A 141,097-nucleotide genomic window follows, 5' to 3' on the forward strand; every position below is an offset into this window, starting at 1 on the left:
CTCAGTAGTCACCATCTCTCTTCTGTGGCATCTGAGACTTTTCTTGGCATGTAGGAATCCATCTGGGGCCACTGTTTCCAAAGGCAGTTGGCCTCTTTCTGCCACAACCAGTTCAATCACGGGGGAGTACCCAGGAGTTAGTTTAGACTCAGTCTGTTCAATTGAGAGTGCAAATTTGTATCACCCCTTCATTCCATCAGGGCCTCACCTAATAAGCACTTATTTGGACCCACTCTGTGCTTACTGCTGAGAATTCAAGAAACAAAACCAACAAGGGCTAGCCCTTAAAACTTCTTATCTGGCCTGGTGGTGGTGGCGCTAGCAGAGGCAGGTGGATCTCTGTGAGTTCAAGGCCAGCCTGGTCTACAGAGTAAGTTCCAGGACAGCCAGGGCTACACAGAGAAATCTTGTCATGAAAAAATAAAACAAAACAGAACTTATCTGTCCTGATTAGCATTAACTGTGAACTTGACCTAGTTTAGAATCATCTGGTTGGGGGGAGGGGGATAATGAATTGAATAATTTTCTTTACCATGTTGGTCTGTGGTCACAACTATGATAAGATTGTCCTCATGGTCTTTTTTTTTTTTTTTAGTGTACTGGCTTGCATGTATGTCTGTGCACCATATTGAGTGCCTGGTACACGCAGAGGTCAGAAGAAGGCATTGGATCCCCAGGAACTGGAGTTATGGGCAGTTGTAAGCCACCCTGTGGGAATGGAACCTGGGTCCTCTGGAAGAGCAGCCAGTGCTCTTAACCACTGAGCCATCTCTCCAGCCCTGTCTTGATGGTCTTAATGGATGTAGGAAGGTACCACCCATAGGCAGGTGGTCCTGGACTATCTAAGAAATCTAGCTAAGCATTAGTCTGTGAGTCATGGACTCTAACCTGGAAGTATGAGATGAAACAAACCCTTTTATCCTTGTCTAAGTCCCTGTTCTAGTGCTGTGAAGAGACACCATGATCAAGAAAGCATCTCACTGCGGCTCGCTCACCGTTTTAGAGGGCTATAGGCCATGATCATCGAGGCAGGAAGCAGGCAGGCATGGCTCTGGAGTAGTAGCTGAGAGCTTTACATCCTAAACTGCAGGGGAGAGAGAGAGAGAGAGAGAGAGAGAGAGAGAGAGAGAGAGAGAGAGAGAGAGAGAGACTGGCTTGGGCTTTTGAAACCTCAAAGGCTACTTACTCCCAGTGGCACACCTCTCTTCCAATACAGCCACACTTCCTCAGCCTCCTCAGTTTATCAGCTGTGGACTAAGCATGCAAAAGCTGTGAGCCTTTGGGGGCCATTCTCATTCAAACCACGACCTTTCCCTAAGTAGCTTTTGCTCAGAGTGTTTGATCACAGCAACAGAATGAAACCAGGATCTATCTAAGGCAGGTGTGGTGGTGAACATCTGGAGTCCCAGCACTCAGGAGGCAGGAGGATCAGGAGTTCAAGGCCAGCGTCGTCGGCTACACAAAACCCTGTCTAAAATGAAGAAAGAGAGCACTTCCCGTCTACTGGCTAGCATTGAGATGAACTCTCCTCTGAGAAAGCATAGGGTACTGCACTGTAGGCCGCCCAGGGGAGCCCTCTGACACAGAGTGGCAGGGCTGCATTTTAGAGAGAGTAACTCAGGAATTGAAATCTGAAGGCTGCTTAGAAGTGAGTCCCATGACATGGAGAAGCAGGGTTTGTAAAAGCAGGAGAAAGTCTCCAAGCATGAGAGAGCCTGTGGCCTGTGGAAGTAGCCCAGGTGAGCTCTGATTTACTAAAGAGATGGATGACAACACCAGGCACTGAACAGGACAGAGTCACAAGGGGATCATCCACCTTGTTGAGAAGGTGGCAAGAGGCCGGGCGGTGGTGGCGCACGCCTTTAATCCCAGCACTCGGGAGGCAGAGGCAGGCGGATCTCTGTGAGTTCGAGGCCAGCCTGGTCTACAGAGCGAGTTCCAGGATAGGTGCCAAAGCTACACAGAGAAACCCAATCTGGAAAAAACAAACAAACAAACAAATGAAAGCAGAATGATGGAGGCAGAGGCTGGCTCACAGTCGCTGGAAGGGTGAGGAGACAGGAAGAGCCTGTGCAGTAAACGGAGGAAGTCAGTCAGGAAGTCTGAGGTGGAGGTCTGTGGAAACCAGCAGGCAGGGGAAGCAGGCATGCAGTGGAGATTAATAATTATTTTTAACAATGAAAGACATGTAAACATTTTAGAGCTGAAGGGAAAAAGTCGTTTATGTGAGAGGCAGAGGTCAGGCTCCACGAAATAAACAGAGGAAGGGAGGAAAGGAGGGAGGGAAGGAGGGAGAAAGGGTTTAGCCCGGAGAGGGGTGCACCCCCTACTTGAAAGGGAAAGGGAATGTTTGTCAGTGCAGGTAAGTTCCTACCACATCTGACCTGACTCTCTTTCTCCTTGAAAGTGGAGGGGGGTTGCCGGGCAGTGGTGGCGCACGCCTTTAATCCCAGCACTCGGGAGGCAAAGGCCGGCGGATCTCTGTGAGTTCGAGGCCAGCCTGGGCTACCAAGTCAGTCCCAGGAAAGGCGCAAAGCTACACAGAGAAACCCTGTCTCGAAAAAAAGAAAAACAAAAACAAAAAAAAAAAAAAAGAAAGAAAGAAAGTGGAGGGGGTGCTCTGCTGAGGGAGGGAAGCAGCGGAGTTGGAGGAGAACCAGACACCAGAAACAAAGTCACCAGTTAAAGCTAGGGAGCTGGAACTGTACCTGTCCCCAACCTGTTTTTCTTCTTTTTTCCCCTAAAGCTCGGCCACTAGCATCCATCCCGGTTCCCCACACCCAACTGAAATGAAAGACTCTCAGCCCCTTTCTTATTGCTCCTCTGCTGTGGATCACCTGCCTGACATTCTTGCTATACCCCCACTAGCTCCTCTTCTAGGGAGGGACCTAAGGCTCAGAAGGCTCTGCACAGCACTTTCTATTGTCCTATGGTGTCACTTCTGTCCTCACAGCATAGAGAGGAAACACAGCTGCACTCCTGCAGACCCTAAGGTCAATGGCCAACGGAGGATTTGCTCCCAGCCTATCTGACTCCCAAGGCCATTACTCTAGCCTAGAAACTCCCAAGAAGCAAGCAGTGTTTGGACTCATCATTCTGTCCCTTGAGGAAATCCAGCTAGCACTTTGCACAAGGAAGATGCTTTATGGACAGTGTTGATTTAAACTATGACCTGTCACCCTGAACATCTTTAGTATTCTGGCGTTTTAGGTAGTGTTCAACCGTCTCTGAAGAAGCCATCGCATTTGCTTGGTTAAAAGGGAGGGGTCTAGAAAGATGGCTCCGCACCTAACAGCTTATACCACTCTTCCAGAGGACCTGAGTTCGATTCCCAGCACCCATATCAAGTGACTCACAACCACTCCACAACTCCACTCACAACTCCAGCTCTAGGGACATCTGACTTCTCTGCCCTCCAAGGGCACCTGTATACATAAACACACACACACACACACACACACACACACACACACACACAATTAAAAATAATAAAAATCAATTATTTTTTTTAAAAAAAAAAGTAAGATGTGGTGGTTCAAAGATGTGGTGCCCTTAAATCCACACTTGGGAGGCAGAGGCAGGAAGATCACTGAGATTTTGACACCAGCCTGGTCTATGTAGTGAGTTCCAGGTCAGCCAGGGCTACATGGTAAGACCCTGTCTCAAAAAGCAAGAACAGCCGAGCAGTGACAGGCTCCAAAGCTATGCAGAGAAACCCTGTCTCGAAAAACAAACAAACAAAAAAAAAAACAAGAACAAACAAAAAAGTTTTTCTTTTTTTTTTAATTAAAAAAAGCTTTTGGTGTGGTAGTATGTACCTACGATTCTAGCCCTCAGGAGTCTAAGGCAGGAGGATCAAAAGTTAAAGGCCAACCTGAACTGCAGATTGAATCCCTACCTTTGGAAAAATAAAAAGCTGTTAAAGGCTGGAGAGATGGTTCTGTGGTTAAGAGCACCTACTGCTCTTGCAGAGGACCTGGGTCTGGTTCCCAGCACCCATGTCAGGCAGCACACAACTGTCTGTAAGTCCAGCTCCAGAGGATCCAATGCCCTCTGGTGGCCACCACAGGCACACAAACACACAGGCACACACACATGCACACACACATGCACACAAACACACATGCACACAAACACACAGGCACACAAACACACATGCACACAAACACACAGGCACACAAACACACATGCACACAAACACACAGGCACACAAACACACAGGCACACAAGCACACAGGCACACAAACACACAGGCACACAAACACACAGGCACACAAACACAAATGCACACAAACACACGTGCACACACACACACATGCACATACACACAGGCACACAAACACACAGGCACACACATACATGTAATTAAAAACAAATTTTTTAAAGCTGTTAAGTTCAGTGACGGCATCAGATATGCAAATCTGCTCCATCCCTCTGTAGACTGGGTGACAGCAAAATTAGCTCACTCACTTTTCTCCCCTAGATGACTTTGTTAAATATAATAATCCTACGAAGGGTGTTCGCGGCCAGCAAAGAAACCAGCCACGGACTCCTCCCCACCATCACTGTGTGAAGTCTATAGCCATGTTCTCCAACCACCACCATCTTCTTTTCCCTTTGCAGGAGTACAACATGTACGGCTGGTGGGTAGGAGAGCTGAACAGCCTCATTGGCATCGTTCCGAAGGACTACCTCACCACCGCCTTTGAAGCGGAAGAACCATGAAGCCCAGGTATCAGCACCATCATCAGTGAGCTGCCCTTAGCTGAGGGGCATTTGTCAGCCATGACGTCACTTCTCTGTGATGTCATCAATGAAGTAGCTTTTTTCTCCCTTTCCAAAAAACGATGTTAGTGATTCAAATGAAAAGGGGTGGATGTGAACATATTTCATAGTATATATGTATGATATTCTCAAAGATTAAAACATAATAAGTAGGGGGCTGGAGAGATGGCTCAGAGGTTAAGAGCACTGACTGCTCTTCCAGAGGTCCTGAGTTCAATTCCCAGCAACCACATGGTGGCTCACAACCACCTGTAATGAGATCTGGTGCCCTCTTCTGGCCTGCAGTCATACATGCTGTATACATAATAAATAAATAAATCTTTTAAAAAAAAAAAAAAAAACATAATAAGTAAATAACGTTAAGAAGGAAATGAAGAAAAAAAAAAGAAAACCAGTAGGTTAGAGATGGAGCGCAGTTGGTAGGCTGCATATCTAGCATACGTGAAGCCCTACCCTCATCCCCAGCACCACATTAAACTGGACATGCTGGTACTCACCCATAACCCAGGCACTTGGGAGGAAGAGGTAAAAGGATCAGAAGTTCAAGGTCATCCTCAGCTACATAGCAAATTCTAAGTCAGCCTGGGCTACATGAGACCCAGGGTGCGAGGAAGCATGTGAAAGTGTGTTTCCCTAAGTCTGGGGACTATGTCACTTGGCACTGGACTCAACTAAAAGTGGCAGAAAATTTAAAATAACAATGACTTGATTAACAGAAAATAATTTTGCTCCACTGTCTAAATCTAGGAGTCAGAGGCACGCAGGTTCTCAGTAGCTCCCCTTCGTGCCCCACTGTGTATGACCAGGATTTCCCAGGTTGGCCGAGATGGATGCTTCAGCTCCAGCTCCTGTGTCTCCATCCTAGTCAGCGGGAAAGATAAAAGACAGCAGCAGGGTGCACCCTCTGACTCCCAGGACACTTCTGGAGCTTTGTACCCAGCACTTCTGCCCACAGACTGCCAGCATAGTCTGTCCATAAAAATGGAGCAGAGGAGGCTGGAGAGCCTGCTCAGTGGTTCAGAGCATGTACTGCTCTTTCAGAGGACCTGAATTTGAATCCCAGCACTCATCTTTAGTGTCTTAGCACATTGGTTGGTACACAACTGTTTCTAAAAAGGCCATACCATTCTATTTGGTTTAAAAGGGAGGGGGTAAGACCATAGAGATAGCCCAGCATTTAAGAGTACTGATTATTCTTCCAGAGGACCAGGGTTCCATTCCCAGTACCCACGAGGCAGCTCACAACTCCAGTTCCAGGGGATTTAATGCCCTGTTCTGGCTTCTGTGGGTATTGCACGCACATGGTGCACAGCTACACATACAGGCGAAACACCCATAAACATAAAATTAATTCTTAAAGTTGGAAAGGCCTGGCCGGGCGGTAGTGGCGCATGCCTTTAATCCCAGCACTCGGGAGGCAGAGGCAGGTGGATCTCTGTGAGTTCGAGGCCAGCCTGGTCTACAGTACAGAGTGAATTCCAGAACAGCCAGGGCTGTACAGAGAAACCCCATCTCAAAAAAATTTAAAGAAGTTGGAAAGCAATTGAGGGAAAACAGCAAACATTGACCTCTGGCCTCCACGTGCATACACACATGTACATGAGTACCAGCACATACATGTGCACACACCTACACTCACATGTACATACACACTATGCACCACACCCACAAATTTTTCCATCTTTTATGAGAATTCCTAGGAATATAATCAAATTAACTTTTAACAGTTACTTGGGAGGCTGAGGCAGGAGGGTCTTGAGTTCAAGACCAGCCTGGGATACATATCAAGACCCATTATATATATATTTTAAGCAATAAAGAATATGGTTGAAGCTTTAGGAGCAAGAACATCATGCTGGGGTGGGTTTTGATTTTTTTGTTTGTTTGTTTGGTTTTTGGTTTTTGGTTTTTGGTTTTTGGAGACAGGGTTTCTCTGTGTAGCTTTGCGCCTTTCCTGGGACTCACTTGGTAGCCCAGGCTGGCCTCGAACTCACAGAGATCCGCCTGGCTCTGCCTCCCGAGTGCTGGGATTAAAGGCGTGTGCCACCACCGTCCGGCCGGTTTTGATTTTTTGATGGTGTGTGTGTTTGTGTTACTGGGAATTGAATCCAGGACTTCCTGTACAGTAGTCAAGTGCTCTGTCATTGAATGAGCCCCCATGTGATGTTCTAAAGTGTCAGGAATGCTTGGCTTGGGTAGGGTAGCAATGGGAGCCACTTTGACGGTCAGTGGGTCTAGAATTTAGAAGGGTAAAGGAGGGCCCTCAAGACTAGCCTGATGTCGCTAGCTCCATCTTCTGGCCAAAAATGGGATCAGCCTTTATTGCAGGGTGTGAAAGACACAATCGGTGTGATCCTGAGACAACTGTCTGCAGTCTTCCCAACGGTGGGAGGCCGGCTCCCACTTTTCCCTAGGGTACTCTTGAGGAGAGAGAGAGATAAGAAATATTCAGATAGAAAAATACTGTGGAGAAGACAGATAGAAACACAGGATATAGCTACTGGGAAGTCCACCTACACGAGTCAAATATATATAAAAAAAAAAAAAGAAAAAAGAAACACAGGATAGCTTCTGTCTCTTCAAAAGGGCTTTTTATAGGAGTGCCAAGGGGCAGGGCAAAAGACCTCCCTGCACATCCAAGTGCAGACCCTTCCAATCACCTGGTAACCACACACATGGTCAAGCCATCCTCTAATGCAGCCCTGCTGGGTAAAGCAAATTCAGATCTCACTAGGAAACCTCTGTGGGCCCCCACACCCAACCAGGCCCCTCTCCAGCATGCAGCAGCTGAGTGAATTCTCTCAGGAACACACATAAGCTAGACCTTGCTCTCCAGGGCTCTTGTGTAATCCCAAAGCCCCTGCCTGGGCCTACTGCTCCAGGTTTGACTTTACAGCTTCCCTAAGGAGGACTCTGGTTACCGGCCATGGGTGCAGAAGGGTTGGGATTTTTCTGCCAAATCTGAACTAATTCACTCTATTTTACTTTGTCATTTATTTAAAGTGTGGCTCTTCATTCCCTTTAGCCCACTAGGACTCATAGGAATTTATCCCACCGCTGTCCTGGCACACATGACACCTGGTACGAACACAAGCATAGGTCTGTGTATAGGAAAGGGCTGGAGACGAACTAAATGTCCAAGTGTACAAGGCCAGAAGCTGTAGGGCATTCGTGGGTTTGAATACTCCACATCAGTAAACACAAAGGGATGCTGTTACAAAATAAGTTTCTAGATATATTGGTAAGCACAAAAAGCAGCACTGAAGGGCAGGCCGACCATGCATGCCTCCTTGTAGAAAAGGGAGTGGAGGGCTAGAGAGATGACTCAGAGGTTAAGAGCACCGACTACTCTTCCAGAGGTCCTGAGTTCAATTCCCAGCACCCACATGGTGGCTCACAACCATCTGTAATGAGATCTGGCTCCCTCTTCTGTATACATAATAAATAAATAAATCTTTTAAAAAAAAAAAGAAGAAGAAGAAGAAAAAAAAAAGAAAAAGGAGTGGAAAGCTGCTGTTTGTGGTGCATGCCTGGAATCCCAGAACTCAGGGGGATTTCCAAGGGTTCTAAACCAGCCTGGGATATGGATTGAGTACAGGGCAGCTGGGTTACAGAGTGGGACCCTATCTCAAAAGACCATGCAGAATAGACTTATATCACTATTTGTTTATGTGTGTGTGCAATAATTCTGGAAGGAGAAGGAACAGTGATATCAGTTATCTCCAACAACAGAAAAACTACATGATTAAGAGACAAGGTAATAGGAAAAATTTTACTCCCATTCGTAATTCTATCTTTTAAATTTTTGTTTTTGTTATTTTTTAATTATGGGGGTTGTAGACATGAGTGTAGGTACCCAGGGAGGCCAGGAGGGGGCACCAGATCCCATGAAACTGGAGTGGTGGGTGACTGTAAGCCACCATGTGAGTGCTAGGAACCGAACCCGGGTCTTCTGCAAGACCAGAACATGCTCTTGACCACTAAGCCATCTCTCCAGACTTCTCTCCACCACCATTTTTTGAGACATCATCTTATAGATCCTAAGCTGGCCTCAGATTTGCTCTATAACTGAGGATGACATTGACTTCTGCTCCTCCTGCCTCTACCTCTTGAGTACTGGGCTGACAGCCATGCACTTCCATACCCTGTTCATATTGTGCTGGTGGCTGAATCCAGGACTTCCTGTGTACTAGGCAAGCATGCTACCAGCAGAGCTGCACCCTACCCATACTTCTATACCCTGATCATAAAAGAAAATGTATGTTTTCCATCCTTTAGGGAACATAGTCTTCTCTCTATCCTGCCTTCATGAAGAAACATACCATCCAACAAGAATTCCCATCTTCTCTGGCCATGGATTCTTCTCTTTGCTGAACAGACTCCAAACTCTGCTACTTCATGTGACTTTAAACCACTAATAAAACACGTAGGAAGAAGACAGCTCCTCAGATCCGTGCCTGAAGCAGCTGGTTCCTAGCTTATTGCCCTTTGGAAGCCATGTCCACACACCCACATCTACCTTTTCTACACGCTTGCTACAAAGAAGGCAACGAGTACAGAAATCCTGGGAGGAGGGAGTTACTGGTGGCTTGCAAAGCACAAATAAAGTTTAGATGTGTTTCTTTCCATGGGTGAGGGGGCTGAATTCCTTTCTGGCACAGTATCAAGGGGTGGCAAGATGGCCCTGTGGGTAAGGGCACCTGCTGCCTGAGTTCAGTCCCCAGGACTCACATGACAGAAGGAGAGAACCCACTCCCACAGGTTGTCTTCTGACCGCCACATGTGTACCATGGCACATGTATACCCACACATGTGAATAGATAAGAAGTAAATGTTAAGAAATTGTTTTAACTTTAATCCCAACACTCGGGAGGCAGAGGCAGGTGGATCTTAGTGAGTTCAATGCCAACCTGGTCCAGGACAGCCAGAACTATTACATGGAGAAACCCTGTCGTGAAACACACACACACACACACACACACACACACACACAGACACGAGCTGCAAAGAGCCGGGTGGTGGTGGCACACACCTTTAATCCCAGCACTTGGGAAGCAGAGGCAGGCGGATCTCTATGAGTTCGAGCCTGGGCTACAGAGTGAGTTCCAGGAAAGACACAAAGCTACACAGAGAAGCCTTGTTTCGAAAAACCAAAAAAAAAAAAAAAAAAGGCTGAGGAGGACCTGAGTTCAATTCCCAGCACCCACATGGCAGCTCACAACTATCTATAACTCCAGTTCTAGGGGATCTGACACCCTCACACAGACATATATGCAGGCAAAACACCAATGCACATAAAATCAATAAATCTTTTTAGAAAAAGAAAAAGAAAAAAGAAAAAAGAAAAAAATAATGAAATTGTTTTGTTTTTCATTTTTATTTATTTATTTTTCTATTATCAGCTTGATATAGTACAAATTATTATCCTAATAGTGAAATGTTTCACTGAGGCTTGCCCAGTGGATCGTTTTGTTTTTATTCATTTATTTTTATTTTATGTGTATTGGTGTTTTGCCATGGATGTCAGGTCCCCTGGAACTGGAATTACAGATGGTTGTGAGCTGCCGTGTGGGTGCTAGGAATCAAACCTAGGTCCTCTGGAAGAGCAGTCAGTGCTCTTAACCACTGAGCCATCTCTCCAGCCCAAAAAAATTTTTTTTGTTTTTGTTTTTGTTTTTTCGAGACAGGGTTTCTCTGTGTAGCTTTGCGCCTTTCCTGGAACTCGCTTTGGAGACCAGGCTGGCCTCGAACTCACAGAGATCCACCTGCCTCTGCCTCCCAAGTGCTGGGATTAAAGGCATGCGCCACCACCGCCCGGCCCAAAAATTGTTTTAATTCTATCAAAATGTCACCGCTGGGCATTCTTACCATCTGCAAAGTGGGTAGGGACAGTCACAGAGAAAAGCCTAGCCAGGGAAGGAGGTTTGTGGTTGTCTTTCAGGACAATCATCTCTGGAATCCAGACTGCTAGTGTCTGGCCAGTTCCTCAGACTTCCTTTGATTGGTTACTTGGTTGCTTTTTCTGATGTGATGAATCTCTGAGACAGAGACGGAAGCAAGGCCTGGGAATCAGCACGTTGGAGAGCGCCTCTGTGGGCACTGTGGCCTGCTGTGCATGGAGTTCCAGACGGGCCTGAGGAAGCCATTTCTTAGGGGCTCTCTAATCCGGGGCTCTGCTCCCTTGCCAGTTGCCCACACACAGTTCTGCACATTGGAGAGGTTGGGAGCAGAAACCCCGAGACCAGACAACCTGGGAGTACATCTTTCCCTTTTGTGATCTGTTGGCATCTGGTGTCTCTGTTTCTTCTGTGAAGAACGGGGTGTGCTCTTCCTCAGCAGGTCACTGGGTAATTAGAAAGATAAAAGGGTTTGTCGAGTTCTGTGTACTTGGAGAAGTACCTGGCCCATGGTAACTGCTCAGTAAGGACTAGCCCTTATTGCCAAACTATGTGAGAAATTTTGCAAGACAGGCACCTGAGCAGCTATAGAAATTTCATACTCCAAACTGCCTCTTCAGAGCAGCCCTGGATTGGCAGAAGACAGCCTTACCTCTGTCAGGGCCATACTATAAGCAAATTCTCATCTCACATCGCCACGGGTGAGAAAGAAACCAGACAGCACACAAGGATGTCGGGAGATTCCAAGTTTTTCAAAGTGGAAAAAAAAAATCTCATGGTAATTACTCATTTCCAGACCCAGAAATAAAGAATGGAAACAATTCTTTGTATGACGGATAGAGAGGTGAGAAAACTAGGTCTGGGGTGGGGGGTGTCGATAGAGAAGTAGCCTTAACATCCCCCTATTACCCAGGGTGCTGGGGGGGGAGGGAACCACTAGGTGGCAGCATATGAGCAGGCGAACCGGAGAGAACCAATTGCCTCCTGCTTTAGGAACTCCTTTGCACCAATCCCAACCCATAGGTAAGAACAATGGGCATTGTTCAGTGTTTAACACAAAACCCTTCTGTGCCTACCCATCCTTCCTGGGAAGGCCCTGCCCTCAAGTCCTCAAGAACATGACTGTGTGACTACCCTGAGTCAGACACCAGGAAGGGGGGTCCCAGAGGAGAAAGAGCAAGCATCTGGGGCAGGGTGGGAAGGGGGTTGAAAAATGCTCTTAACAGCACAGCCATTGCTTCCAGCATTTAAAACAATCCCTTGGTAAGGTGATCCCTTCTGCACCTGTAGACCTAAAGAAACCGTCCTTTGCCAAACTGCAAATGTCTCCCGAACTTCTGTGCACCACAGGGTAAGCACCATACTCAGACCTCTGACCTTTTTAGCAGTAAAATTTAGCAGAGAGAGAGAGAGAGACAGAGAGAGAGAGACAGAGAGACAGAGAGAGACAGAGAGAGAGACAGAGAGAGAGACAGAGAGAGAGACAGAGAGAGAGAGAGAGAGAGAGAGAGAGAGACAGAGAGAGAGAGAGAGAGAGAGAGAGAGAGAGAGAGAGAGAGAGAGAGAGAGAGAGATTATCCCTAAAAGATATACACAAAGAGGCAACCTGGAAATCTGTCCTCAGCAAGGAATAGTGCACACACCGAGAATCCCAGCACTCTGGAGGCAGAGGCAGGAGGATCATCCTGGTCTTCAAGGCGAGTTTTGGGCCAATCAGGGCTACACAGCCAGACCCTATCTAGAGGGGAGAAAATTTTACTTAGGAATTGTTCTGACCCTGTTATATTGAGAAAAGGCCAAGTGGGCATGGGGATTTGGTGATTCTATCCACACTCAGGCTGAAGGGCATTCCCTGTTGGGACCAAGTTCTAAATGAGACTCTGATTGTTTTGGGGGGATTGTTTTGTTTTCTGGGGAGTCATTGCTTTGTTTCTGTGGGTTTTTTCCAGAGAAAACTTAGATTTCTTAAGGAAAAGTGGGGACACTCTCAAAAGTAAGAAGGAGACCCTTGGGAGGAACATGTTCCTCCAGCTGGTTAAAAACTAAACCTCACACAACAGACTACTCCCCGGTCTCAGCCAACAACCTCAGATGGCAGCTGCCTAGTCAGATTTCTGTTTCTGTTTGGTTTGCACTAACCCACCCCCACCTCGCTGCCTGCCACTAACTGGATGACTGGGACCTTAGGCCACTGAACTAGTGGCCTTACACAGAGGACGGCTTCTTTTTTTTTGTTTTTTTTTCATTTTTCACTTTTTCAAATTAATCAATTTATCCACCTTTCTATTATTAGCTTGATACAGTATGTATTCCCATCTTAATTGTGAAATGTTTCATTGAGGCTTGCTCAGTAATTGAGTAAAACCAAAACTTATTATAAGCCACAGTGAGGACGGCTTCTTAATGGCACCAGTTGTTCTGGTGAGTGAAACGTAGAGGAACAGAAGTGAAAGATGTTTTCCTTCCTTGACTTTAACAAAAATCAGCGGGGCAGTGGTGGCTCACGCCTTTAATCCCAGCACTCGGGAGGCAGAGGCAGGCAGATCGCTGTGAGTTCATGGCCAGCCAGGCCTACAAGGAGAGTTCCAGGACAGCCAGGGCTGTTACAGAGAAGCCCTGTCTTAAAAAGCAAAAAAAAAAAACCCTCCTCAGATGCCAGGGGCATTAACCAACGCTTTCATCTTTAGCCACAAAACAACAACAACAAAATAACCAAAAACAGCCCCATCCCAGTGGTGTGTAGTCCTCCTCCCCTGCCCCGAGCTGCTCCCCTGACTCAAGCTGCTCCCCTGCCCCAAGCTGCTCCCCTGCCCCAAGCTGCCAGGAGCAGTTCTGGAAGGATGAATTTTTTTTTTTAAAGATTTATTTATTTATTACGTACACAGAAGAGGGCACCAGATCTCATTACAGATGGTTGTGAACCACCATGTGGTTGCTGGGAATTGAACTCAGGACCTCTGGAAGAGCAGTTGGTGCTCTTAACCTCTGAGCCATCTCTCCAGCCCCGGAAGGCTGAATCTTGAGTGGCACAGATTTGTTAACTCCAAGAGCAGCAGCAAAATCTAGGGGCTGACTTCAGGAAAAGCGGCCTCTACTCAGAGGCTCGCCATGCTGAGCCCAGCGCACAGCCCAGTGACTTACTCATTTGCTAGTGTATAGATTATCACGCCTCACTCCCTCCACCCAGCCATTGAGGTTCCCAGTGGAATTTGCAAAGATTGGGTAGGGAGTCTGAAACTCACAACTAAAAGAGAGACTTCTCTTTTTCAAGGGATTTGAATTATTGCCCCACTTCTCTATCCAAAACTGGTGGGGAAACATGCTGTTAGGAATTGATAGCCATTCTCTGAGATTAAAACAATGACTCTTTTTAATCTTAAAAATGCATTTATTGGGGGAAAGGGCATGGGGTCACAGAGCACATGTAGAGGTCAGAGAACACTTTACTGGCCCACCATGTGGACCGTGAGACTTGAACTCAGCTGGATAGGTGAAGGTACTCCAAGTATCTCACTGACCCTGAGTATATCCCTCTTGGTACAACTTTTTAAAAAATAAATATAATGGAGGGGAAACAGGTACAATAGAGTGGCCTTATATTTTCATAATCGAGACACTGTTTCCTGGTATTTTTGAGATGTTCTCACTGAGAAGCCCCGGCTGACCTCTAACTTGAGATCCTCCTGCCTCTGCCTCTGCCTCTGCCTCCCAAGTGCTGTGATTACAGGCGTGTACCACTTTGCCTCATCCCTCTTTTTTGAGACAGGATCTAAGTTGCTCAAGCTGGCCTTGGATTTATGGTCCTTCTGTCTCTGCTTCCAGAACAGCTGGGGTTACACAGGTATACCACCATGCCCAGGTCCAAACTGAGGCACATTTGAAAGTGAAGGAGGGTGTTGATGTTCGCTGGGATGTGTGTGCACACTAAAAATAAGAGAACTGAGCTGGGAGCCAGGCGGCAGAGAGATGACCCAGCTCTCCTGGCATGAGGCCTGGCAATGTCCCTTCTAATGAAGTCCTTTCTCCTGCAGGCCTGGCTTCTCAGTAAACTTGCCAACCAGGCTTCCTTTCCCCGATGCCCAGGCTGTTCAGAGAGCCTGGTGTCTCTGGCATGAAACTGTTGTGAAGCTGGCTCATTGTCAGCAGCTGTGTGTTCCAGTCCCTCCTGGGGTCCCATCACAATCCTCCACATTTCCACCTGGCCGAGTGCCACTGAAAGAAAACATTCTATGGCCCTGGGCAACAGTCTGACACTTCCTTGCCTCCTGTGACCGGAGCTCGTTCCAAGAGGTTTCTAGTGCTGGTCCTCCAAGAGGGCATCTGCTTCCACTGCAGATACTCTCCACCTGATGGTGAGCAGCTGGCCATCGTGGGACGGAAAACAGGCCACAGACATTTCCCTCTCACCCACTGGCCACTTGGCCTCACTGTACTGTGAATTCCAAGGTAGTATACACACACCACTGCTCCCAGGACTGGCTCCCTTCAGGAAGGCATCTGGCATTTGGACACTTGATGTCCTTTCTCCATCATCTCTAAGTTTACAGTGGCAGAGTAGTGTATCTCAACCTCAGCAAGCTGGGCCAGAAAGTTTTGTTTTGTTGAGCCTGGTCTCAAGAAATCTAGGCTGATGTCCAACTCCCTAGCTGCTGAAGATGCCCTTAGCTTTTTAACCCTTGACTTACCTCCCAGGCATATATGCAGAGCTGGGGACTGAACCCCAGAGCTTCCTACATGCTGGGCAAACACTGTACCACCACCAGGCTACATCCCCTTGTTTTTGTTAGAAACGGGATTTCAGTCTGTAGTCCACACTGCTCTGGGATTCACTATGTAGCCAGAGACGGCCTCATTCACACAGCAATCATCCTGCTTCAGTCTCCTAAGTGTTGGGATTCTGAGTGAGCCTCCACATCTGGTCAGAGGTCAGAAAATCTATTTTGTTGACGGCTCCATAGGACATTAAACAGCATCCTTGGTCATCACTATCATTTCACTCTCCATGTACCCACACACACTCATGACAACAACAATGCTCCCAGACATTGCCAAATGTCTCCTGAGGCAAAATCCTACCCCTACCCTCACTTGAGAACAGTCTCAAGCATTTGGCGCATGCTTGGAGCCAAGCCCTGCCTTCCAAGTTTGTGCATTAGCAAGCACTAGATGAGGATCACAGAGGTGGTTTCTGGCAGGGCTGGGGAGTCAGCGCACAGGCCCACGGGTCCTTCAGGACTGAAGCGCCAGGCAGGCAGCTCCTGACCCATGGTGAACTAACTCACCAGCCCTGCACTGCTGCAGGTCTGTACTGGAAAATGACCAGGGTCTGACTGACCAGGGCCAGCCTCGAGGCTCCAGAGCTGCAGGCCTGCCAGTCTGGAACTCTGGGCTCCTTCCCCTTGTCTCCCTCTGCCAGGGCAGGAATTGGGAAGGGCAGCATAGGAACGCTTTACTGGGACCGTGAACAGCAATACCACTTCAGAGCAAGAGGTAGAAATGCAGCGCATTTTTATGCAGCACAAAGGAGCATGCAGGCCAGGATCCCTTCGAATTCCCTGAAGTGGGTCAGACTGGTGCTGCACATTGCACTTGGGGGTACTGACTGCGGGCCCCCTGACACCAGAGGGAGATTTCAGGACAGACTGTTGTCTGGGGTTGTGATTTTCCTGGTCGTCACTGTTAGCTTAGAGGAAAGTTTTCTTGTACAAAATGACTCCCCGGAGCTCTGTCAAGAACCAAAACACAAAACAAAAACTAACCAAAATCCACCACCCCCTCAGGAGGCACAGAGACAGGATGGGGCTCTGGTGCCTTTGTGTTTGTCTGTGCGGGCCACACAGGAGGGCCAGGCTGCCGTGATGCCAGCCAGAGCCCTGCCGCTGCTGCCTCCCCTGGGCACTGAAGCTGAGGCACCTGGAAGGGTTATTAGCAGGATTGGAACTCATCCCTCTGCTGGGACTAGATCATAATTACAGTAATTTTCTAACAGAGCTCGGCAGTAGGACTGTTTAATCAGCATCTGACTCCCCTGTGCTCTCAGCCCTCATCACTCAAGGAGAGGAGTGGGATGGCTCTTAAAGAGACAGTGCCCGCCTTTCAGCATTCCGAACAGATGTGCCCTAATTGGCAGAATCTATCTAAGTCTTGTAGCTTACAGCAGGCAGGTTGCACTGTCTCCAGCAGGCTGCCTGGGGCCCTCACTCTTCTAGGCTGCAGGGCCCCAGGTCAGGCTGCTGGTGGGCCAGGATCCCTGACCAACACAGCCGCTAAGGGGAGAGACATACAAGCTTAGTTCTCTGTGGAAGGGACTGACAAGCTGGCCCCTCTGCATTAGTGGAATGGGAGAGAAAGGGACTGAAGACTTAAAATTATGGCTGGTGGGTTCCCGTGACCCGAAGGTCAGAGCTGCTCTCAGGACACCCTCACCAGCTTCCCAGTGATCTCACTCCACATCCCTAGCGCCTCTGTACTCAGACTGTGAAGTGCTGGCCACCTAGTGTCTCTATACTGTGCACTGTGAAGTGCTGGGGTTTCTCTGCTTTGCTTGAGGAGTAGACCCATCTGCCCTGAACCGGAGGGAAGCACTCAGCTTCTAAGGAGTGTGGTGGCTCTTGCTAGCCTTTCCAGCAGAAGTTGTCTGTGTTGATGGCACCTGAGACTTGAGGTCGCCAGCTTTCCCTTCCACATCTAGTCACAGCCAAGGCGGAACTGTTTCTCTCTCCAGACTGGATTTCTCTTCCCAAGTGAGGACGGGCTCTGCTGGAAGGGACAGCATTTCCAAAACAGTTCCTTAGAGAGGAGCTGGGGTGGGGGTGGGGGAGTTCTTTCAAGGTGGGCTGAGAACTTTCAGGAAGAAAGTACAGTGGTAGAGACTAGGAAGCAGGACACGCAAGCCAGGCTCCATGGCTTCCACAGAAGTGACCCCTGCTGGTAGGACTGCCCTCGGGCTAGGCTTGCTGCCCACTGCCCACACTTGAAGAAGTGCTCGAGCCTGAAGAAGTGCTCCACAAAGGCCAGGCACCCCAATCCAGCATTCCTGCAGCCTTGGTGAAGTCAGGCCAGGGGCTGCTCCAATCCTATCTCTACACTTGGAAGTCCCCTTGAATCCTGTGACCTGTTTGTAGCTCCCTCAACTTGTTAAGAATACCATGTGGGCTGGAGAGATGGCTCAGAGGTTAAGAGCACTGACTGCTCTTCCAGAGGTCCTGAGTTCAATTCCCAGCAACCACATGGTGGCTCACAACCATCTGTAATGAGATCTGGTGCCCTCTTCTGGCCTGCAGTCATACATGCTGTATACATAATAAATAAATAAATCTTTAAAAAAAAAAAAAAAAAAAAAAGAATACCATGTAAGAGTTGTGGTATGCAAATTCACCAATATGGAACTAATTTAATCTCCAATCTGGTATTGGATGGCTCTCTGAGCAAAGCTACCAGATGGTAGGAGCCATCTAGGACTCGGAGGTGGGAACCTAAGACCCAGAAGCCAGAAAACTAAGAACGGTGTGAGGTTTATTTGCTGTTGTTGAGAGTTTCATACTATAGCCCAGGATGGCCTGAACACCCTCTGTAGCCCAGGCTAGCCTTAAACTCACAGCAATCCCTCTTGCCTTGGCCTCTCAAGTGCTGGAATTGTGCGTCACCATGCCCTAGTACTACAGAGCTTGGAAAGTACCTCCTACAGAGATCAGGCCCACTGGGTATAGAAACCACACACACACACACACACACACACACACACACACACACACACACACATCCCTCCAAGTCCTGTCCAGGCATTTCTAAACTATCTTTTACAAGTCACACCCAGCTAGAAATGGAATATGAGGCTTGCCTACCCTGCTGATTCTGATCAAATCAAACAATCATAGCAAACTATTTTTGCCCTGGAATTTCCCCACCTTCATTTTTGCTACCAAATAACCTCAGTCACTCCCCACAGGTCCCTACCAAATAACCTCCAGGCACTCCCCACAGGTCCCTACCAAATAACCCCAGTCACTCCCCACAGGTCCCTACCAAATAACCTCCAGGCACTCCCCACAGGTCCCCAACCTCCCACAACTCAGATTAAGGGGATGACTAGACTTGGGTCACAAAAGCTGTGACTAGGGCAGGCACCAAACTTGCCTCAAACCTCAGATCAAAACAAAGAACACTTTGGACTCTACATCACTCAGTGGGCCACTCCCCACAGCTACTGACTCATCTCTCACAGAGATGGCCATCCAGCTGTGGTGACTAGACTTCAGCACACACTGGACAGAGAAAAATGCGAGAGAAGCCTCTGGCATTGCCTAGATTAAAAAGAAATTTTCTTTGGGGTTTGCTGTTTTTCTGGTACGTGGGCCCATGCTATTAGGAAAGCTCGCTCCTTCTTCGGACATCTTCTCCAGCCGATACTCCACTCAGCACAAGCCTGAGATGAGAAGTCGCCTGGCCTCACATTAACTGAGGTGCTGTTGTACGCACGGCTGCTAATGGGTCATTAAAAAAGCTGGGAGTCTGAGGAATCGCAGCCATGTCTGAAGAGCGCCCTGCTGTCCCGGCAGCCCAGCCTGCTGGCAGAGCTGACTGCCTAGCACCAACTCCAGGAGGAGAGAGGAGAACAGAAGAAGGCCAATCCAGCTTGCTGGTTTTTGGCTGAGTAGGGAATTGACACAGACCACCTCCGGCTCCTGTCTGGAAGTTTTGAGATCAGAGAGCTTCAGGCACAGCTGGGTTCACAGCTGCACCATTTGGAGCATTGGACTCATTAATATTCATGAGCCATCCCCACCAATCGGCAGAGTGGATGCCATTAGCCTAGCATCTGTCGGGTTTTGTGAGGGTTGTGTATGGAGTTTTTTCCCCTTTTAAATGAACTTCTTTTGACATTTTGGATCTGCCTCTGTAGGTTTTCCATCCTCGCTTCGCTCTGATGCATCATATAAAGGAGAGACCCAGGGGAGGCGGCCAGGAAGGAGGGATGAACGCCAGCCAGGGCTTTGCATCTGCCTGTTGACAAACTTTATTTCTCTTTTAGCACCTGGCACCTCAGACAGGCTTCGAAGATGGAAGCGCATCAGGTAAATTATACCTAACAAGGTTCATGCCCAGAACAGTGAGAAGAGCTGGATCCTGGCTCTTTAAAAAACAGTCCCTCCTGCAGCGGTGAACTTGAGTCTCGCACACAATGCAGGAGCGCTCCAGCACACAGTTCTGCGGCGGCGAGTGTTATTTCCACGCTGATAAATTCATGATTTATGAAAGTAACTCCTGCCAGCTCTCTCCCTCCTTCCCTGCTACAGCTTGTTAGACACAAATTGCAACAACAGTCTTAAATACTTGCATTTTATTTCAGGCCAAAGCCCCTCAACTCTGAACTAAATGCCATGGCAATCCCACAACACAGGCCAGTAGTGAAAGAGCCCACAGACGGGCAGATGGCCAGAGGGGAGAAAGCCCACACAAACCTATGAGCAGAGTGGCAAGGGGAACCCAGCAGAGAGCCCACCCTAGCACTCCAGTGCCCAGCCCCTGCTCTCTGCAAACAGGATCTCGGCAGCAGGAGGGCAGAAGCCTCAATGTCTGAAGGAAAGCACGCGGTTCCCCATCTCCATCCTAGAGCCCTCCCTTCCAGGCGGAAACAAAGCCTGTGTGCCCCTCTGGACCAAGCATGAGGCTTCCCTGCAATGCAGCAGTGGGCACTGGGGTAGCTAAAGCCCTGCGCCACGGAGCTGCGATTCAGAGAGAAGAAAGGAGCCCGCTTTACCCCTGCAGAAATACCAGCTCTGCTTTATGAGCACAAGATGGGCAGCCCAGAGCCACCTCTGCCAAAACAAAGCCTCTGCGCTGTTCCCTTCCCCCTGGCTGCGGTTAGCCACTTTGCCTCAATGGTCTTGAACTGCCTGCCTGCAGCTCTCAGGCCCCACTCAACCTGCCAAGGTCTTGGAAGATACTGGAAATCCCATCGATAAGAGTCACATTACTGCCATTTACTGACAAGCAAGGAGGTGGTGAATAAATATTCACCACCCTGTCCACACAAGGAGGCAGGCAAGAGGCAGGCCTCCCACAACCAAAATGTTCCAGGCAAAAACTGCAGCCTGCCAAGATGGGAATATAACAATAGAAGCATTCTGTTGGTACAGTATTCAATATGGCAGCTAAAAATCTGCCATGAAAAGGTTCCCGAAACTATTCACCCGTGGCAGTGCACCTGAAGAAACTAGGCTCCTGCAGAAGTAAATATAGTCCTACTTAAAACCAACAGCTTCTGGACCCTGTGCTTAACTTACAAACACCGGTGTGGTGTTTATTCCCATGGAGGAGACATGATAAGCAGCCACAACCAACCTCTGCATAGCGAACCTGAGTAGATGTGGATGGAGGGTGCTAAACAGCCCAACTCCCCTGCACCTGCCCTGTGCCCAACCCCACCTGAATGCGACTGTGGCCTGCATCTTCTCCACCACCCAAGAGAACCTAGAGCTCAACCACAGCTCACCTCCCCCACAGTGTCTAGCTGACCAGGGTCCAATGGCACAGCATGGTCCCCTTCCACAGCCCTTCTCACAGGCTGGGACACAGAGAGTCCTTCATCGGGTCCTGCAATATCACAGCATGATGGTGAGGAGCTGGGCGGCAGCATAAGACACTCTAAGGATGGGCCCTCAGAGTCCATCACCGGAGCCCATGTTTCTAAGTGGTCCTTCTCTTCACTGAGGGGTGGAGAAGGAAAGTTCCTCCTGCCTGATCTTGGAAGAAAGCAGCAACTGGGAAGGAGAAGAGGAAAGAAAAAGATGGGCATGAATAGATGATAAAAATGAAGAGATGGGCATAGACATATACATTTCATTCAGTTAAATATTCAGCCATAAAAAGGAATGATGTGGGCTGGAGATATGGCTCAGAGGTTACAAGCACTGGCTTTTCTTCCAGAGGTCCAGAGTTCAAATCCTAGCAACCACATGGTGGCTCACAACCACTTGTACTGAGATCTGGCGCCCTCTTCTTATCTGCAGACATACATGCAGGCAGAATGCTGTGTATATAATAACTAAATCTTTTTAAAAAAGAGAATGAAGTACTGAAAACATGCTGGAGCTGGTACAATGGCTTAGTGGGTAAAAGGTCCCCACTGCCAAGCCTGATGACCTACTTCAATCCCCAGGACATGGCAGAAGTAGAGAACTGACCCCAAGTGGCCTTCTGACCTTCACATGCATGCCATGACCACACATATGCACAAACACACACTCAAACAAATGTGATTTTAAAAAAATTTTTAAGCATTATGTTGAATAGAAAAAGCCAGGGGCTGGAGAGATGGCTCAGTGGTTAAGAGCACCAACTGCTCTTCCAGAGGTCCTGAGTTCAATTCCCAGCAACCATATGGTAGCTCCCAACCATCTGTAATGAGATCTGGTGCCCTCCTCTGGCCTGCAGGGACACATGCAGGCAGAATACTGTATTCATAATAAATAAATAAATCTTTAAAAAAAAGAAAAAAGAAAAAGCCAGATACACCTGCCATATGACTCAGCGTGTTTGAAATGACCAGAACAGGCAGATCCAGACAGAAAGTAGACTGTGGTTACCAGGGGGAATGGCCATTGCTCACTGGGGTGGCGTTCCTTCATTTAGAATAGGAACATGTTAAGAGCCGAGGAGGTCGCTTGATAGTAGAACATACACCTAACACAAGTGAAGCCCAGGACTTCATTCCCACCAGAATCACAAAAATTAACTCCTTAGTCAATTTTCAAAAAGAGCCCAGTGTAGTGCTGCACACTTTTTTTTTTTTTAAGATTTATTTATTTATTATGTATACAGAAGAGGGCGCCAGATCTCATTATAGATGGCTGTGAGCCACCATGTGGTTGCTGGGAATTGAACTCAGGACCTCTGGAAGAACAGTCAGTGCTCTTAACCTCTGAGCCATCTCTCCAGCCCTTTTTTTGTTTTTGTTTTTGTTTTTTTGTAGTGCTGCACACTTTTAATTCCAGCACTCAGGGGGGCAGGCAGATCTTAGGCAGATCTCTGTGAGTTTGAGACCAGCTCAGTCTACAGAGCAAGTAGCCTACATAATTGAGTAGGTCTACATGGCTGGGGCTATACAAAGAAACAAAAGAAGAAGAAACAGAGTGCTGTATACACACACACCTGGAATCTCCGAGCTCATGTCTGAAGCAGAAAGATCACGAAAAGCTGAAGACTGGCCTGGTATACAGTGAGCTCCAGGCCAGTACGGACCACACAATAGACTGCCTTAAACAAAAGAAAAAGCCAGCCAGGGAAGGTTGCCCTTCTTTCTCCCTGAGTTTCAGTGGGACCTCTAGTTTCCCATTCAAGATAGAGAACTAGGCCTTTCCAAGGCTACCAATGCTATGACATTCCTTTCCTAACACATGGGCATGCCACATCCCATGTGTCACTGTCACAGTGATCCCAGCCCCAGGTTCCTTAACAGGTCCTCCAATTACCTGTTGAGCTGGTCTCCTTTAGCCAGGTGAGAGGTGCTTTGCCTCTTCTCCTCCTGGGCCCAGCCACAGTTGGACATAGCATAGCAGAGAATGGCATCAGACACAGTCAAGGAGCCTCGGCCCTGCACACAGGCTTCAATCTCGGGGACTGAGAGCTGGCTTTGGAGGAAGAGGTGTAACTGACTGTCTGACAGAAGGACCACGCTCTGCAAGACCCTGCAGCAACAGAGAGCACAACAGCGACCATGTGAGGAAGCAGCTGCCCCATCCCCATCCCCATCCCAGCCAGCCTTTGGCTTCACGGAGCACTGGAGATGGGGGTGCACAGGAAAGCAAGCCACCACAAATGCGACCGCAAGAGCAGGGCAGGGGTTTGCATCTGCCTGGCACCGTCCTGCGGCCCTGCCTCCACCGTGGTGGCCAGTGCTAACCCAGCATGTCCACTCACTTTTCTAGGAAATGCTGTAGGCCTTGCCGTCGCTTCTCAATGAACTCATCAGAGCTGCCAAAGAAGGTGGACTTCCCAGGAAGCTCAGGTACCGGCCTGTGGAAATATAATGTAACACTCAAAGTGAAGCATCACTCCAATCCCACCCCAAAATAATCCCCTGAAAAGGGGCCCAATCAATACAATTAGATTTTAGTAAGGGACATGACAGAGCTAACACTGGTTGATGGTATGCCCTATGGCAGGCATTTCACATCACATTTCCACAAACATGGCATTTAATCTTCCTAAAAATCCCGTGAGAAAAATATTAGTGTCCTCCTTTTTTAGAAAACCAGAGAGGTGACATAAAATTCCCACTGTCTGCGGGTGCGGTGGCACACACCTTTAATCCCAGCACTTGGGAGGCAGGCTGATCTCCAAGGTCAAAACCAGCCTGGTCTACAGAGTGAGTTCTAGGCCTTGTCTTTAAAAAAAAAAAAAAAAAAAAAAAAAATTCCCATTGTCACACAGCACAGGTAGTATCTAGGTCTACAATTCCAAAGCCATGCTATTATACCACTCCATCTAGTATACACATTCCAACATCAATTGCTTTTTTCTTCAGGTGTATGAGCTTGCTTGATATGTACACTATGTGTGCACAGTATCCACAGAGACCAGAAGAGGGAATCAGATCCCCTGGAACTGTAATTACAGGCAGTTGTAGGCAACCTAGTGTGGATTGCCAAACCCAGGTCCTCTGTAAGAGCAACAAGGGCTTTTATTTATTTATTTATTTATTATGCATACACTATTCTGCCTGCATGTATCCCTGCAAGCCAGAAAAAGGCACCAGATCTCGATGTAGATGGTTGTGAGCCACCATATGGTTGATGGGAATTGAACTCAGGACCTTTGGAAGAGCAGCCAGTGTCTTAACCTCTGAGCCATCTCTCCAGCCCCACAACAAGGGCTCTTAACTCTAGTCCCTTTGGGGACTTTATGACATATGGCCTCACTATGCTATGTAGTCATGGCTGGCCTGGAACTTGCAGTAATCCTCTTGTCTCTGCTTCCTAGGTGGTAGGACTACAGGCCTGCTCCACTACACCCAGCTCTACTACCTCTGTGCTCTGCACTGGGATGGGGGAGCATGTGCATACACACATGTATGGAAGCCAGATGTTGACAGAGGATGTCTTCCTCAATTACCCTCCACTTCATTTGTTGAACTGAGTCTCTCACTGAACCCAGAACTAATCCATTTGGCTAGACTAGCTGGCCATCAAGCCCCTAGGATTCCCCTGCCTCTGTCTCCCAGCACTGGGATTACAGGCTTCTCACATGGGTACTAAGGATCCAGCTCAGCTCCTCCTGCTTCACAACGATCATGTTACCAACAGCCATCTCCCCAGCACCCAGCTTACGTTCCTTCTTTAAGGAAGAGACTTCAAGCAGGAATGTGGGTCCTTTCCCATAAACTAAAACTATCTACTCCAAGTTGGACATGTTACCACATGTTTATAATCACAACTACTCAGCAAGCTAAAGCGAGAAGACGGAGCATTCGAGGCCAGCCTGGAGCTACATATACAGACTCTATTTCAGGGAAAAACAACAAACAAACAAAAAAAACAAATAAAACAGACCACTCTAGCCCCAGAATTTGCTATAAATGAAGTGAGTTATCGCATATTACTGTTAAACGTCCTTAGCTTCTGTTATAAGCCACAGGGAACACATTATAAAATAACAAGAAGCCAGGGCTGAAGACATAACTCAGTGGTAGAGTGATTGCCAACCACACACAATGTCCTGAGTTCAATCCCCAGCACACAACAAAAGGAAAGAAATAGACACAGACACTCTCAGAGAGAGAACAACAGACAGAGGCAGACAGGCAGACAGGCAGACAGACACCCCGAAGCAGCCTAGAGGAGAGGGACGAAGGGAGTCAACTGGCATGGCCCATGGCAGTAGCCCCATCAGTCCCACATGGTAACTAACTGGGCAGACCATCCACCAGTGATCACCCTGAAGTAAATGAAGGGAGACAGAGGCAAGAGAATCAACAGTTGCAGGCCAACCTGTACTACAGAAGACCATGTCTCAAAAAAAACAAAACAGAAAATGTATCTAGGTGTGGTGATCTATGCCTGTTATCCCAGCGCTCCAGATGTTGCCACATGAAGAGTGCAAGTTCAAGGCCAACTTGGACTACATACACAGTGAGACCCTGCCTGAGAAAAGGAAGGAACCTGGAGTTTACGGAGAAGATAACTTACAACATGCCAGGCACTAAAGAAGCTGGGAGCTGTTTTAAACCATGTTTAAGCCAGTGAAATATATATGTGCACATAGACACTTTTTCCCTGTTCATACAATTTTGCTAGGTCAAAAACTAAAAAGGAGGGTGTTGGTTTTCTTCACTGACTTAAACATGATTTAAAGCACTTCTTTAGAACACGCCTGGCATGTTGGAAGTTCTTTTCTCTGTAAACTCTAGCTCCCGTGTGATCCCAGAGTCTACTCAGACCTGAGAAGGCAGCAAGAGCAAACTCACACCAGGCCCGCATTCCTCTGCAGCTGCTTCCTCAGCCACACAAATTCACGGTAGCGGCGCCGCACACACGAGGTCTTGGCAGTAAAGGCCTTGCTGTTCGTCTACAAGAGGAGGTTCGTAAAAAGGGTTAAATGGAAAGGACTAAGCCCATGTGACTCTGCCATCATCGCTCTCATTAAGGGGCCAAATGATCAGGCCCCGGTCCCCAGACCGGGATGCCACTGGACAGGCTGAAAGCAATTCACAATTACACCTCGTGCTTTCTTCACCATGCTCCTTTTCTCTCAATCTTCTGTCTCGGGATGTTGGGAACACCCGCAAATCATTTCCACTTCAGCACAGCCCATAGCCCTGTAGTTGACCCCATTACAGAAACATGACTCACATGAAGGAATATCTTATAGTCCACGTAAGAATTCCAGGAACCCTCATTCTGCACCCGGGGGTCCTGAACACGCACCGTGATCACCTCCTGCAAGTGTTAAAAAAAAAAAAAAAAATGCTCCTTCAGCTTCAGCTCGCCACACAGAAAGAAAGTGGTTTGGTTCAGGCTTTGGAGCCCTGGCTGGCCTGGAACTCACTATTGCTTGAACATGTGGCATTTTTCACAGATCTGCCTCCTAAGTGTTGAGATCATAAGACACCACACCTAGCTAGCAAGGCAGCTCTGACCGCACAGTAGTTACCGAAGTTTCTAACTCAATACCAACTTCCAATCATTGTTCTAGTCAATTCAACAAGTGTTTACTGACATGGTGTGTGCCAGGCACTGTACTAAGATAGAGCATAAATGAGAAACAAAGCTCCCTGCTCTCCAGGAGACCACAGGCCATCCCGACTAGTACAGGCCTATGAGCCTATCGACTTGGGAGGCTGAGGCAGGAGAGTCAAGAGTTCCAGGCCTTATCTGAGGAACTTAGTGAGACTCCAAATAAAAAAATAAAAACATCAAAAGAAAAGAAAAAGGCTGGGCAGTGGTGGTGCACGCCTTTAATCCCAGCACTTGGGGGCAGAGGCAGGCAGATCTCTGTGAGCTCAAGGCCAGTCTGGCCTACAGAGGGAGTTCCAGGACAGGTAGGGTTACACAGAGAAACCCTGTCTCCAAAAACAAAAATAAGTAAATAAAGAACTTCAGACAGTGGCTCCCTCCTGTAATCCCAACACTCAGGAAGAAGCAGGAAGACTGTCATCAAGTTGAAGATGAGCTAGTTGAAGTTCTAGGCCAAAGAGGACTATCCAGTGAGACCCTGTCTCACTACATAAAGATAAAAAGAGAGCTAGGGATATACGGCTCAACAGTAGAGCTGAGCACTCACAAGCCCTGAGTTTAATCTGCACAGGGAAAGAGTAGACAAATAAGAACAAAGAATAATGATAAATATATATGAAAATGTCCTAATGAGCTCTATTTCTTAGATAAATAAAAATGTAATTTTTTTTTTGTTATTGTTGTTTTTGTTTTTTCAAGACAGGGTTTCTCTGTGTAGCTTTGCACCTTTCCTGGAACTCACTTTGTAGACCAGGCTGGCCTGGAACTCACAGAGATCCGCCTGGTTCTGCCTCCCAAGTGCTGGGATTAAAGGCGTGCGCCACCACCGCTTGGCCTAAAAATGTAATTTTTAAAAAGCTTACATTCTAGTACCAATGGGAAAGTTAGTCGAAATGGAAGCTCGCTTCTCAGCATGTACAATTGCTACTGATTTCCTTCTCTTGGCTTTATTTTGAGCCCATCAGACACACCAAGAGTATATTAGGGGAAAACACAGCACAGATGGTGATCTGCATCTGTGTCCCCTCCTCCTAAAGGCCCCCCAACTCTGACCACCTGGAGCCCACTCTTACCTCCAGCTCTTGGTTCTCCAACATCCTACACCAAAAGCCCATGGGAAGAAAACATCTGGGGAGGAACAGAGGACACAGGAACAAGCACAGTTAGCAGGTATGTCTTTACCAGGCTTTGTCAGGGCAAAACCCCAAAAGTTCTTAATAGACAGCCCTTGGGGAAACCCAGGTCAACTCCCCTCTCCCTAATTATGTTGTGTAAAACTTTAAAGAGGAAGGGAAAAACACCCACACTAGTTAGTAGCAAGTTAAAAGCCCCGGGGAATTTGTCTCCATTCTCAGACTACCCCTGGGACCCTCTACAAGGCCACCTCAACCTAGAGCTTCTTGTGTGTGGAGAGTGTGTCGTGGGTGGCCAGAAAGGCAGGTGGGCTCCCCTGTAAAACTTCTGCCTGAGGACCTTGGCTTAGCAGCCTTGTGGAGCACGGCTTTGAAAAGGAGCCTAACAGCACCCCCTCCTGGTTATTTAGCGACAACCCAGTCCCTACACATAGCAATGCTCCAGCAATCTAACCAAAGTTACCTCTAGACAGGTGAGTCATTGAGCTGGAGTGCTCCTGGGAGCACCAGACTGAATGGTCCAGTTACAGTTACCACCTTCCCTTATCAGCTCTCTAGAACTGGAGCCAACCATTGTAATCATTTCCAATCTTGACATACCATCCGGTTTGTATCTCTGCCCAAGCACCCCACAGCTTCGCAGGTCAACTCAGGATGCATTCTGCTCCTTTGTAAAGATTCATTAAAGCCTAAGCCACTGATTTCCCCCAGTGTGGTAGTTTATGTGTACAGCGACATCGCCCACTCCAACAAGGGGACCATGAAGGCTGTAGCACAGGGTTACTGGATTCCAAAGGGGCCCATGATGTCACCTTCTGTTAAAATACAGCACTAATCTTCTTACTCCTAGAATCACTCCAACAGCATCCACCCTGGCTGCCGCCTCCACCCCCTTCCTCTCTCTTAAGAGCAGAACAATAAGGTTTAATTTCCCTTTCCAATTTACCTTGAAATGAAAACTGACTTCAGCCAATATGTACTGCCAACAAATGATCCGGGCCGGCTCCTGGGAAAACAAGCCTATCTAAGCTCTCCCTCTCCTCCCCCCATGCCCATTCACACACCCACTCATTTTTACAGTCCCACAATTAATTTTAAACACATTCTCTTATTAGTTCTGCCTTACCATTAGAAGAGCGCATAATGAGCTTCCGTCTATTTTATGTTTTGCTAACACAGGGCTAATGTTTCAAAAGAAGGGGAACTCATTTACAGCATGAAATTAGCAGAGCAAACAGCTTTTGCAATTCTTTCCAATATCCCAGAAGGTCTCCCTTCTACAGACAGACGTTGCACGCAGGGACAGAGCTACATGGCAGATGACAAAATTGAGCTACACTGTGGCGCAAACCCAAGGTTCTGTGATTTCAACACCATCATAAACAGCATTCTTGCTGACAATCTGATTTTTCATCCGCGGCAGTCACCACCTCCAACAGGCCCTGAACTGAAATGCAGGAAGTTCAAATTCCCCAGTAACCCAGCTTAACAACAGTCCAGACCGAAACAAAGGTCTGTGACCAAAAACCAGCAGACAGACTTGCTGTGAATAATTAACCTCCTGGGGTTTCCCACCCCTTTCTCTTTTTAGGCTTTTGCCGATCTGCCAGCATACAAACAGAGAGTTAACTATTCTGAAGTGTCTTTCTGTAGTACAATAGGAAAGATGACAAGAAAAAGAGTTATCTCCACTAAAGGGAGTTCACACCACTCTTCCTGAAAAGGTCTGTGAAATTCAAGACTAGTTCAATAACTAGTCATCATACCTTTGGTCTCAAAGAAGAATTTGAAAGGGGCCCGCAGCACCCCCATGTGGAAGTTTTTCTCCTTTAGTGTGGAGCTACTATCACATAGAAACAACCAAAAACTGGCTTTTAAAAATTCCAAGTCTCCATATGCTTGTATGCTTAAACCTAAGTTTAAAGGGCACTGAGGAGGTTCTGGTTGTAAATTTCCTTAAAATACTGAAACTACAAAAACCTAGGCTCCATTTCTTTTTCTTTCTTTTTTTTTTTTTTTTTTTTTTTTTTTGGTTTTTCGAGACAGAGCTTCTCGGTTTAACAGCTCTGGCTGTCCTGGAACTCACTTTGTAATAGACCAGGCTGGCTCCTAACTCACAGAGATCTGCCTCTGCCTCTGGAGTGCTGGCATTAAAGGCGTGTGCCACCATCACCCGGTAAAACCTAGACTCCATTTCTAACCCCCACTACTCTCCATCAATTTCCTTCCCAAAGACACTCTTTGAAAGAAAACGAAGTTCATCCATTCCTGGAGAAGCAGCAAGTTCTTAACTTCAACTTCAGCTCTACAACCTAGAGATGGATCTGTGTGCATCCACCAAGGAAGGATAAAGTCAAGTACTCTCCAAGGGTTAGGTGGCTTACGCAATGCTAACTCCATTTCCAGGCCCTTTCCATCACATCTGAGGTGCTGTTTGCTTCCCTCAGCAGTACCAGCACCAACAGTCCCGGGGAAGAACCAGATCTTTTGAAGGATATAAAGTCGATGCATTGTAAAGCTCACAACTGCTAACTCAAGGTCTTCCCCTCATTTTTTCTGCCACTTAAACTACTTCAAGAGGCACGTTCAAAACAAACCAGGCTGCAAAAAGATTGCGCCAAGGAGCCTCTCGCCTTTTCTTACTCATTCTTGAGCCTTTGGTGTCAACAGACAGCAACTCAAAAACCTCGCCTTCCTGAATACCCACGGGTGTTAGAGGCAGTTCTCCGGCCTGACACTCCATCCCGTCCATCAAGCAGCTGTTCGACAGCCCACTCATTCCACCTGGAAATAACTTACAGGGCGACCATAATTCCCAGTGTCTGCGAAAAATACCTGCCATTTTCTCCCACTCCCGGCCACTCGGATAGCTATCCCCAAACTCTGACTCTGGACACTCCCTTCCAGTCTTATCAAACCAGATGGAAAACAGCCACACGCTCCTTCTCTCCTTTCCCGGTTAAACCTGGGACGAAAGACACCTTCTATTCTCGAGGTACACTGGACAGCCAGGCTTCCTGTCTGGTTGGGTCCCCAGCAAGCCCTCACTTTTCACACCGGGCGGGAAGACAACCCCTTCCCTGACATGTCAAGCGAGGCCATCACCCAAACGCCACCACTGCTCCTCAAGCCGGCGTCCCATCCCCCGCCCCAAGCAGCACCTACGAGCCACGGCCCCGCCCACGCCCCCTCACCTGTGAGCAGCAGCGGCGGCTCTCTACAGCGACACCACCAGCACCGCACCATAGAGCCCGAGTCCCGGCTTCTCCTTCCGGGTGAGACGCCGGCGCCCCGGTGCACGACGGGAGGCGGCTCCCGGCGGACCAATCCTGAGTGTCCAGGACGCCCCCACCCCTGCAGACCAGGGCTCTCAGTGGCGACCGCGGGTCCGCGGAGGCTCTCCGCCCCGCCCAGACTTGAGCCGCAATCCGGATCTTTCCGGAAATCGCTAGGGGCGCGAGAGGTGGAGCCCGAGAACTGAAAGCCCTCGGCGTCCACTGCAGCGTTTCGTCCCGCCCACCGCCGTCAGGCGCGCCAATCAGCGCTCAGGGAGCCTCATTGAAGGGCTGCGAGAGCATCTCGGGAACCCAGGTGTCTGTAGGGTGTTACGGGGTTGTCAGTAGTGTGGCGAGGTTCCACACTTTCCTGGAGTCTTACTGAGATCTCCAGAGGGTCCCGCTTTGAACCTCAGAGGTTGCAGTTCCCCAGCTGAAATGTCAAGGGCACTGCCAGTTAGATTTGTAAAAGCCGCGCGGGTTATCCCGGCAAAAACCAAAGGAGACGGCTCACAACTCCCCGAGACAAGCCCAAAACAGGATCACCTAGTTAGTAAGCAAGAAAAAGCTGGTGAAAATGCCAACCCTGGTGACATTAAATTTCCTCTTAAGGCAATGAAAGGGCTCCCGCCTGGAATCCTAACACTTGGAAGATAAAAGCTACATAGTGAGTTCCAGGCGACCCGGGCTACAGAGCTCAATCTCAAAACACAATTTAAAAAACCCTCTTATAGCCGGGCGACAGTGGCACACGCCTTTAATCCCAGCACTCGGGAGGCAGAGCCAGAAGGATCTCTGTGAGTTCGAGGCCAGCCTGGTCTACACAGGGAGTTCCAGGACAGGCACCAAACAACACAGAGAAACCCTGCCTCGAATTAAAAAAATAAAATAAAATAAAATAAAATAAAATAAAATAAAATAAAACTCTTGATCCATTAAAAAGATAATTTTACACCTGTAATCCCAGCACTTGGAAGTAGAGGCGGGAATTGAAGGCCATTGCCAACTACATAGTAAGTTTCAGCCTATCCCTGGTCACCTAAAACCCCTTCTCAAAAACAACCGAATGGGAGCAGGAGAAATGGCTCAGAGCTTAAGAGTGTTTGTTTCTCTTCCAGGAGATAAATTCAGCACCCACATCAGGCAGCTCATAAAGTCCTGTAACTCCAATTCCTGTGGATCTGAGGCATACGTACATACACACCAAAAATAAATGTTTGGTCTTTTTTATTTTATGTATGAGTGTTTTGCCTGTAATTATGGATTCCCACTTGGAACATGCCTACCTGGAACCCTCAGAGGTCAGCTGAGGGCCTCAGATCTCCTGGCACTGGAGTTACAAATGGTTGGAGCCACTCTGGAAGTCTGGGAACTGACCCCTGGTCCTATGCAAGAGCAGAAAGTTCTCTTAACCTCTGAGCCATTTCTCGAGTCCCAAATCCTTCCCCCTACCTGGGTTCTCTTTCATGCTCTGTCTTTTGGTATATGAAGAAAATCTAGCCCAGCACAAACATATCCTTTTAGCCCTCTCCAAAAATCGTGAATCCTCCTTTGCTATAACAAAACATCAAATAGTACTCTCCCTCTCCCTTTCCATCTCTGTTCCTCCTTTCATTTTAATATAAAGTCTTGTTACCTAGTCTGGGCTGGCCCAGAACTATGTAGACCAAGATTACCTCAAATGCAAAATGTACAATCCTCCTCCTCTGTCACCCAAGTGCTGGGATTACAGGTGTGCACCATCATGCCTAGTTAACAGGTGGTGGTTTCTTCTTCAAGGTTTATTTTTACTTATGTGTATGTATATGAAGCTACATGCGTTTATATGTACTACCTGTGTGTGCAGGTGCCCACAGAGGCCAGAAGAGGGCATCAGATCCCCTGGAGTTACAGATGGTTGTGACCCACCCAAATGTGTGTTCTGGGAACTGAACCCAGATCCTCTGCAGCAAATGCTCTTAACACTGAGCCATCTGTCCAATCCCATAAAAAAATAAATTTAATCATGTTAATATCACCACTGATGTCATCAGGAAACTTTCAGGAAGTTGTCAGATTCACTTTGGTAGACACCAAATTTCCAAAGGTAAAATTTTTGCCTGAAAGACAATTTCTCATTGGCAGTAATACTATTTTCCTTTACATGGCCAACTCTGCATTCAAATATCTGATTAACCAGCTCTTTTCCCTTGTCTTTTTTTTCTGGGGGGGGGGGGGGCGCTAAGGTTTTACTACATAGCTCAGGTAGCCCTGTAATTCATAATTCTTCTGCCTCCCAAATGCTGGCACCTTCCTTGAAAATTTCAATTGTTGATGTTGGGGCCAATCCTTATACAATAAATGCTGGGAAATAACAACCACAGCCCCAAACAACTGGAACAATCCAAACCCCAAAACACTTAAAAACATACTGAGCTGCTGGGGAGATGACTCAGCGGTTAAGAGCACTGACTGCTCTTCCAGAGGACCCAGGTTCAATTCCCAGTGCTCACATGGCAGCTAACAACTATCTATAACTCCAAGATCTGACACCCTCACACAGACATACATACAGGCAAAACACCAATGCACATAAAATAAAAAGCAATAAATTATTGAGCACCAGCACAATGCTACAGTGGAAGATTTCACACTCAAAACACAGACATGTTAAAAAAAAAATACCTCCAGACTTTGTATATAAAACAGTTTTAAAAGCTGGGCCTGATGACACATGTATAATCCCAGCACTGGGGAGGCTGAGCTGGACTTCTAAGGTCAAGCTGAGCTACAAAAGACCCCACAATTTTTTTTTCAAGATTTATTTATTCTATGTATATGGTGCTCTATCTCAATATGCACCTGCACGCCAGAAGAGGGCATCAGATCCCATCACACCCTGTGGGTGCTGGGAATCGAACTCAGTACCTCTGGAAGAATTGCCAATGCTCTTAAACCGCTGAGCCATCTCTCCAGCTCCAAGACCCCAAAAATTAAAAAAAAAAAAAAAAAAAAGAAAAGAAAAAGAAAAAGACCAGACTAGTCAAAGTCAGAGGTATGTGGCTTAAATGTATATATTTTAATCAAACTCAACTATCCGGCAATCAATGTGGAAGGAAAATCAAACAAACCAGAGGATATGAGAAGAAATGTCTCTTAAACGTATTATAAGAGTGTATATATTAACTCCAGAAAGAATAAATATTTTTGTTTGTTTGTTTGTTTGTTTTCAAGACAGGGTTTCTCTGTGTAGTTTTGGTGCCTATCCTGGATCTCGCTCTGTAGACCAGGCTGACCTCGAACTCACAGAGATCCTTCTGGCTCTGCCTCCCGAGTGCTGGGACTAAAGGCATGCGCTGCCACCACCATCGCCCGGCCAGAATGAATAAATTTTTAACAATTGGATTTCAGGTAGCTGCCCCCAGGGCCTGGGGACTCAAAGTCTAGCAATCCCAGTTCTTTAGAGGATGAGTTTGGAAGATCCGGAATTCAAGATTATTGAATGGAAAAAAGAAAGAAATAAGAGGGCTGGAGAGATGGCTCAGAGATTAAGAGCACCGACTGCTCTTCCAGAGGACCTGAGTTCAATTCCCAGCAACCACATGGTGGCTCACAACCATCTATAATGAGATCTGGTGCCCTCTTCCGGCCTGCAGGAATACATGCAGGCAGAACACTGTATACATAATAAATAAATAAATAAATAAATAGATAGATAGATAGATAGATAGATAGATAAATAAATAAATCTTAAGAAAGAAAGAAAGAAAGAAAGAAAGAAAGAAAGAAAGAAAGAAAGAAAGAAAGAAAGAAAGAAAGAGGAAAGGACAGGATTGCTAGGTATGGTGGAGGAGGAAGTTTATTGTAGATAAAGTGGAGGTAGCATAGCCAGAGTCAAAGACATCCGGGAGAGTCCAGAGTGGACCAGACTCTGAGCCAGGTAGGAGAGGGGCAGGGGAGAGCCGTACCAAAAGGCCAGGAGGGGAAAGGGCAGACAAAAAGATCAAGGACCCCAAATGGCTGGATTATATAGGGAAGGGCAGCTGGGGCACGGGCAGCCCAGGCCCTGGGCTAGAGAAGTTTAGGGTACCGGGCAGGGGCAGGATGTACAAGCCAGGAGGGCTCTGTAGCAGGCAGGAACTGAGGGATTCGGGAAGAAGCTGGCATCCAGCGCCTGCTTTGATATGTTAAATAGGCACTTTAGCCACAGTCTGTCCTGTCTTGTCTCAAAACTAAAAGACCCAGCACTAGGGAGGCAGAGGCAAGCACATTTCTGAGTTCTGGGTCAGCCTGGTCTACACAGGTCAAAGCACGGGCTGCGCCCGCCGTCCCCTAAACTGCCGCCCTCACTCGGCCTGACCGCCTGACGAGTTGGTCCGGCTGCCCCCAGTGCTGTGCTGGGTTCTTCTAGTGTTGCCACCACGAAGAAGGTGGTTCAGCAGCTCCAGCTAGAGACCGGCTCAACCAAGGTAAGGTTTCCCAGCCAGCTGCAGACTAAACAGTTCTGTCTTCAGAGTGCTCAACATGACCCTCCGCTGATGGGGTATCTTCACGTTCCAAATCCCGGAAAATCTGCTCCTTTTTGTATTCGGATGTCCTGAGGTTTCCACTTTTCATGGACCAGTGACTATTCAATCAAGAGGACTAAATCTGAAGTCTGTACAAAGTTTCCCTATAACACGTACCATAATATACCATCTTCTACTTGTGAGTCCTTAACATCTACCTCTCTGAATTTTCATGGGCTTCTGCTTCACAAGGTTTAACTATTTCATATACACTGGCTGTAGCATACAATAAAACAACATACAAAAACAAACAAACAACAACAACAAAAACCCACTGACTGCTCTCCCAGAGGATCCAGGCTTCATTCCCAGGACCCACAAAGCAGCTGGCAGCCATCAGTGACTCCAGTTCCTGGGGATCTGGCACCCTCTTCTGGTCTTCGACATATATACCTACAGGCAAAACACCCATACACAGAAATAAAAATGAAAATAAATCTTAAAAAAAAAAAAAAAAAAAGAAAAGAAGCCGGGCGGTGGTGGCGCATGCCTTTAATCCCAGCACTCGGGAGGCAGAGGCAGGTGGATCTCTGTGAGTTCGTAGGCCAGCCTGGTCTACAGAGTGAGTTCCAGGACAGCCAGGACTACACAGAAAAACTCCGTATAGAAAAAAAAAAAACAAAGAAAGAAAGTCGTATTCAAGTGAAACAAAGAATTCCCAACAGTGTTGGGGGAAATGTTTTAAATATTCTATACTTCCCTCTTTAAATTCTTAGAAAAAGCTATCTAAAAATAACTAGTAGAAATGTAGAAATGCTATAAAATGAGACCATGATAAGTTTCGTGGCTTTGGATTTTCACAGGTTCAGCAGCTTGCCCGGGGTTACACTGTGTGGACAAAGAGCAGAGACAGGGTTTGACAGGATTCCCTTATTTTTGCAGCAACACATTTTTTTCTCTTCCCCTCATTACTTGTGATGTGTTTCTTTTTGTTGTTGTTTCGTCAAGTATCTCACTGTGTAGCCCAGGCTAGCTTTGAACTCATTCTCCTGCCTCAGGCCTTTGTGTGCTGAGAATACCAGCTTGTGCCAGCATGCCCAACCACACACTGCTACTCTTAAAGGAATGAGGGATCGGGAGCAGTAAAACAGTTTAATCCCAAACACACACACCCATCCCTCCCCATCTCTTCTGGGATCCCTCTATTATATAGTCCTGGCTAGCCTGGAACTCACCATGTAGATCGGACTGGCCTCAAATTTATAGCAATCTTCCTGCTTCGGCCTCCGGAGTACTAGGATTACAGTCCACCACATTGAACCTCTTAACAATTTTCAAAATGGATATTGTTAGACAGAGATTTTAGGTTGATAAATTTGACATCTACACCAGGCAGATTTTCAGATTAGCATAAACCAGCAGTGTTTCGCTGTGTGAAAACCAAAGGTAGGTTTTGACTCCCTTAATTCTTTTTTTTTTTAATTAATTTATTTTTTATTTTATGTGCATGAGTGTTCTGTCTACAGGTTTGTCTGTGTGAGGGTGTCAGGTCCCCTGGAACAAGAGTCACAGACAATTGTTAGCTGCCCTGTGGGTGCTGCCAGATCCTCTGGAAGAGGAGCCAGCGCTTTGACACAGAGAGTGGAATTCAGCTTGATGTGGGGACTTGCGGTGTGGCAGCATTTTATGCTGACAGGGACATGATTTGGGAATTGGAAATGCAAAAAATTTGGGATTATAATTCTCACCTCCAATCAAGAATTTAACAAAAAAGCCAGGCGGTGGTGGCGCATGCCTTTGATCCCAGCACTTGGGAGGCAGAGCCAGGTGGATCTCTATGAGTTCGAGGCCAGCCTGGTCTAGAGAGCGAGATCTAGGACAGGCTCCAAAACTACACTGTCTGGGGGGGGGGGGGGGGGGTGCAAGAACCAAAAAGAATTTAACATAGATTGGTGAGAGTGTGATACACATTAAGTGTCAAACCCCAGACAAATGGCTGAGGTGCCAATTTAACATATCAAAGCAGACCTGGTTGCCAGGTTCTCCCAGCATCCCTCAGTCCCTATCTGTTACAGGGTGTGGCTGACAGACCCCTGCTCTCTATCCCCCTCCCCAGCTCTCCAGCCCAGAAGCTGGGCTGCCCTTCCCCCAGAGGCTCTTCCCTATATAATTCAGCCATTTTTTCATTACCCGTCCCTTTTTTAACCTTTTGCCCTCTTGGCTGATGAACCTGGTTCCCTCTCTCTCCTCCTCCTTCCCCTCCCCTTCTCCTCACATGGCTCAGGGTCAAGTCCACTCTGGACTCTCTCAGATGTCTCTGCCTCTGGCTATGCTATCTCTTCTAACTACCATAAACTTCCTCCTCCGCCAATGCTGAAACCAGGGGCTCAAGTCCTGGGACAAATGGCTCAGGTGCCTGCCTATTGGACAGTCCAGATCTCTACTCTCAGCAATCAGGGAGACTGAGGCGAGATGCAGAGTTCAAGGCCAAGGGATTTGTACAGAAGAGCCTGACTCCACAAGCAAACAATAACTTCCCCCTGGGCTGCAGAGGCTGGGGGTAGTGCCCGGCTGGAGGGTGCTGGCTTGTTATGCACAAGGTTCCAGATTCAGGACCAAGAAGAGAAAGCAGGAAACCAGGATTCCTACCACTGGAGTACATAATGATAATATCTTAGGCTTGGAGTGGAGTGGAGCTCTGCAGTAAGTGCTATGTGCCTGAGTGTATGTGTGTGCAGCAGAGATAGGAAGGAGTTGGATTCCCTGGAAATGGAGTTACCCGCCGATGTATGATGTATGAGTGGTGGGAACAGAACTCAGGTCCTCTTCAAGAGCAGCAAATGCTCTCAACCTTCGAACCATCTCTCCAGGCCTGTAAAGTGCTTTCTTCTCACATACAAGGCCCTGAATTTGCTCCCCGCACCAATACAAGATGAAACAACGCTAAAAGTATTACTAATAATATCATTATCAAAGTTCTCCTAAACAACCCACCTCAGGAAAGAATAGGTAGATCACTGCCTATGTTTGGAGGTTCAACCCAAATATTTTCAGGAAGAATTGTTCTCTTTTAACTAAATGTTTGTATGGTATTGCCGAACTAGACCTTTTTTTCTCTTTCTTTTGTCTTAGTGTTTTGGACAGGAAAGTTCTCAGTGTTTTGGTTTTTTTTGAGGCATGCCCTCACTCTGTAACCTAGGCTGGCCTGGTACTCCCTACATTGCCCAAGCTGCTCTTAAAGTCACAGCAATCATTCTGCCTCACTCTTCTGAGTATTAGGAAAGAGGACATCTCATTGATTCATTTAATCACTTACTCAATGAATGTTCTCCAACAGTGAGAGTCAAAATGGCGTGAACGCCTGCAACAAATACCAAGGACTTTATTGGGAGTTGTGGATGCAATGAGCCATACAAGGGGGTGTTTCTCTTCGCACTGGAGTGTACAGTTCAGAAGTTAGCAGTAACCTCGCTGGAATCGGAACCAGCACACTTGTTTAAGAATGACAACCACGGTTTTTGCTTAGTTAGCCAGATAAGGGGTGTTCATGGAGATGGTGAAGTCCCCATAGAAGTCACCCATGGACACAGGCAATAAAGGTAAACTTTTACATGTGGTGGCACATGCCCGTAGCTCCAGCACTCAGGAAGTGGAGGCAGGAGGCTCAAGAGTTCAAGGTTAGCCAGGGCGTCCTTGAGACCCTATCTACCCACCACCACGAATAAATAAATTACAACAAACAAAACAAAAATAAAAAGAGAGGGAAAGAGAGAGAGGAAGAAGAGAAGAGAAAAGGGACATGGGAAGAGGAAGGAAGAGAGGGAAAGGAAAAGAAAATTCAGGAAATGGTGATGATAACTACCAAGAGGATTAATTTAGTACTTCCTGGATGGAGAAAGTGATTTCAAAGCTGAGGAGTAGGAACCTCATCCAGATGGAGGTAAAAAATTACGAGTTGCACTGGGGGTGGAGCATGCCTTTAATCCCAGCACTTGGGAGGCAGAGCCAGGCGGATCTCTGAGATTTGAGGCCAGCCTGGGTTACAGAGTGAGATCCAGGACAGGCACCAAAACTACACAGAGAAATCCTGCCTCGAAAAAACCAAAAAAAAAAAAAAAGATTACAGATTGCTGGACATTACTGAAAAGTGGAGATCTGATAAATCTCAGGCGACGAATATGTTAAATTTTTGTTGTTGTTTGGTTTTTCAAGACAGGGTTTCTCAGTAACAACCCTAACTGTCCTGGAACTCGCTCTAGACTAGGATGGCTTCAAACTCACAGAAATCCGCCTAACTCGCCCTCCCAAGTGCTAACTAGGATTAAAGGTGTGCATTACCATGCCTGGCAATTAAGATTACTTTTTTATATGCAGAGGATGCTAATTACAGAACTGCCCAGAGGCAAATGGTTTTTCGGATCAAATAGCAAGGGGCCAGTTTCCAAACACACGTGTTCTGGGCTCATGCCTATAATCGTAAAGTTTGAGGCAAAAGAAAAGCCAGGAGTTCGAAGCCATCTGGGCTACCATACCCTTTTATTAGACAAACAAACTCCACCACCACTCACCAACTTTCTAGACTGCAGAGTTATAAATAACAGTCGACCCGCCTTTCCAGTTTAAAAGAAAAACAGAACTACGAAAACTCCCTACAACCCTTGAAAGTGGGGCGGGCGGTCCGAGACTCGCGCGGCACTCTGGAACTTGTAGTCTTGGACAGGCTCCCTCGTCCCATAATGCCGTGCGGCGGGTCATCGCGTCTGCGCCGTGCAGGCGGCGGGCCCCGCAGAGTGAGAAGCTCTTTTGTTCGGCTGAGGGGAGGGCCGTTGGCGGGGCCTGCGGTACGCCGCTTCAGCTAGGCGTTCGACTGCGACCGCACGCCTTTTTGCTTCTCCGGGCGCGACTCCCTCGGGCCGCCCCACGCGACGCGCGAGGAGCGCAACCCCGATTCCTCTCGAACTCTCGGGCGCTGCTGCGAGGTGAGGAGGCGGGCTGTGGAGGCGGGGGGAGGGGGCGCGGCGACGGCGGGAGGCCGCGGGCGGTCGAGGGCCGCGAACGGAAGCCTGGAGCGTGAGGAGTTGGGGGCGCGGCCGGGCCCCCCGCGCCCTACGATTCCTCTTCCCGCGCAGAAATCGCGGGTTGCGGGAGTACGGAGAGGGCGGGGCAGCGAATCCAGAATCCCGGGAGCCAAGAGGTTCCCGATGAGCGTAGCCATCGGAGGGTTAGCTCTTCACGATCTGGACGGAGACTGTCTGACCCAAGGGAGCCGCTCCGGAGTTGGGCGGGAGAAGAAAAACTTTAGGACATCGATAAGGGGACAGACAGGCTTGGTGCTTTGGGTGTGCATGGCACGGGACCACGGCTTCCTACCCTAGAGGTTTAGAAATGTAACCTGAGAAAGCGGACACGGTGGCAGTCGCGGGCAACCCCAGTAGTACTTGGAGGAAAGAAAGAAAAAAGAAAAGGGACCTGAGGATGTTGGGTCCAACGGACACTGTCAGAGAAATTTCTCTTGCCAGGGTCACGAAGAAGTAACTTCCAGTAAACTTGGACAAGAGGGCTTGGGCTGCTCAAGGTGTGCTAATGGAGAAGAGATTTGTGGACCGTGTGTAAAGGAGTTCTTGGGATGAGTAGGGTGGAGGTCCAGAGAATGATCCTGTAAAATCAGGGGGTAGCCTAGTTTGTGGGGTGTTTGCCTGGTGGGCTGCAAACCCTTGGATTCAATCTTCAGGACCACATAAGCTGGCTGGGTGGGATGGCATGTACCTGTAAGCTTAGCACTCGGGAGGATCAGAAGTTTAAGACCTTCCTTGGCTGCACTTGAGAGTCGAGAAAGGGTTAAAGGGCCACTTTCTGTCTAATAATGGGTCTTTAGTGTGAGTTGGGAGGCTGTAAGAATAGCATGGATAAGGCAAGACTCATCAGATAAAAGTGTTTGCCCTTGCTAAGCAAGCCTTGAGACCTCAGTTTAACTCCTGGGACCCAGGTAAAGGTGGAAAGAACAACCGACTCCAGAAAATTGTCCTCTGATCTCCACATGGGGGTATGGCAGGGACCCACAGAAGCAGGCGTTCACACACACACACAGTAATAATATTTTTATTAAAAAATAGTATATGAAATATGGAACTCATTTTCCCCAAGTTATGTACCACTGAGTTATGTTCCAGTACCACAAAAATAATTTTAAAAAGTGGGTTTTACAGCCAGGTGGTGGTGGTGGCCCCAAGCCTTTAATCCCAGCACGCAGGTGGATCTCTGTCAGAGAAACCCTGTCTTGAAAAACCAAGAGAAAAAAAAAATGAGTTTTACTAGTGTATAAGGTATCCTCTCCAGTTTTGGGTTAAGAATCATGTCAGCAGTGTGGAATAGTTTCGAAAGATCTACAGTTTGGGGATAGATTTATGACTGCAATCAAGAAATTCGTGCCTGTGCCCCTCCTTGGATATAAATATATATGAAAAGTGGTACATTGAAAAGATGCCTGTTGTGTATGTTGGGGCACTCCTGTAATCCCAGCCAACCTTGGGAGATGGAGGAGGCATGAGCATCAGGAGTTCAAGGCCGAGGGAAAGCTCCCGCATTGAAACCACTTGCTCCTCAGTAGATCTTCAGTCACTTCTGGTTTTCTGTTGGGTCACTTTTTTTTATAGAGAGCAATAAAATGGTAGATTTTTACCCTCTCTTCTAGGTATTTTTTCTGAGCAGTTAAAATGCTATGTGTGCAGCCAGGTGGTAGTGGCTCACACCTTTAACCCTGGCCAGCCTGGTCTACAGAGTGAGTTCCAGGAAAGGCTCCAAAGATACACAGAGAAACCCTGTCTCAAAAAAAAACAAAACAAAACTGTGTGCGAATGGGTGGAGGTCAGAGGACAGTTTCAGAGAGTCCCTTCTTTTCTTCTACCATGTGTTCAGGGGACCAGACTCAACCCATCGGGCTTGCATGGCAAGCACTTTGACCTGTGGAACTGACTCTGCCGCCCTCTGAACAATTTTTTGGAGTATAAGGCTTTTTTTGTTGGTTTTTCTCTGTGTAGCCCTAGCTGTCCTGGAACTCATGTTGTGGACCAGGCTGGCCTTGAACTCAGAGAATCTGCCTGCCTCTGCCTCCTGGGTGCTGGGAGTAAAGCCACCACACCCAGATGGTTTTGTGGTTTTTAAAAGTGGAGGTAGGAAGTGTGCCATGACATACTTGTAGAGATCATAGAACAACATTGGTGTCATTCTCTTTTTTTTTTTTTTTTAGCTGAGGATTGAGCCCAGGGCCTTGTGCTTGCTAGGCAAGCGCTCTACCACTGAGCTAAATCCCCAATGGTGTCATTCTCTTCTACTGTTATGCTAAGCTGGTAGTTGAGCTCAGGTTATTAGGCTTGTGAGACAAACACCTTTACCTGCTGAACCAGCTTGATAGCTGCATTTTCTAAATTTTGGGGACTAGACCTAGCAGAAGTTGGTATGTGTGGATTTTATTATCTATGTTCCAAATTGGCTTGGAACTCACTATGTAGCCCAAATTGGCCTTGAACCAGGATTATAGGTGTGTACCACCATACCTAGCTTACGTTTATTTTTAATGTGTGTATGTATGTCATTGCTTACTTTTCGCAATCTGAAGAATTGAATCCAGGGCTTCTTACGTGTTAGGCAAGCACACACACTGAGCTGTATCCCAGTTTGGCAAGCTTTCTACTGGTGAGCTACACTTCTAGCCCAAATGTGGGAAATGTTGGGCTGGTTTTTGTTTTCTTTTTCTGGTGGTGGTAGTGCACTGGATTGAACCTCAAACCCATGTGCTCTGTCCCTGAGCTGTACTACCAGCCTTCTTAACATCTTTACTGTCCTGTGTAAAGTTGAATAATTTCACAGCTGGGTATGGTGGCTCATGCCTATAATACATCACCCACCGAAGGAGGCGGAAGGAGGCGGAACAGGGAGTATTGCCTCAGGTTTGAAGAAAGCCTGGTCTAAATAATGAGATTCATGCCAGCCTGGACTATAGAGTAAGACCCTGTCTGAAGAACTAGGCTAGACTTTCAAGATAACTTAGTGGATAAAGCACTTCCCACCGAGCCTGATAGCTTATTGATCCCAGGAACGACATGTTAGGAGGGAACTGCCTTCTGAAGGTTATCCTCTGCCCTTGTGCTCCATGCTGCAAACACTGACTAAATACAGTGGCTGAGGCAAAAGATGACTCACATACTTGATGCCAGCCTAGGCTACAGAGTTGAGACCCTGGACAGCAAAAGGGAGGGGAGAAAACGTGGATTTGCTCTGGATTCAAGCTGTACCAACCAACTCTGCTCCCACCACCATACTCAAAAAAAAAAAAAAAAAAACAACTGCAGAAACCAAACCACTCCCTCTGCTTGGTGTGTATGTGGTTCCTGTTTTCATTCAGATTTGCATCTGGAAAGCATTTGCTTCACAAACAGCCAAATAAAAAGCCAACTAAAAGCAGTTCAGAAGTGGTCCCAGAGTGTACTGTACTGCTATGCATGCCTTCATTTGTGTGTTGATGACTGGTGTGTAGTTGCCGGTTATTATAGCAAAGGTACCTTGTCCTTGTCTTCAGTTCAGGGTTTATTGATTGGTCACTCCCAAAAAAGCTGGTGGCTTTGTACTTTTATTTCCCAATTGTTTGATTTTGAAACATCTTTCTTTGTTGGGCATACAATATTCATAATTTGCACAGGGCTCAGAATTCCAATTGACTGTCTGAGGGAAAACAGAAACAAAATGCTTTGGGGGGTCCCAAGGAAAGGAGAGAAATTTGGTTAGGTTGGGTGAGCTTTATGGGAGAAGTATCATTTCGGCAAGGTCTTGGAGAAACAGGAGGGTTCTGACTGAATACAACAAGAGGTGGTTTTAAGCCGCCTTGTGAGTGCTGGAAATTGAACCCAGATCATCTGGAAGAGCCGCCAGTGCTCTTAACTACTGAGCCACCTCTCCAGCCCTGAGATTTGTTTTGTTTTTTGAAATTATCTACCTCAGTGTAGGTATGTGCACATGAGGGATCCCCTAGAGCTGGAGTTACATATGGACCTGAGCCATTTCACAGTTGTGCTAGGAACCAAACTCAGATCCTCTGTAAGAGCAGCAATAGCTCTTAATTGCTCAGCCATCTCTCCCACCCCAGTAGTGGTTGTTATGCAAAAAGTCTGTATTGCACTTGTTAAGAGTTCAAGTATCTGCCAGGGTGTAGTATGATGGCGACCCACCTTTAATCCCAGCACTTGGGAAATAGAGGCAGGCAAACTCTGAGTTTGAGGCCAGCCTGATCTACAAAGGGAGTTCCAGGATAGCAAAGTCTACATAGAGAAACCCTGTTTAAAAAAGAAAAAAACTGTTTCCAAAAACAAAAAGTTCAAGTTCAAGCATCTTTGTACATACAATTGAATGCTATAATAGAAGCAGGTGAGAATGGAGATCTTAAGGGCTGGGGAAATGGCATGGCTCAGTTAAATGTTTGCCACCAAAGTATAAGGACTGAGTTCAGATCCAAGTTCCTTTTACAGCAAGATGAGAGGTGGAGTGAAGAGTTTTCCAGATGCTAGGGGGCCAGATAGCCTGGGTAATAAGAGTATAGCATGAAGAAACAAGAAACCTAGCCTCAGAAAAACAAGATTGAAAGAACTAACTCGAGACAAGTTGTCCTCAAACTTGTACATGTACACTGTAGGATGTGCACGCCTGCACTGACACAGTTGAGAGTGTGTATTGTATAGATAGAGTGGGCTGGCTGTGCCGCCTTTCATCTCAGCACTGGAGAGCAGAGCAGGCAGATCGTTCTGGGACAGCCAAGGCTCCATAGAGAAACCCTGTCACGAAAAACAAGAGTCTGTGTTGCTCTTACAGAGGACCCTCAGTTATGAGCACCCACTACATAGTTATCAGTAACTTTTTTCTTTTTTTTTTTTCCCCCCCTCTTGGCAGGGTTTCTCTGTATAGTGTTAGCTGTCCTGGAACTCACTCTGTAGACCAGGCTGGCCTCAAACTCTTAGAGATTCACCTGCCTCTGCCTCCCAGTGCTGGGATTAAAGATGTGTCACCAAGCCCCCGCAGTTTGGTGGGTTTATATATATAGAGAGATATAGATATAGACATAAACACACACATTTATTTATGTGTGTGTATGGGTGCCATGTGGTGGTTGGACTGTTGGAAATTGGTTCTCTCTATCCATCTTATTTGAGGCAAGATCTTTTTCTGTTGTACTTTGTACTCTGGGCTACCTAGCCAGTGAGTTTCCTAGCAATTCTGTCTCTTCATTCCATCTTGCTGTAAAATAGCTAGGATTACAGATGCACCCTACCACTTAGGGCTTTGTGTAGGTGTGTGTCTGCATGTGGCTATATGCAGATGCCTGGGGAGGCCCGAGGTGTCCAATCCCTTGGAGCTGGAGTTGACCCATTGTGAGCCCAGCTCAAGTCTTCTGGAAGAACAGCACCAAGTGCTCCTAACTACTGAGCCATCTCTCTAGCCCCTAGAATTAGATTTCTCAAGCTGCACAAAAATAGGTATCCTAGAAGTTCTTAGGTAGCTCACACTGTGTGTTTGGCCAGAGGTCAACCTTGGCTATAATTTCCCAGATGCTCTCCACCTTGTTTTAGGTTTTTGTCGTTGTTTTGAGAGAGTATCTCTCCTTTCCCTGGTGCTTACTTAGTAGGCTAGGCTGCCTGGCTGCCCAGCAAGCCCCAGGGATCTAGCTATTTCTGCTTCCCTTGCACTGAACTTAGAAGCACACACCCTATTCCTGTGTTAGAAGGGTTCTGGAGATCCAACTCAGATCCTTATGCTTGCATGATAAGCACTTTACCAACTGAGATATCAACCCAGCCTTAGCCCATGCTTTTCTGTGGTAACAACTGGAACCTATGTCTACACTGGCTTAACAGGCTTCTTAAGCCTTTCCCATTTCTTTGAATAGTTTATGCAAACTTCAAAAGAAAAAAAAAGTGCTTAATGTTGTGTCTGATATACACACACACAAAATAAATCAGTAAATATAATACAGACACATATATTAAGAAGTAGGTGTGGTACACAGTTATTCCCAACTATTCTGGAGGCAGAGGCAAGAGGATCTCAAGTTGAAAGCCAGCTGGGCAATTTAATTTAACAAGACTGTCTGAAAATAAGGGGCTGAGATGTTCAGTGGTAGAGTGCTTACCTAGCACATTCAAGGGTCTTGGATTTAATCTCTATCTGAACAAGAAAAAAAGTAAGCATTATTCTTCATAAAGGTTTTGAATTTTTATTTATAGTGTTTGTACATGTATAAGTGCACACACATGCTGGTGCGTAGATGGAGGTCTGTCTGGAGTTGGTTCTCTTCTGCCACCTTGTGGGATCTGAAGGTGGAATGCAGGTCTTCAAGTCTGCCATCCCTCTTCTGTATAATTGGCCCTGGGAGGGTTGGTGAGAAAAATCACAATGTTCTTTCTTTGGCACATGCCTTTAATCCCATAACTCAAGGCAATCAGATCTCTTTTTAAGTTTGAGGCCAGCCTGGTCTACAGAGTGAGAGCCAGAGCTACACAGAGGGGAAGGGGATGTTAAACAAATAAATAAGAAGAAAAGAAAAACAGGGCCAGCAAGGTGGCTCAGTGAGTAAAGGTGCTCCCTGTGCAAAACTGATCATCAGAGTTTCATCCTCAGAACTTTTGTCAGGCTGGGCAGAGGTGGTGCTTGCCTTTAATCCCAGCACTCAGGAGGCAGAGGCAGGTGGATCTACAGAGAGTTCTAGGACAGCCAGGGCTACACGAGAAACTCTGTCTCAAAAACAAAGAGCCCTTGTTGGAAGGAGAAAGCCAACTTCCTGAAAGTTGTCCCCTGAATATCACACCCAAGCTGTGTCGTACATGCACCCACATGTATCATGCATAATAGATACACACACACACACACACACACACACACACACACACACATATATTAGTTTGTGTTTGCTCTATAACTCAGGTTGCCCATAATTTGCAACCTTCCTGCCTTAGCCTCTCTTATTAAGCCTCTTGCGATTATAGGTACTCTTGGTAATTTGTTTTTTGTTTTATTGGGGGGGGTTGTTTTTTTCAATGCTGGGAATTACACCTAAGGGCTCATGTATACAAGGTAAGTGTTATGCTACTGAGCTATATCCACAGTTTTCCAAAACGTTCTTGGATGGCATACTATAAAGTTCAGAATACCTCTAATGGAAAAGGTTCCCTTTTTCTTCTTACATTAAGCTTCAGAAAGGTGGGGACCATTTCTTATTCTCTTGAGTCTCTAGAATTCAGCACAATATATATCTAAAACTTTTGTCCAAGGACACTGGTAATACCGGTTTAATCTGAGATTGGGGTATTAAACTAATGCATAACAATGCTCCTTCTGTGTCTTGGTTTGTTTGCCATGTTCCTTTGGGGAGGTGAGGGGATTGAGACAAGATCTCTCAATCTAGTCAGTGTTGACCTTAAACTCCTAATCCCCCTGCCTCCATCTCCCAAATTATGGGATTATAGGCCTGTGCCACCACACCTGGCCCATTTGCTTCATTCTTTGTATCTCATTCTGGATAATTGATCCATCCATTTCTAAGATTTTAGCCAATTTTGTTTGACCGGTATGTTACAGCGCCATCTACTGACACAAATTGGTAATTTTAAGGCTTTGGGCACTCTTTCCATCAAAGATGTTCTGAACATTTTATAGTATGCCACCCAAGAATGTTTTGAAAGCACTCAGGAGGCAGAGGCAGGCGGATCTCTGAATTCAAGGCCAGAACGAGTTCCAGGACAGCCAGGGCTACACAGAGAAACCCTGTCGGGGCAAGCGGGGAGAGAGGATAATTAAAAAACTAATACATCAGAATTGAATGGATTAAAGGCAAGAGATTTACAAGGAACTAAAATTTTTATACTAGAAAAAATATATATTTCATGGGTTTCCTGAGTTAGGGTATTGTGTAGACAAGGATAACCTTGAACTCCTTGTTCTCCTACTAGGATCAGCCATTTATGCACCATCATGCCCAGTTGTTAGGGTCAAATGCAGGGCTCCATTCAGGGGAGACAAGCTCTCCACCAGCTGACCTGCATCCCCAGCCATACTGGGGATTTTCATCAAACAAAACCAACTTCAACTTCCCAACATGAAAGAACAAGTTGTTTCACCCATACATAAGTCTGTGAGTGAGGGAGTGCGTGTGTGTGTGTGTGTGTGTGTGTGTTAGCATGTTTTAGACTTTTAGGGTTTGTTGTTTTTAATTATTTCTTTCATGTGCATTGGTGTTTTGCTGGCATTTGTGTGTGAGGGTGTCCGATCCTCTTGAACTGGAGTTACAGACAATTGTGAACTGCCATGTGGGTGCTGGGAATTGATCCCGGCTCCTCTAGAAGAGTAGCCAGTACCCCCAACTGCTGAGCCATCTCTCCATCCCGAAGCATGTTTTAGAAAAGAATAAACTCAGGACCTATAAGGTAAAGCATTTGCCATGCAAGCCAGATGGCCTTGTTTTTATGTGGAACCAGGTGAAGGCAGAAGGAGAGGCCCAACTGTACAGAGTTGTCCTGCCTCACAGAAGATAAAGTAGACTGTATTTGTGGTAGCTACCTTCCTCTTGGCCCCCTGCTTATTTTCTAAATTATTGCAGTTATTATACTCCAAATTAATAGTTATTCTGGTGCTTTTTCTAAGCAATCCTGAGTCTTAGAAATAAATTATAAAGTAAACTAGGTCAAATAACAGTGATTTATGGGCTAGGGCTGCAGCTTATAATCTTAGCACTCAGGTAGGAAGAGACAAGATCAGAAGTTCAAGGTCATCCTCAGCTATATCATAAGTTCCAGGCCAACCTGGGTGAGTTGGCTTAGCCAAGCCCAAAATCCACATGGAGCTGATTCCCACAAATCGTCCCTTGACTTTTTTTGGGGGGGGGGGAGCGGGGGTTTTGAGACAGGGTTTCTCTGTGTAGCTTTGTGCCTTTCCTGGAACTCACTCTGTAGCCCAGGCTGGCCTCGAACTCACAGAAATCCACCTGCCTCTGCCTCCCGAGTGCTGGGATTAAAGGCATGCGCCACCACTGCCAGGCTCGTCCCTTGACTTTTATGACACCCATATACACACTAAATGAGTAAATGCAGTAAAATAATTTTTTTTTTTTTTTTTTTTTTTTTTTTTGGTTTTTCGAGACAGGGTTTCTCTGTGTAGCTTTGCGCCTTTCCTGGGACTCACTTGGTAGTCCAGGCTGGCCTCGAACTCACAGAGATCCGCCTGGCTCTGCCTCCCGAGTGCTGGGATTAAAGGCGTGCGCCACCACCGCCCGGCGTAAAATAATTTTTTAAGTTTGAACTGTGAATTTATGATGGCATTCAAGAAAAGCAAAGTGAACAATAAAGGCACTTTTTAGCTGGACATGGTAGCGTACATCTATAATCCCAGTACTTGAAAGGTAGAGACCATAGAGACCAGATCGGGGATTCAAAGTCAGCCTGAGCTATATGAGACCCTGTTTTAAACAAAAAAAAAAAAAAAAAAAAAAAATCAAATGATTAAATATATATGTAACTGTGAGCCAACATAGTATTTTAGGTATACTTTGTGGCAAAGGGGTGTTAGGAGTTAGTATAAATTAGACTTAGTATAAAGTTGTAAATGGATGTAAGAATTCAGAAATTCTTCCCACACATTGTGGTATACACCAGTAATTCCATCACTTAGAAAGCTGAGGACAGCTTGGGCTTCACAGTAAGTCCTTGTCCAAAGGGAGAGGACAGAAAAGATACTAAGTTTGCTGTGAGATTAATGATGTGGCTAACTTCTTAGCAGACAGCAGACATGGCTGTGAACTGGAAATAAGTAGAGGATTATATATAAGCAGTGCCCCACACCTGATTTTTGTCTCGCAGTAAAGGTGCCCGTGCCCTTTGGTTTCCCTCTCGTTTTAGCAGCGTCACCCTCTACACCGGAAAGCTGGCGGGGACTATGGGAAAAAAACAGAACAAGAAGAAAGTGGAAGAGGTGCTAGAAGAAGAGGAAGAGGAATATGTGGTGGAAAAGGTTCTTGATCGGCGAGTTGTCAAGGGCAAAGTGGAATATCTTCTGAAGTGGAAGGGCTTCTCAGAGTAAGTTCCAATGACACAGGCAAATTCAGTCACTATGAGAGGAGGCAGGATGTGCTTGCTGCTTCTTCTGTGATGGCTATTCCTTGGTTCAGTCCTGACCTCCACAGACTATAGTCTACTGAGGAAGGAAGGACCTGCATGCAGAGTGCTATAATATAATACAGCTTTTTGTTTTGTTTATTTGTGCATGTGGCCATGTGTGTCATGTAAATCCTGGGGTGAAAGTCAGGTCTTAGCCAGGCAGCCGTGGCGCACACCTTTAATCCCAGCACTCGGGAGGCAGAGGCAGGTGGAGCTCTGAATTTGAGGCCAGCCTCATCTACAGAGCGAGATCCACAACATGCTCCAAAAGCTACAGAGAAACCCTGTCTCGAAGGAAAAAAAAGTCAGGTCTTCAGGCTTGGTGGTGGCTCCTTTTTCCCATTGAGCCATCTTGCCAGTCCACGACAGTGATTTCTGAGGAGCAATTTGTATTCAATAGTCCACTTTTGCAAAGTAGGCAAGTTTCTAAGCCTTTGATCTGTACCCTCCCCTCCTAGGAAAGTTCTTAATCTTGAACAAAAATCTAGCTGTTCATTATCACTGAACTCTCTTCCAAGACTAGCTCTTCTCTTAGTTCAAAAGGTCGGCTGGGCGGAAGTCTAACTTGTGCTTGCTGGTTTCAGTGAGGACAACACTTGGGAACCAGAAGAGAACCTGGATTGCCCTGACCTCATCGCTGAGTTTCTGCAGTCACAGAAAACAGCTCATGAGACAGATAAGTCAGAAGGAGGCAAACGCAAAGCTGATTCTGATTCTGATGATAAGGGAGAAGAAAGCAAACCAAAGAAGAAGAAAGAAGAGGTGAGACTTAGGACAGGGTCTTCACCAGCCAGAGGCCAGAGCATTGCAGCAGTTTGGTCCCACTTCCTCTTTCTCCTGTCCTCCCCTGCGCTTGTTTTTCCTTTACATTTTTATTTATTTATTTGGAGAAGGTCTTGCATAGAAGCCTAGGCTGCCCTCAAGCTTTGGCAATACTTGGTCTTCTAAGTGTTGGGATTACAGTTTTGAGCTGCTGTTCTTGAACTACTTCTCCCTTTTCATCTCAGCAGTCATGTCCTCTCTGTCCTTCAGAAATAGCTAAGGTTTTACAAGGATTTGGGGGCCAGCCGTGTACACAGCTGTAATCCTACCACGCAGGAGGATCAGGGATAAGAGGCCTGGACTACAGGAGACCTTATCTCGGCAAAACATAACAAAACAAAAGGATTTGGGGCTTACTCTTGTAAAGTGATCTAATCTTACTTTTTATCCGTGGTGCAAGAATGATAGCATGGGGGCTGGAGAGATGATTCACTGGTTAAGAGCACTGACTCGCTGCTCTTCCAGAGGTCCTGAGTTCCATTCCCAGCAACCACATGGTAGCTCTCAACCATCTATAGTGGGATCTGATGCCCTCTTCTGGCGTAAAGGCATAGATGCTAACATGTAACAGTTACCAGAGACAAGACAGCAACTGAATTCATTTCCTGTCAGTAGATGGAATTCAGTGTTTTGATCACTAAAGATTTGAGGTGGCTGTTTGGTCTTATTTAATATCTTAAGTAATTTTCCTTTGAAGAGACAATGTGAACATTTCTTTTGCTTGGAGTGTGTATTCCATTCATGCTGGGAAGAAGATCTCATGTGCTTCAGATTTAATGCATGGTGTGGGAAGTAGCGGAAGCCTTGAGTGAATGTTTGTGATTACATTTCTTAGAAGCACAGAATAACTTCATTCTGGATATAGTCCTTTGCTAATAAAATTGTTCTGCCCATCTGGTTTTTACAGTCAGAAAAGCCACGAGGCTTTGCCCGGGGTTTGGAACCTGAGCGGATTATTGGAGCTACTGACTCCAGTGGAGAACTCATGTTCCTGATGAAATGGTGAGTCTGGCAGTGGCTCTGTGTGGTTGTTCTTCCCTTCTCCCCATCTGTTCTATGCCAGAGGAAAGAGCTGACCTTGGAAATTCCAGTCGCCCAGGTGTGAAATCTTTAAGATGACATAGTCCTCCGATAGTGATCCTCGGCCTGACTACAAACCTGGACTCATGAGTTACAGGTAGGGGCCTTAGGATTTCAGATCTTTGCTTTTTTTTTTTTTTCCTTTTCCCCCTCTTTTTTTTTTTTTTGTAGGTGGGAGAGACTATGGAGAGAAATCACATTTCAATTCTATTAAATAAAGAAAAAAAGTTTATGAAATGTGATTGAATTACCCTCCTTCTCTGCCACCTCCTTAGTAAAAATCAGGCTGGCCCCATAAACAGGATTCTGTTCATGCTTGAGGGTTAGGAAAGAATTTATAGAATTTATTTTGAAGATCCTAATTTTCAAAATCAGCCAGCAGGGGTCAGCAAGACCTCTACTGTTTACTGTTACTGAACATAATGTAAACCTGCTTCTTTCTATTATAAATAGTAGTGGTAACGATACAGACTTGTTCTAAGTAAAAACAGTGGGTAGCGTCTGTTAGCACTAGTCAGTATCACCTGCTGAACATGCTTGTATTACTGTGTTTTTATGGACGGCCAGCAGAGTAGTAGGTTTCTATGACTACCTTTCAAACAGTGTAATGAAGAGGGGTTCAAGGTAGTCAGAGTAATGATCTTGATTTTTTATTGTTTTGAGACAGTTGTACTCTATCTAGTCTAGCCTTCCTTGAGCTTGAAATCCTCCTGCCCCAGACTGTGTGCTGAGATTACAGGGACATGCCACCATGATGGACTAGGAAGAGTAAGTGTTAAGCCATTGCTAGTTAAAATAGGATTGTCAAGGCTTTGTCCTTTGATTGGTCTACAAATTTCTCTGAAACTGGTATCTTTGGTAGTTCTTCCCTAGGTAATGGCTAAAAAAGAGGTTTAACTTGAATATAGGTGAAGGCCCGTGTCATAATCAACTATAACCACCTATTTTCTTCCTGTGTGTTCCTTAGTATTTATTGATTCTGACCCTCATTTAGCTTATTTCTTCTAACTTAGAGGAGAAAAGAAAAACTGAATAATAGGGTGTTTTAAATAGTTTAGCTAGTATACACTTGCTCTGCATATGACCAATGTGAGTTGCAGTGGTACCTCCATATTGTGTAGGGTTGTATTCTTGGCCAGGTGTGGTTATGCACACTTACAATCCCAGCACTCAGGTAAAATGGAAGTATCACAGGGTGGAGGCCAGCCTGGCCTAGAGTACGATAAAGTCTTAAAAGCATAAACACACACACAAAAGAGCCAGTCATAACCGATATTTGTAATGACAGCACTAGAGGGCATCTGGTAATATAGAGTAAGACTTTGCCTCAAATAACAAACAAAAGGACAGAAGTGTACAGGATTGGTTATCTTACTACTATACTTAAAATTAATATTTGGGTGTTGGGCTAGGGATGTGGCTCAGAGATAAAGTGTTTACCTAACAAACAAAATTGGTGGGTTTGATCCCCAGCCCTGCCAAAAAAACAAAAAACAACCCAAACCTTTGTGATAGGGATTTGGCTTACTGATAGAGGGCTTGCTTAGCATGTGCAAGGCCCATAACTTAATCCTTAGCATCCACTCCCTCACCCCCAAAAGATTGAATGTTGACTATAAAACCCAAGGTTTTTTTTTTTGGTTTTTCGAGACATACAACAGTGGTTCTGTCTGTGGGTCACCTAAGACCATCAGAAAATAACAGATATTTATATTACAGTTCATAACTGTAGCAATGAAAATTATTTTATGGTTAGGGGTCACCACAACAAGAGGAACTATATTAAAGTGTCACAGCATTAGGAAGGTTGAGAACCACAGATAGAGAGAAACCCTGTCTCAAACAACAGCAAAAAGTGATACACGTATACACCCACGGCTCAGGGTATAGCTTTCTTAGCATACACATGGCCCTGGCTTCCATTCCTAATACCACACACATACATGCCCTTGACAAAAAAATATGGGGCTGCAGAGATGACTCAGCAGTCCTTCTAGAAGACTTGGGTTGAGTTCCCAGCATCCCCATTGTAGCTCACTGCCTTATGTAACTCCAGCTCCAGAGACTCTGACATCCTCTTCTGTCTCTGAGTGTGCTAGATATGTACGTGGTGTATGGACATACATATATTCGGGCAAAACACTTGTCACATAATTTTTTTTTTTTTTTTTGTAATTGTAACCTGATTTTCCAGTAAAGTGGAGATACCTGTCTATATGTGTGTGTATGTGTGTGTGTGTGTGTGTGTGTGTGTGTGTGTGTTTCAAGACGTGGTTTCTCTGTGATACATACAGCTTTGGCTGTCCTGGAACTCCATAGACCAGGCTATCTTCGCACTCACAGAGATCTGCATGCCTCTGCCTCCCTAGTGCTGGTATTAAAGGTGTGCGCCACCACCGCCCATGGAAAATATTTCTACATAGTGAAAAGTCTTAAATTTGTTCCAGAATCTTTCAGTTGGAAGAGGGCTGTGAGTTAGACACCCCATAAGGATTCAGTACATTTCCCACCATCTCCTTGGTATTTCTTACAGAAGCTTAACCATATCAGCTTATTCTCTGGTTCCCTATGGCTCTGGACTCTTGTTCTTGTTCCGGTTCTGGAGGCTTGAGGTGGTGCTGTGTCAGATTCTGTCATGTATCTGTTGCCTGCCCCATGCTGCTGCTTCTGTCTGGGACAGGCCCAGTTTAACACGACAATTGGGAAAACTAATAGAGCATTACATCCTAGTGCCTTCTTTGTCTCCCTCCTCGTGTTGGAGCTCTGTTAACTACTGGAGATGATGTGTGTGCAGGTCACATATGGTGGTGGTAAACAGTATGTCATAAGTAAGCAAGATCGTGCCAGATCAGTCAGTATTAAGTCCTCTTACAAAGCCAAACTTGCCGTGTGCACTGACTGGAATATAGTTTTGGAAGAGTGTGGCAGAGCCTCTTGTCCACCCTCTGGAATGTTAATGGAGCTTTCTTTGGCCTTTTCCAAAGACCTACCTTTTAACAAAGTTCCCAGAGGGGATTTTTAACAGGAGGAAGATCTTTGAGGGTATCATGTGACAGAACCCACCCAGTTTGCATCCTGTTTTCCTAGTTTGTTTCTAGAATTTAGACTTTAAGCCCCATTCCCTGGGTGATCCAAATTAGGAGACCACAACAGCTGATCTCAAAGTTTCTTTGTGCTTTGTTCTGCAGGAAAAACTCTGATGAGGCTGACCTGGTCCCTGCCAAGGAAGCCAATGTCAAGTGCCCGCAGGTTGTCATATCCTTCTATGAGGAAAGGCTAACGTGGCATTCCTACCCCTCAGAGGATGATGACAAAAAAGACGACAAGAATTAGCCCTCTTGAGTACTGGCCCCTGTCACCTCTGACTGCGGGTTTCAAATGGGGAGGGAAGGAGTTCTACTTTCTTGACACCATAGAGGTGGCTTGAGAAGATGTCCTTTGAAGAGCCAGCATAGTTTCTGTGCCCTGCAGCAGCCCAAGTGCTTTAAATCGTTTTAAGCTGTATAATTTGCACACCCATCCCAGTGGAGGGGAAAGGGTAAGTGTTTCAAGGCAACCCGTTCTGCGCTTTGCTAAGAAAGCGGAGGGCCTTCCATGAAGGACAAAACCTGCAGAACTGGGGTGTGGGAGAGCAAAGATACTGTCGATCTTCAAAGAGCATCTCCACAACCCACAGCCTTCCCAATAGTGTTAACTGCATTTTTACAGCCTAGCATGTGTGTAGTTTTTGGCTATTACTGGTATATTCATTGGGGGTGGGAGGGTTGGGGCAGGGAGGAAGGGAGATGGGTGGAATCATTTTGGTTAAAATTTGGGGTCTGATTGGGGATATGGTGAAACAGTAGAATGAACAGCTAACTAATCAATTGGTTCTATGTCAATATTTTGCCTTTTCAAAAAATTACATTGGCACCATTAATGAGGATTGAGAGACTATTAAAACTCTGTGAATGCTGAAATCTGCAGCTAAGGTGCCCCTACCTGAGCTCATTGTGGCCCACAAAGGACAAAGCCAGTTCCCGAGTTACCAAAGCTACCCTTTGAAGATGGAAACTGACTGCAGAGGGAAAGTTTTATTGGAGAGTATATACAGGCAGACCATTCTGCCTTCAGAGGTGCTAATTCCTGAAATTGAGAAAAAGACCTTTTTCCAATTATGAAATTATAAATATCAGTTTGTCCATCCAAGCCACTGGCTCAAGTACTGCAGGAGGGCCTGTATGGGAGCGGAGGGCCTGTGCTCTTAGGGTGGAAACTCTTAGGGCCTGTTTTTGTTTTGTTTTTCTCTTTTTTTTTTTTTTTTTTTTTTTTCAGCTTTGAACCCTGAAACTGCTTGTGGCAGGTTCAGTTACTGACAGCACAAATCCCATTGAGTCAATTCAAGGGTTGAATGACTTCACAAGCCCTGGTCTCAGGAGATTCACTTTCATATTGGGGTAGTGGTTCATTGAGAATACAAACCTTCAGATTAACTATGTCCAAAATACTGTCTTGAATCATGAGATCCATCAATTTTTAGTATTGTCTAGACCTGCATCTAGAACTACATTGTAAAATCTTTAAAGCATGTGTTAGATGTATGTGTGAAAATTTTGTTTAAATGTAAACTTCATACCATACTGTCAGTTTTTGTCTTAATAAAACTATAGATTTATAATTCCTTGATTTCTGTCTTTTTTTTTAAAGACTAGGTCTCCTTCCCCAGTATTGCTCACTCTGGCTTGGAACTTTGAATACTCTACCTCTGCCTTCCAGTATTAGGATTACACAGGTGCATGTACCACTACAGTGGGTATGATTATCTTACGAGAAACCCCTCTTGCCTCAGTTCAGCTTGTTGGAAGTAGCATCCATGGCTTTATGACTATAGATGGACATTATAGGCTTGAAATCTGATGCCTTAATCTTTTAAATGGTCTCAATTTATTAATGTAGTAAATTCTTGAGCATTTATAATTGCTGTACATATTTTAAGAACTGTCAGCCAGGCAGTGGTGGTGCACGCCTTTAATCCCAGCACTTGGGAGGCAGAGGCAGGCAGATCTCTGTGAGTTCGAAGCCAGCCTGGGCTACAGAGTGAATTCCAGGACAGACTCCAAAGCTACACAGAGAAACTGTCTTCAAAAACAAAAACAAACAAACAAACAAACAAAAAACTGTCACATCATTCTGTCTTTCATATTGCTGAGAAATCATTTACTGAGAACACTTCCCACTTGAAAATAGGCATTTCATGAACTAGCTTAATCAGTTGGATAGCATTAGCAGAAATCAACTCCAGAAGGTTTTAGGAATTGACACTATGTTTTAAATACCGGAATGAATGTCATCCATCATCTCTTTGGGGTTTTGTTTGTTTGTTTATTTTTGTTTTTTGAGACAGTTTCTCTGTGTAGCCCTGGCTGTCCTGGAACTCACTCTGTAGACCAGGCTGGCCTTGAACTAACTCACTCTGTAGACCAGGCTAACTTCGAGCTCACAGATTGGCCTGCCTCTGCCTCCCTAATGTACCACCACCACCCAGTCTGTCATTTGTCTTCTTGATGACGTTTTCTTCTGCCTATAATTCTGGAGCCCAAATAGGAATAGATCTTTGTTGCTTTTAATTATTTTATTATCTTATTGTATGATGTTTTGCCTGCATGTATGTCTGTGCACCACTTGTGTGTCCAGTGTCTGGAGACCAGAAGAGAACATGTGATACAGGCTGTTGTGGCCCATGTAGTGTTGGTGCGAGGAATCACACCAGGGTCCTCTGGAAGAATAACCAGTGTTCTTACCCACCGTGCCATTTCTCCAGCCCTGTTTTGTTTTAGTACATTAGTATGTGCACATACATGTTAAAAGTCAGGACGGCTCTGTGGAGTTGGGTTCAGGGAACCAGGCTCAGATTGCTTGCTGTATTTTATGCACCAAGCCATCTCACTAGCACTTGCTTATGTGTTTTAAGACAGGGTTTACTCTAACCCAGGCTAGTCTGAAACTTCTGTTTAGCTCAATCACCTTGACCTCAAGGTGACCGACCCTCTTGCCTTAGTTCCCCCAAGTGCTAGGGTTACAGGCATGTGTCACAAGGGCAGTTGGATTCTTGGCTGTTGCGTTGTTGTTGTTGTTTTGTGTTAGAGAACAAAGTCTCACTCCATGGCTGGCCTGGAACTCCCTATGTAGACTAGGCTGGTTTAAAAAGCTTTGTGTGGCCGGGCGGTGGTGGCGCATGCCTTTAATCCCAGCACTCGGGAGGCAGAGCCAGGCGGATCTCTGTGAGTTCGAGGCCAGCCTGGACTACCAAGTGAGTCCCAGGAAAGGCGCAAAGCTACACAGAGAAACCCTGTCTCGAAAAACCAAAAAAAAAAAAAAAAAAAAAAAAAAAAAAAAAAAAAAAAAAAGCTTTGTCTGAACTTGTCTTTTAATTATGTTTGTTTCTGTGTGGCTGTGTGTGTGTACATGAGTGCCGGTTGGTGCCTGGCTTCCCTTGGAGCTAGAGTTCCAGGCAGTTTTGAGCTGCTTGAGTGCTGGGACCTGTACTTAGATCCTCTGCAAGAACAGTATAGACTCTGTTGTTTACTTATGAGTGTTTTGGTTGCATGTTATGTCTGCACCACGTGCCTACCAAGGTCAGAAGAGGTCATTGGATCAGCTGGAACCGGAGTTACAGTGAGCTGCCCGTGGGTGCTCGGAACTGAGCCTGCCTTCCAGCTGTGTGTGCTCTTAACTACTGAACCATCTCTTAAGTCCCCACACTCCCTGCCTGTCATTTTATTTAGTTTTAGGGTTTGTTTACAAAGAGTCTCACTAGGTAGCCCAGCCCAGGCCGGCCTTGAAGACTTAAATCTTCTTACCTCAGATCTTTACCTTTTTTCCCTCTTTTTTGTTTGTTTTTGTTTTTCGAGATTGGGCTTCTCTGTGTAGCCCTGGCTGTCCTGGAACTCGCTCTATAGACTAGGCTGGCCTCAAACTCAGAGATCTGCTTGCTTCTGCCTCCCAAGTGCTGGGATTAAAAGCGAGCCACCACCGCCGAATACCTTTTTTTTTTTTTTTTCCCCCTTAAGGTGTGTTTTTGTTTTATGTGTATGAGTGTTTTGTCTGCATGTATGTTTGTATACCAAATGCATGCCTGGTGCCCACAGAATTCAGAAGAAAGCATCAGCTCTCCACCTGGAGTTAAGGATGATTGTCAGTCATCATGTGTAGAGGTTAACAGAATCCTGGTTCTCTGCAAGAGCAGCAAGTGCTCTTAATCATTGAGCCATCTCTCCAGCCCCAATTCTTAAGACTGAGATCCTTGTTCAGTGAAAAGAGGATAATTCCATTCAGATAAACATGTAGATGCTGTTTTCAAAGTGCCCTAGGGGAAGTTTTGGAGGGATGTAAGTAAAGAGAAACTAGGAAATCTTACTTACCTGGTCATGAAGTCCTTCTGTACAGAGGTCTCTGTCATTGTAGGTACGGCAACACAGCAGTCTGTAACAACTGAGTTTGGCTGAGATGGGTACAGGCGTTTTGTTCTGTACTATCAGGTGCACTAAACTGAGACATCAGCCTTGGTACATCCCAAATAAGCAGCTGTTCGTTTCTACTTTCTTAAAAATTATTTGCATTTTATGTGCATTGGTACATTGTCTGCATATGTGTCTGTGTGAGGGTGTCAGATCCCCTGGAACAGGAGTTACAGACAGTTGTAAGCTGTCTTATGGGTGCTAGGAATTGAACCCAGGTCCCCTGGAAGAGCAGCCAGTACTCCTAACTGCCATGGCTCAGCAGTTAAGTGCTAGGCTCACAACCAAAACTGGTTCTATTTTTCACCCTTGGAACCAACTTCACAGGAATTTCTAGCATTCTTGACCTGTGGGAAAACCTTGTCATGGGCTGGAGAGATGGCTTAGTAGTTAAAAGCATATACTGCTCTTGGAGAAGACCCAAGTTCAGTTCCCAGCGCCCAAGTCAGGTGTTGTAATTACAGCTTCAGGGGATCCAACACTCATTTTTGCCTCTGCTGGTACCTACACTCAGGTGTATATACCCACACACAGACACATAATTTAAAATTAGGTGGTGGTGCATGCCTTTAATCCCAGCACTCAGGAGGCAGAGGCAGGCGGATCTCTGTGAGTTCAAGACCAGCCTGGTCTACAGAGTTAGTTCCAGGACAGCTAGGGCTGTTGCACAGAGACAAACCTGTCTCAAAAAACCACAACTAACTAAATAAAATCTTTAAAAAATAATAATCTTCCCATGAGGCAGTGGTGGAGCACACTTTTAATCCCAGCACTTGGGCAGAGGCAGGCGGATGGATCTCTTCAGTTCCATCAGCCAGGGCTACACAGAGAAACTTCATCTGGAAAAAAAATAATCTTGCCATGCTCCTTCAGGGAAGACACTGAAGATGTGCATGCAGCACAAACTGTGTTCACTGACAATTTTCTTTTTCCAGTCTTGAGACAAGGTCTCATCTGTGTAGCACAGTCTGGCCTCAAACTCAGATCTGCCTTCCAAGTGCTGAGATTACTGACAATTTTCTAAAGACCAATTAGCACATTTCCAGGTAAGAAGTTTAAGAGTAAAATTGTCTTAAGTGATTGTTGTAGATGCACATGCAAAACTGTTAATTATAAATAGGTACAACAAAGTTGGGGAGATGGCCCAGCAGTTAAGAGTGCTTGCTGCTCTTACAAAGGACTGGAGCTGGGTTCCCGTCACCCATGTCCTTCCACACATAATATAGCCCCAGGGAACCAATGTCCTCTTCTGGTCTCCACAGGCAACCCAACATGTGTGCATACACATAGACACATACATAAATGATAGATGGCTTCCATGAAATCTCACCATCATGGACCCAGAACTTGTTAATATGGCAATAGGGTTGTCTGCCTTGTGCATTCGCCAAGTGTTTTCCCAACTGAGCTCTATCGCCAGCCTTTTTTCTTTCTAGATAGGGTCTCACTAAGTCACCCAAGTTACTATTGAACTCTCATCATGCCTTAGCCTGGTAGGTGCTGGGATTACAAGTGTGGGCCACATACCAGTATCTTGGTGTCCTGTAACTGTCAGAACCTGTTACAATCTTGCTCTTCCCCCTGACTTCAGTTAAATTGGTTAATATTGTAAGTGAACTATGCAGTGACCACAGAAACACTTGGAAGTCCTTTCTTTCATGTGTGGATGTTTGCACGTGTAGGAGTGTGCACGTGTCTGAAGGCTAGAGGTTGATGTGTCCACTTTATTTTACTGAAGCAGGGTATCTTTTGTGGTTTGTGGGGCAAGTGCTTTCTCAACTGAGCCATCTCTCCAGCCTTGAAACCTCTCTGCCGCTGACTTTCAAGTACTCCGATTTGCAAAGGCAAAAATCTACCAATTTAATTTTTTAGCAGCTAATTTTTTTTTTTAATTTTCTGTATTCAGTGTTCTATCTGCATGTATGCTTTTATGTCAGAAGAGGGCATCAGCTCCCACTGTAGATTGTTGTGAGCCACCATGTGGTTGCTGGGAATTGAACTCAGGACCCCTGGAAGAGCAGCCAGTGCTGTTAACTGATGAGCCATCTCTCCAGCCCCTGCCCCTACTTTTTAAGACATGATCTCCTAAGAGTTTACTTGGTAGCTGAAAATGTCCTTGAACTCCTGATCCTCCTGGTCCACCTCTCCAAGTACTGGGTTTACAGGCCTTATGTCACCAGCTTTTTCATGGATGTTGAGGGATCAATCAGATCCTCATGCTTGAGGAGCAAGCACTTTACTATAGTAATTTCCCCAGTCCCTTGCTTTACTTATGAGGTGGGGGGCATACATATGCCATGGTGTTGTGTGGAGATCAGAGAACAGCTGGCAGGAGTGGGTACTCCCTCCACCATGAGGGTCCCAAGGATCAAGCTCAGATCATAACACCCTTACCCACTGAGCAGCCCCATCTTGATAATCCTTGTTTTTTGTTTTGGAAAAGGTCTATGTAGCCCTGGTCATCCTGGAACTCACTATACAGACAAGGCCTGTCTCTGCCTCTAAAGTAAAGGTGTGTGCCACCACACTTGGCCTTTTTTTCCCTAAAAACAGGCTCTCATTTGTCTAGTCTGGAACTTACCATTATAGCTCAAGCTGGCCTTGAACTAACAATGGCAATCTTGCCTCAACCTGCTGAGTACTCAAATTACAGGCAAGAACCATCATCTAAATAGAATGCTAGATTCTACAGCTTCACCAGTCAGTCCTATTTAAAGGTGTTGTTGTTAAGAGATGGAGTTTTATGTAGCATGGGCAATGAACTAATCTTGCTGCCATCCCCCAAGTACTGGGGCTAGAAGACTGCCCTACCCCTGGATCATGCAGTGCTGGGGCTGAAACCTGGGGCTTTCATGTTGGACTCCACCAAAGGAGCCACATCTCCAGCTTCCTCTGCTCATTTTGATGTTAACCTTTGACAATCTGGTGTTCGCCTGTGTGCCTAGCACATCTTAACAGTCCCTTGTGACACTGGATCTGCATTACAAAGCATTCATAATGAAAGAGGAAGTAAGAGAAATTGCTGCTACAGAATCATTTGCAGCTAGAATTCTGAAATACACACTTAGCTTTTTCCTCCCTGTGTGTATGTCCTAGAACTCAACAATTCTGCCTCGGCCTCCCAAGTGCTGGGATTACAATGTCACCACATCCAGCTTTCCTCCGAACTTGAATGTAAGCCAATCAAGACACTTTATAAGGAAAGTATCAAGTGATTTCAGTTATGTGAGCACACTGAGCATTACTTAGGCCAGTGGTTCTCAACCTTCCTAATGCTGCAACCCTTTAATTTGGTTCCCTATGGTGGTGACCCCCAACCATAAAATTATTTCCATTGCTACTTCATAACTGTAATTTTGCCGTTATGAGTCATAATGTAAATATGTTTTCCAATGGTCTTAGGCAGACCCTATGAAAGGGTCATCCGACAAACTCAAGGGGTCACCACCCAGATATTAAGAACCACTTAGACCAACCCGTATGGTATAGCCTGGTACACACCTAGGCTGTACAGTACTTGCAGCACATCACTGACAAACGCAGTCGTTATGTGGGACTTGGCTACAGATAACCACTCAGGCCAGCACTGTGCAACAACTATTAGGTAGAACCATTCTAGTGTTCTGGTATTGGACTCAGTAGCAGTCCCTTCAGATCTGCACATCTACACCACTGGAATATTCTCCAAGTTACTACCTCCTTACCAGTTGTTTTAAGTCCATCTCCTTTAGTAAGTAGTGGTCCTGTCAATTTCCTGCTAAATGATGAAAGCAAATGAAATGAAATCTTCCTGCTGAGATGAAAAGTACAGTTGGCCTCTATCCACAGGGGCAGGCCTGTTCGCTTTGTTAGGCAGAAAAGCAAGGCCAAAATGGTAAGTTTCGACTATGTGTTGGTATTTTTTTTTTCTTGTGTTTTCAATACTTGGAATCAAACTCAGGGCCTTATGTGTGCTAGCTAAGTACTCCACCAGTGATCTACACCCCAGCCCTGTGGGTTTTGTTTGTATTAAAAGCCTCAGTTTGCATTACGTTCTTTTTGGTGTATGGTAGTTTATAATAGTACCAAAGCCATTGCTTCCCAAAATCACTTTATTGTTGTTTTGAGACAGAGTATGTAGTAGACCAGGCTGGCCTCCACTCACAGAGATCCTCCTGCCTCTGCCTCTAAGTGTTCCAATTAAACATGTGCACTACCATGCCCAGCAAGTTGTTTTAAGATTTGTTTTTAATTTATGTGTATGTGTGTGTGCACCATGTTTGAGGGTACCGAGAGACGCCAGATCCCCTGGAGCTGGAATTACAGGTAGTTGTTGAGCTACATGGTATGGATGTTAGAAGCCAAATCAGGTCCTCTAGAATAGCAGCAAGGGTTCTTCCCTACTGAGCCCTCTCTTCAGGGACCCCAAAATCAATTTTACTTACTTTTTTTTTTTTTTTTTTGGACACAGGGTTATGTTGTATAGCACTGGCTATCTATTATTATTATTATTATTGTTTTGTTTTCTTTTTTGTTTTTGTTTTTGTGAGACACGGGTTCTCTTTGTAGTTTTCGTGCCTGTCCTGGATCTTGCTCTGTAGACCAGGCTGGCCTCGAACTCAGAGATCTACCTGCCTCTGCCTCCCAAATGTTGGGATTAAAGGTGTGCACCCACTTGCCTGGTCCCAAATGGATGTTTAAATTGTAGTTTGACTTTCACCAAGCCTGGCGTATTTTCTGTTTGCACAGTCTAAGTCAGGCTGGCCAACTCTGAGGCCTGGCACTGGCACAGTAGTCCATTGTTTCAAATAGTAATTACTACATCAGCTATATCTGAGGGCTGGAAGAGATGGCCAGTGGTTTCAAACATATATTGAAACAGAAAGTAGAGACTATGTGGGCTAGGAATGTGACTCAGTTGGTAAAGAGCTTGCCTACTATATACAAAGACCAAGGTTTGATCCTAAGCACTACATAAACCAGGTCAGGAGACAGGAGGATCAGAAGTTCAAGATCATTCTTGGCTCTCTACAAAGTTTGAGGCTAGCTTAGGCTACATAAAAAACATCCTGGGGTTGCAGAAATGGATGAACATAGCCAGGCACACAATTTTAATTCCAGCACTCGGGAGGCAGAGGCAGGCAGATCTCTGTGAGTTCGAGGACAGCCAGGTCTGCAGACCGAGTTCTAGGACAGGCTCCAAAGCTACACAGAGAAACCCTGTCTCGAAAAACCCAAAATAAATAAATAAATTCCCAGAACCTGTGACTGACTCCAGGGCATCTGACCCCCTTTTGTCTTCCATGGGCACCTGCACACACACAATATATGTGTATTTAATATAGAAAAAAAATCAGGGAAAAAAAGGCATGGTGGCATACACCAATAATCCCAGCACTCAGGAGGCTCTGTCAGAAGGACAGCCATAAGTTTGAGGCCAGCCTGGGCTATATAAATATCTATCTAAATAAATAAATAAATTTTTATTTTATTTTATGCCAGACATGGTAGTACACACCTTTCTTAATCCCAATACTCAGGAGGCAGAGGCAACCAGAGCTTTGAGTTCAAGGCCATCCTGGTCTACATAGTGAGTTCTAAGCCAGCCAGAACTACACAGTAAGACCATGTCTCAAAAAATAAATTAATAAACCACTTTTTTAAAACAAGCTCTGTGCCGACATTCTGGAGACAACTTGTGTGCTCTGCTTTTTTTAACCAGTGCGGTCAGACGGGACCTTTCAAAAGCAGCTCTAGAAAAACGGGCTAGACCTGAACTCATTATCTCATATGGACACACGGGGTCCCTAAATGTTCATGTGCAATTGCAAATTTCAAAACCAGAGGCAAGATACTGCCATGTGAGGAAGAAAAAGGGTTAAAGGTGCTGGTTCATCATCGTACATCGATAAAATGACAAGTCAGTTTGTGGGGACTCCTCACTTAACCACATGGATCGATAACAGAAAAAGCAGATTTAACCACTCCCGACGCTAGGCCGTAAGGATTCTGCTACAGAATTTCCATACCTGGTCAGGAGTGGTAATCCATGCCTGGAATCCTAGCACTTGGGAGACTAAGGCAGGAGGAATGCCATGGGTTGGAGGCCATCTGGGAAAGACCTGTGGCTGGAGATGGCTGTGGTTAAGAACACTTGCTTGTTAGCTTGGCAGTAGCGCATACCTTTCTCCCAGCATTTGGGGCAGATACATTCGGATCTCTGAGTTCCAGGACAGTGGAGGCTACAGAGAAACCCTGTCTTTTAAAAAAAAGGAAAAAAAAAGAATGCTGCCCTTGCATAGGATCGGGGTTCCATCCACACAGCAGCTCACAACCCTTCCAAGGAATCCAATGCCCTCTCTGGCCTTTGTGAACACCAGGCACACATGTGGCACAGAGATATACATGAAACAAGACATCCATACAACATAAAAATTAAAAATGTTAAATGTTTCTATGCCTGGCTGGGAAAGTGGGCTCTAGAGAGGCAGCCACCAAACTAATAACTACGTGTTCCAGTTACACATTACAATTACAGGGTCTCACTATATAACCCAGGGTGGCCTCAAACTTGCAACCCTCCTACCTTATCAGCTCAAGTGCTGGGATTATATCCACTATTCACAGAGGCTAATTTCTTTTCAAATACTGAAAAAGCCTCTGCTTCACTGATGAGACAGACCCATGCTGAACAGTTTGATACCGTGGATTGGTCTCTTAAGAGTAAGCCATGGGCCGGGCAGTGGTGGCGCACGCCTTTAATCCCAGCACTCGGGAGGCAGAGCCAGGCGGATCTCTGTGAGTTCGAGGCCAGCCTGGTCTACAGAGCAAGATCCAGGACAGGCACCAAAACAACACTGAGAAACCCTGTCTCAAAAAACCAAAAACCAAAAAAAAAAAAAAAAAAAGAGTAAGCCATGGAAAAATCTTTTGGGTGAAGTTTAGGGACTGACTGCTGAACCGAGACAAAGCAAGCTTTCCGAAAGTATGGCCACCCAAGGTTCCACTGCAGAGATGAGCTGGTCAAAACTAAGGCCGGGTCTCCTGTCTGCTGCCACCTCTCCTACCGTCTTAGGTCAATGGGTTAATACTGGGGTGCGGGGGGTGGGGTGGGATGTATTTCCAAGACAGGGTTTCTTTGTGTAGCCCTGGCTGTCCTGGAATTCACTCTGTAGAGATCCACCTGCCTCTGCCAACCGACTGCTGGGATTAAAGGCATGCATCACCACCCGACTGATTTCACAAATTTTCAAATCACGACTCCAGTCCAGTGCTCTGTATCTCTCCAGCAGGTAAAGCTACTAAAGAAATTAACAGAATTGTCAAGCTTTAAAAATGTAGCAAGTGGACAGGTAAGAGCTAGATGATACCACCTCTTCAAGAAATGGAAAGCCAAAAAGAAAAAAAAAAATTGCAGACTCCTTCCTTTGAGAAATCTCAGTTGATAAAGCAGGAAGTGTCCGCAGCACCTGCATGGGAGTTCAATGCAATGTTCCTTTGTCTTTGTCAACCTCCACCCACCTCCCCATGGGAACTCTACCTGAACCACACAATGGCCAATCTTCCCCTACAGGGCCCGTTTCCTGGACTCTCATCTGAATTCAAAAGGGAAGGGGGGAGAAAAACTGCACTTAAGCTGAATCATCCATTTTATTTGATTTTATTTTGTCATGTGCTCACAGCATTTCTCTCTCTCCTCTCCCTGGCAGGTCACAGAGATAAATTAAAAATAAAATCTACAAGGAAAATAATTTATAAAAAGCACTCCCAGGTTCACGCTTTCTATCCCTATTGCTCAGTTAGGAAACTCCTCCCTGCACAGGGAGGAGAATCAGTGCTTCCCCCTGACTCACCCCTGCTAGTTGGGGGGCAGACAGTACTCCAGAGCTGACCAGGATTGGGGGGGAGGGCGCGGCAGTGGCAAGTGACCCAAAAAAAAAAAAAAAAAGACACTGGTCCTGGAACCATCTGGCTACTACCTTGGTGCTGCTGCCCTCTGCCTCCCCAGGGCTGTCCTTCAGGAGCCCAGGCGAACCAGGCTGTGAAGCAGCTGCCTGAAGCTGAAAGCCTAGTGGAGGGGCATCTCCAGCCGTTTCATGCATTTCTCATTTTCCTAGAAAGAAACCCAAAAAAGAAAACAAGACAAGACCTCGGGACAGAGGAGAAAAATCCCAAGTGTTTACACAGTTACACGGAGTCTTTATGGCAAAGAGAACATTTAGCAGCTTTGAATATTGGGGCATCTTCTTCTTACTCAACACAAGCATCCTAGGCCCTATAAGTGAAACAGGGCACACGCCCTAAAAAATCAAAGCGCAAGAAAGTCTAAGAGGACTAGGTTTTGTTGCTGGGGTTTATAGGTTTTTGTTTTCCCCCAGTGACAAGGCCAGGTGTTAGTAGGCAGAGGGGCCTGAGGGAAGATCACTTCCCAATGTTGTGCTGAACAGTGCCTGGAGGTCACTGAGCTGGCTTCTCCCTCCACACCATCACCTTGCTTCTGTTTAGCCCCTGCAGAGGAAGCTGTAGGCCAGGTTCCGGGTACTGCCAGAGTAGCACCCCACTCCAGAGAGCTCTAGGCAGCTAGTGAGGGTGGGTACCACAAAAGGGGGAGAGTGGGAAGAGAACAGCATTTCCATGCAGGCTCTTAGGTGGTGGCTAGGGAGGGAGGGGGCTGTGGCAGGGCAGTGAGTGACATGCTTGATGTTGGGGCTGCTGCAACACAGGCCTCTTTATCACTGTCTATACCCTCTGCCCTCCTCTGGCCTGAAAACAAGTCAATGTTGGGTCCCCCACAGCCCCCCGTTTAAGTAACTAAAACAACATAGGTGCCATCCAAGAGCTTCTTCCCCTTCAGGGATGACAGAGTTCAAGAAACAGTTAAAAAGCCCTTCCACGGCCCCACCATGTCTGTGTTTCCATACCAGTAACTTCACTTAGGCCCACTGGAGTCACACTCACTGCCTGGAATGCTGGCCAAGGCCCTTAACAGTCCCTCTGATTTTTCTGACTGCTTTGATTTTAGGGGATTTCCTTCCTTTTCTCCTTCCAGGAATGAGACTTTCCACTACTTTCTCTGTTCTCCCAAGTCCTCCTTTTCCCTTTCACTCCACACAGCCCCTCTACCTCCAGCATGCCAACACCACCCTTCCCTCAGGAGAAAGAAGGGAGTAGGCTGGGGACCCCAATCACTCAAATAGTCTGGTCATTTCCACCCACTCCCAGTGGGGAAGCTAAGCCAGACAGCGCCTGCGCCCGCCTCTTCTGTGCACTGACCCGCAGTCATCCCATCTGAGAAGATATATTGGATAAGAAGGCATTTAAGTCCCCAATGTTAGGTCCAGGCCCAGCCCTTCTCCAGTTTCTGTCTTAGTGAGCGTCCACCCCCTGCCTCCCCTGGCTCACTTCCTCCGGTCCTTTGGCTTTCTCTCCTGTCGCCGGGCCTGCTGGTCAGCCATTGTGCGAGGGATGAGGAGGACACTGCCATCCCCAGCATACTGAAGCGCATACTGACTGGGTGAGTAGGGCCTCCCGTTCTCATCCCGCAGCCGCCCAAACACCTCCTGGTATAAGCTCTGGACCTTCTGCTTCATCTGTCGCAGTGACCGCAGGAACTCTACCTTTTCTCGGAGCAACCGGGCCTTGTCTCGCTGCAAGTCCTCCACATCACGTTCTAGGTTCAGGATGGTATCCAGCTTGCGCTTGCGGCAGTTCTGTGCAGCCATCTTGTTCTTGCCCCGGCGCCGGATGTCCCGGATGAGGCTCAGCTGGGCCTCGCTCAGCTGGTATTTGGACAGCAGCTCATTGAATTCCTCTACAGGTAGGTTGATGATTTTGTCATTGGTGAATGGGATCTTCATGGCTCGGGCTCTGTGCTCATCTCGGCTCATCTGCTTGTCCAGGAAGTCAGCCTGCTTTTCTTTGCTACCTTTCTTGAGGGTGCTGGGTGGTGGTAGATCAGCAGAGTCAAGGGCACTGGGTGCCATATTGTAGGTGTGATTGTGGCCCACATGCTCTAAGTAGGGAAGGCAAGAGAGCTGAGAAGGGTCCTGGTAGCTCATGCGGCAGAACTTGGAGTATTCCGGCTGGTAACCCACTGCACCCTCAGCCTCTTCTAGATCTAGCGTCTCAGAGTCAGAGCTGTAACCGACAGCACCTTCCTCAGAAAAGGAAGAAGAGGCAGAGGAGGAAGCAGAAGAGGAGGAGGAGGTGGAAGAAGAGGAAGAAGAGCTGCCTTCAGAGCTGCTCAGGGAGGAAGGGCTATGGCTGGAGTCCAAGGAGAGGCCTGAGTCAGAGTCAAACTCCTCCTCAAGCTGGGAGGCCTGCACCGGGTTGAAGCCCTCCTCAATGGCCAGGTCCATCAGGCTGATTTCATCCAGCATCGCTTCATCTAACAGGCCCCCCAGGGGGTCAGGCAGCTCAGGGCCTGATGTGTCATTGGTTGTGCCATTGAGCTGGGATGGAAAGAAAAGCCCTGCTAGGTTGGTAGAGCCAAAGGTGGAGTTGAGGCTGGTAGAGTTGCTGGGGACGAGTGGAAGCAGGGTGGAGCTGCTGGCCACAGGTAGGCTCTCCACCTCGGGGCTGAAGAGGGAGAAGTCCTGGCTGCAGCCACCCAGGGATGCCTGATGCAGGCTGACATTCTGATTGATAGGAGTGTTGGGCGCAAGGCTGTAGTTGGTGCTAAGAGGGTCTCCAGGAGGGGCATTGTACAGAATTTCACTTGCTGATGTATTCACTTCCATAGCCTGGAAGGGATGGAGAATCGTACCAGCATTCAAAAGGAGCAAACTCACACCCTGCAGGCCCCTGACTGAAGCACAGCTCCCTGGGCAAAAGAGCAAGAAACTGGACAGCAAAGCCCCTAGCTTGGACCAGTAGGCTCAGCACAAGGGGTTCCTTCACCCTAATGCAGGACTGACCGGCTCCTGATCATGTGTGGCTAGATTCCCCTGTCTTGGAGTGACATTTCTGACCTTCCACTGCCCACACTGAACAACTGAGGGCTAAAGGGAACTCTGGTAGATCTCGTGCCTCACAAGTACCCTGGGCCCCATCCCTAGCACTGTAAAAAAAGAAAACAACAAAGGGCTAGGTAGAGACTGGCAGGCCACAGGGGACAGCAATGGCGATAAAGCAGTGAGAGTGGCAGCTGTCTGCCTGTCTGCCTAACGGAAGAGAAGGTGCAACTCCAAGACAGGCCATGCTTTGGAAGGCTTCGTACCGAGTTATAGCTCAATCCCGCCCAGCCCCAAGGGACACCTGGAGTCACCCCTCCCAAATGTCTCTACTTTCCTAATGACTAGCCAGGGGGCACGTGACTACATGCTGGGACACCTACACAGAACCCTGCAGCCTGTGCTTTTCTGACAATCCTACCTGCATTTCCATGATGGACATGAGATCTTGCCACTGCTGTTCCAAATCAAATGGTGACTCTGTCCCCGTCAGAAGAGGAGATAGAAGGCTGTTCTGAAGGGTGGGGGACTCGCTCTCACTAGGCACTGCTTCTGCGATGCTGGGAACGTCTGCTGGGAACTGAGGCAGAGCACAGGCTTAACCGTGGGGAGACTCCCCTTTGCTCTCTCACTAGCGACTACCATCTGGCCCCGTCTCTTTCTCTGAACTCACCCCCAGCAGCCAGGCTAAGGCCAGAATCAAGGGCTGGCCCTGCAGCTCGGGGGGTGTTGTACGGGTTGTGCTATCTGCTCAGTGGGCTCTCTGGTCCTGCTCACCTCAGCATTCTCTCCAAAGGGGCGGGTGACCTCCAGCAGCCTAAGACACTTTTCCAAGGACAGGGCTGTCTGATCCTCCCCACCAGGCACCTGTGGCAACAGCAACTATAAGTCTGACTGGCCTGGGTCCTGGCTGTCTAGGACTGATACCTCTTCCCAAGAGGTCTGCAGTGTCTCAGCCATTCTGAATGGTGGACCTTCGTCCCATACTCCCAGGGACAAGAGCAGGGATTGACACAAGTGTCCTAAGATGCTAGACACTTTGCCTGTCTGCAATGTATACTGCCAAGACCTGGTGCTTCTGAGTCCATTGCTCCTCCCCTCCCCACTCCCGTCACCCAGCCACTGTGCCTTTATAGAACCCACGCCAAAACACAATCAGGTCCACCGCAAAGACACAACTCTCCTCCAGAGCAAGTTTTCTGGAAGAGCTCCAGCCTGGTGTGTCTGGGGGGCGGGGAGAGCGGAGACCAGTGTCGGAGGCGGCAATACCTGTGCAAGGAAGCTCTCCCCAGTCTCTCCATCTACTAGCAGGTCTCGGGCCAGAGCTTCCGCGCCCTCGCCTGCCCAGGTGTCCTCTCGTTCTCCTCCATCTTGTAGTTCCTTATCCACATCCTGCTCCTTCTGGCGATGACTGTAGTCAAAAACCTCACGCCCAGCCCCCAGATCAATATCCTGTCGCCAAAGGATGTCAATCAGATCTATATCCTGAAAGACAGACCAAGATGACTTTAGCTTTCAAGAAGCCCCCCGCTCCAGGGGGGAGCTCCCTGTCCTACCCCCTCAGAGGTCCCACCTAGTGACATTCCAGTTAGTCCTGGGTGGGGCTCTACCCAGGCCTGTGCCTGTCAGCCTTTCTCCCTTGCTTCCTCTGACCAGTAAGGCATCATTCGTCCATTCCCAGGCAATCTTCCACCAAAAAAAGAGTCATTAGTAAAAACTACTAACATATCTAGCGCCACACAGGTCTTCAGGTTTAGGATGTGGGCCAGAGTCACACCCAGACTAAAGGGCAGGGCTGCATCACCTCTAATAAGGAAGAGGAGGAAGCAAGAGAGCCCTCTCATTTTAGGAGTAGGAGACCCTGCAAACAGACTGCCTGACTCCCGCAAGCAAGGGCAAAGTGCCCTGTGGAATTGCTTAGCAGTGACCAGGCTTGCATCAGCCTGTGGTGCCACTGTATTTGCATAAAGGGGTGGGGTGGCCTGGAGAGGAAAATCCCTGCATTTCCAACCACCTGATGCAACCAATGACAGCGACAGGCTGTCTCCAGCCCTTCCTACAGCCATTCCCCTTCACTGGCTGACAGCTGGAGTAAGCTTGAACATCCACAACTATTAAAGGCCCAGCCTCACCTCAAGATCCGTCCGTGACAGAATTCAACTGATCCTAGCAAGCTGCCTCATTCCCAAGGGATCCTCAGACAGTCAGATGATCCCCACTACACACTCCACCCCTGCTCAGGCCAATCTCACTGTATCCCCTTACACCAATGCTACCTCCATCCCTCCCTCCCATACCACACCCCAGGACTCACCAGCTCCCCATCAGTCAACCCACTCAAGGACACAACTCTCATCATTGCTGAGCTCTGCCTGCAACCTTGGACATTAAAATGCCCCCTTCCACTTTGTTCTGTGGCTCCTAGACAGTTCCTGCACCAAGTGCCACCCCCACTGACATCAGCACAGAACCCCAATAGAGTCATTTGGATTTCCTATATATACCCCTCCCTTTAGGAGTCTTCCCAACAAGCCTGAAGAGACCCTCAAGTGTTGCCTTCCATTTAGAGATTTAAAAGCACACACTTTCCATTGAAAAGTATCTTTAGACGAGACCCACCTCTGTACCCCCAAGCAGGGACGGTACTTTCCTATCACCACCTACTCCATCCTAAGACCCCTAAGACCTCCCACATATACCTCTCCCTTGAGTCTCCCACCATACACCAACCTGAACAGAAGCCCTGGACCCAGGAGCAGAGGGGGGCTGGGCCACCCGGTGACCAGCCAGCCAAGAGTTAAGTGGCCTGTCTTTGGCATGGCCCCCACCACTGTGAGAGCTGCGATCCAGGCGGGTCATGGTCTGCGAGAGGAGCCCCAGGGCAGCCGGTGCCGGTAAGCCGGACAGGGGGCTGCAAGGAGCTCGTGGCTTGCAGGAAGCACACCAGGCTGGAAGGGTGGCCCCTTGGTAGCTCCGAGGGGCCCGAGGAAGGTGCCCCGCCCGTGCTGCTGCCTGGGCGGCCCAGCCCAGCCCCCTTCCTCCATCCTGGAGCAGCCCCCTCCCACCTCACAACCCCAGTTCCACTCAGGCGCCCAGCAGCCCCCACCCTAAGCTCACCGCAGAGGCTGCAGTGAGTCGGGACTCCCACCCCATGCTCCGTGCTCACGCTGCAGAGGAAAGAGAGCTACCTCCTGGGCCTGTCCTCCCGCTCCTCCCTCTCCCCCTCCCCACGCCCCTCAAACTTGTTACCTAGGCTGCCGCAAGGAGCCAATCCCCTCCCCCTCCCACCCCGCAGGTCACTGCTGAGGCTGCAGAGAGCCAATCCCCTCCCCCAGGTCAGCAGCTGGGGCTGCGGAAAGAGCCAATCCCCGCCCACTGTCGTTACCTAGGCTGCGCCGGGAGCCAATCTCCTCCCCCAAGTCTCCGCTGGAGATGCGGAAGGAGCCAATCCCCTCCCACCGCCTGTTACCTAGCTGCAGAAGGGAGCCAATCTCTGCACCAGGGCAGCTGGAGAAGCTGCCGCAAGGAACCGGCCCATCCCTGGGCCGCCTCCGTCTCCTTGAGGAGATGCACCCAGGGGCGGGCAGCCCCACCCAGCCCAGTCAATCAGCCGGGGTGGTGCAGTAAGAGAGTCCTGGGGGGGAAGGGGTGCCACTCTCCTCCCTCCCTCCTGTCGCATCTTGCTCTCCAGCCCACTCCTGTGACTGGGCAGACACTCCTCCAGAAGCTTCACTAAGAAACTAAATTCTTTGCTGGGAAGTGGAAGGAGTTTTCCCATTCCTTAAGAAGGTTGTGGCCAGTCCTCAAGGCTAGGGATCACAAGCCAGGCTGGGCAGAAACCCAGGGCTCCCAAGCCAAAAAAAAAAAAAAAAAAAAAAGGGCCATGAGCTTTGTCACCCTCAAACAGGCCAGACTGGAGGAAAGGGAAAGCCATCATTACATACATGCGGCATGTCAGTGCAGGCCAGGCCCAGCCCCTGACAAAAGGTGGGGGACAAACAATTCTGAAGCCTAGCCTTAGAGAGACAGGTGCTGGGCACCATCCTGGCCCCAAACATGCCAGTTACCCCCTTTCGTTTTAGCTTTTTCAAAGAACAATTTGTGGTGGGGACGGAGGATCAAGAAGGGGAAAAAAGCATTTGGTGTCCGACCCGGACTAGATCAACCCTGGCAGGGGAGGGGGTAAAACCTGGCAGAATTGGGACTTGAAATTACACGTCTGCCTCCTGAACTGCTTTCTCAGGGGAAACAGCTTTCTCCTCCCCACTACTCCCCCAGAGCCTAAGGTCAGGCCAGAGAGACAGTGTGTCCTCCCTTGGTTACAGCCTGCTTCTTGCCCGGGGAAGAGCTGTAAACAGGCCACCCCTTGCTCTGGGCAGGGTGCCAACCTGGAGGGGAATCCTATCCCTGACAAGGACCTAAGCTATGGCTGTCCATCGAACAGGCCTGGCAGCAGGGAGCACTACCACCCCAGCGATAATACCAGCTCCAGCAGTGCCTGTCACATGCTCTGGACCTGGGTATTTTTATCCCTGAGTTACTGAGGAAATGTTGTTCTAGGCACATCATAATCCTCTCTTCCCTCCTCCCCAGCCGAGGTCCCTCAGGCATGACCCACTCAACTTCCCAAAGGGAGTGGTAAAGGCCTGGGGTCAAGGAAAACACAACCTTCTTTATGACCAAGAAACAGCAAAGCAGATACCAAACTCCATCCCATTCTGCCCAAACACACCCAGTTACATCCCAAACATTCTATATCCCCGAAAAACTCCCTGAAGGCCATTATCAGTGCTAAACCCTGTAGGGTTCTCAGGAGAAGACCGTCCCATGCCATTTGGGGCAGGAATAGGTTTCTTCACATCACTGGACTTCAGAAGCCCATTTGAAAGACAGGATAAGAGAAGTAGAAAAAGGTGAAGTTCAAGTGACACCGCAAGAATCTAAGACACTGCCGAACACGGTGGGACATGCCTGCAATCCCAGCATTTAGGAGAGGCAGAGGTAGAAGTAAGAGAAAGTCACAAGTTCAAGGTTACCCTGGTCTATATAGCAAGATCCAAGCCGGCCAGATCATCTCATAAATATAAAATTTTAAGGATATAAGACAAAAGGCCCAGATAGGCAAAAAAAAAAAAAAAAACAAAAAAAAAACAGGTCAGCCATGCTCCTGACTTCCATGATCAGACAGACAATCCCAGCTTTTCTCACACAGATCCAGTAAGAGCTAGCTGATCTGAGTGGCTTCCCCAATCTTGGTGACTATGTAGTCTGAAGCTGCCCTGTACTGTTTAAGACAGTTAGTAGCATCCCTCCCCACAGCTGTGACAATAAATAAATCAAAATCAAAATCACCCCTAAATGAGGACCATGGACCTAATACAAGCCATATTCTCTGTCAGTCACTAATAAGACAACTGAGATAACGAAAGGGAGACAAAGTGTGGTCTGAGATGATGGGCTCTGCAGCAGCCAACCTTTCACATTCATCAGCCCAGTGCAGCCGGGCGGTGGTGGCGCACACCTTTAATCCCAGCAGAGGCAGAGGCAGAGGGATCTCTGTGAGTTCGAGGCCAGCCTGGGCTACCAAGTGAGTTCCAGGAAAGGCGCAAAGCTACACAGAGAAACCCTGTCTCGAAAAACCAAAAAAAAAAAAAAAAAAATCAGCCCAGTGCAGTGGGTCTTTTTGAGCTCCTAGGGCTTGGGGCAGGCCAAGGCTGTTTCACTACCTAGGTCAGACAGAGGCAGCAGTAGCCATTAGCATCATTAAAGGAAAGGAACTGAATCCTTTTCTACCCAGAAGTTTCTCAGCCCTGTGCCAGGAGCTACAGATCACCTCTCACAGCTCAGAACAAGCTGACCTGGGAAGAGTACAGTTCTATTCTAGCTCCCAGCCTTTTCTGCTCTACTCCCCATAGTGGGCCTTTAGCAAAGAATGGGAGCCTTGGCTCTCCTGGCCAAGAATAACTATCCAAGTCTACCCCTTGGCTCAAGCCCAGGAGAGCTAAAGGGAGTTTACGACACAGGCCTAACCGCAATGGAGAACTTTAGGGTGCAGCATCCATGTTTTAATGCGGGCGGTGGAGGGGACGACGACAAGACAAAATAGGCCACGTAGTATGTGTCTTAGTAACAACACACACTTGATCAAAGCCCATCCTAACACTGCCCTCCCCCATCTACAGCCTCCAGCAGTCATACTGAGATATAAGTGGTAAAAACCCTGGTATGTTCTAGGAACCACCCTGCCCTGACTGTACGTACACTCAGAGGTGGGTCAATGGTTCAAAACATGGAAATGCAGCTCCCAACCCTGAAGTCAGACAATTCAGCCCATTCCTATCCGAGCAGTGCCAGAGGTCCAAACCCTAACCCCAAGGGCTCAGAGTGGCGTCAACAGGCCTCCAGAACCAGCCCACTCCTTCCCAACACCCAGGCCCACCCACCACCACAGGGCCACTAACCTCTTTAGTTAAGTCTCCACCGACGGGAGGGGCCACGGCCCCCAAATCTTCCAAATCTTCACTGAATCCCTGCTCCGCTTCACTTTCTCTCACCCCGTTGTCTGGGCCTGTCACGTCTTGGAGGCCACTGGAACTCTCGAGGACGAGGCCTGAGTTGGGCTGGCTGCCAGAGACAGACCCCTCCGGGTCCCGGTGAACCAACCAAGCATTTACCTCAGTGGTAGGCACCTGGAACCTATCCAGGGCCCTCACATGACTGAGGAGTCGCCGGGCAGTGAAGTAATTGTCCAGGTCTATGCTCTTGGGGTGGATCCCATAGCCATCCAAGGTATTCCTCAGGTTGTGGAACTGGGTCTGAGTATAGGCAGAGCTGGGCCCCAGGATGATCTCCCGGAGTGGGGGGAGCTGTGAGGTCAGGTAAGTATCCACGTCCACCCGAACCCCAATCAGACTCAGCAGAATGGTGAACTGGAGAAGTCCTTCCGTTAAGTATTTCTTCAGAGAAAGCATTGCTGAAGGACCAGAATGTTTATGCTTTTTTGTTTTTAAATCTTCCACAAGACAAATCAAGTCCACTGCTCTGCCACTCCAGCCAGCAGGTTACCCTCCTCAGTAGGAGACCCTGTACCCTACCCTGGCACAACACAGGGGCTGAGCTCCCTGATGGCCCCAGAGGAAAGCACTCCCTGTGGAGCGAAAGCCACACTCCAGACCGCATTCACTCTTGCCTTCTTGACACCTCACCTCTAAAGTTCAGCTGTTACTAACCCAGTCCAGGCCCTCAAGGCCCTCTCAACTTACTGTCTCCAGTCCACATCCAGTCAGCTCCCACTCACATCGGCTGTCCTCTGTGGAGACCCCACTGTAGGCTGTTCGCAGGAACAGCTGGGGAGTGGATTTCTTTCTTTCCTTCCTTCTTTCTCCTTCCTAGGGTTTATTTTCTTTGGCTGGAGCTACAGGTCTTTGTCTTGGGTCAGAGTGTCCCGCCTCCTCTGCACTTACCAGGGGGGTTTCCAGAGAAACCTGAAATGGGAATCACAAGAGCAACGAGGTAAGATTCCATGCTCTTTACATCATGCTCAGGGTAAGAACCTTCAGGGGGAAGGTAGGCAACACATTAAAAGGCTACTTTTACATGGAAAAACCAAGGCAAACCTGTTGTACCAACTAGGGAAGGAAGGAGAGGCCCACTCTCAAGTTACTAAATACTATAATTTTCTATTCTTTTTAAAAGTAGCTCTCTCTGAAGAAGCAGACACTGCACACAGCATTCAAAATATCTTTACTTTGTCTAATTTACCAACACTCCCAACAGAACACATTACCCAGTTTCTAATTTTAGCACGAGAAGCCCATTTCCTATCTCGGAAAAAAAAAAGTTGGTTTCCCCTGTCATTGTCCCTTCCAACTCTAAAGGGGTGGGAGAGATTATGGATAGGAGACCTGTGAAAAGTAGAGGGGGATGTTCAGGCCCCCATCTCACACAAAGAAATATGCCTTTTTGTTTTTCCGACTTTGAAATTTCCCTTTCCTACCATTTTTGCGTTAAAAAAATAAATAAATAAAAGACCAGCCAAATAGCACAGGCCACACAAAAAGCTGAACCATAAGGAGCAGAAGCATTAGCCCAGTCTGGACACAATAATGAGACCGTTTCAATAGCAAAGGAGAAAAAAAAATTTAAAGGGCAAAGACACAGACCACTGGTGCCTAGTTAGAGGTCCTAGGTTCAATCCCAGTACGGCAAAATAAAGAAAGGGGAGAAAAGGTAGAGGAGAGCAGTGGAGGAATCCAGAATTTGAATTCACAGGTTTTATCTTTATTTGCATGACCTTCTGGGCCAAAGAAGGCGGCTACGGCCAAGTTCTCGATCTAAGCTGCCAAGTGGGGAGAAGGTAAATTTGCCTTTCCGTTTCTGGTTTCTACTTCTGAGCTTCCACTAACCTCATAAACCACCTAACTCGGTTGTAACCCACTCTCCGCTTCCCTCTAAAGGTGAAGCGGGATCTACCGGTACGAGGCGCGCGCGCACACACACACACACACACACACACACACACACACACACACCAATCCCCTCATTCGGTTGAGTAAACAGGCCTGCTTCTGACAACCCGCCCGTCCTCACGCAGTTCATTACTAAAACGTCCCAAGTGCCAACGGAGTTCGAGAGAGCGGACAAAGTTCTTCAAAGCCAAGAAGGCCAGAGAGCACCCTGGCCCGAGTCCGGTCCCACCCCGCTCCGTACCCGAGTCTGGCTGGGACCAAGCTGCCATGCCCACTGTCGGCGCCTCGGTTCCAAGCTGTCGGGGACACCAAGCGACAAGTGCTCCTCTCCCGGCCTTGACCCACCCTTAAGAGTGCGCCGCAGCCCGCCCTCGGCTCCCGAAGCCCCACCCCACTCCCCAGGCCGGCCTCACCACGCCCTCCCGTGCCCTCGGCCCTTCTCAGTCCAGCCCACCCAGGAACACGCTCTTTCTGGTCTCGCGTTTCGCTCCTGCCATGTCCGGGGCCCGAGTCGGACTAGGACTCCGCCTGGCCTCCCCCGTCCTGCCTCCTGTCGCTCAATCCCGGCTCGCCGCCCCTCATCCCACAAGCCTCGGCCCTGTTGCGCCTCGGCTCTCTGGTCAGGAAAGGGAATGTGTCAGGTACCCACTGCTGAGGTCGCAGTCCGCCGCTGCCGCCACAGCAGGCCCTCAACCCGAGTCCCGGCCTCGCCGCCGCCGCCGCCGCCACCTCCGGCCGGCCTGGAGCGCCCAGCCTCGGCTTCCCTCCCCGCCCCCTCCTTCCACTGCACTCGGAAACCCGCCCTCCGCGGCCACCCCAGAAACAGTTGCTCCAATCAGCGAGCCGAGACTGCCTCCGTCACCGGATGTCGTTTTGATTGACAGCAAAGAGAACCCAATAGCCGAGCGTGTCCCCGCCTCCTTGGCCCCGTTTTCCCGAGACTGACGTGGAGAACGGTCCAATGAATGTGCAGACCCGCCCCGCGGTATGGGCCCGCCAATGAGTGGGGCGAAGGCCCTAGTGTCCGGCCTTCGGAACCCCTCCGCCGCTCGTCGAAGGCGGGCGGTGTTCTAAGTTAGGCGCTCCTGGTGTGTTGTGTGCCGAGGAATAAGGTCTTTGAAGGCAGAGAAAGTAGTGTTGCCGCCGGAGCCCGCAATTCCATCCTTGAGGGTTCCCACGGTGACTTGCAAAAGTCCAGTGAGACCTAAGGGGGCCGAGGCGGAGCACGGAGCATGTGGCTTTCGTGGTGGCGACGTTCGTGTCGCCATCTTGGGTACTGGCAACGGAAACCGGTACCCCTTCTCTGCCTTAGGGCCTGGCGTGGTAACCTGGGTCGTGCAGGAAGGGTGGTATCTTGTAGCCCAGGCAACAGGCAAATGGCGGAAACTGCCGGGCAGACAGATTATCATGGCCGTAGTGGGATGTTGGTAGTGTGAGAGATGGGACGTAGTCACCATTTTTGTCATCGAAGATACGGCGAACAGCCCCTCCCCCTCCCCTCACCTCTCATACACAGCGTAGTTTTTGCTTTTCAGGAACGTTCCTTAGTTGCCAGAGTTCTCCAATCCCATACACCAATACAACCAAACCATTTTTTGTGACTATCAAATTTAGTATGCTCTCAACATTTGTTAGATTCCAAATTCCAAAGAGAGTCTTGTTTAGTAGTCATGGGGTAGGGACCTGATAACATGCGCTCTTGAGTAATTCTAATGCAGCTGGTCCGAAGACCACATTTAGGAAATCATTGAACTGGAATTTGTGCTGTGTTGCTCCCAACTGTGGGACAGAGGTGAGGTGCCAACTGAGTTCTTGTCTCCTTTAAAGAGGCCATATCTAGTTGACAGTTCATTGCTCATTGCCCTTGTGTAATTAAGGACAAGGCCAACTGATAACAAATAAATTCATGCTGTGTGTGAAAAGTTTAGCCTGAATTTGGAGAGGTTCACAGAGTGTAAAGTACTTTAACGGATATAAATGTGCACCAGCATCTTTTCAATAGGTCCTTGCAAAAATTACTAAGCTACTGTACACCTTTTTAAAATAAATTATTTTGAGCTAGTTTACACTTTCAAAGACTGTTTTACTTACTCATCATTTTTAGTGTATCCCAATAAATAACTAGAATATAAACTCTATGAGACTAGAAATTTGTGTCAAAACACCAGGGCAGCCAGGTGTCCTGGTGTGTGCCTTTGATCCCAGCACTTGGGAGACAGAGGCAGGTGGGTCTCTGTGAGTTCAAGGACAGAAAAAAAAAAAAGGAGTACTGAGATACTTGGTGATAGAGTACTACCTAGAGTACTTTCCTAGCACTGTGTTCAAACTGCTGTGATAAAAGACAGTAACAACAGAAAAGGAAATCAAGCATTTAATTCGAAGCTCCCACTAAAATAGAAGCATTCTGAGAGTACAGTGGTTTATTTTGTTTTATTTTCTGAGACAGGCTCTCACTCTCTAGCCCCAGGCTGTCCTGGAACTTAGGGCAAGCCTCCTGCTTCAGCTGTGCTGTACTATGGGTGCATTTCACCTATTTCAGCTAGAGTGCATTCCTAACAAAATCAAGGCCCTGATGGGTGTAGGGACACAGGCTTGTAATCTCAGCACTCAGAAAGCAGAGGGATCACTGCAAAGCTGAGATCAGCCTGGTTTACAAGCTGAGTTGCAGGCCAATGAGGGCTACATAGCAACAACAGCTTACCTAAAAAAAACAAAAATGACCAGAAAAGTGGGGGGGGGGGGGGGGAATCTAACAAACAAAACAACAAGGCCCTAAATTCAATCCCTAACAAAACCTCCTTAAAAGGGAGAAGAGGTTCAATTATTACAGGCTTTAGAAACTACTTTTGATTCTTTTTTTTTTTAAGGCTCCATTCTTCACTTGGCCTCACAAGATAATTAAAAGCAGAATAAAAGCCCAGAGTCTCTCCCTTCATTTTGTATCTATCTTGTTTAGTTAGTCATCTTTTAATCGGTTGTTAAATGTCCCTTCAAGTCCCCTAAAATGTGCTCCAGTCAGATAACTAATCAAATGGGGGCAATCTCTCTGGTAATAAGGCTGTTCTGTTCCCTGAAGCAGGAGTGCTCATGAATCCAGGTTGCTTCCTCAGGCTTTGAAAACCATCACTTCTTCAGGCCACTTTGCAGAACCAGAACTCACCTAGTCCAAGACGGCTTCGTTATGCGTGCATCTTGCCTATTGTCTCAGTTCTTCCCCTGTTTAAATCTAAAGCATTTGGTTCTGGCCTTCCTATTGCTGTGACCTTTCAATACAGTTCCTCGTGTTGTGATGACCCCCAACCATAAAATTATTTTCGTTGCTACTTCATAAGTGTAATTTTGCTAGTCGTGAATCATAATGTAAATATCTGTGTTTTCTGATGGTCTTAGGCAACCCTTGTGAAAAGTTCCTTTGACCCACAGGGTTGAGAACCGCTAATCTGGAGCTTACATCAGACTCTGAAGACAAACTCAATTTCACTGCACTCCTTAACTTACTCTTTCCAATAAACCCCTTCAATTATAAGTGTCTTTGCTTTTCCCCATTGCTTGTGGTGGTTTGAATGAGATGACCTGCGTAGTTCTAGACATTTGAATACTTGCTGCCCAGTTGAAGTCTATTTGCAGAGGCCTAGAAGTTGTGGCCTTTCTGGAGGAAGTATGTCACTGGGGCGGGCTTTGAGGTTTCTGCAGACTTTCCATTTCAAATTCACTCTCTCTGTTTCCTGTTCACTGTTAGAGACGTGAGCCCTCAGCTCTCCGCTTCCAGCTCCACTGCCATGCCTGCCTGCTGTCACCCCTCCCCGCTATGATGGGAAGGGACTCTTAGCCCTCTGGAACTGTAAACCCCAAATCCTTCTACAAGCTGCCTTGGTCATGGTGTTTTATCACAACCATAAAAAAGTAACTAAGACACTCATCTCTTTAATTGATATATTGGGATGGGTCCAAGAGCCTGGCTAGTTAGAACTGCCGGAGTCCAAGCTTTTGTCCTAAAATTCTGATAATACAGTCAAGAATTATTTAAAAAAAAAATTAAGAGGCTATGATATGCTACAAGAAAACAGACTATGTTTTAGCCACTAAATTATCAAGACCATGAAGGTAAATACTGCTGTTAGTGAAAAAAAGGATAGAGGAACAGTTTACAGAAGATCCACACATGTGTCCCTTGCGGGCTGCATCCCATCATAATCCATCACCCACAGTCCTGTACAAGCTCAGGGTCCTTTACCCATGGGTGGAACACACCTCACTAGGCTTGAGGAGGTGGTGATTTCTCTGGACCAGCCTCCCCTGAAGAGTGGGACCATGGAGTATAAATGATTGGAAGTGGGATACAGGGATTAGAGAAGGGCGTTCTCACTGGGTGGTCTGCACAAACTTCAGGAACTAGATCCTGGTGGGAGTGACCCAGTTTGGGAAGACAGGTACCCTGGCTTCCCTGGCGCCCAGCAATGTAACTTCAACAAGCTGATACTCAGCACAAAAGTCCTTCTCAGTCAGAATGAACCCCTCACCCACATCTTTGCCAAGAACTTAGTAATGAGTACCTTTTCTACCCAAGATCTTGAAGGACAGAAGCATGGAGAGGCCAGAGGCCTTAGAGGAAGTGATCCCAGTATGCCAGGAAAATACAACAAGTCAGCAGTTCAATGATACCAGGTGGAAACTCAGTCACCCAGCAGGATTTTGAGATTCCTTCTGTCCACAGTCAGGAGCAGGAACTTTAACTGGTTTTATCCCTTGAAGCAAGAAACAGCATTCATGTCTCAGGCACTCCTCTACTGTGTGACTGCTATATCTTGGTGGTTGGTGGAAGTAGTAGGCATGATTTTGGTGTTGGGAAAGGCTATTCTGGGCTCCAGCAGGTATACCAACTGAATTGTGGCAAACACAAATAAATAGGACTCTCGGCCCTCAGTATGCAGCAGCATTTGTGAGGGAAATGGTTTTATTTATTTGTTTTATTAAAAGTAAGGATTTTTTTTTTGTTTTGCTTTGTTTGTTTGTTTGTTTGTTTAGCTGAACAAGAGCAATACCAATAGACATTGTGGGTGGAGGCTTAATATTAACTACAAATGCTCAGTCAATAGCTCAGGCTTATTACTAACTAGCTCTTACATTTTCAATTAACCCATATTTTTTATCCACACTTTGCCATGTGGCTTGGTATCTCTTCATAGTACTAGCATGCCCATCTTGCTTCTCCCTGCATCTGCTGACAACTCCATTGACCCTGCCCTTCTTCCTGACATTTTTTTTTTTTGTTTGTTTGTTTTTCAAGACAGGGTTTCTTTGTGTAGTTTTGGTGCCTGTCCTGCCTGTCCTGGATCTTGCTCTGTAGACCAGGCTGGCCTTGAACTCACAGAGATCCACCTGGCTCTGCCTCCTAAGTGCTGGGATTAAAGGCATGCGCCACCACCGCCTGGCTCTTCCTCACATTCTTAGTTTGGTTTTCCCACCTATCTTTATGCTGTTCAGCTATTGGCCAATTAGCTTTGTTATTAAACCAATCACTGCAACAAATCTTCACCGTGTACAAAAGGGTTATTCCACAGCAAGACGAGCCAAAGAGGATGGGGGAAAGCCCATGAGACCTCAACCCTACACGAAGAATTATGGGCAACTAAGGAATTTTGAGTGAGAAAAATAGTCCTCTCCAGGAAAGAGGACAGAAATTGTTTGTTTAGTTCCAAATGGTCAGCCCTGAAAATATACCTACAAGTAACTGAGCAGGGTATATTTTGGAATACATATGTATATACATACATACATACATGTAACAGCAATTAATGGGAAAAAAAAGACCATGAATTGAAAAAAGAACAAGGAGGGCTATATGGCAAGGTTTGGAGGGAGAAAAGAGAACAGAAAAATGGTGTAACTATAATCTCAAAAATAAAACAAAAAAGTAAGTATATATTAAGTAAATATTTTTTAAAAGGAGAAACTGGAGCCAGGCCAGGCACAATAGCCCACACCTCTAATCTTAGCATTTGGTAAGCTGGCCTGAAGATCAGTAGTTCAAGGGCAGCCTCAGCTATAGAGAGAACTTATCTTGTCTCACAATAGAAGGAAAGAAAAAGAAATGACAATCGGCCTAGCAGTACGGAAGTCTGGGATGCCATTGTAACACACAGTACACTAGTGAAGTGTCATGTGCTGTTCCAGTTCACTGAGAAGGTGGCGGTGAAAGCTGAGATGCCCCCCACCCACCCAAGCATGCTTATGTCACGTGTCTTCCCTTGTCTTCGGCTTGGGATGCTCCATCTGGAATTCTGACAGGGAGGAAGAGAACAGTAAAACAGCCCAGGAGCAAAAACACTGTGTCCTTAAGAACAGCTAGAAGGAAAATGTTCCCAACAGAGGTGTTGTAGAATATTATTTCAAGGTGTGTTACTTTTGTTTATGCTCAGGAACGTTTGTTTAATGATGCAAAGATGTGTTTGATTAAATAAAATTCACCTGCAGTCAGGAGGCTGAGTCAACAAATTAGCTGACAGGAAGTGGTAGAGAGGAGCCAGGTGAGAAAGGGTCTATAAGGAGGGTGAGGAGAAGCAAGAGGAATTTTTGGAGGATGCTAGTAAGGAGAGGAGGTGAGCTTCTTGCTATTCAGCCTCCGAAGGGCAGAATTCCACCTTAACCTTTGAATCTTGAGTTCTTTAGAGGGACAGAGGTTTAGTTAAGTTCCCTTTGTAGCTTTTTGAGAGTTGGAGCCTCACCACTGCTGGTAGCAGCAGAGTTCCAGTTGCTGATTCGGACAGCTGTGGCTTAAAAGGCAGCAACCATTTAAGAAAATGATAATAATTGACGCCCCACATTGGGCGCCAATGTGTTGTTTGTTTTTACTCTTTTCCTGGGGGACCTGCTACCCAGGTCCGTCGTCTCCTGTCCCTCCCCCCCCATCATCCCCCCAAAATCACACATGGAGGCTTATTCTTTTTTGTTTATTTGTTTGGCTGGGTTTTTTTGGGGGGTTGAGACAGGGTTTCTCCGTGTAGTTTTGGAGCCTGTCCTGGAACTCACTCTGTAGACCTGACTAGCCTCGAACTCACAGAGATCCGCCTGCCTCTGCCTCCCGAGTGCTGGGATTAATGGTCTGCGCCAACACCGCCTGGCTGGGAGGCTTATTCTTAATTATGAATGCCTAGCCTTAGCTTGGCTTAGTTTCTAGCCACCTTTCCTTATCTTAAATTATCTCATCTACCTTTTGCCTCTGGGCTTTTCCCACTCTCTAACTTTTGTAAATCTTGCTCTTACTCTGTGGCTTGCTGCGTAGCTGGGTGGCTGGCTCCTTGAGTCCTCCTCCTCCTCTGGCTCCTTGCTCTTAGCTCTCTCCTCCCAGTTTTCTCCTTCTATATATACTCTCTGCCTGCCAGCCCCCCTATTCTTTCTCCTGCCTTGCTATTGGCCAGTTCTTTATTAAGCTATCAGATGTTTTACACAGGCACAGTAACACAGCTTCACAGAGTTAAACAAATGCAATATAAACAAATGTAACACACGTTAAAATATTCTACTACATAGGTATTACTATGTTACCCAAACTCCTCTTGGGGACATGTGATCCTTGTGCTTCAGCCTCACAAGTGGCTGCCACCACCTTCATCATTATTTGGTCACTTTTTATTTTATCTATTTATTTGTTTGGACACAGGGTCTCTCTATTCAGCCCTGGCTAGCCTGGAGCTCACTATGCAGCTCAGGCTGGCCTTGAACTCATAGAGATTCACTTGCCTATGCCTCCCAGGCGCTGTGCAACCGCAGCTGGCCCGGTTTGGTCGCTTTTTAATAATTGCTAAGTATCACAGAATAGCAGTGACTATCTTCCTCCCTCCCTTCCCCTCCTCGGGGGTCCCAGATGTCAGGGGAATGGCAGGCGCTGAGGAGAGGGGCTTGAGTTGGAAAGGGTGAGAGAGCTGTGGAGAGATCTTTTGGATTTTCTTACACTGTCCTGATCATTTTCTTTTACCACCCAACACTATATTAAATGTGTTTAATAATTGTTTGTGTGTAGACTGGGGGAGAAAAAGAGAGATCAGAAACTGTTGTGGAGTTAGACTGTGTAGATGTTATGGCTGGCGCAGGCTAGAATCGTAACTTAATGGTAGAACATACACATACTTTACCTGGGTAGCAAGGAAAGGAAGGGCAAGAAGGAAACTTCACAATTTGTTGAGATTTACCAACACAGACAACCTCTGTCGTAACAGCAGGCAACTTAGGCCTGGCCGGGGGCAGGCACTAGGGATATTTAATATGCAGTGGTTGGGAGTGCAGTCCAAAAGCCAGTCTCTACTCTGTCTAGCTTTCCAGATCAAGTCTGAGCAGGGGCACTGGTTCCTTCCCGGAACCTGCTGATTAACCTTGTAAAATCTAGGGTGTGTTCTTCACCCAGGAAAGCACCCTCCTCCTTCCCTCAGGCCCTCCCCTTTCTCTTTGCCTGGGTCAGCTGTTAATAGGACAATTACCCAAGAAGCAAAAGAAAGATCCCATGCTTATGTGTCATCAGTCCCTGTATATCCCTTAAATCAGACCGAGAAGACAGCTGGAAAAAGTGAGAGCGTGCCCTTGCTCCCTAAGGGAGGGGCTGACAGTCATCAGGAAAACCAGGCCTGGCCTGGCGACTGCAGGCCACAATAACAGAGAAGAGCAGAGGGAAGCCAGGAGGAGAGTTGGCACAGGGATTGGGGATCATAAAGGAGTTAGCTAAGAGGCCGTGGAAATAGCTCACCAGATAAAGACCCTGGCCAAGCCCGGTCATCTGAGTTTGGTCCCTGGAACTGACATGGAGGGAGGAGAGAACTGACTCCATAAAGTTGTCCTCTGACCTCCACACGCCTGTGGTGACATGTGTGTACAACTATGGGCACACATACACAAAGTAAATAAAAAATTTAAAAGGGCCAGCTACCTCTAGGCCATACGCTGAAATGCCCACTTCTCCTGGGATGCATGTTGACTCTGCCACCTCTCCGGCAGGAAAGGCTGCTGCTGCGGGCATTTCTGTCCTCTAGAATCCCTGAAGGAGGAGGCCAACCAGGAAACCATCCGAGAAGGGGCTATGAGAGGCTGAAAGGACTGGAACCCACACCAGAATAGTGGAGATTGCTTTGTTCCCTAAAGCTGCCTTTCTGCTTGTCCATTGTCTTCCTTTCCTTAGAAACCTTTGCCTGGCTGGGTGTAGTGGGGCACACCCTTGGAGACAGATCCCAGTACTTAGAAACAGAAGCAAGCATCTTTCTGTGAGTTCCAGGCCAGCCAGAGGTACCTGGTGAGTCTTTGTCTCAAAACAAAACAAAACTGTTTAGCTGGATATAGTGATGGATGCCTACAATCCCAGTCCTCAGGAAGATGAAGCAGGGTACTGAGAGGTGGAGATGAGCCTGGGTTACATGATGAGATCCTGTATTACATACATACATACATACACACATGCCAGGCAGTGGTGGCACACACCTTTAATCCCAGCACTTGAGAGGCAGAGATGGACAAATCTCTGAATTCAAGGCCAGTGTGCTCTACAGAGCAAGTTCCAAGACAACCAGAGCTACACAGAGAAACCCTGTCTTTAAAACAAAACAAAAAAGTAGCCAGATGTGGTGGTGCATGTCTTATAATCCTAGCATTCTGGAGGTAGAGGCAAGAAGATCAGGAAGGAGTTCAAGGCCGGCCTCCTTTGTAGCAAGTGTAAGGAGAATCTGAGGCTGCTCTGGGATACATGAGACCTGTTTTTAAAACACAGATCCATCTCTAGAAGTTTCTCCCCCTCTCCAACACTATGTAATCCAGGGGAATGGACCAGATAACTGCCTGAGATTGCTTTCCTACAGCCCTCCTGAGAGATTCTAGGGTTATATCCTGTCAATACTAAAATGTTAACATGTCTTGCAAAGGAAATCAATTGTTTTTTCCAGCTACTGCAGACATCTGGTCTCTTTTCTTGGGTGGTAATCATCCTTGGAAAGTGTGTTCCCATAAACCCGTCAGAAGAGGCATATACCTCACCTTGCTGCCAGCCTCGCCCTGTGTCCCATTACCATAATGCTTCCCAACCTCGGCTGCACACGAGAACCACCTAGGGAACTTAGGAAAAAAGAACAGTGACCCAGTCCCACCCCAGCCTGGTCAGATCCACTCCCCATCCCCTGCATAACTGAGAATCAACATTTCGTGAAAATTTCCTCAGATGATTTTTATGTGTAGACGGAGTAGAGAATAACTCCCTAGCTTGAAGCAAGAATACAGGTAGGATGAAGTCAACAGTAGTGTTAAAGGCCCAGACTAGAATCATCACCCTATTTCAGGAGGTGTTCTTCTTGACCTCTACAATGAAAACATCTCATTGTTCATTCATGTCTCTGCATAACATTTTTTGAAGCTGAGTTCAACTGTCTGATAAGTCTCCCAGAATTGTCCCAAACAAAATTGGGTAATGTTCTTTGTGTAGGTCTCATGTGTGACATGTCACAATCAGGCAGGTGCACTGGGAGGTTTGGAGAGTGGGTGTTTTGGATTTAGTAGATTTCAAAGCCCAGTTTTGTCGCTCACTAATTGGACTAGCTTTAGCTCAATGAACACAACAAGATACATAGTCACAAATCTTAAAATTCAAATGACAGCCAGGCATGGGGGTGCCCATCTGTAGTCCTAGCACTTGGGAGGTTGATGCAGGAGGATTGCTATGAGTTCAAGGCTAGACAGAACTGTATAGTGAGTTCCAGGCCAGCCAAGGCTACATAGCAAGACACTGTCTCAAAATAAAGAAAAAAGTCAGAGTGTGTATGTATAGCCATTCGATAAATGGGGTAAGTTGAGTATAAGATTTATTTATTTATTTTAGACAAGGTCTCATGTAGATGAGGCTGGTCTTAGACTTGCTAAGTAATCAAGATGACTTTAACTCCTGCTGTTCCTGCCTCTGCCCCCCAAATACTGGGAATATAGACGTGCACCATCATGCCAGGCTTCCTTTCTTGGCCAGCTCTCTCACTCCACCTCTCCACCCACTCTGCAGCTTTGTCTCAGAGAAACCAAAGGCTCTGGAGATGTGAGAACTGTCCCCAGAACGACCTGCTGAAGGCCATCCTGCAGACAGAGCAGGGACGCTTTCGGCTTCCGTCCAGGGCAGCACACGCACTTCTCATATTCTGAAACATACACACCTCCCCCTTTTGACATTCTAGCAGGAAGGACCGAGGCTGGTGCCCGAGAGAGCTGTTTCCTCCTGTCACACAGGAGCAGATGCTGAAATTCCAGGACAGACAGCTCAGGCCTGGCAGCAGCAGGAGGGTGAATCAGAGGAAATAAAATGATCTCCTCTCCAAGAAATACCAAGACTCACAGGAGAACTCGGCTGGAAATGCCCGTCTCCTGGGGCTCCAAAAGAAAAAGGACAGACAGGAGTGCCCTGAGGCATGGACTCTGAATTAGAGAGGTACAGGCCCCCAAATGTCACACAGTCCTGGAGGAAGCAGAGGGAAGAACCCCAAAGACGACATGTGGGGTTTGTTCGTAAGGATTGATTTTGATTTTGATCCATGTGTAAGTGTGTGTCTGTGTATGAATGCTATGTATGTGCGGTGCTGGGGGGGCCACAGCAAGGCTTTGGAGTCCCTGCAGCTGGAGTTACAGGAGGTTGTGAGCTTCCTGACTTAGGTGCTGGACATTAAACTCAGGTGCTTTAGAACAGAAGCAAGCACTCTTTTTTTTTTTTTTTTTTTTTTTGAGACAGGGTTTTACTCAGTAGCCCTGGCTCTTCTAGAACTCACTCTGCAGACCAGGCTGGCCTCCAACTCACAGAGATCTGCCTGTCTCGGCCTCCCGAGTGCTGGCATTAAAGGCGTGATGACCCTTCAAAGCAAGCACTCTTAATTAACCAGTGAGCTAGTGAACCATCTCTGCAGCTCTTGTTTTTATTTTATTATTATTTTGTTATTATTGTTTTGTGCTTTGTTTATTTGTTGAGACGGGGTCTCTCTCCTCAGTTATGCCTGTCTTGGAACTCATTATGTAGGCCAGGCTAACCTCAAACTCCGAGATCTTCCTGGCTCTACATCCCGAGTGCTGGAACTAAAGGTGTGTGCCACCACACCTGTTTTGTCTTGTGAGACAGATTCTCACTGTGTATCCCAGGTTGTACTCACATATGCAATCCTCCTGCCTCAGTCCACTAAGATTACAGGCTTGCAAATGGATGGAACTAGAAAATATCATCCTGAGTGAGGTAACCCAAACTCAGAAGGACAAACATGGTATGTACTCACTCATAAGTGGATTCTAGATATAAAGCAAAGAACAATCAGACTGCAACCCACAGAACCAGGGAGGCTATATAGCAGGGGGGACCCTAGGATGACTGTGGCTTATAATAAGTTTTGGTTTTACTCAATTACTGAGCAAGCCTCAATGAAACATTTCACTATTAAGATAAGAATTTATACTGTATCAAGCTGATAATAGAAAAATAAATTAATTAATTTAAAAAATTTAAAAAAATAAAAATAAAAAATAAAATGAAAAAAAAAAGATTGCAGGCCTGCACCACTACACCTAGCTCTCTGCCCTGTATTTGTGAGGCGTGTGTGTGCTTGTTCATGTGTGTGCAGGTGCATGTGGAGGCCCCAGGACAAGCTCCGGTGTCCTCTTCAGGAATGCTGCCCATCGGATCTGCTTTGATACTGGGTCTCTTACTACCTGGAGCTCCCAATTAGATTAGAGTGGTCAACGAGTAAGCCCTAGGGATCCTCGGGGTCCTTCTCCCAAGCATGACCCGTGCAAGGCATCTTTACATGGGTTCTGAGGGCTGAACTCTGATTCTAAGGCTTCCGAGGCAAGCACTTTACTGACTGGTTTTAAACCCGGCCATGGCTTCTTCACTCTGGGCAGACTACCGAGCTAGCTGTCTGATGCGGCACCTGTGTGTTTTTCCAGAGCTGGCTGTGAACTGTAAAGTCCTCTCGGGGTGATGCTGTGTGGAGGACACTGGCCAACCTCGTCTCCATTTGAGAGCCTACATGTTTACTTGGAAGATCTCTAAAGGTGTAACTATCAGGTCCAAAGTCCCCCTCCCCCAACATGGCAGTGCTGGTGGTGACATTGTCTTAAACAGAAGGACTCTGGCCCAGTGAACAGAAGGACTGCTGAAGTCTAAAAGTTTCTGTTCACTAGAAAAGTTGATGACTTCAAGACGGTTTATATTCCCCGGGAACTTCCCTTAAGGTCAAACACATCTCTGACAAGGGTACCTAGTTCCTGATCAATCAGACAGTTTCTATCCGCTCAGATGCCCACCCTGACGACTGTCAAATAAAATCTTGTTTTTCTGCCATTTTTGCTCTTCTCTCTGTCCCTCTCCCTCCCCCACCACCCAAGAGATAACCTTGGCAGTTCGATCCCCAATAACTCTTTCTTTCTGCCCATGAAGCAGTCCAGTTTGGTAGTTTCTCTGTGCCATCACTCACAGTAACCATGATTTGGGAGAATCCCAGGGGCTCTGTTGAAGATTTGGGAGGGGCTATCATTGATGAACATCTCATTTTTCTTTTTCTCAGAGCTGAGGACCAAACCCAGAGCTTTGCTCTTGCTAGGCAAGCGCTCTACCACTGAGCTAAATCCCCAACCCCAGAGATCTCATTTTTGAAAAGTATTCATTAATCCGTAGGGGCGTTTGCCTGCATGCATGATTGTGCACCATACTTGTAGTGCCCACAGAAGACAGATGAAGGCATTGGATCCCCTGGGACTGGGGATACAGTCAGTTGTGAGCTGCCATGTGGGTGCTGGGAACTGAACCCTGGTCCTCTGGAAGAGCACCCTTAACCACTGAGCCATCTCTCCAAATCCAACATCTAATTCTTAAGAAGTTGAACTTGAAAGCTCCTGAGGTCCCTTCCTAGACTTCCCTTATCCCCAGTTCTCACTCCCTCCCTGCCTAGCTCCTCCCCCATTACCCCTATGGAGCCACCCCAGCCCTCTCAGGCTCCTCTCTCTCAAGTTCTCTGTCCCTTCTTTAGAGACTGACCTCCCAATGTGGTTCATGTACCAAACGAGGCTAGGAAAAGACTCTATGAGCTTCGGGTACTGTTTTTTGTTTGTCTGTTTTTGTTTTTGTTTTTCAAAACAGGATTTCTCTATATAACAGCTCTGGCTATCCTAAAACCTGCTTTGTAGACCAGGCTGGCCTTGAACTCACAGAAATCCTCCTGCCTCTACCTCCCGAGTTCAGGGATTAAAGTCATGTGCCACCACTGCCCAGCTTTGGTACTGTTATACAGACAAACTAAAAAAAAAAAAAAAAATAGACTACGTCACAAAAATATTAAGGCACGGAAAGAATCAAGTCATTTTTTTTTTTTTTAAGACATAGAATAACTTCTCTGTGTCTGGGGAGTCAGCTGGCATCCTCTCCAAATGTCTGGAACTGCTTCTGGGTGCTGGCGGCCTGGGTGACCTTTAGCACACTGAACTGCACTGTCTTGCTCAGGGGTCTGCACTCAACCATGGTGATGATGTCACCTATGTCCAGGCCCCTGAAGCAGGGGACAGGTGTACAGACAGACATATTCTTGTGGTGCTTCTCAAAGCGACTGTAGTAGAGATGTGGCAGCGATAGTCCCTGCGGGTCACAATAGTCCTTTTCACCCTCAACTTGGTCACCATGCTGGGTGGTAACTACCCTCACGTGGAGACATTATCAGTAAACAGGACGTTTCTTTTCTATATAGGTGCCCTCCACGGACTCTTTGAGTATCTGAAGCTTACACCAATGTTCTTGTGGTACTGAGTGGGCTTCTTCTTGCCAGGTTCTCCCAGCCAAACTTTCTTCTTGTTTTGAAAGATTATGGGCTGCTTTGGGTAAGCATGCTTCAATCTGAATATATGCAGTCTGAAGAAGAGCCAAGTCAATTAGTATAATAGATCCAGTCACATGACCATTAGCATAACATCCCATGGTCTAGAATCCAGACAAAATGCCCAAATTCTGGGCCCACACCACACACACATTGCATCCAGTATCATTGACTATACTCACAGTTACAGCTCTGCTAGCCTGCAGGGAAGGTCACCTTCAAAGAAAGGGCCAGTGGGTGGTTACTCAGATGTCTTCCTGGCTCCCTCTGTTACTTTTTTCTGCTCCTTGTTCAAGTCTTACCTATTTGTTTGTTTAGTTATTTTTTTTCACATTTATTTCTTGTGTATGTACATTTGTATGTGCATGCCTCAGCTTAGATATAGAGGTCAGAAGACTAACTGTGGGTTCGCCCCCACCACCACTGTGTCTGTTCTGGGGATTAAATGCAGTCCATTGGGCTGGGTAGCAAGCAATACCCACTGAGCTATCTCCGCGCCCGGATAGTTCTTCTGGGAGGCAGGATCTCACACAGCCGATACTGACCTTGAATTCCTGATTATCCTACCTCTCTATTCCAATTACTGTGATTATAGCCATGGGTCTCCCTACCCAGCTTATTGTTGTTGATTCTTCCTTTGGTTTGAGACAGAAACTCACTCCATAGCCCAGACTGGTGGTCTCAAATTCGTCAGTTCTCCTGCCTCAGCCTCACACTCCATCTGTGTCAGCCGCCAGCGTGCTAGGATTACAGGCCTTGCTAAGAACGATGTTTAGAGACTGAGAAAACTGCAGTGAAAATGAGAGAGTGGAGCTGGGCGGTGGTGGCGCAAACCTTTAATCCCAGCACTCAGGAGGCAGAGCCAGGCGAATCTCTGTGAGTTCGAGGCCAGCCTGGGCTACCAAGTGAATTCCAGGAAAGGCACAAAGCTACAGAGAAACCCTGTCTCGATAAACAAAACAAAACAAAAACAACAACAACAAAAAGAAAATGAGAGCGTGCTGAGACAGACTGCCGAGGGTGAGACCTATCCAACCAGACAGGTGGCCAGGTTTTGATGAGGAATCTGTTTTTGTTATTATTACTATTATCATTATTAGGTTGTTCAAGGCAGGGTTTCTCTGTGTAGCCCTGGTTGTCCTGGAACTGCTCTGTAGATCAGGCTGGCCTCAAACTCAGAAAGCTTCCTGCTTCTGTCTCCCAAGGGCTGAGACTAAATGTGCCACCACATCCAGATGATGATAATAATAATAATAATAATAATAATATCAAGTTATTATTGAGATAGGCTCTCCATATGCAGCCCTAGCTGGCCTAGAACTTACTATATAGATCAGGCTGGCCTCAAACTCATAGAGATACACCTTGCTTCTGCCTCCCAAATGCTGGGATTAAAGACATGTACCACCATGCCTGGGAAAATGTATTTATTTATTCATTCATTCATTTTTGTGTGTGCACCTGCTTGTCAGTATGTGCAACACATGTGTGCAATACCTGTGGAAGCCAGAAGAGGGTGCCAGATCCCCTGGAACCTGAGTTACAGGTGGTTGTGAGCCACATGATGTGGGGGTGGGAACTGAACTCCGGTCTTCTGCAAGAGCAACAAATACTATTAATCATTGAGCCATTTCTCCAGCCCCCTTGATGAGGATATTTAATAAGAAACTTTCAGGCCAATAAGATGGCTCAATGGGTAAAGACACCTGCTACTAAGACTAACAACCTAAATCCAATCCCTAGGACCTAGAAAGTAGGAGAGAACTGACTCCTGGAAGTTGTTCTCTGGCCTCCACGTGGGTGCTGTGGCACACTACCATGAATAATATGGGTAGAGGACAGAACGTAGATAGATAGATAGATAGATAGATAGATAGATAGATAGATGCTGTGGCACACTACCAGGCATAATATGGATAGAGGACAGAGCATAGATAGATAGATAGATAGATAGATAGATAGATAGATAGATAGATAGATGAAGTGTAATTTTTAAAAACAAAAAAAGGTGTAAGTTGGAAAGAGAAAGGCTTGTGTCTTCAGTGGAAGGAAGCCCTGTGTGAACCATCTGAGAGGAGAGATTGTGACACCCCACACTGAGGCCCTGAAGGGCAAAATCCAGGAAACTTCTCCCGTCCAAAGCCTGGGGACTCTACCACTCAACTTAGCCCAACCAGCATGAAAAGTTCACACGAAACCTGACTCTTCTCCACTGGTGTGTCTGAAAACACCTACTTCCCAGGCACGACTTTTGACACACAGTGGGAGTGTTCAGTGTAAAAGGCACACCTATCGGTGTCCTGAATGGTTGCCCAAGTGCCATTAACTACTTCACTGTGTGTGATTGCACTCTGGCTAGGGTAGTCCACAGGCTCACGCTGGATTACAGGCAGTGTACTACCCGCCTTATGCACCTCTGGGTCTTGAAAAATGTCTGGAGGAGGTGTCCCTCAGCCCATGGCTCTTTTCTTTTTTTTTTTTTTTTTTCTTTCTTTTTTTTTTGGTTTTTTTTTTTTTTTTTTTTTTTTTTTGGTTTTTCGAGACAGGGTTTCTCTGTGTAGCTTTGCGCCTTTCCTGGAACTCACTTGGTAGACCAGGCTGGCCTCGAACTCACAGAGATCCGCCTGGCTCTGCCTCCCGAGTGCTGGGATTAAAGGCATGTGCCACCACCGCCCGGCCTCTTTTCTCCAAGTAGTATGAGAGGAACTCTTCTCCATGGAGGGAGTCGCCACCTGGTCTTTCTGATAGGCTTTGTCCTGAGATCCAAAAAGGTGATTTGGAATATTTGTCCCATTAACACCTCCTGGGGGTCCTTGAGAAAAAAGGTGAGGCTCACCTGTGACTCGGGTTGGCCCAGGACAGACACATGGAGACCTCTGTAAACCAAAGCCACAGGCGCCCGGGCCAGAAGAGGACATAGGTACGAGGGAAGGGAAGAGGGGCTGGTTCTGGGTTACCTGAGAGACTTGGAGGCGCAGAGAGGAGCCCAGGGAGAAGAAGGAGAAAGAAGCCAGGTGGGGAGAGGAGGTTCTGCGGAGTGGGGGGTCAGGCGGAAAGCTCGCTCAGAGAGAGGGGACGCGCACAGAGGCCAGCCACGCAGGACTGGGCGGAGGGGCGGCGCGGCGGGGGCCGGGCGCGGGGCGGGGCGGCGCTGTCAGTGCGAGCAGCGAGCGGAATGCAGCGGCCGGAGGCCTGGCCACGTCCGCACCCGGGGGAGGGGGCCTCGGCCGCCCAAGCCGGGGGCGCAGCGCCATCCACCCGAGCCACGGAAATGCGGGTACGGAGCATGGAGTGCTGGGTCCCGGGGCGGCAGGATTGGGGGGTGGGGGGCAGCCGACTTGTCCCGGGCTCCTGGGCTGGGAACTTTGTGCCACCACTGCCCAGCCCCGGAGAGGGAGCCCGGCCGGGCCCAAGGAGGGGAGAAAAAGTTCGACCCGGAGCGCACGGGGCAAGGAGGCCTGGCTTGCGTGGAGTGTCGCGGGGCTGAAGTTCTGGGGGAACTCAGAGCTGTGATTGGGACTGACTGGGGTGGCAGGCTTGGGGGTGAGAGTCTGGCGGAACGAGGGAGGAGTGGGAGTGGCGGGGTGGTCTGGTTGGGCTCCCTTGCTCCAGGGTGATGGCCGCGCTTTTGGAGCTTGGGGCCAGCTGAACACAAGGAGGCTCGGCGCCGCTGTTCCCCCGGGCCCAGGTTCTGTGATACACTCCGACTCGGGCTCTGGAGCAGTCAGTGCATGACAGAACTTGGGCCCGGTAGGACTTTCTGCACCCACTCCTTGGACCTGCAGTGGAACATCTGCCTGGGAATAGAGTGGGCACCGGAAATGGTCCATGTGGCACGGGGTTGGGCTGGAACCAGCTGTGGATTGGGGGAATAGCTGACTCCATAGACCCACCATAAGGTCCACTTTGAGTCAGAGGTTCCTTTCCCGTGTCAGTTTCAGGAACCTTCTCTCTACACCATCAAGGCTGTCTTCATCCTAGATAATGACGGGCGAAGGCTGCTGGCCAAGGTAACCCCTCAACCACAGAAACCCTCAAGACAGTGAGTGCCACATGTCCAAAACAAGCGGTCCCCACCCAGCCCATTTAAGTCCTGTAGGGAAAACTCTGCTTTCTGGATGGCAGAGCAGCCCAGCCTAGACTCTCTAGAAGTCATCCTGTCCACGCTATGCCTTATCAATCTGATGGCGGGCAGGGGAAGGGGGGCCATCCCCTCTGTTGCTACTCATGTTCCCTGACATGTCTTTTCGTTGTCCTTGCTCTGGCCAGCTGCACCCCGGGCTTGGGAAGCTCCACCAAAGTGGAGAGCTGAGCTGGGACCTAGGAGTCCCAGTCCCGAAACTGTAGACGAGCGACCCGTGTGCTTTTGCATTTCAGCTTGGTAAACACAAAGAGCTGAGCGTGGATATTTAGAATTAGGACGGACTTGGGAGACCATGTTGTCCCACTGTTTAACCTCACAGATGCAGAAAGGGAAGGGTAGAGAAGCTGGGTAGGCTGCCTGAGGTCACAGGATTGGTGTCATCACTGACACTGAGAGTCAAGGTTTGGATTTGAGGCTCCAGGTGGTTTTCAGGGACCTCTCCTTCAGTTGTCTGGCGTCCATCCTACATGACCTGGGTGAGATGAGCTAAGCTAAGTCTCAGGGTGGGCCAGATGGTTCAGTGAGTAAGGGCACTGGCCACCAAGCCTGATGGCGTCAGTTGGATCCTGAATTCACTATGGAGGGAAATATTCCCTCAGGTTGTCAGTTGACCTCTCCATACTTGCCCCCACAAAACACACACACACACACACACACACACACACACACACACACACAAATAGATAGATAAATAGATAGAGAGATAGATAGATAACTTTTAAAAAAGAGAGAGAAAAAAGAACTTTAGAAAGAAAAGTACCCTAAAACTCCTGCCACTGAAGGCCAGGCTGTGGTGGTGCACACCTTTAATCCCAGCACTCGGGAGGCAGAGGCAGGCGGATCTCTGTGAATTTGAGGCCAGCCTGGTCTACATAGGGAGTTTCAGGCTAGCCAGGGATACATATTTTGAGACCTATCTCAAAAACAAAAACAATCCCAATAATTAAATAAAGAATATGCCTGCCACCGACACAATTAACCATAGCAGAAATATAACCCTCTTATTTTGTTTTGTTTTGTTGTGGACCAGGCTGGCCACAAACCTGTCTTGCTTCTCCTGCCTCTGCCTCTCATGCTGAGATCACAGGCAAGCATGTAACACTATGCCCCAACTTTTTTGTTTGTCTGTTTTTCTAGGCAGGGTTCCCTGTGTAGCCCTGGCTGTCCTGGAACTCACTCTGTAGACCAGGCTGGCCTCCAACTCAGAGACCTGCCAAGGTTAAAGGGCACCACCTCAACTAACCCTCTAGATATTTTTGTTTGCTTATTTTTTTTTTTTTTTTGAAACAGAGACTCACTCTATACTTAAGGATGGCTTGGAACTTCCTGCATAGCCCAGACTAGCCTGGAAGTCACAGTGATCCTGCCTCAGCCTCCCTAGTGCTGAGACTATTTGTGTGATCCATACTTTATTTTATTTATTTATTTTTTTCTGAGACAGGGTCTTGTGTAGTCCAGGCTGGCCCAGAACTTGTGATCTTCCTGCTTCTTCCTCCCAAGTGCTAGGACTCCAGGCATGTGCCACCACACCCAGCTAAACTAGATATAAAATGTGTTAAAGCGTTTCCAGTTGTTGGAGCTGAAACTTAGTCCTCATAACATTTAAATGGGTTTGTTCACCATGGTAGGACTCAGCAGGGAGCCTGATAACTTGCCTGCAGACCTGATTACTGAATGGAAACGTCACATGCAGAAAACTGAGCTGACCATACCTTGCTTTAGCAGATGGGCAGAGGTGGATCGGCATTGCCAAAGCCTCAGGGGCCTCCTCCTAGAAGGTCCTATCCTTGTTATAGGTTAAGAAATAGAGGATGAGGCAGAGCCAGGTGGATCTCTGTGAGTTCGAGGCCAGCCTGGTCTACAGAGCGAGATCCAGGACAGGCACCAAAACTACAAAGAGAAACCCTGTCTCAGAAAAAAAAAAAAAAAAAAGAAAGAAAGAAAGAAAGAAAGAAATGGAGGATGGATGAGCCGTGGTAGTAGTTTACACCTTTAATCCCAACACTCAGGAGACAGAGGCAGATGGATCTCTGTGAGTTCAAGGCAGCCTGGTCTACAGAGCCAGTTCCAAGAGAGCCAAGGCTACACAGAGAAACCTTATCTCAAAAAAAAAAAAAAAGAAGAAGAAGAAGAAGAAAGAAATAAATTGAGGCTAACCTGGTCTATATATAGCAGGTGGCACAGTGAGACCCTGTTTCAAAAGTAAAATAAAATAATTGAGACAGGGGCCTGAGAATATAGGTTAAGCCTCAAAACACGTACTTACTTGCCTAGCATGCCTGGGTTCCATTCCCGGCACCTCAAGAAAATGAGGGAAGGGTGGAAGGAAAGAAGAAAGGAAGGAAGGAAGGAAGGAAGGAAGGAAGGAGGAAGGGAGGGAGGGAAGGAGGGAGGGAGGGAGGGAAGGAAGAAGGGAGGGAGGGAGGGAAGGAAGGAAGGAAGGAAGGAAGGAGGGAAGGAGGGAGGGAAGGAGGGAGGGAGGGAAGGGAGGGAGGGAGGGAGGGAAGGAAGGAAGGAAGGAAGGAAGGAAGGAAGGAAGGAAGGAAGGAAGGAAGGGTTGGGGAAGAGAAAACCAGCTGGGGTGCAGCCCAGTGTGCAACACTGCTAGCATGTGTGAAGTTCTGGTTTGCAACCCCAGCAGTGCTGGAAGGAAGAAAGGAAGGGAGAGAGGGAGGACGGGAGAAAGGAAAGGAAGGGAGAGAGGGAGAAAGCCAGATGAAGACTCCAAAGGCAGCCCCAATATTTCTCTACTTTGATTTTCTTTGCTTGGAATTTGTTTATGGGGACCTGGAAGCAGACAGGGCCTGGAGGGAGGTGACAAGGAGGTCCCGCTTAGCCAGCCCCCAGCACTCCCCGCTAGCCCCCTCCCAAGGATGGAGCTGGCTCTGTGCAATGGCGATTGCCTTTCTCCTTCTCTTTCTCACAGTATTATGATGACACATTTCCCTCCACGAAGGAGCAGATGGTTTTCGAGAAAAATGTCTTCAACAAGACCAGCCGCGCTGAAAGTAACCAGCCTGCCTTCCCCCACTGACACTCCCAGATGACTGACCACACTGCCTGTCACCTTCTCCATCTGGACACATCTGTCCTTGTTGGCCTCCCACACCACAGGCCATTCCCTTCTCCTCTGAAGCTCTTTGTCCTCTCCTCCCCAGCTGCTTTCCACTCCTTTCTTTCCTTCATCCTGGGACTTTCACTGCCCATCACTCTCATCCTCCACCCCTCCCCTCCCAACTGTGCTGTGTACCCCCTACACGCACTTGGATGCACTTGGATCTGGTCCCAGGGCATTGCAGGGGACCGGAGGGTGGGCGGGAGGTCAGCTGCAGGCTGGATTTGTTGACTTCTCACCGGGAGGCCCTCTCAAGACATAACACTTGGGATGGGACCAAGGACACACAGAGCAGCCTCCTAGTAGCGGTGGTCTGACTGGAATTCCTCGGGAAAGGAAGTAGGAAACAAAGGGAGAGGTCTGGGGAATGGAGACCAGGCTAGCCCCAGGCTGAGGTGAGCCTATGCTGATTTGAAAGCTTTCCTGCTTCTAGGTGAGATCGCATTTTTGGGGGGCATGACCATCGTCTACAAGAGCAGCATTGACCTCCTCCTGTATGTGGTGGGCTCTTCCTCTGAGAACGAGGTGAATTTAGAGGTTGGGTGATGAAGGAGGGTCTGTCCTGGGGTGGAGGTGGGTTCTGGATGCTCCCTGTTGCTGTCCTTCCTTCAGGATCTGGGGGTGGAAGGGCAGCCAGAATGGGTCTCTCTGCAATTGTACACATCCATAATGTTCCTCAGGTCCTTTGGGAACTAGAAATGAAATCATCACACCTTCTGTAGGGAGCTGTTTAGTTCTTTCTAAACATATTTAGAGAAGGAGACACCAGTATGTCCTCGAGGGGAGCACTTCAGTGTCCCTCAGCTCAAACCTGGGGAAATTCCCCCTCCCAAGTCAAAGTGCTGCTAGCTTCCAGCCACGCCCTCTCTGGAAAGGGAGTGCTCCCTCCTGGCCCACACAGGGAGCTCCGAGGCCTGCTTTGGCCCCTCTCAGTGTCCCCTCTTTTCTCTTCCTCCTCCCACACCCTCCTCCTCAGCTGATGCTCATGTCTGTTCTGGCCTGCCTGTTTGACTCTCTGAGCCACATCTTAAGGTAAGTGAGACCCTGTGCACGCCAGGGCCCCAGCCCCCAGCCTCTCCCTTTGTCCAGAGGCAAGGCCCTTTCTGCCTTGCTGTCCTGGAAGGATCTGCAAGCCTTGGAACTGGAGTCACTTCCTCCAGGGCCCCTGACTTCCGTGGTGCCCCAGGCAGAGCCATGCACAGGGTATGATCAGCTATCAAATCTTAAGACACTGAGTACTCATATCTACACAAGTTCCAAATGCAGGGAGAGCAGGGAGAGGAAGGTCTTGTTACGCAGCCCACACTGGCTTCCCCCTCAGTCCTGCGTCCTCAGTCCCCTGAGTACTGGAATTACAGGTGTGTACCACCACACCCCGCTATAAACAGTATCTTTAACTTTTAAGTTCAGAGTTGGTTTTCCATGCATCCCCAGTCAACACTGATACCTACGCCAGCTACACGGCCCAGAGTGTGGGTCGCAACCCCTTTGAAGGTCGAATGACTCACAGGGGTTGCATGTCAGATATCCTGCATACCAGCTGTTTACATTATGATTCATAACAGTAGCAAAATTACAGTTTATCATGTAGCAACAAAATAATTTTATGGTTGGGGGGGGGTCACCACAATATGAGGAACATATTGTGTCACAGCGTTAGGAAGGTTGATAACCACTGGACAAACCAACCCAGGATGACCCTGGCCTGCTCTGTGCTCAGGAGTCCCCGGCGTCAGCCCTGCTCCCCCTGCCTTTTATTCTCCTGCCCAGGCCTTCTTGGGAAGGGGGAAGGAGGGGAGCTGCCTGGTTTAGAGGAGTCGAGGTTCCTCTGGGCGGCCACCTGGAGGCTCAGGTGCTTGTGTCTGCCCACAGGAAGAACGTGGAGAGACGCTGGTTGCTGGAGAACATGGACGGAGCCTTCTTGGTGCTGGATGAAATTGTAGATGGCGGGTGAGGAGGGGATAGAGAGAAGAGATGTTGAGGACGCCTTTGTGGGCTCAGTGCTGGGTGCATTCTGGCCAGCTCATCCTCCCTTCTCCATGTATCCCTACTAGGCCCCAACCTTCTCCCCTTGTCATGAGTAGCCAGAGGGGAGGGCAGCCCGAGAGCCACCCACAGCAGGCAGCTAGATAGGCTGAGTTTGGGAAAACCCAAATCGTTCTCCAGGGCTGAGGAGGAATATAGACACCCGTCCCTTTCTGAAAGGACCTCAGCCAGAGGATCCCCCTCCGATGCCAGCTAGATACACGTGTGACACTCTTCTTGAGTCTGCTTTCCCTGTCACTAAAATGGGGATAAAAGGAAGCTATCACATAGGATTGTGAGGGTCATACAAAATGATGCATACAAAGCCCATGGTTCTCATTGGTAATTTGGGGAATTTTTTTTTTTTGTCTTTTTTTCTCAGTAAATATTGCCTCTCATTAGTACGCTAGCAGACTCCTAGATTGGGAGCCTTTATGAGAAAGGTTGGTTCGTAGAATTCCTTGAAAGAGGTGCAATAATCAGGGAAGAAGAAAGTTCTGACTCTGGGGTAAATGGTAGCAGAAACCTCTTGAGTGTCTCCCCATCACCTCCCTTGCCCTCTTGCCTCAGTGCCGGAGGTGCTGGGATTATAGCGTCTTTGAAACATCTGCCCATTTTACAGAGGAGGAAACAGAGGCTCAGAGATTTTAGTAACTTATCTAAGGACACACACCAAGGGAATTAGAAGGGCCAAGATCTAAAACCATGTGCATGAGATGTTTCAGAGGCTATATACTTCCCGTGGCACTGTACCTCCCAACTTGAGAGCGGTGGCCTCTGGGAGGTGAGGTACTGTGAATGCCTCACCCCCCCTTCTGGTTTTGTTTTGTTTTGTTTTTCTGAGACAAGGTTTCTCTGTGTAGTTTTGATGCCTGTCCTGGATCTCGCTCTGTAGACCAGGCTATCCTCGAACTCATAGAGATCCATCTGGCTCTGCCTCCCGAGTATTGGGATTAAAGGTGTGCGCCACCACCACCAAGCCTCCCTTTCTGTTTTTATTAGCTGCTTGCTATTGCTTGGTGGTGTACTGATGGCTGGATTCTAAATGTGAGAAGACCCAGTCCCTCCACAGCATCTGCTCATCTAGACCTTTCTATCCTGATTTCTGTTGTTTCATTTTTTTAACATTTATTATTATTATTATTTATCTTTGATCACTGTGTGTGCCAGAGCATTGAGTATGGATCAAGTCAGTTCTTTCCATCTACCCTGTGGGTTCTAGGGATCGAACTCGGGTCGTCAGGTTTGGTGGCAAGCACCTTTAAGGGTCGTACCACCTCACCTCAGATGAGTAGTTCTCCCCCAGAGGTGATGATGGAGGTGGACCATGGTATAAAGTGCAGAGGGAACAGAGCTGAGAGTCCCCAGGGGGAGGGACGGGTGTGGCTCCAGGACCACCTGTGGGAAGGTTCCCCGGAGGGGAGACACTGCAGGATAGATGAAAAGTCAGAAAGTGCCTTGTTGGAGGGGTATCCCATCACTGACCCACCTCCAAATTTTCTGTTATCTTGCAGTGTGATTCTGGAGAGTGACCCCCAGCAAGTGATCCAGAAAGTGAATTTTAGGGTAAGCCTTCCTGTACCCCACCCCTACCTTTTCCACACTGCCTTTCCTGTCCTTCCTCCCCCTGTCCTTCCTGGGCATCAGGCTGTTAGGGCTCAGCTGGTGGGAGCCCGGCCACTCAGGTTTCACACTTAGAAGCAGTTATTGGTGGTAGCTGCGGGGTGTCTGTTGCTAAGAGGAAAAGCTTCCTGTTCATTCCCCATACAAATAACAAACAAACAAACAAATAAATAAATAAGCAGCCCCTCCCCACCCTCCAGTGAGAAGCTTGGATGGAGCAACAACGGCATCCTCAGAATGACTCCAGGAGGCAGCCTTGGGGACTGTGGATTACACCCTTCTGCTCTTGCTTGGCTTTTCCACACCTGCAGCCCGGATGACACCTTTCCCCAACTTTAGTTCCCTTTACCAGCCTCCCTTCCGTTAGGGTGAGGATGCAGCTCAGGGGTAGAACACTTGACTGGCATGTGTGAGACCCTGGGTTTAATCCCCAGCAATGAAGGATGGGGTACCAGAGGTCCTGGCTTCCAAACGACAGGCTGCAGGACCTCGGTCTGCTAAGTGGAAGTAGAGGTGCAGTTCTGGGTCATGCTAACTACTGCACCCCTCAGCCTGCAAGCTGTCACCTCTCGGACTCAGTGACTCCTCTCCCTCCTGACTGTGATTCTCCTTCCCCACAGACTGATGACGTTGGCCTAACAGAACAGAGTGTGGCCCAGGTAAGAAGCCCCATGCATCTGCCTTGGCCAGAAACAGGCCAAAGGACACGGAGAGCCCAGTGCTCCAGGGCAGATAGTCAGAGTTAAGAAACCAGAGATGTGGGACAGAAGGGATGAGCTGGTGACTCTGTGTGTGTGTGTGTGTGTGTGTGTGTGTGTGTGTGTGTGTGTGTGTTTTGTTTTTTGAGACAGGGTTTCTTTCTGTAGTCTTGGCTGTCCTGGAACTAGCTCTGTAGACCAGGCTGGCCTCGAACTCACAGAGCCCCATTTGTCTGCCTCCTGAATGCTTTGTGCGCCACCGCCGCCGCCGCCTGAGGTGGTGACTCTTAGAGGAAGCCCTTGAGGATACTGAGCTCTTGGGAACTGGGTGCCGAGGGATGAGTGGGCAAATTACCACCTGCTCACCCCATCTCCTCCCCTAAACCAGCTACCCTGAGGATGCCTGTGTTACTTGTTACCCAAGCAACGCGGAGTCCCAGATCCCTCACATTTCCTCCAACCTGGACAGGATGCCACGTGGGAGTTTGTCTTCAGCACTTAGCCTCACCACCCAGGGGCCATGCTGGGATGGTTAAGGGCCTCATCACCCAGGGGTTGGGTCTAACTTTCTCCACTTCTGCCCTTAGTAGCTTGGCTGTTGAAAAGGGGCCAGCCACACACCTTGCACAACCCTAACTGGGATGCATGCAAATATGGCAGCGTTGTGTGTGTGTGTGTGTGTGTGTGTGTGTGTGTGTGTGTGTGTGTGCACCCTGGTTACTGTCCACAAACTGGGTCTCCAGGCTCACAGACTTCCTGCTAGTCAAGCCAAATGGTTTGACTTCAGTTCTGTCCATCTGCAGGTCTGTCTGCTCAGACTTACTGTGTCCAAGGAGCTTCCCTCCCTGGATTAAACTAGTCCTAATGTGGTAGCCCTGTGAGAGACGGGCTTGTGCCATCAGTGGAGAGTACCAGGACTGATGCCCACTGTCCTGCACTACTCTGGTCACCCCATCGCCCTCTGGTTCCCCGTGTTTCCTCCGTTCTGCTGGAAAAGGATGTGGCTGCGTGGTGGTTTTCAGGGTGGAAGGAGGTTGGAAGAGCCAGGCACAGTGGTTCACACCTATAACCTCAATACTGGAAAGGCTGAAGCTTGAAGATCTCAAATTCAAGATCAGCCTGAGCTATACAATGTGTTCCAGGCTAGCCCAGGCTGTAGCATGGAGCTTTAATCTAAAAATAAAATAAACCAAGCTGGGCTTGAGGATCTCAAGTTCAAGACAAGCCTGAGCTACACAGTGAGTTCCAGGCTAGCCAGGGCTGTAGCATGAGACTTTATCTAAAATAAAATAAACCAAGCTGGGCATGGTGACACACACACCTATAATCCCAGCACTTGGGAGGTGGAGGCAGGAGGATCAGGAGTTCAAAGCCATATCAAGTTTGAGGCCAGATTTTTAAGACATCTCCATGAGACCCTGTCTTAAAAATACGAAAATAAGAAACATACAACACATAGTCCATTGAGATGTCTCAGCAAGTAAAGGCACTTGCCTCCGAGCCTGATGAGCTGAGTTGGATTGCTGTGACAGAGAACTGACTCCCCACAAGGTGTTTGCTGACCTTTACATAAACACATTAAAGTAATAAATGAAAGAAACATTAAACCTTCTAAAAGGGGAATGTTGGTGAGCAGAGGGAACAAGAACACACGTTGGGGAGAGCTAAAGAGATGACTCAGTGGTTAAGAGCACTCCCTGCTCTTACAGGGGACCTGTTTCAGGCATATACCTATGGTGGCTCAACCATTTGTAACTCCAGTTCCAGGGAATCTGATGCCTTCGTTTGGACTCTGCAGGCACCGGGCACACATGTGGTACACAGACACACATATAGGCAAAAAAGCTACATACAAGACAGGGTTTCTCTGTGTAGTCCTGGCTGTCCTGGATCTCACTCTGTAGACCAGGCTGGCCTTGAACTCACAGAGATCCACCTGCCTCTGCCTCCTGAGTGTTGGGATTAAAGGTGTGCACCACCACCGCCTGGTGACACACATACAATTTTTAAAAATTAAAGTAATGAAGAAGAGCGTAAGTTGAGACTGGTGGTGTAGAGTGCTTGCTCAGCATGCACACAGCCCTGGGAGATTCCTGCACTTCATGGTACATGTGTGGCGGTGCATGCTTGTGATTCCAGCACTTCAGATTTGGATCCAAGAACAAGACCCTGTTTCAAAAACAAAAACTAACCAACAACAATAACAAAAAACTTGCATTCCTGTGAATCATCCAAAGCTTTTACTTTACCAGCAAAAGTTGAATGACAAGTTACTCAGCATTTCTAGGGCTCTCAGAAGAGAGTTATATAAATTAGATATCTGCAAGATGACTCAGTGAGTAAGGGCCATGTTGCCAAGCCTGAGGACGTAAGTTCAATCCCCACCTGCCACTGCTTCTCCACTGAATAAAGGCATGGATCACCATGCCCTGCTCACAAGTTGTCCTCTTACCCCATGTGTGCGCTGTAGCACACACACACACACACACACACACACACACACACACACATTGTAAAGAAAATATTTTGAAGACTTAGACGAACCAGTTCGTGGATGGAAAGAGCCTAGAATGTTAAGTCATACATTCTCAGGAAACCACCGTTTCTATTTCTCTAAATGAACAAGGAATGAAGACTAGTAGGGGCTTGCTATGTAGCCCAGGCTGGCCTTGAACTCATCACCCTCCCGCCTCAGCCTCCCAGGAGCCGAAATCACAGGAACCACACCTGTGTGTTAGTGGAAGTCTTAAATAAAAACAAAGCTTATAGTAGTGAGCATGAAATGAAATGTGGAGAGAGGGTTCCATAGGAGAGATGGGAGGAATTCACTGTCGCCAGGAAGGAAGGAGACTGCAGGAGAAAGGGGCATGCGCAGTGTGGGACCGACATTTGGGGGGGGGCGGGGAGACGGAGGCTTCATGCCTAGAGGGAGTCTTGTTACTGATATGGGCATACCCTGGACCGAGGTGTTTTTTCTTGGCAGTAGGAGCCCACACATCGACAGCCGTCGCCACATCAGCGCACGGGCTGGGGTGCAGGGAACACACCGCATTAATGGGGGGTTTGTTAAGGTGCTGAGCATCTGAGCCCAGCCCCTGCCTAGGGAGGGCACTGTGAGGAGGAACTTCTGTAGCCTGGCATGGATCGGGGAAGGCAGGGGCCACGGCCACACCCACGCTTGGATAGGCTTGGCCAGCGGCCAGCTGGGGTTTGGCTGCGGCGAGCTGGGCCTGCCTGGTCTCATTTAAACTAAGTAGAGGCAAGCTGCCGCCACCTAGTGACCAGGGCTGGAGAGGCTCCCTCAGGCCTCACAGACCTCCAGTAAAGAAAGGCATCGTTGATTGACATGCTCAACTATTTCTCCCAACATCCTCCCCTCCTCACCCCAGGTTCTTCAGTCAGCCAAGGAACAAATTAAGTGGTCGTTACTGAAATGAAGACCTTGGAGTCGAGGCTCCCTCTCCAGAGAGCATTTTTTTCCCCAGTCCCTGCAAAAGCCCCGAGCCTCAGGGGGCAGGAGAGATCCCTCTGCCTTCTCAGGCCTCTTCCGGAACCGATCCAGGAGGTCTCCTGCCAGGGATTCCGAGAAGCAGAAGTTTGGTCCCAGCTCCATTAACCCTGCTCAGCACCCTGGCCTGCCCCTGGGGCCATGGGAACCAGCAAAGCTTCCTTCCCTCGGACCTCGGCCATTCTCAGCCCTAGGCCTTAATAAACTTTCATTTCTTGCCAAAGATCTCCTTTCTTGGCTTTGGGAGTGTGTATGTGTGTGTGTTCGGAGGAGGGCTTCCGCGGTGCATCTTTTCGGATTTTCAGCGCTATTAGGTGGGTTATGCCTGTGAATGGGGTCGTCGGGGTGGGATACAACACAGATAGCCTGGGGTTCCATGTGTGGTTGAGCGGCTAGATACGAAGGCGTGGCGAGGTATAATAGTGACAGGAATAACAGTCTTCCAGGAAGCGGGGAGGGGTGAAGATGGTACCCCCGTTTTGTGTGCACAGTACATACAGGAAGGCTCCGCCAAGGGATTCCTTGAGTCATTTTTTCCGTTCCTAGCTTCCAGAAAGGAAGCGGAGTCAGGCTTACTTTGACAAACTGAGGAACAGTTTGGCTATTTTTCTTGGCGTGCCTGGGACTGCGGAATTTTGTCTTGGCGTATATCCTAGGCACTAGAGACCTATAAACTTGCTGGTTCTATCTGGATCCTGGGGGCGAGGAGGCCCCCGACTTGTGCCCACTGCGCGTATGTCCAGAGCATCCGCACCTCTGAGGTTGTGAAGGATCGGGGGTCCAGAGAGGCGATGGAGGAGATTCACGGGGACAAACCTCAAGGATGGAGATGAATAAACTTTCTGAGCATCCTGGCCCCTCTTCCCTATCCTAGCCCCAGACTCTGCACTTTCTCCCAGTCTTTCTCTGATCCGTACGCTTTCCACGTCGCGAACTTTTCTCCGGTAACGTGGGGAATCTTCTTCTTGGATCCCTGGAGAGTTTGAGCTGCTGGCTCCCACGCCCCGCCCCAGCTCCCGCCCCTCACAGGAGCAAAGCACAGCAGGAAGCTCCGCCCCCGCACAGCATCCGTGGTCCTACAGCGCCATCTGGAGGAAACGACGGGCACGCCTACGGGTCTAGGGCCTCGATTAACTCCGCCCCTGGAGTGGGATGGACCCTCCTCGTGGTGTTCTTGCTGATCTCTGACACCAGCGCCAGTGCGTTGCCCTAGCAACCAGCACGCGCGACTCCCCTCTCAACACAGGGCTTTTTGCCAGCTGCTATAATAAAGATAGCGGTGAGCTTTGGGTCTTAATAAAAGCCTGTCCCTGTGGTTGTCACTTCCAGGCCCAGCGTACGGGACACGCCTGTAATCACAGCCCTTGGCAGGCAGAAGCAGGAGAATCACAAGTTCAAGGTCATCTTTTACTACATAATGAGTTTGAGACCAGCTTAGGTTGCATGAGACACTACCTTAAAACAAAATCAAAAAAGCAGACCGGATATTTATACTGAATTGGACTCCATTTGTAATTAGAGAACTCGGGGAAGGTACGGGAATGCAAATCTTTTCATTATAAACGCTGACTATACAGTTTTCCAGAGTCACTGCATATACAACCCTTTCCTGAGTCACTGTGCACACAGTCCTGAGATGCAAAAATGTAACCCTGGAAGTAGAGAGAGAGGAAAAATGTGCAATTAAATTGTGGAGTTCAGGGCCAGTGTGGTGACGGGAAAGAAGTTCTTCAGAAATACTTCTCAAATATTCTGCCTCCCGTAGAGCTTGGCTCCATCCATGGTCCCTAAGCGACCTCAAGGCTCGGAGGAGTAAACTGCTTCCTGGCAACCTGGCGTGGACCTGCAATTTCAATTGTGCCAGGATGGGAATGGGAAGCGTCAAGCAGGAGCTAGGAGCTTCATGCAAGCTGGCACTTCTCTGAACCACACGGTGCTGTCCACATTTTACTAAGGAGTACACCGAGGACCTGAAACTTTCAAGTATGCAGCAGCTTCTACAAAGTCATGCTTTGTGGGGGGACAGTAACTTTCTCACTCTCCTAGAACATTTGAATTCCTTGCTCACACTTGAACCGCACAGGGTGTGGGGCACACAAGCCTATAACCTCAGCTCTTAAAAGACAGAGGAGCTGGGCGGTGGTGGCACACGCCTTTAATCCCAGATTCGGGAGCCAGAGGCAGACAGATCTCTGTGAGTTCGAGGCCTGCCTGGTCTACAAAGTGAGTTCTAGGACAGGCTCCAAAGCTACAGAGAAACCCTGTCTTGAAAAAACAAAAAACAAAAACAAAGAGAGAGAGAGACAGTGAGAGACAGAGAGAGACAGAGACACAGAGAGAGAGAGACAGAGAGAGAGAGAGAGTTCAAGGTCACCTTTACTACTTAGTGTGTTTGAGACCAGCCTGGGCTACAGATGGGATACCGTCTTTAAAATAATCCAAACCAAACCACAGTGATGGGGGTAGGAGCGATAAGAAAGTGTCCCTTCACCTGCTGTGGCTATAGGCTTCCCTGATCCCCTGGGAAACTTTGGCAAAGGAGCCTGGAGGGGTAGCGCAAAGCGGATTGCGCTGAATTCCCATAGTGTCGAAGACCCCCAGTCTTCAAGTCCAGCCTTGTGGCTATTGCGTCTCTTGGCCTCCCCCTCACTTTCTGCAGCCAAGTGGAGCCGCCCAGACAGCAGGCCTGGCTGGCAGCCCCGTGCTCTGCCCGCTGCACCAGCTTCCCGAAATGATAGCCTCATCAGAGCTGCCACAGACCGGAGCCTGAGGGGTTTCGGGAAGGGCGTCTGCAGTTCCGAGCCAGGGTTTGCCTTCCCGTGTCTGCCCATCGTAGTGTCCTTCCTTGTCTAGCTCCTGCGTACCCTAGGGGAAGACCCAGCAGCTCCCGAGTACTCCGGCAAGGAGCCTTAGGATCACTCCTTTTCCTGCAGCTGACTAGCATCAGGTCAGAAACTGAGACCTCAGGAACATAGGTCTCGACCCTGTCGGGATCTCAGGTGGCTGCGCCTCCCTTCAATCCTCTTTATAATATAATACCTGGAGTCAACTCAGGCACACCCCACGCCCAACACACGCAGAGGCACACACACACACACACACACACACACACACACACGCTGTGCTCCTCCCATCTCACTCACACACAGAGGCACACACACACACAGAGGCGCGCACACACACACACACACACACACACACACACACACACACACACACACCACTGTGCTCCTCCCGCCTCCTTCCAATTGGCTGCCGGGCAGGCAGGGCATGTGGGATTGGTTCTCGTCCCGACACTGATGGATGACTCCCTGCTGCCCGATGACTGGACCGCTGTTGACTGGAGCAGTGGGAAGGGGACAAGGGGACAGGGGCTCTTCTCTAGTCCGCACTGATTGGCGGAGGAGGAGCCAGCCAGGCCTGGGAGAGGGATGAGCCAGGCAGCCGCAGCCCACCCGGAAGTTCCCACTTTCTTTGCCCTCCAGCCCTTTGAAACTCCCTGTTAAGCGTGCTGTGGTTTCTGGAGGCTCAGACAGGAGGTTTGGGGCTACCTTGGACCACATAGTGAGACGGTGCCTGTCTCAAAACAAACAACTCTTTCTATATTGTGGGGAGAAATTAATTGTGAGCTCTTCTACGGCAGGGATCCTCCAGCTCTGGATCCTGGCAATGTGAATAATTTACTGGGCACAACTCTGCCGGCTCCTCTTTCCTTCCAACCCCGGTCTCGTTCAGCTGTTTGTTGACTCAATGTATTCAAATTTTTTAGATGTCTGTGATGAACCGTGTACTGGGGAGAAACGAGAGATGGTTGGGGTGGAGGTCCAAAGAAAAGATTGGATTTGAGGAATATGTCAAGGCATAAAAACCTTTTAAAAATCCAATCCTGTTCCGAGTAGTGATGGGAATTTAGGTTCAATATGTAAGATGTGTGTTCTTTTTAGTAAGAATTTTCAACAAAAAGTTAAACAAGTAGTTGCCAAGTTATATTCTAGCATCATTTGCGTGGTCTTCATCTGGACCCTAACCTCATCTGAGATGAAGTGGGGACGGAAAGAAATGAGAGTGGCTGGGAAGGGTGTAGATTTTATACGTGCACACCGATGGCTGTGGTCACACCGATGGCTGTGGTCACACAGATGGCTGTGGTCACACCGATGATGGCTGTGGTCACACAGATGGCTGTGGTCCCTCCACACCAGCTGTTTGGTGAGAGAAAAAAAGAAAATCTGTACTGATCATAACACTGAAATTAAAATTCTTTTGGAATGAATTTTTCCAACAGACATCTACTAACTGGCTGTTCTGAGCTGGGCACTTTTATTGGAGGTTGATGGGAGTTTCTTTTAAAAAAATAATAATTTTTATCTTTGTTGTTGTTGTTATTTGAGACAGGATTTCTCCTTGTAGTCCTGGTTGTCCTGGAACTTGCTCTGTAGGCAAGGCTAGCCCTGGCCATCCTGGAATTAGTTCTGGAGACCAGGTTGGCCTCGGACTCAGAGATCCACCTGCCTCTGCCTGGATTAAAGATGTGTGTGTGTGTGTGTGTGTGTGTGTGTGTGTGTGTGTGTGTGTGATGTGTAAGCATACTTTCAGAGGTCAGAAGAGGGCATTTAATTCCCTGGAGCTGAAGTTCCAGGAGATTGTAAACTGTCAGATTGGGTTCTGCGAACCCAACTCTTGTCTGCTGGAAAAGCAGCAAGATCTCTTAATTGATGAGCCATCTCTCCAGCTCCTGATGGGAACTTCTGAAATGAGTTGGAAGGCACATTATCTGATCTAAGTAGACTCCAATTTGACTGGGTATGAAACTATGCTTGCAGATAAGGCGTCTATAAACATTCAGAGGAGACCTCAAATTACATGATGACAGAAAACATCTGGAGAGAGACAGCACATGTATTCTTCCAGCTCTTACGAGAGTTCCAGCCCCCAACCCTGTTTTGTTTGTTATTTATTTGTATTATATGCGCATTGGTATTTTGCCTGCATATGTAGCTGTGTGAATGTGTTGGAACTCCTGGAGCTGGAGTTACACACAGTTGTAAGCTGCCATGTGGGTACTGAGATTTGAACCCGGGTCCTCTGAAAACGCAGCCAGTGCTCTTAACTGCTGAGCCATCTCTCCAGTCCAGCCATGTGTTGGATGTAATTGCAGAAAGTGTGTATCCGCCAGGAGAGCTGATAGAGGGTGTGTCTTCCCCTGACACAAGCTGAAATAGGTATCTTCTTCCTGGGCAGAGCGTGAGTGGGTCACCATGGGCGATGAAGAAATAATTGCCACTTTGCTTCTCTCTGTACACCAGCTACACTAGTGCCCTCAGAACAGCCTGGCCAAGGAGACATTCTTAGCTCTATTTTTTTTTTTTTTTTTTTGAGACAGGGTTTCTCTGTGTAGCTGTGGAGCCTGTCCTGGAACTCACTCTGTAGACCAGGCTGGCCTCGAACTCACAGAAATCTACCTGCCTCTGCCTCCCAAGTGCTGGGATTAAAGGTGAGCACCACCGCTGTCTGGCTCTTAGCCCTGTTTTTAACAAATAAGGCAACTGAGGGCCTGAGAAGTAAAGTAACCCATTTTAAGGCAAAGGAGTAAGATCTAAACCCTTGGTGGCCTGCTTCTACTGCCTATTACTCTTCATTCCAACCACAAAGCTAAGGAGCTTGGATTGTATCCTAAGAAAAACAGGGATCAAATGAAGAGTTACTTTCTTTTCTTCTTTCTTGAGACAGAGTTTCTCTGTGTAGCCCTGTCTGTCCAGGAACTTGCTCTGTAGACCAGGCTGGCCTCAAACTCACAGAGATCTGCCTGCATCTGCCTCCTGAGTGCTGGGATTAAAGGTGTGCGCCACCACGCCTGGCTACCCAACTGAAGACTTTCAAACCGTTGAAAACGCTCATTGGTGCAGTGCGTGCCCATGGGTTGAACGATATGTGGAGAAATATACAGACACCTATCTGCAAGCCTCCAGGTGAAGGTGCATTGACACTGGGTGCGGAGCCTAGGATGACCCTGAAGTTCTGATCCTCCGGTCCACCTCCCAAGGGCTGGGATCATGGGTGTTTGCCACCACGCCCTGTTTATTTGGGGCTCGAGATTGAATCTGGGGAATTCTGGGGATTTGTGCATGATAAGCAAGCTAAGCAGGTGCTCTACCCACTGAGCTATAGCTCCAGTCAGGTGAATTCATATTATTTACATTAGAATTCATCACCCCCCTTTTGTTTGTTTTTGTTTTTTGTTTTTCGAGACAGGGTTTCTCTGTAGCTTTGTGCCTTTCCTGGATCTCACTCTGTAGCCCAAGCTGGCCTTGAATTCACAGAGATCCGCCTGCATCAGCCTCCACAGTGCTGGGATTAAAAGCATGTGCCACTAAGGTCTGGCAGAATTTTTCCTATTAAGTCCATGCTTTAAAAATGAGTACTCAATATGAATTTTTTAGATATTAGATATAGAGATGCTCATACTTTTGTAACCCCAGCACTTGAGAAGTGGAGGTAGAAAGATCAGGCATTCAAGGTCAGACTCAGTCACATAACAAGTTTGAGGCCTGCCTGGGCTACATAAGACTCTTTCTCCAAAGTCAAAATAAATACATAAGTAAAATAAAACAGCACCCTCCAGCTTTATTGCCAATCTTACCCAGCACACCGTGTGCTGTTGTCAATCTATTCTGAAAGCCTGAAGCCTTGGTGTTTTTGAATGAATGAAAGCCTGTTGCAGTCAATCACTCCAGTGGGACCCCTTTGTCGCTGATGACGATTTAGACATTTTAAATTCTGGAAAGTATCTTAGAACAGTAAGTTCAAAAGTCAGGTATGATGGTGCACACCTATGATTTCAGGATTTGGGAGGCAGAGGCAGGTAGATCTCTGTGAGCTAAAGGCCAGCCTGGTCTACATAGTGACTTCTGGGATAGCCAGAGCTACATAGTGAAACCCTGTTTAAAAAAAAAACAAAACAAAACAATAATTTCACCCATATCTCTATATTTAGTACTCTCTTGTCATCCACAGAGCACCACCCTGAAAATAGGCACACATGAATGCATATTCGTGTACACACACACACACTCACTCACTCACTCACTCACTCGCTAAAGGAAAGAAATTGCAAGAGAGAAAATCTGATTATATTTAAACAGACCAGCGTGGTTTCTCTTCATCTGAACTCGTGATTTAACTTGCAATTATGAGGGCGGGGGACTGAAACCAGCTGGGCACTTGTGCTTAGCACATGTGAGGCCTTTCGTATACCCCCAGCATAGGAGAAAACCCTGGACATCATAAAAAGGATGCTCCTGCCTCCCGACAACAGCCTGGTAGTGAGTGCGAAGGAGCCTTGAGTGGGTGAGAATGCGTGGGGCAGATAAGTGATTGGAGGACCTGCCACAGCTGTTTCTCAGCCTCCACGATTTGAGGACCACCCATCACTACCCCTCTGAGGGTCCTCCCTGTGGCTGGATGGCTGGCAGGCTCGTGGAACTTCCTTTCCCAGAAGATGGCAGGGGAATCCAAGAATTTAGACCTTGGAGAGTAGACAATATACAAACAGAAATCTGGGCTGGAGAGATGGCTCAGAGGTTAAGAGCCCTGGCCGCTCTTCCAAAGGACCTGGGTTCAATTCCCAGCACCCACATGGCAGCTCACAACTGTCTGTAACTCGAATTCCAGTGGATTTGGCCTTCTCACACAGACATACATGCAGGCAAAACCCCAATGTACATAAAACAATTATAAAAAAATCTTTAAAAAATAAATAAGTAAAAAATTAAAAATATCTCTGTGGGCTGGAGAGACGGCTCAGTGGCTGAAAGGATTGTCAAGCAGGCTTCCTAGACCGAGTTCCATTTTCCAAACGCGTAGAGGAAGGGAAGAGCTGACTCTCAAAAATTGTCCTCCACGTGGACGCCATGGCATCCGCTTGACTGAGTGTGCACACACTAAGAGTGATAATAATAACAGCAATAATACCACCACACACACACATACACACACACACACACACACACACACACACACACACACACACACACACACAAAAAAAAAAAAAAAAAGAAAAGAAAAAAGAAAAAAAAAGAAAAAAAGAAAAAAAGAAAGAACCCATCCTAGTGTTCTGGGAATGGGAATCAGAAAATGAGGCCCTCGCAGGTTTGCCCAGAAGGTGGCGCTGTAAGACAAGCGCCATTTAAATTCTCCTTAGCCTGGCTGAGATCAAGCAAGCATCCGGCCTTAATGAATCAGGCCTGAAGAACTTTTCTCTGGACAGGAGTTGAGCTTCGGAGCCCATTCCTAGAGAGGTCCTAGAAACCCCAGGTGAATTCCCCAGAGGGCAGGTCCCGCATCAAAGCTCTGAACAGCCAGCCCGGTGGGGATGAGAAGGTGGTGAGGACGAGTAGGTGCGCGCCCCTAGGACCCTGGGACAGCCATTGTGCTGAACAAACAGGGCCTATGATAAACAACTAAGAAAACCAGGCCTTCCACTCTGGAGACCGGATTTTCTCTGCGTAAGGGCGGGTTGGAGAGGGGGCCGGGGATCTCCCACATTCAATCAAGTTTATACTGCACGGTAGGGAAAGGTACTTGAGTAATGTGCGTTGAACAAACTGGGGCCCTCAGGAGATGAAGTGAAGCCCAAAGGGTGACTCATCCAACGTCACACGGCTAACAAGGACAGGAATGACAGTGTGCCCGGCTGCTGTCACCTCTATCTCACTTTTTTTTTTTGAGGCAGAATCTCCTGTGTAGCCCTGAGTGGTCTTGAACTCACAATCCTCTTGTCTCAGCCTCCTCACGCTGACAGTTACAGTCATATGCTAGCATACCTAACAGCTTTTGCTTGCCTTTCTTTATCGCATGTCTTCTGTAAAACATCAGAACCTACCATTTATATATGGCTGGTGGCTGGAGAGGTGGTTCTGCGGTTAAGAGCCCTGGCTGTTCTTCCTGAAATCCTGGGTTCAATTCTCAGTAACCACATGGTGGCTCACAACCATCTGTAGTGGGATCTGTTGCCCTCTTCTGGCCGAGAATGAGTGTTCTTAACCACAGAGTCGTCTCTCTAGCAAACTCCTCCACATTATGTTGTGAGACAAGACCTCCCACTAAACTTGAAGCTCACACTTTTCAGTTACACTGCTGGCTATGGAGTGCCACGGAGTGCTACAGAGTGCCACAGAGTGCCACGGAGTGCTACAGAGTGCCACAGACTGTCCAGGACCCGCCCGGCTCCACCTCTCCAGGGGAGTGCAGAGTCACCGCTACACTTGGCTTCTTTGCTTAGGTCCTAGGAATCCATACTCGGGTCCCCATTCTTGCACAGCGGTTACTTTACCTACAGAGCTGTCTCCCCACCTTTTTTTTTTTTTTTTTTTTTTTAAATTTTTATTTTGCAATACAATTAAGTTCTACATACAGGCACAGATTCCCTTGTTCTCCCCCCTCCCGCCCCCCTCACCTTCCCCCCAGCCCGCCTCCCATTCCAATCTCCTCCAGGGCAAAGCCTTCCCCACAGACTGAGATCAACCTGGTGGACTCAGTCCAGGTAGGTCCAGTCCCCTCCTCCCAGGCCGAGCCAAGCGACCCTGCATAGGCCCCAGGTTTCAAACAGCCGACTCATGCAATGAGCACAGGACCCAGTGCCAGTGCCTGTGCCTGGATGCCTCCCAAACAGATCAGGCCAATCAACTGTCTCACCCACTCAGAGGGCCTGATCCAGTTGGTGACCCCTCAGCCATTGGTTCATATTTCACTTGTTTCCGTTCGTTTGGCTATTTGTCTCTGTGCTTTATCCGACCTTGGTCTCAACAATTCTCGCTCATATAAACCCTCCTCATTCTCGCTAATTGGACTCCCAGAGATCCACCTGGGGCCTAGTCATGATCTCTGCATCCAGATCCCTCAGTAGTTGGATGAGGTTTCTAGCACGACAATTAGGGTGTTTGGCCATCCCATTGTCTCCCCACCTTAATAGCATTTTTCCTTAATGATAAAATTAAGGTAGGGGTGGTGGTACATAGTCAGAACCTCAGTATTTGGGAGGTGGGGCCAGGGGATCAAGTGTTCAGTATCATCCTCAACTACAAATAGAGTTGAATGCCAACCCGGGCTTTGCGAGATCTTGTCTCAATAAAAGCAAAATCTGAAGATGGTGATGATGATGGTGGTGGTGGTGATAACAGTGATGATGAAATAAGAAGAGCTTTTTTCTGCCGTTTTTTTGAAGGAAAATGTGTGTATGCATAAAGCAAAGAGAAGGCCGGGCGGCGGTAGCGCATGCCTTTAATCCCAGCACTCGGGAGGCAGAGGCAGGCGGATCTCTGTGAGTTCGAGGCCTGGTCTACAGAGCAAGATCCAGGACAGGCACCAAAACTACACAGAGAAACCTGTCTTGAAAAACCATTGAGAAAGAGAGAGAAAGGGGGGGGGGACCCACAAAGTTCTAATGAGACTTAAGCCAATGTGCATTAGCTAAGCTCCATAGAAACAGTCTGCTTCCTATACCAATGTAACTTTCTTTGGACCCCTGACCTCCATGAAGTAGATATTGTCATCCATACTTGACAGGTGGGAAAACCCAATCTGCTCTCTGCTCCTGGGAACAGAAACAATGAGGCAGGATCCAGGTGTGGGCTTCCCCAGGAAGTCAGCAAGCCTTTAATTAACCCGCTGCCCTGAACCCACCCGGCCCATTCTTTCTATTTGTTCCCTGGAGCACTCTGAGTGTTTCCTAGGGCTAGCAAGATGGCTCCATTATGGTGACCAAAATGGCTGGAATTAGACTGATAGGTAGCAGGAGGTGTGAGCGAATGAAAGATGGGGGGAGCCAGCAGAGCAGAAACTTTGGGGGCAATATTGAAATCAGCCCAAGACTGGGTGTGATGGTTCACACCTGTAATCCCAGCACTCGAGGCTGGAGAACTGCCACATGTTCAAGGCCAACCTGAGTTCCAAAACCGAGTGCACAAACCTCAGCTACAGACTGAGATTCTAACAATAAGTAAATTAACAATCAATCTGAGAATCCAAGAATCTTAAGAAGCCTTGCAGATGGCTGCCCTTGCCCTGGTAGGAGGATGGGGATGCAGACCCTCTGCTTTTATGAGACAAGGATCAAACAATTGTTTACACCGCCTGGAGAGCATGCTGGGATGCTAGTTTCCTGTGGGTGATGTTCCTCCGTCCTGCAAACTGAAACAAAGAGGAAAATAAATCAAGCATGGCTCTTTAACTCCAAATCCCTCTTTGCTGGGCTGGGGGACAGTTGAAGTCTCCCTTAAGCTCTATGTGAATAAACTGAGGGGAGCTAAGGGGTAGCAGGGATGAAAGACAAAGGGGCTGAGGAGATTAGCAGGGAGAGGAGAGAGCTAGGGCTTGCACGGAGTACAGAGGCGAGCAGCCCACCGAGATGGGTCTCTGGGGACACTCCGCTTGAAGCTCAGGCCTGCAGCAGTGGCAAGGAGGAGGGAATTAGACTGTCTCAGGGCAAATGGTCTTAAGGGATCTATTTGTAGGAGCAGAGGCCCAGAGACTGCCGGTGTGCAAGCTGCTCAGGGCTCTGGGTCACAAGAGAGATGAATAAGGAGTATCCCTGATGACAGGTTTTCCTCCTCCTCCTCCTCCTCCTCCTCTTCCTGACTCTCTTCCTTCCACTCTCCTTAAGCCCACTGAATCCCTTAGGCAGCTGGGATCAACAGAAGTTGGATACTGATGCGTGTACAAGGGAAACAGGGGAGCCTTGAAACGGTAGAACCTGAGAGAGGTACCCGTGTACAGAGCAAAGGAGGGCAGCCTGAAAACTGCTGAATCTGGGGAGACAGAACTGCCTAGTGAGAGAGCAAGGCCGGGTGTTCTGGAAACTGCCGAATCCAAAGAGGCTAATTTGTGTACCAGGGAAATATAGGGGAACCTGGAAACAGCAGGATCTGGGGAGACAGCTCGTGTACAGGCAGAAGGACAGAGAAAGAGAGTGTGTGGGAAGCCTGAAAACAGTTGAATCTGGGGAGATAAGTTCATGTGCAGGGGGAACTAGGGGAGACTGGAAACGGCACAATCTGGGGAGATGCATCAGTGTACAGTAGAAACTGGGGTGGCCTGGAAATGGGTTCTCTGGGGATGGCCCTGAGTGTGGTTGTCGTAGGGGGGTGTGAGAGCCTGGCTGGGGTGCAGAGAGATAGGCAGGGACCGGAGTAGAGTCACAGGGCAGTGGGGAGGCTTTCTGGAAACCCCCTGCCTGTGAGGCTTGAGCTAGACCCCTTCACGTCCTCTTCCTGCAGACAGGCCAGGGTAAGGGAGCAGCTCTCCAGTGAGGAGCCAAGATTTTGTATGGCAGGGAGACAAGAGCTTCTGTGGGCAGTTGGTGCCCTGGTTCTGGAATCGGCAGAGCCTGTAATTCCCGAGGGGAGCCAGCTAAGAAGCTGGGAATGGGGAAGGGGGGGGGGGATGCGGTGAAGAAGAGGAGGAGGGAGCCTTCTTCCCAACCCTTCTCTGATGGGGACAGGCCTCTTTCTGCTTGTCCAGTGACCAGCCTGACCTCTGTCTTCAGTGGTTCCCTTGTGACTGACAGACAGACAAAGACAGAGCTGCAGACAATCGACTGAAGGAGGCCCCACAAAGAGCTCCCCCCCACCACTCACCAACCCCTGGGGAGAGGCCCCAGGCCAGCTATGGCCAGAGCTGTCACTCTGGTGGCTGCTGCCTTCAGGTGACAGGCCTTCAGGAGACAGGGCTGACGAGGCGCTTGGAAAGGCCTGAGATTTTTGGGATTCTGTCTGTGCCTCATGGAAACCAGAACTTCCCAGGCAGCTGCCTCGAAGGGAAGAAAGGGGCCGCCCCAGCAAACTGTTGTTGGCTAGATGTGGGGTCTAAGGCCAGCTAGAAGACCTTTCTGGGCCTCAGTTTCTCATCCGTAACGTGAAGGATCATTCTAAATTTGGAAGGAGCCTTACGGCTCTAACATGGGGATCCTTAGCAGGCTCCCGAGAGCCCTGAGAGGCACATTTCTCCTGCTTAAGGCCACAGGCAAACAAACATTGGGAGGAGGCTGGCTTTGGGGACACTGGGGGAGGATTAAAAGGTATTCGTGCTTTCCTGCATCAATAATGCCTCTGGAACATGCGTGTTTCTGCTTTAAATCACTCCAAGGGGCCCTTCCCTTTAAGCAAAACTGTTTTTTGTTTGTTTGTTTTTCTTCACCCACCTTGGGCTTCCTGATTTGTGATTTAGGGTGGGATGTGGCATCTGCTCTGGGAATCTCGCGTCTCTGCCTGTCCTCTGCTCTCATACTGATCCCACATCCCCAAGCTCCTTGGGGCTGTGTTGCCCAATGGCCCCTGTTTTTTAGCCCATGTCTCCTGAAACCAGGGATGTTTGGGAAGGAGATTTATGTTTGAGGTCTTGCAACTAAACCCCCGAGTCTCAAGGAGGGGACTCTCCTTCCCAGTGGAAAGCTCTCCAGGCACCTCAAATCCTCGAGCGTTGTCCCTACCTCTACCAAGCTGCCAGTGGCTCTGCAGGGCACTACTTGCAAAGCCCCCAGCTGGGAGTCTATCAGAGCCTACCTGTAAAGGAACCGAGCTCAGTCTGGGAGTACTGACGTCATAGTGTGTGGGATTACGGACAAACGGCCCCAAGAACCATTGGACTAACTCAGGTCCAGTCTGCACAGCTTGAATGTGCTTCTCCATCCTCTCTTCGACTGTTGTTGCTGGGTTGTTTTTTTTTTTTGGGGGGGGGTACAGTGTCTTACTTTGTAGTTCAGGCTGGCTTGGCACTCACAACGGCCTTGAACTTGCCCGGGTCTCCAAAGTTTTCGGCTCACATCCAGGCTTGAGCCACCATGCTTGACCTTCTCCTTAGTCTGAAATACCACAAGAGCAGAGCCGGGGCTCATTCTCTGATGGACCCAGGAACCTGCATTTTGCCTCCACCCCCTCACCTCCATTTCCAGCACCTTCATTATCAAAATGACAGAGGCCTGCCTGTCTCAACCTGGTGGTCAAATGACCCTTTCACAGGAGTCGCCTAAGACCATCGGAAAACACAGATATTGACAGTATGATTCATAACAGTAGCAAAATTTACAGTTACGAAGTAGCAACAAAAATGGTTTTATGGTTGGGGGTCTCCACAGCATGAGGAACTGTGTTAAAGGGTCGCAGCATTAGAAACGTTGAGAACCACTGGCCTAGAGGGAAGGGTAGCTATGTCTTCTCCTGGGGACCTCAGGGAAACTGCCTCTGCATAACCCAGAAAATGGAATATCCTGGGACAGTGTTGGAAGCTGGGCCCTGGAGACCCAGTGCTACCGAAAATGGCCAGGGGGGTGAGGTGGGTGCAGAACCATTTCCACAGGAGGGCCAGCCATTCCTAAACAGAGAGGTGAGCGCAGGACACCTCTAGCTCTCTGTTGGCTTGGACACTTGCTGGGATGCAGCCGCAGCTCCTAATGAGTCCCCACGACGATGATGCGGGGGGGGGGGGGCGGGGGGGGGACTGAAGGGGAAGTGGGCTGGGCGGAGGAGGGGACGGGGGAGGGGAACTGATTAGAATCCCGGCCGTATGTCGAACGCTGCAGAGATGGAGGTAATCACTGAGCGGGCGAGACAGCGTGCTCGGCGACAGCAGGCGGCCCGGCCGTCGCCATGGCAACCGCGGCCTCCGGGGCGCGCGGCTCAGCGCTGCTCGGCGTCCGCAGCGGAACATCTGCTTTGCGCCCGGCTGCTGGGAGTTGTGGGGGTGGGGGTGGGGGCGCCGGCTCGGTGGCTCCCCCCACCCTGCGAAAAAGAAACAAATTAGGCCAACTGTCCAATGAGGGGCCGCAAATGTATTTATTAATGCGAGGGAAAGGTTGTTCCGGAGCGCAGTTTGATTAATGTTTGAGTCTTCAGCTTGTCAGTCTGGTTTTGTCTCCTATAAAGGGGAGAGGCGGGGGGGATGGGGAGCTGGGGAGTAGGGGGCTGGTAGGGGAGTGGGGAGGAGAGAGACAACAAAGCGGGAGGGGATGTTAATAGCCAAATAGGCTCTTTTTCATGTTTCCCTCCGCCTGCCACCCTTGATGGATGGCTCAGACAGACACTGGAGAGCATTAGGGAGACTCGAGCCCCTTCAGAGCGATGGGAGAATGGAGGGGACAGGGCTGAAGGAGCCTGGCTGGGGTCTCTGGGGAGGGAACCCTTGGAGGGTTACAAGGGAATGACCCCAGGAAACGGACAACTCCTGGGGAACCGGTAGGAAAACGTCACAGACTGTTTACAAGTGTCCCTTTAGCGCCCTATTGTCCTGGGCCTTAGAGACTGGCACCAGAGGGTGCGGGTGCATGTACCTCGGCGTCACAGGCAGGCTCAAGAAGCTTCGGCCTGCTTAGGGTTGGAAAGGAGAGGTGGTCAACAGTCTGTCCCTGGAAGTCCCCATCACTTGCCTCCTCCTCTCTTTCCACGCAACCCCTCTGCGGCGGCATTCTCATCGTTGACGTTGGCGCCTCCTGCCTCCTTCTCGCTTTGTCTCTGCTATTGTTTCTTTCCTCCATCTCCTCCACCCCAGCTGGGTGACATCAGCTGCCTGTGCTGGGGCCTGCCTTGCTGAGATGCTGTCTGTGGTGCCTGAACACATGCAGGGCTTATTATTTTCTGAAGCCATGGAGACACCGAGGTTGCCCGCTGGAACCCTAACTTGACCCGATTCTTGGGAGAATGCAACCCTATCCCTTTTCTGCTCTCCCATCAAGTGCTTCTCAGCCCTAGCCGGCTAGGTACCTATAAAGCTGAAAGTTACAGATTTCTGGCCAGGCCTGGGATTCAGAAACACAGGAGTCTCTACAACTCAGGTTGCTCTGAGCAGAGGCTTCTTTTTGACAATCCCATGTCCTCAAATAAAGTGAAGAGAAAAATGTCCAGTCTTTAAAGCCAACACAAGTACCAAGATGGCCTTTGCGGCTCATTTCTCCTGCTTGTTTAAGAAAGGATTGTGTCCATGCACGTGGAGAGCTTGACAAGACTGAAGCTGTTAAACGCTAAACAGCTACTTAAGCAGGTCAACGCTTCACTTCCGGCGGAAGCTTTACACTGATTATCATCAGCAACAGGGCTGTTTGCTAAGTATTGGGGTGAAGGGATGACCCCATTCAAATGTGGCCACAGCAGGGTGAGCGAGAGCGCTGGGGATTACATCAGACGGAGTTCAACACCGGTTTCCCTTCTCACCAGCTGGATGTCTTCCGGGAAAGCGTGCAGCCTGTCTAGGCCTTTGTTTTCTTGTCAGTAAAATGGGCGTGTGATTGCTTTTCCTTCCTTAGGCGGCAGAAGGGATGCGTGAGCCATTCCACATGAAACCAACAGCAAGCACCCTGAGATCCTCCTGCTTCAGCCTTAGGAGTTAGTTCTTGGATGTCAGAGACGCATGGTCACACCCAACTATGACCTCTGAAGGGTTTTCAGTCTCTTCTTCCCTCTCTCCCCTCATTCATTTCCATAGGGTTTCATGGACCCTAGGCTGACCTAAAATTCTCTGTGTAGTTGAGGGTGACCTTGAACTCCTGATTGTATTTGTCTCTACTTTCAAAGTACTGGGGTTACAAATGTATGCTGCCATGGTACTCTTCAAGTTCCACTTTAAAAAAAAAAAAAAGAGAGAGGTACTTAAAAAAACTACAAATTGGCCAGTGAGATGGCTCGGTGGGTAAAGGTCCTTACCACCAAGTCTGAAGACCTGAGTTTGAAAACCAGGGGTGGTGGTGGCGGCGGCGGCGGCGGCGGCGGCGGCGGCGGCGGCGGCGGCGGCGGCGGCGCACGCCTTTAATCCCAGCACTCGGGAGGCAGAGGCAGGTGGGTCTCTGAGTTTGAGGCCAGCCTGGTCTACATAGTAAGTTCCAGGACAGCCAGGACTGTTACACAGAGAAACCTTGTCTCAAGAAACAAACAAACAAAAACAAAAAACAAAGAACAAAAAACACCTCTGAGTGTGATCTCTAGATCTCTTATGGTGGAAGGAGAAAACTATCTCAAGTTGTACTCTGACCTACATACACATGTGTGCCCTCCCCATAAATAAATATTCATAAATCTTTTCTTTTTTCTTCTTTTTAGTTTCTAGAGACAGGGTTTCTGTGTGTAACCACTCTGGCTGTCAGGGAACTTGGTCTGTAGACCATGCTGGCCTTGAACTCAGAGTTCTGACTGTCTCTGTCTCCTGAATGCTGGGATTAAAGGTGCGAGCCACCACTACCCAACGAATTTTACAAATCATTTAAGGATAATAGTAGTAATCCTTACTATTATTTAAAATCATTTACTAATTGCCAGATGGACAGTATGGGCATCAAATGGTCCCCTAACACCCAGCTCTAAGGAAGGAGCTTCATGGTTGTGAGCTGGACCACCCCCCAAGAAGGGCCACAGAGCCCAGGTCAGGAAGAGAGAGGTGGGGTGGAGTGGGATGCAGACTGGGTGAGGATGCCCCTCAGAGGCCGGGAGTCCCCATAGAGAGTGTTGGACAGCATGCCTCTGCCTACCCAATGCTGGGATTAAAGGTGTGCACCACTGTGCCCAGCTAAATTTCCCTTCCTTCCTTCCTTCCTTCCTTCCTTCCTTCCTTCCTTCCTTCCTTCCTTCCTGCCTTCTTCTTCCCTTCCTCTCTCCCTCCCTTCTTTCTTCCTTTCTTTCTTTTTCTTCCTCTCTCTCTCTCTTCTTTTTTTTTTTTTTAGGGGGAGATTAACCTAGCGGTAGTATGGCGGTATAGAGGAGACACTTATACACTTGCAAGGGAGAGACTAGAGATCAGGGAAGAGCAAAGGAAGACATGAGCCAAAGAGAAACTAAAGACTGACTACAGAAACAGGGAGAAGGATGGTGACGGAATGGACATTAGGGAGAGCGAGGAGCACCACTGAGCTCTAAGACTTTGACCTTGAGTGATGGGGGGAAATCCAAAGGAACAGTGTCTAGTCAACCTTCCTCAGCTCTGGCTGGAGTGCAAGCCGCCTTAGTTCAGCGGATCACTGCAAAGCCACTGCACGAGTTTATTATGGCTTCATATTTCCTGCATGTCCGTTATGATAGGAAGTCAATGGTAGTCAACTTCCGTCAGTCTGACACGTGTTTTGAGATGTTGGGAATCGATCACCTTGTGTATCTTCCTTTGTCCACCTGCCTCCCCATGACTGATCTTAGAGGTTAAGGTTCATCTCGCGGTGAATATAAATAGCCCTTTTGGGGGACTTAAGGCTGAGCTCCATTGGCTAATACTTTAACAAATGAGCCGGGAAGAATGTGCCCATCACATAGACCCTGTCCTCCGGGACCTGAAATTCTAAGATGGTGTGCAGTTTTACTATCAAGTAATGAGGCAAATTTATAAGCAAATACCCTAGGAACCATTTCTCTCTTTGAGGACATTCTCTTCAAAGCATCTCCCTGGGAGGCCGTACTTGTTCCAGATGCTTCCATGGCTGGAAACATGTGGTAAGGTTCTGCGGGAACTGTCTTCTGTTGAGGCACATCTGGTTGGTTCCCCTCAGAGGCTCTAGGTCTACATCCTTGGAAAGTGGGATGGTTTGATTGCTAACATCTCCCCCAAAAAAGGAGTTTCCAGATTGCTTTTAACAATGACAAAATGTTGAGATGAAATCATAACTGGGCACAGAGGTGCCTGTGGGAGGCTGAGGTTAGGTAGGAGGAAGGACTGAGGAGTTCAAGGCCAGCCTCAGAAATGGGGCAAGACCTCGTCAAAAAAAACAAAAACCAGACTCCTGGTGTTTTCTCTTTTATGCCTTTCTCTCTCTCCCTTCCGTCTTCTCCTCCACTCCTTACTTTCTCCTCCTTTCCCTCCTTCTCCTTCTTTTTGAGACAAAGGCTCACTGTGTAGCCCTGGCTGTCCTGGAGCTCTCTATGTAGACCAGGCTAGCCTTGAATTTACAGAGATCCATCTGACTCTGCCTCCTGAACACATGAATTTAGGCATTCGCCACTACACCCAGTTTCTCTTTTTTCTTGAGATCAAGTCTCACACTGTAGCCCAGGCTAGCCTCAAACTTGTGATGGTCTTCCCCAGTCTCCCAATGGCTGGGACTACAACCTTGTTGGGATTACAGGCATGAGTCATTACCACAGCTGGCTGTAGACTCTATTTGAAATGAGTCTTTCCAGATAGTTCTCTCAGGAGCTCTTTAGCCCTTCAGCAGGGTTAGATGAAGACATAGAAAACATCCCCATCCCATGTGTGGTTGACACAGAACTGGGAGAGTTAACACATTGGATGACAGGCTCGGGACTATGGAGGCTCAGTAGGAAGGGGATGTTGACAGAAGTTGAACAGTGGATGCAGGTGTGGGCATCAATGGTCACCTGACGTGACATACATGAAATGTAAAGGAACTGAATGTCCAGGTGCATGCTAATGAGTCAGGTGCGGTGGCAGAGCAGAGGCAGGAGACTCGTTATGAGTCTGAAGCCAGCCTGGTCTACATGGCAAGTTCTAGGCCAACCACGGACAGGGCTATAGCATGAGCCCCTTAAAGCTGTGTATTCATCAGCTAAAGAGTTGATCCAGCGTAGATGAGGAAGGAGTTTATGTAGTTCTTCAGCCTCCATTGGCTTCTATGATATAGAAACTGCATTAATAAAAATACAGTCTCGGGCTGGAGAGATGGCTCAGCGGTTAAGAGCACTGACTGCTCTTCCAGAGGCCTGGGGTTCAATTCCCAGCACCCACATGGCAGCCCACAACTGTCCACGATCTGACACCCTCACACAGACATACATAGAGGCAAAACAACAATGAATATAAAATAAGAATAAATAAATTTAAAAAAAAATACAGTCTGCAGGACTAGCGAGAGGACTCAGGGTGAAGGTGCTTGCTGTTGAACCTGTGGATGACCGGAGTCCAGTCTCTGGAACACGTGGTAGAAGGAGAGAAGCAACTCCTGCACATTGTCCTCTGACCTCCACAGGAGTGCTATGGCAGGTGCATACCACCACCACCACCACCACCACACACACACACACACACACACACACACACACACAAACAGATATACATACCTACAGTGTAAATTTAAAGAAAAAAGAAAAGAAAACCACTCAGAGCTAGATGAGGCCACCCTTGGGCTACATATGAAGTTGAGGCTAGCCTGGGCTATAGTCTGGAAAATGGAAAGGGGTTACCTTGTCAGCTAATAAGTTCCCTGTCACTCAGAGTATCCGAGGAAGATCACTGTCAAGGTTACTATAATAAGAACCCTTACAACAAGAAGCACCTTGGTTAGCTGGGTCCGCTGAACTCTGAAATTCTAGATCATCATGTCTCTGTTTAGAGAAAAGAGCCAGCCACAGCCTCATTACTCTGCGGCCTGCATTATATCGAGTTTACAGAAACTGCCCACAAACCCACTGATTGTACCCATCTTGGAAACCTGGACAGAAAAGCCTCCTCATTTTGAATTTCCGGCTTTCCTACCCAGCCTCTTTACCAGTCTCTCTCAGCCCCTGGTTGATCTCTGCCCAGGACTTTTTTGAGACAGGGTATAATATTTGGGGACGGCCTTGAACTTCATGTGTCCTGGAGGGTGACCTTGAACTTCTGATCCTCCTGCTTCCACCACACCCGAGTGCTGGGACTATAAGCATGAGATACCACACCTGGTTTATGTGGTACTAGGAATCAAACCCAGATCTTCATACGTGTCAGGGAAACACTCTATATCAACTGAGATAATCCCCCAACCCCTTTTCAGACAAAACAAAACAAAACAAAAAAACAAGGACTCACTATGTAGCTTAGGTTGGCCTGGAACTCACTGTAGAGCCCAAGCTGGCCTCAAACTCATGACAATCCTCCTGCTTCAGTCCTGCAAATGCTGGGATTATAGTCGTGAGTCGCCATATCTGGCTAGTCTGCCTAGAGCTTTTCATACCTGTTTCAGGATAGGATAGGACTTCCCTGTTGGACAATTGGAATGCAGTAAATTCTGTCTGTCCATCCCCTCTCTCCTGAGGCTAACGGTATTTGCCATTTACTTTCAGAGCATAATTCTTGCGTTTAGAAAAGGGGCTGGAGAAATGGTAAGAACACTTGTTGCTCTTGCAGAGGACTTGGGGTTCAGTTCTCAGCACCCACATGGTGGCTCACAACCATCTGGAGCTCCAGTTCCGGGGGATTGCAACCTCTTCTGACCTCCTAGAGCTCCAGGCACACCTGTGGTACACATACATACATACAGGCAAAACACACTTTGACATGTTAGATTTAAAAATAAATAAATCTAAAACAAAGAAGAAGAAAAAAAGTGAACTAGTGTCCCAGACTCTTGCTCAAATGGCAGGAGGCGGGGTGGTGGGATGGGGTGGAACCCGTGAGTTCTAGGTCCCTAGGATGGGCTGCACATCTCAGCAATAAAGATGTCAGAGAAAGCCTTGGAGACCCAGGGCTCCCTCTCCTCCTCCTCCGCTGTCCTCAATTCTTTCCTGTTCTGACCACCGGAAGAATGATTAGGCAGCCGCGGAAGGACAGTGGGAGAAAGCAGATGCGTTTTTATCTGGCTGGGGTCTCCCTGAGCTGTAGCCATGTGACTACCTGGCTGACCTGGAGTCTCCATCATGTCCCTACCTGTCCACAAGACGGATCAGGCTGCCCTTCTTGCTGGCCCTCCCCCTCCGTCGTTCCCGGGGAAGGTTGCTAGGATAATTATAGACTGCTTGTTTCTTTCTCTCTCCTTCGATTCCTTTGGGTCCTAGGATTTTTTTTTTTCTTTTTTTCCTTTTTAGGGGGACTGAGTCACTTCACCTACTCCATGAGGAACTAGAATCTGGAAGGCTGTCTTCAGCAGAAATCATAAGGTGAAATTCTCAGGAGTCCTCCTCCGTGTTTATCCCCCGCTGTTTACCTCCTTCCCAGTGTTAAGTGGAAACCTATTGTTTTGCTCTTTATTTAGCAATCCAGAGCCTTTCCCCTAAATGCTCAGGCTCTTTTAGTGTGGACACAGCTGCTGTCCTCAGAAGGAAGACCTCTCTATTCAGTGGAGTGGCCTGCTGTGTTGTGCTGGTCTGCTCTGGGTATAAGATATTGAGCCGAGGGTCTCAAACATTCTTATGATAGGCAAGTGCTCTATCCCAGAGCTACACCCAGCCTTATTTTTGCCTTATTTATTTATTTGGGTTTTTTGTTGTTTGTTTGTTTTGAGACAATATCTTACTATGTAACCCCTGATTAGCCTGGGATTCACTATGTAGACCAGGCTGGCCTTGAACTCACAGAGCTCTACCTGCCTCCTTCTCTTTAGTGCTAAGACTAACGGCCTGTGCCACCATACCCAGCCTTACCTTTTGTTTTGAGACAGAGTCTCACTAAGTTGCCCAGGCAGGCAGTGAACTTTCAATCCTCCTGCCTCAGCCTGTAGAACAGCTGGGATGACAAGCCTGTACCACCAGGTGTGGCCAGCAGACCTGAGTTTCAAACTTGGTTCTATCGGCTATAAACTCTGTGATCCTGGGCAAGTTGCAAAATATCTTGCGCATCCGTCACTGCGCCTGTGGAGCAGGAGACCCAGATCTCACTTCCCTTTATTTACTCCGTGACAGGGTCTCACCATGTAGCCCAATCTGCCTCAAACTCAGGATCTTCAAGTCTCAATCTCTGAAGTGTTTGTTAGGATTACAGGCGTGTACCATCATGACTGGTTTTTACTCCACAGAATTAAAAAAAAAAAAAAAAAAAAAGAACAAAATAATGTACATGAAGTTGTTAGCCAGTGACCAGTAAAGTGAGTGCTCCAAATATGACAGCTGTCACCCTGGAGGTCACATTTGCTGTGTGGAACAGACAGAGTGAGGGAGACTGAGTGGGGGCTCACGGGCCAGGAAGGAGAGTCCGGCCGTCTGGAAGGAATGGCTTGTCTGAATGCAAGATGGAGGGACAGAGGGAGGAAGATAGGCAGGAGACAAGGGACAGAGGAAGGGGGGCCTGGGGGGCCTACGGGGACAGGCCTAGGCTGGGACAGAGGGAAAACTGGGAAGGACAGAGTGAGGCAGAACAGGGAAAGGGACGGACAGACAGCAGCTGGGAAGGGAAGACAGAAGGACAAAGGGTGTGGAGAAGGCACAGCTGGTGTGATACAGACACGAGGTGTGAAGGAGGCAGAGGGAAAAAAAGAACCTGGGCGGGGGGGGGGGGGGGGTGGTGCTGGTGTTCAAATGAGATGAGGAAGCAGGCACAGGACAGACAGACTGAGAGCGATCCGGGAAAGTGAAAGACAGACAGACAGATGGCAGGGACAAGAGGGTGCCCTGGGTTGCCTGCATTCTGCTGTGTTTACTAGCTAATTGAGTTAAATTGTTGTCAGAGATGTAATTAAAGGGTAGAGAGAGCTCTCTGGCAGACCCGAAACAGATGGAGGGGGCTTTAATTGGTAATTAAATTCTTCCCTGGCAGCTGAGGAAGGAGCTAACGCTTCAGCCTCACAAGGCCACGGGTGGCCTCCCCCACTCCAGGCCCCTCTCAGGGGCCCTTTGGGGAGGGGGCTGTGCTCTACTCACCAGCAGCCTGGCAGGCAGGGCAGCTTGGTAACTGCAGGGGGATGAATGCCAAAGCAAGCCTTCTTCCCTGGCTGGGACTGGCTCAGCTCCCAGGGGCCAAGCCAAGCACACCTGCCTTGTGCCTGCCCCTTTCCAACCTTCCGGCTGCTGCACATCAAACTAGCCTTGACCAGTGAATTCCTACATGACCACTATTGCTTCTGGCATATGTGTGTGTGTGTGTGGGGGGGGGGTGTCTCAGGAAGAATCATGGGGTTGCTGGGCTCGGTTCCATTGGGGAACTGCACAGACCCAGTGTCCCTTCCAGGAGTCGTGTACAGATTCCATTCTGCTTGCCCTGTCAGTGTCTGTCTGGCCCTCATTCCACCCTTTACTTCTACTACACATAACAGGAACGAGATCAGCAGCCTGCATGGACAGAGAGTTTGGGTTGATGGCCTAGGCTGCGGGTATTTAGACAGATCAGCTCTCTACCCAAATGGTAGGCAGGCCTGTTTCTCTGAAGACATACCCCTGCCTAGGAGAGCAGATATCTCAGAAACCCACATCTTCTCACACATGTTCTACTCCAAAGAAAGAAAGAAGCAAAAAGATGGGCCGGCGAGATGGCCCAGTGGGTAAAGGCGCTGAGTCTGACCCCCAGGCAGGACCATATGGTGGAGGGAGAAAATGAATTCCTGTGAATTGTTCTCTGACCTATGGCATTGCACGTGCAGGTACACACACACACACACACACACACACACACACACCACCACCACCACCACCACCACCACCATCTAGAATGAAAGAAAGGAAGAGAGAGAGAGAGAGAGAGAGAGAGAGAGAGAGAGAGAGAGAAAGAGAGAGAACAGAGCAAAGAGAAGAGGGTTTTGTTTTGTTTTTCCAAAACCTAAAGAAAAGTAGGCAGGAAATAAAAGCCCAGGGCAGACACTGCATCCTTGTGCAGCTGTGTCTGTGAGTCAGTAGTGCAGAGCCACACTTACACAACCAAGCTCCGTGTAAGCAAGGAACCAAGGCTCGTTATCAACCTTGTCTTGCTGAGGCCTGGAGTCCTGAAGGAGCTTCCAGAGGTTTCTGGAGAGGGTTGTAGAAATACACGCTAGGAAGGTTTATGAGACACCGTGCCGGGCTCCAAGGGTTTTACTCACTGCTGGAACTTGTCCCCTCTTTCACGTTCAGTCCCACACACGCTGGTCTCTCTGCCAGGAATTATGCTCCCTACCCTGACAGTCCACTTTCTTGGGCTAACCTTTACCTATCTCAAAGCCACAGCCAAGCCTTTGCTTCCTTATTTCTTTTTGTATTTACTGTTTATTTGTTTATTATGTGTATGAGTGTTTTGCCTGCATGTATGTATGTGTGCCGTGTGCATGGAAGCCTGGCGAGGACCTCAGATACCCTGGACCAGCGTTAGACACTTATGAGCTACCGTGTGGTGCTGAGAATGGAACCCGGGTCTTCTGCAAGGCCAGCAAGTGCTCTAACCACTGAGCAATCTCTCCAGCTCAAGCCTTCATTTCTTTGGGATGCTACCTTTGTCTCCTCTGTCCAAACCCAACATCCACCAACCCAACATCCCCTCTTCCAATACCCCTCACCTCAACATCCTCTATCCCAACATCCCTCCTGTCCCCAAGTCCCTCTATTCCAATTCCCTCATCCCAACCAGTATCCCAAATCCAGCCTCCTCCCATGCCAATGTCCTATCCAATACCCATGCCAATATTTCTATCTCCAAATTTCCCTTTCCCAACATCACCCATCCCCATATCTGCCCCATGCCAATACCCTCCATTGCAACAGTTCCCTGCTCTAACACCCCCTCTCTTCTCAAATTCCCACTATGGAAACACCCCAATCCCAACATCCTCCTTATCCCATCATCTCCCCTATCCAAAATCCTCTTGCTACTGATTGGGCTATCTGACTCCCTCATAACCTCTGTAAGCCTTAAGGGATCAAGGATCATGTCCATTTCACTTACTGCTGCCAAGGTTCAATTCCCAGCACCCATATGGTGGCTCACAATCATCTGACTGTAACTCCAGTCCCAGGGGACCCAACACCCTCTTCTGACCTCCCCGGGGAACCATGCTACAAGGGGTGTATGGATAAACATACATGTAGGCAAGACACCCATGCATAAAACAAATTAGTTTTTCGAGACAGGGTTTGTCTGTGTAACAGCCCTGGCTGTCCTGAAACTTGCTTTGTAGACCAAGCTGACCTCAAACTCACTGAGATCCTCCTACCTCTGCCTCCTGAGTACTGGGATTAAAGACATGTCACTTGCCTGGCTCTGGCCTAATATGTTTTTTAAAAACAAGAGTTTTTAGCTCTTACATTTTGGCAAATTTGGTGAATTGGACTATGGCAGAAGCATCCTGTTTCACTCAAAACAGGTCTGCTTCTCTGACATTGAGTAATAGGGTCTGGTCAGGGGTATGCTGGCAATGGCCATTCCCTGGGTTGCCATAGATAAGCCGTGGTATGGTATTTGCCATTTCTCAGTGTTAAACTCTCTCAGCAAAGGCCATTTCCAGCTGGTGGTCAAGTCCTACCCTTTGAAAATAAGGCAGACCTGGGTATATAGCTCAGTAATAGAGTACTTGCTTAGCAGATGCATACTTGAGGCCCTGGGTTCCCATCCCCAGTTACACACACACATACACACACACACACACACACACACACACACACACACGGCCTTGCTTATGCTTGGCCACTGAGGTACATCTTCAGCCCCTTTTCTTTGGAGACAGTTTTACTAAGTTGCTTGGTCAGTCTAGCTCTGAACTCCGGGCAGGTCTTGAATCCTCCATCCTCCTGCTTCAGTCTCTGGAGTAGCTGGGATTATAGACCTCTGCCAGTGTGCCTGGCTCTTCATGGAGAGTGACTCCCCAAACTTTAAAAAAAAAACAAACAAACATTTTTTTCTTGTTGAAATGTATTTAATGTCATTTAATCACATTAATATCTCCTCACCCCATCCTCTTCCTCTTCCAAATTTCCTCCCTTATACTTCCACACCTCTGGTTTTTTGTTTTGTTTTGTTTTGTTTGTTTGTTTTTTGTTTTTCGAGACAGGGTTTCTCTGCGTAGTTTTGGTGCCTGTCCTGGATCTCGCTCTGTACCCCAGGCTGGCCTCGAACTCACAGAGATCCGCCTGGCTCTGCCCCCCACATGCTGGGAGTAAAGGCGTGCGCCACCACTGCCCGGCCACACCTCTGTTTTTCAACCTAGATTCTGCATATGAAAGAAAACACTCCATATTCTGGCTTATTTCACTTTACACAATGCTCTCCAGTTCCACCCGTTTTAGTACAAATGTCATAATTTTGTTCCTATGAATGAACAAAACTCTCTAGTGTATCCATACTATATTTCCTTTAGCCGCTCCTCCTGGGTTTCTAGGCCACACTGGCTATTGTGAGCAGTGGCACAGTAACCACAAATGTGCAGGTGTCTCTATGCTGACTTGGACTCCTGCAGGCACGTGGAAGTGGGATCGCTGGATCGTACACTGGTTCTATTTCCACTTTGGTGGAACCTCGGCACTGATTTCCAGAGTGGCTGCATTAATTCCCCACCAGCAGCGAACAAAGCTTTTCTTTTTTTTGTTTTTTCAAGACAGGGTTTCTCTGTGTAGCTTTGCGCCTTTCCTGGGACTCACTTGGTAGCCCAGGCTGGCCTCGAACTCACAGAGATCCGCCTGGCTCTGCCTCCCGAGTGCTGGGATTAAAGGCGTGCGCTGCCGCCACCACCACCCGGAGCGAACAAGGCTTTTCAATGAGCCCCATTCGTGTTCCGTCCAAGGCTAGGAGGAGCCAGCAAACACACTCTTTTCCTCTTAAGTCTGTCTCCCATTCCCAAGCTCAACCCTGGGTGATCTCCGTATGTGTGTTGAGGGGCCCAGGAGGGGCTGGGGCAGATCCAATCTGTTTCGACACCCAGGACTGATGACTTCCGCAGCTGTTGTATGTTCTCCAGAGTAAGGAGCAAGGAGGGAGGGTGGTGAGGAGGAGGGTGGTGGGGAGGAGGATGGTGGGGAGGAGGGCAGTGGGGAGGAGGGCAGTGTGGAGGAGGGCGGTGAGGAGGGAGGGTGGTAAGGAGGAGGGTGGTGGGGAGGAGGGTGGTGCAGTGCTAAGGAGAGGACTGGGTCTGTTAGAGTCCTGGATTCTGGTTCTGGCCCAGCTACTCATTAGGGCATGTCTACCCTTCTCTTGGGCCTCAGTTTCTCCCGATGTACAGTGAAAGCCTAGGACTGCTGTTGTCTGGCATCTGCTACCCCCACCCCGTTTCCTGTCTTTTGTGAGTGTGATATACATACATGCATGTACACCCATGTTGAAGCTGGAGGTGGAGTTGCATGTCTTCCTTGATCACTCTCACTCATAGAACTCACTCTGTGGACCAGGCTGGCCTCAGATTCACAGAGATCCACCTACCTCTGCCTCCTGAGTGCAGGGATTAAAGGTGAGCACCACCATGCCTGGCCCTTGCCTCCCTCCTTTAAGTAAAATTTTTTTAGATTTATTTTTATCATTTCTTGTTTATGCATTTATGGTGTGTCTGTTTGCCCACAGGGTATAGAGGAGCGGGTCAGAAACTAGAGTTAAAGATGGTTGTGAACCACCCAACATGGGTGCTAGGAGCTAAACTCGGGCCCTCTGCAAGAACAGCATGTGATTTTTTTTAAAGATTTCTTTTTACTGTTTTAATTACATGTATGTGTGTGTCTGTGTGGGTGTATACACACGGCATATGGGCAGGTGTCCACAGATGTCTGAAATGTCAGATGCCCCTGGGGTTGGGGTTACAGGCACTTGATGTGGGTGCTGGGAATCGAACTCAGGGCTTCAGGAAGAGCAGTACGTGCTCTTATGCTCTTAACCACTGAGCCATCTCTCCAGCCCCCTACAGCAGCATGTGATCTTAACCAATGAGCTATTTCTCCAACTCCTGCCTCTCTCTTTTTTGTTAATCTTTTATGTGCGTTCATGCGTGCATGATGTGTGTGTGTGTGTGTGTGTGTGTGTGTGTGTGTGTGTGTATGTATGTGTGTGTGCGCGCGCATACCTGGGAAAGCCAGAGGACAATCTCCTATGCTATCTTCAGGAACACTGAAGAGACAGGTCTCTCATTGGCTGGAGTTCACCAATTAGGTTAGGCTGGTTGGCCAGCCAGCCTCAGAGACCCTCTGTCTGCATGTTCCCACCTCCCTCAGAGACCCTCTGTCTCCATGTTCCCAGAGGTGGGAGCCACCACCACAGCGCCTGTTTGTGAATCTGTCTGTTTGTTTCTCTCTCTCTCTCTCTCTCTCTCTCTCTCTCTCTCTCTCTCTCTCTCTCTCTCTCTCACACACACACACACACACACACACACACACACACACAGCAACTTGCTATGTATCTCAGGCTGGCCTAGAATTCAATATATAGCTAGAACTGGCATGGAATTGTAATCCCGCTGTCCTAGGCTCCTCAGTGCTAAGATTACAGGCCTGTGCCACCATGCCTGGCCCCTTCTTTTAAAATTCCAGTTAGGCAAAGGGCAGACACTCGTGATCCCAGCAGTTGGAAGGCAGAAGTAGAAGGATTAAGAATTCAAGGCCAATCTTAGCTATATAGTACACTTAAGGGCAGCCTGGGCTGCTTAACACATCGTCTCAAAAAACTAAAAAAAAAACAGCAAGGAAAAACAAACATGAGCTGGGCATAGTGGCACACTCCTTTAATCCCAGCACTCAGGAGGCAGAGACAGGCGGATCTCCGTGAGTTCAAGGCCAGCCTGGGGTACAGAGTGAGATCCAGGCCAGGCAGACCTGCACAGTGAAGAAAACAAAACAAAACAACAAAACAAAACAAAACAAAACTAGAAAAGAAAGAAAGATAGGGAAAGAAATAGAAGTCCAGTAACCACGCTGGGGCAAGTCGAAAGGAACCCACCATGAAACCCGCCTTTGTTTCCTAGCCCTCCCTCCTACAGGCTTCTACAAGCGCCTCTTCCTCGCGCCTCTGAAGATGTCCCCGACCTACAGACAATGCCTCCCTCATCACTCCGGGCCCCTCCCACCAGTGACTCTCTGCATGTGGTCGAGAGACACCAAGTCTCTCAGGACACACGTTTGGCTGCCCCAGCCAGGCAGCTGGTCTGTTTCCTCGTCTTCTTTGTGCCTGTGAGTCTTCCCCTGGAGCCTGGGTAACCGCACCCAGGAGATGGAATGAGAGGGGGGTCATCTTTCTTCCCAGCTCCTGCCCATCTCATCCCAGTCTGGTCTGCAGGGATGGCCGAATGGTGACAAAAGGTTCCTCTGCCTCCCAGGCCTTCAGGGTCTCCTTTCCACACGAGGAAAACAGGTCACACTCAACAAGGGCCTGTTATTGCCACCCTGGGCCTGCCGCTGCCTGATAGAGGCCAGCCCTCCCCCGCCAGATCTCATTAAGGGGTCGCTGCTTATGCTTCCCAGCCGCCCCCCATCCATCTTTGGCCACAGATGACAGACTGAGCCCGGGGGCTGATGTCCAGCAGGTGACAGGGTTAATGGCAGAAGAGGCCAGAGGCCAGAGGCCAGCAAACTCACAGTGGTAGGAGGGCAGTCTCTGGAGGCCCTGGGTCCATTCCAGTTGGGCAGCCCCTCAAATTACAGCACCTGGGGGGAGGGGGGAGCCCCAGACCCTCCATCCCCCAGGGAAGGAAGGTAGGCAGGACCTACCATCTTGGGAGCAGATGGCGGAAGACCATGTTAGCCCAGGATGAAGAGGAGGGAAGAAAGGCTGGGGAGAAGGATTCCTTGTGTTTGTGAGCTCAGTTGAGCCTATTAGATCCCCACGTGCTCCTTGGCAAGCAACACCTATATTATAGATGTGTAGAAGGTCAGCCTTGTGTTTTGAGATGTCTGCCCATGACTATTCCATCTGCCCCTCCCACCCCTCACTCCCAGCTGGGTGCCTAGCATAGTGGCCTAGCACTGAGGTTAGGGGAAGTTTCTAGAATCCACAATGTGGATTGAACTCTAGTTCGGCTGTGTGACTCCAGGTAAGGTACTGAACCACGAGGAGCAGATTCTCTCCATCTGCACAGTTTGCTTGGTTAGTTTAGCTCCTGGGAAGATAAAAATAACACGGCACATGGATAGCATAGCATCTGGATGCGGCGAAGATTCCTTCAGCAGCAGCATCCTTTCCATCCGGGCTATCACCTTTGCTGACTCTGTCCCAGGTCCAAGCCTTTCCTTCTGGGCTTCCTTCCCCTACCTCTTCCATACCCAGGACCCCTCTGGGATCTGCTCAGTTGACTGGCAGGGACTGAGTGCTGCCTGGTGGTGGGGAGGGTTGGGAGTGGTTGTCTTGGTTCCCAGAAGGGAGGCTCACCATGGCAAGGTTAGTCACTTATGGCCTTTGAAGTCAGAGGAGTGGTAGGGGATGTGCTCCCTGTACTCCTGCCCAAGGGGGCTTTGCACATCCAGCCCGTGGGAGGGGGGCTTAGGAACAATGCTTGTGGAGGGCTGGCTCCAGTGCTGGCCAACTGGCAGGCAAGCCAGTAAGGAGGGATGAGAGTCCTCCCTCCTCCCTAACCCTCTCCCCAACTCTCACCCCAACTTAAAAAGAGGAGCCAGCCATGGCCAGTTCTTTCTAAAGATACCCAAGACATTTAAAGTTTTCTGTGGAGAGGGACTGGAGCTGAAATTGTCTAGAGCCCAAGTGTGTGTGTGTGTGTGTGTGTGTGTGTGTGTGTGTGTGTGTGTGCTGGGAACCCCTCCTCAGTTCAGTTCCAGGGATCCCTTCAAGAGCACCCCCACTTCAGGG

At 48.2% G+C, this 141,097-nt stretch overlaps 5 protein-coding genes and 1 pseudogene across 12 annotated transcripts in view; 3 read left to right on the forward strand and 3 right to left on the reverse strand.

Moving 5' to 3' along the window:
* Skap1 (src kinase associated phosphoprotein 1) overlaps window positions 1–9,246 on the forward strand; it is a 295,682-nt gene extending 286,436 nt beyond the window's left edge. Inside the window, exons 12-13 of the mRNA XM_059271622.1 lie at window positions 4,624–4,732; window positions 9,064–9,246. Of these exons, the coding sequence (XP_059127605.1) occupies window positions 4,624–4,725 (102 nt within the window). The 3' untranslated portion in view covers window positions 4,726–4,732; window positions 9,064–9,246. The remainder of the gene's footprint in view (window positions 1–4,623; window positions 4,733–9,063) is intronic.
* Window positions 9,247–20,007: 10,761 nt separating this feature from the next.
* On the reverse strand, window positions 20,008–31,413 carry Snx11 (sorting nexin 11). The gene is made up of 8 exons (XM_059271623.1): window positions 31,245–31,413; window positions 28,997–29,056; window positions 27,991–28,045; window positions 26,534–26,620; window positions 26,149–26,249; window positions 23,604–23,699; window positions 23,156–23,371; window positions 20,008–21,445 (listed from the first exon to the last, which is right to left on the reverse strand). Exons 3-8 carry the CDS (start codon window positions 28,030–28,032, stop codon window positions 21,163–21,165), a joined length of 825 nt encoding a protein of 274 aa, XP_059127606.1. The 5' UTR covers window positions 28,033–28,045; window positions 28,997–29,056; window positions 31,245–31,413; the 3' UTR covers window positions 20,008–21,162.
* A 9,152-nt stretch (window positions 31,414–40,565) lies between these two features.
* Window positions 40,566–57,559, forward strand: Cbx1 (chromobox 1). 2 transcript variants are annotated; one of them, XM_059271624.1, is made up of 5 exons: window positions 40,566–40,791; window positions 50,743–50,919; window positions 51,585–51,762; window positions 52,730–52,824; window positions 56,091–57,559. In XM_059271624.1, exons 2-5 carry the CDS (start codon window positions 50,780–50,782, stop codon window positions 56,233–56,235), a joined length of 558 nt encoding a protein of 185 aa, XP_059127607.1. In that variant the 5' UTR covers window positions 40,566–40,791; window positions 50,743–50,779; the 3' UTR covers window positions 56,236–57,559. The 2 variants fall into 2 exon arrangements, with proteins under 2 accessions (XP_059127607.1, XP_059127608.1); XM_059271625.1 differs by having other exon boundaries at window positions 50,746–50,919.
* Window positions 57,560–68,021: 10,462 nt separating this feature from the next.
* On the reverse strand, window positions 68,022–80,531 carry Nfe2l1 (NFE2 like bZIP transcription factor 1). 7 transcript variants are annotated; one of them, XM_059271627.1, is made up of 6 exons: window positions 80,447–80,531; window positions 77,791–78,813; window positions 72,599–72,814; window positions 72,107–72,196; window positions 71,751–71,909; window positions 68,022–71,119 (listed from the first exon to the last, which is right to left on the reverse strand). In XM_059271627.1, the coding sequence occupies exons 2-6, from the start codon at window positions 78,298–78,300 to the stop codon at window positions 69,776–69,778; spliced, it is 2,319 nt and encodes a 772-aa protein (XP_059127610.1). In that variant the 5' UTR covers window positions 78,301–78,813; window positions 80,447–80,531; the 3' UTR covers window positions 68,022–69,775. The 7 variants fall into 7 exon arrangements, with proteins under 7 accessions (XP_059127610.1, XP_059127611.1, XP_059127609.1 ...); XM_059271628.1 differs by having other exon boundaries at window positions 80,443–80,503; XM_059271626.1 differs by lacking the exon at window positions 80,447–80,531 and adding an exon at window positions 80,039–80,169.
* A 13,661-nt stretch (window positions 80,532–94,192) lies between these two features.
* On the reverse strand, window positions 94,193–94,698 carry LOC131917078 (small ribosomal subunit protein uS17-like; annotated as a pseudogene).
* A 3,124-nt stretch (window positions 94,699–97,822) lies between these two features.
* Copz2 (COPI coat complex subunit zeta 2) lies at window positions 97,823–109,988 on the forward strand. Its single transcript, XM_059269645.1, has 9 exons — window positions 97,823–97,929; window positions 98,588–98,662; window positions 101,723–101,804; window positions 102,345–102,436; window positions 102,888–102,943; window positions 103,784–103,861; window positions 105,451–105,502; window positions 106,180–106,218; window positions 109,647–109,988. Exons 1-9 carry the CDS (start codon window positions 97,828–97,830, stop codon window positions 109,692–109,694), a joined length of 624 nt encoding a protein of 207 aa, XP_059125628.1. The 5' UTR covers window positions 97,823–97,827; the 3' UTR covers window positions 109,695–109,988.
* Window positions 109,989–141,097: the final 31,109 nt, after the last annotated feature.

The sequence above is a fragment of the Peromyscus eremicus genome, chromosome 8a (genome assembly GCF_949786415.1).
Source record: "Peromyscus eremicus chromosome 8a, PerEre_H2_v1, whole genome shotgun sequence".
NCBI lineage: Eukaryota > Metazoa > Chordata > Mammalia > Rodentia > Cricetidae > Peromyscus > Peromyscus eremicus.

Excerpts from the sequence above, each read along its gene's own strand:
- Snx11 (XM_059271623.1), bottom strand. The coding sequence starts at position 28,032 with ATGGGCTTTTGGTGTAGGATGTTGGAGAACCAAGAGCTGGAG. Across the intron at positions 26,250-26,533 it reads ACTATAAGATATTCCTTCAT|ACGAACAGCAAGGCCTTTAC; the intron begins GTGAGTCATGTT and ends CTCCTCTTGTAG. Across the intron at positions 23,372-23,603 it reads CTACAGCATTTCCTAGAAAA|GGTCTTGCAGAGCGTGGTCC; the intron begins GTGAGTGGACAT and ends CTGTTGCTGCAG.
- Cbx1 (XM_059271624.1), top strand. The coding sequence starts at position 50,780 with ATGGGAAAAAAACAGAACAAGAAGAAAGTGGAAGAGGTGCTAGAAGAA. Across the intron at positions 50,920-51,584 it reads AAGTGGAAGGGCTTCTCAGA|TGAGGACAACACTTGGGAAC; the intron begins GTAAGTTCCAAT and ends TGCTGGTTTCAG. Across the intron at positions 52,825-56,090 it reads CTCATGTTCCTGATGAAATG|GAAAAACTCTGATGAGGCTG; the intron begins GTGAGTCTGGCA and ends TTTGTTCTGCAG.
- Nfe2l1 (XM_059271627.1), bottom strand. The coding sequence starts at position 78,300 with ATGCTTTCTCTGAAGAAATACTTAACGGAAGGACTTCTCCAGTTCACC. Across the intron at positions 72,815-77,790 it reads GTGGAGACTTAACTAAAGAG|GATATAGATCTGATTGACAT; the intron begins GTTAGTGGCCCT and ends TCTGTCTTTCAG. Across the intron at positions 71,120-71,750 it reads TGTCCATCATGGAAATGCAG|GCTATGGAAGTGAATACATC; the intron begins GTAGGATTGTCA and ends CATCCCTTCCAG.
- Copz2 (XM_059269645.1), top strand. The coding sequence starts at position 97,828 with ATGCAGCGGCCGGAGGCCTGGCCACGTCCGCACCCGGGGGAGGGGGCC. Across the intron at positions 102,944-103,783 it reads TCTCTGAGCCACATCTTAAG|GAAGAACGTGGAGAGACGCT; the intron begins GTAAGTGAGACC and ends GTCTGCCCACAG. Across the intron at positions 103,862-105,450 it reads GATGAAATTGTAGATGGCGG|TGTGATTCTGGAGAGTGACC; the intron begins GTGAGGAGGGGA and ends GTTATCTTGCAG.